The 140320-nt window shown below is 51.4% G+C and overlaps 6 protein-coding genes across 10 annotated transcripts in view; 5 read left to right on the forward strand and 1 right to left on the reverse strand.

Moving 5' to 3' along the window:
* The first annotated feature begins 10843 nt into the window (after positions 1 to 10843).
* IGSF8 (immunoglobulin superfamily member 8) lies at positions 10844 to 18881 on the forward strand. Its single transcript, XM_084866617.1, has 8 exons — positions 10844 to 10963; positions 11201 to 11380; positions 15183 to 15560; positions 16200 to 16661; positions 16976 to 17383; positions 17580 to 17993; positions 18310 to 18443; positions 18636 to 18881. The coding sequence occupies exons 2-7, from the start codon at positions 11329 to 11331 to the stop codon at positions 18423 to 18425; spliced, it is 1830 nt and encodes a 609-aa protein (XP_084722743.1). The 5' UTR covers positions 10844 to 10963; positions 11201 to 11328; the 3' UTR covers positions 18426 to 18443; positions 18636 to 18881.
* A 2478-nt stretch (positions 18882 to 21359) lies between these two features.
* On the reverse strand, positions 21360 to 32379 carry KCNJ9 (potassium inwardly rectifying channel subfamily J member 9). Of its 2 annotated transcripts, none has more exons than XM_084865905.1 (3): positions 32235 to 32379; positions 27035 to 27994; positions 21360 to 23804 (listed from the first exon to the last, which is right to left on the reverse strand). In XM_084865905.1, the coding sequence occupies exons 2-3, from the start codon at positions 27882 to 27884 to the stop codon at positions 23461 to 23463; spliced, it is 1194 nt and encodes a 397-aa protein (XP_084722031.1). In that variant the 5' UTR covers positions 27885 to 27994; positions 32235 to 32379; the 3' UTR covers positions 21360 to 23460. The 2 variants fall into 2 exon arrangements, with proteins under 2 accessions (XP_084722031.1, XP_084722032.1); XM_084865906.1 differs by having other exon boundaries at positions 23667 to 23804; positions 27066 to 27994.
* Positions 32380 to 40219: 7840 nt separating this feature from the next.
* On the forward strand, positions 40220 to 71446 carry KCNJ10 (potassium inwardly rectifying channel subfamily J member 10). The gene is made up of 2 exons (XM_084865908.1): positions 40220 to 40451; positions 67256 to 71446. Exon 2 carries the CDS (start codon positions 67256 to 67258, stop codon positions 68393 to 68395), a length of 1140 nt encoding a protein of 379 aa, XP_084722034.1. The 5' UTR covers positions 40220 to 40451; the 3' UTR covers positions 68396 to 71446.
* A 4774-nt stretch (positions 71447 to 76220) lies between these two features.
* PIGM (phosphatidylinositol glycan anchor biosynthesis class M) lies at positions 76221 to 78908 on the forward strand. Its single transcript, XM_084865901.1, has one exon. The coding sequence runs from the start codon at positions 76445 to 76447 to the stop codon at positions 77699 to 77701; it is 1257 nt and encodes a 418-aa protein (XP_084722027.1). The 5' UTR covers positions 76221 to 76444; the 3' UTR covers positions 77702 to 78908.
* A 43820-nt stretch (positions 78909 to 122728) lies between these two features.
* Positions 122729 to 125601, forward strand: SLAMF9 (SLAM family member 9; the record flags this gene model as incomplete). The annotated part of the gene is given in 5 exon segments (XM_084866626.1): positions 122729 to 122851; positions 123274 to 123618; positions 124632 to 124904; positions 125288 to 125385; positions 125389 to 125601. Coding segments are annotated over 5 exon segments (975 nt in total). The 5' UTR covers positions 122729 to 122805.
* Positions 125602 to 130544: 4943 nt separating this feature from the next.
* Positions 130545 to 140320, forward strand: part of IGSF9 (immunoglobulin superfamily member 9) — a 22449-nt gene continuing 12673 nt past the window's right edge. The window contains exons 1-3 of one of the 4 annotated variants that reach the window (XM_084865841.1): positions 130545 to 132224; positions 134966 to 135255; positions 135415 to 135603. In XM_084865841.1, coding sequence (XP_084721967.1) covers positions 135198 to 135255; positions 135415 to 135603 — 247 coding nt within the window. In that variant the 5' untranslated portion in view covers positions 130545 to 132224; positions 134966 to 135197. Of the gene's footprint in view, positions 132225 to 132329; positions 132753 to 133651; positions 133723 to 134965; positions 135256 to 135414; positions 135604 to 140320 lie in introns of those variants that run through there. The other 3 variants (XM_084865840.1, XM_084865838.1, XM_084865839.1) reach the window with 3 other exon arrangements.

A 140320-nucleotide genomic window follows, 5' to 3' on the forward strand; every position in this document is an offset into this window, starting at 1 on the left:
TTTATCCTCACCCGAGGACATTTTCCTGTTGATCTTTAGAGGGAGTGGAAGAGAGAGGGAAAGACAGAGAGAAATACTGACATGAGAGAAACACATCGATTGCTCGCCTCCTGCAGGAGCCCCGACCAGGGCCCGGGCTGGGGAGGAGCCTGCAACCAAGCTATGTGCCCTTGGACAGGAACCGAACCCGGGACCCTTTGGTCTGAAGGCTGACGCTCTATCCACTGAACCAAACCGGCTGGGGCAGAGCTTTGGTTTTCTTAATGGCTCTGACTCATAGGGTTGTTCTGAGAACGCCAGGCATGTTAGCTATTTTTCCTGCCCTTGGTTTTCAGTGGACTGGCCTTGGGGCAGCTGTCTTTCAGCTGACTCTGACCTCCAGCGCCCTGCCCCCCCTACCCTCACACCCCCCTCCCTCCAGCCTAGCACAGGTGGTTTCCGGGGGAGGGAAGGTACGAGCTCTGACACAGGAGAAGCTGTTAGCCGGGGATGGAAGTGAGCAGTGCGGGACACACTCAGAGGGGGAAACAGTGTCGCCATGGAGGCCATCGGCGGTGGGAGAGAGTCCCGCCTCCCTCCTCCCTCGCTCTCTTGCTCACTCGCCTGCTCAAGTGCTTGGCAAATGTCTGTGGAGCTTCTGCTGGGCCAGGCCCTGTGCTGGGCGTGGGGGCCAAGCCCTACAGAGATGTGCTGGGCGTGGGGGCCGAGCCCTACAGAGCTGCAAGTGGCCTTGAGCCGCTGGCCCAACGCGGGAGGCACAGATGGGATAAACAAGGCCAGGGGGAGGACTGCACAGGTGGGAGCACCATCAAAGGGCCGAGGACAGAGGCTGGGCCCTCGGCTCCCAGCTGCAGCGGACGCGGCCCACTCTCTCCCACGGCGAGTTCCTCACCCCCGGCCTCCCATCTGCGTCTTTGTTGTTGTAGTCTTTATTTCTGGCTTTGTTTTCCCTTCCCTTTCCCATCAGAGGGCCTCTGGAAAAATTCCACCCTTGTTTCAGTTGGACCAGGAAAAGGGGGGGATTGTCCACTCCTTCAGCCAGGACGGCCACGGGGGGCCCGGGGCCTGGAGCGCCCAGGTGTGGGGCTGCGGGGCTGGCCGGAGGGGGACCTGGGGTGACCCCGGGCCGGGAAGGGGAACCAGCAGGACCTGCGCGGGGCTGAGAGGGCTGTGTGCCCTTCTACTCTCTCCCCAGGTTCTCCCCAAGCTTCCTTGTCCTCTGTGCTGACTGAAGGACAGAGTGAAGACCCCCTTCCACCTCAGGAAACCCCGTAGCCAGTTTCTCTTTCCCTGCCCAGAGGCTCTGCCAGGCTGGGGCCCCGGAGTTGGAAGTGAGCGTGTGTGAAGTCCCCCCTGGTCCCTGTCTGCTCCGTTGCACCAGACACACAACTCTCACTGCTCCCCCTTTCCCTGGGCCTCCAGCACTGCCCTCATCCACCCCACAGATCTGTGTGGCCCCCCGCCGTGTGCTGAGAGCTGGAGATACACGGGCGGGAAAAGACAGTTATTTCAAGAGGTTGCATATGCACTGGGATTTGTGTGTGAGTGTGTGTGTGTGTGTGTGTGTGTGTGTGTGTGTGAGAGAGAGAGAGAGAGAGAGAGAGGGAGAGAGAGAGAGGGAGAGAGAGATCACTTATTTGCATATAGGAGTAAGCGTGTGCAGGCCAGGGAAGCTGGAGGAAGAAGAACGTTAGGAGCTTACGTCAGGGAGTTAAACAGCTGGTACTTGCACATGCGAGCTGCCACCTCCTCGTCAGGTGACCTGGTAAGTGAAGTCATTTCTCTGGGCCTCCCTCTCCCAGCTGCAAAGTGGGTGACGACCCAGCTCCCTGGGGGCTGTGGGGGGCCGGGCGTGGGGGCGCGGAGACCTCAGGGCAGAGCAGGGTTCGGTGTGAGTGCCTGTGCCGCTTCCTCCTCACCGCGCTGGGAGCTGGGTGTGGTTAGAATTGTAAATGGCCTGCTCTCTGCACCTGTCTCTTGCTCAATCTCTGACTGGGAGGCAGCCACCTGGTGCTAACCGCCTCCAGCCCGCAGACTTCTATCTACCAGGGGTCCTCAAACTTTTTAAAGTGGGGGCCAGATCACGGTCCCTCAGAGAGCTGGAGGGCCGGACTATATGAACTACTAATTCCTACTGTAACACCTCGGCTGCGCTCACTGCCCAAAAAACCTGGCGGGCTGGATCAGACTCCTCTGCGGGCCGCATGTGGCCCGCGGGCCATAGTTTGAAGACCCCTGGCAGACCACGGCCATCTTCCGTCCTCGGTGGGTGCCTGCCCCACCCCAGGCTCCCTAGCGGTGGAAGACATGGTTTCACACGTTGGGAGTTGCCTCGGCCCAGGCCACCCCCAGCACCTCTGCGCCATCAGCTCCCTGTCAGCCGCTGGAGCTGGAGGAGGGGGATAGGGTGGGGCCCAGAGGCCCAGGCCTGAGACTGAGGAACAGGGGCCTTGTCAGTGGAGGGGCTCCAGCTCACAGGGACCCTCCACGGCATTCCGGGGGGAGCGGCAGCTGCCACTGAACCTGGGCATAGAAACGGCAGGGCCTCCTGGGAGTCAGGGCCAGGTTGTGCCAAGGCCAGCAATGGCATGGCGACTCTGTTCTTCCATGTGCCACACCCTGGGCATGGGGTCTGAGACCTTGGGAAGGAGTGTGGGCTTGGCCAGAGGTAAGGGAGCGCGCGCGCGCACACACATGCACATACACGCGCGCGCACGCACACACACACAGTCCACCATGAGGGCATGGGTGCCTAGCGAGGTCCAGTGTACATGTATGTGGAGGAGATGGCTCTGTAGTCCTCGGAGTGTCTGTGTGTGTGTCTTGGTGTGCAGCTGTCTGGCTGCTTCGCTGCGTGAGTTGGTTGTCAAGGCGAAGGCGGGTTTTTGTTCTACCTCTGTCTCGGTTGAGCCTCACAACAAGTCAGCAGAGAGCATGCCTCCCTTTGGGAGGGTGGGAAAGCTAGCTCCTCGTGGCAGCATGAACCAGGCTTTCTACACACAAACAAATCACGGGACATTCTGTGTGGGATCCTTAGCTCCCACCGCGCTGGCTTTAAGAGAGAGAGAGCTGAGCACTGTGTGTGTGTTCGTGGCATTTCTATTCGTCTGATGTCGGTGTGTGTGTGTGTGTGCGCGCCTGTTTCTTTGATGTGCTTGCCATTCTGTAAGGTGTGTTGTCAACAGTGTGCCTGTGTGTGCGGGGCCAGGTCAGCCCTTAGGGAGCCATGTAACATGGCTGGGGCACAGGCTCCTCCACATTCTGGCCACGCCAGGCCCACATTGCTGAACTTCTGTGCACCGAAGCTCTCTCCCCCGAATAAGAATAGCACTGACCTCAGCAGGCTCTGCTGAGGATTAAATGAGATCATGTTATGTGCCTGGCCCGGGTCAGACTACCTTAACGGGCCTTCTCTGAATGTGCCTCTCGGAGGGCCATGTCTCAATTGTGACATCTCAGCCAGACAATAAACTCCCTTAGAGCAGGGCGTGGGGCTTTTTAAAAGGAATATTTTCTTTGTTTGTTTGTTTGTTTGTTGTCATTAATCTTCACCCGAGGACATTTTTCCATTCATTTTTAGAAAAAGTGGAAGGGACTGGGAGAGACACAGAGAGAGAAGCATTGATTTGAGAGAGACACATTGGTTGGTTGCCTCCCACACATGCCCAGACCAGGAGCCTGCAATCAAGGTACATACCTTTGACAGGAATTGAACCTGGGACCCTTTAGTCCAGGGGTCTTCAAACTTTTTAAAGTGGGGGTCAGATCACGGTCTCTCAGAGAGCTGGAGGGCCGGACTATATGAACTACTAATTCCTACTGTAACACCTCGGCTGCGCTCACTGCCCAAAAAACCTGGCGGGCCGGATCAGATTCCTCTGCGGGCCGCATGTGGCCCGCGGGCCGTAGTTTGAAGACCCCTGCTTTAGTCTGAGGGCCAATGCTCTATCCACTGAGCCAAACCAGCTAGGGCAGGGCAAGGGTCTTAATTATCCTATATAATTCTATATAATAAAGAGGTAATATGCAAATTGACCCTCACATCACAAGATGGCCACCCCCACATTGTCACAAGATGTCCGCCCCTGTGTTGTCATAAGATGGCTGGCAAGGGAGGACAGTTGGGGGTGACCAGGCCTGCAGGGGAGGACAATTGGGGGGTGATTAGAGCAGTTAGGGATCAATCATGCTGGCAGGGGAGTGGTTAGGTGTCAATCAGGCTGGCAGGCAGAGTGGTTAGGGGCAATCAGGCAGCCAGGCAGGCAAGTGGTTAGGAGCCAGCAGTCCCAGATTGTGAGAGGGATATCCGAGGGGTCCCAGATTGGAGAGAGTGCAGGTTGGGCTGAGGGACCCCCCCCCCCCCCCGCAACCCCTCACCCCCCAACCCCCACCCCTCGCCCAGTGCATGAATTTTGTGCACTGGGCCTCTAGTCTTTAATAATACCCAGGACACTTTATGCCACCTGGGTGCCCTCTACATATGCCATCTTATGGGGAAATGATTACATGTTCATGGGAACACAGGCTGGCCTGAGCCTCAGGGCGAGTCTGCCGTCCTCTTTTGTCTGCTCACCTCCCCGCCTCCTTCCCCCCCCCCCCCCCCCCCCCACACACACACACAGGCATCAGCAAGGTGCTGGGTGAGCCTGTGTGGGTTTTTTATGGGCCAGGCGGGCAGGGTATAGGAGGGCTTTGCAGTCTACACCACACACCCCTCCCTGGCTGCGTGTGGGTGTCCCGTGTGGGTGTGTTTGTGCCTTGCTCGGTGTAGGAGACATCTTTCTGTTACGAAACTCCTTCGTGTTATCCCGAGGGCTTGTGTCTGTCAGTGTGTGACAAGCCTCCTGCCTGAGGCTTGCTCTCCTCCCCCAGTTTTCCAAGTTACATAAACAGCCGAGGGGCCAGCCAGGCCTGGGCCACGGGCTCCCCCTGCTGGCGGCCTCTGGAACTCACCGTCTGGGAGGAGCAACTGGAAAAAGCTGCGTTCCCCCCTGGGTTTCACCCCGACTGAAGACAACAGGTTTGCCCTCCACACCTACTCTCCCTCAGCCCCTTGAGTGTCCCCTCCTTGAGGGTTGGTTATTGCTTAGTGTGGGATGTCTCCTGGTGGTACGACTGTGCAGGTACGACTGTGCCATGTTGGACGTGTTTACCACGCATCTCCCAGCTGTAGCTGGTAAATGAGGGAGCTTATAGGGTGGAGAAAATGGAGTGTGGGGATGTGGGTCTTTGGTGGCATATCCATCCGAGCTCCTCATACTGTAGCAGTGGGGAATTGTAACCTGCCCCGCCGTTTTTGTTTTTGTAAAAATATATTTTATTGATTTTTTTTTTTTTTTTTTACAGAGAGGAAGAGAGAGGGAGAGTTAGAAACATCGATGAGAGAATCATTGATCAGCTGCCTCTTGCACACTCCCTACTGGGGATGTGCCTGCAACCAAGGTACATGCCCTTGACCAGAATCGAATCTGGGACCTTTTAGTCCGAAGGGTGACGCTCTATCTACTGAGCCAAACTGGTTTCGGCTCCACCGTTCTTCTGACATTGTTTCTGTAAATGCTGACTTGGACTAATATGTCGCTTGTAGATAGATAAACAGCATCCTGGATAATAAAAGGCTAATAAAGCTAAATTGTCCCCTCAACTGGGAGTTCCACTGGGAGTTTGCCCGTGGCCCCTCCCCCTGGCCAACCCCGCCCCCAATCGCCCAACCAACCTGATCAGGCCCGACCATCTGGATCCCACCCTTGCAAGAATTTGTGCACCGGGCCTCTAGTGTTTGTATAAGAATCTAGGAACTAACTCCAGCAGATACAGACTCTGGCCTCCAGTCACCCCACTTCCGGGAGAGTTGCTGACCTTCACATGTAGAACCAGGTTGAGGAAGAACCAGGATGACACACACACCCATGACCAGTTTCAAGATCTTTATCAGGATGGACTGTGCTGAGAACTCTTCAAGATCTTTATCAGGATGGACTCTCCTTGAGTTCATTGTTCTATTACTTTGCCTCTTCCTCCTTACCAACACCCCTGCCTTCACTGAGGTGGGGAGATGGGCTTTGTGACAAGTGTCCCCGGTTTCCTCAGGTGACCAGCACTTGAATGAAACCACGTTCCTTTTCACCGGTATTTGTCTCATGAGTTCGTTTTTGCGTGGTGGCAGGCAGCAGAACTTGGGCGTCGATTACAATAACTTGGTCACTTTAAAAGCTGTGTGGCGCCAAAACCGGTTTGGCTCAGTGGATAGAGCGTCAGCCTGCGGACTGAAAGGTCCCAGATTCGATTCCGGTCAAGGGCATGTACCTTGGTTGTGGGCACATCCCCAGTAGGGGGTGTGCAAGAGGCAGCTGATCGATGTTTCTAACTCTCTATCCCTCTCTCTTCTTCTCTGTAAAAAATCAATAAAACATATTTTTTTTTAAATTAAAAAAAAAAAAAAGCTGTGCGGCCTTTGCTTCTGATCTGTTAAATGATATAATCTGGTGAATATGCTATAAAGACCAGAAAGAATATCTGTGATGAAAAAAAGAGCCATGTGCTAAAGCTGACAAGCTCAGGGGAGGCCAGCACGGCAGGCCCTACGAACTCAGGGACCAAGAGTGACCACATAAGGTCAAGGACAATAGGGGGTGGGGGCATGAGTGGGGAGGGGTGGAGGATTGGAATGGGGGGGTTGAGGACAAATATGTGATACCTTAATCAATAAAGAAATTTAAAAAAAAAGAGTGACCACATAGGATGTTCTGGGCTTAACAATTCCTAGCTAAACTCGGGTCAAGGTTGGTAGTGCCCTCCTAGGCCTGTAGCTTCCTTGACAAAGACCAACTTTGAACCTAACTGAGGCTATTGTCTTCTTGCATCTATGATAACATACCTTTGGAATGTCTGGGTAACGTGTATCAGGACACAACCAATGCACCAGGGCAAAGCCACAGACTCCTCATTGTTGTTGTTATCGTGCTAATTGCTGACTGTTAACTATCCTGTCCCCACCGATGTACAATAAGTATGTGTCTATCATTTTACTTCTTTATCCAACCCCTGAGTTTTCCCCACTTTACTTTCTCCCACCTCCCTAATCTATCACCGATGGATTTTGTGTAACTCCTTCTTTAATGGTAATTTATAAAACTAGGTAAAAACCCGCCACCCTCCGGGGCATTAGCTCAAAACATAGAGATTCTGCTTCCCAGCAATAGTCCACAGTTTGGCTCAAATAAACTCATAAAAATTCTCTACAATTTCTTCAAAAAACATTGGCGACATTTCTTACATTGACATATCCAAAAGGGCCTTATGGTGTAGGCCTCCGGTGAATGGAATCTATGATGAGTGTTATGGAACAGAGTCCGTCCACCTGGCGCTAGCAAAGCCAAACACAGAACACCGAGAACGGCAGTGGGCAAATATTGGCTAAGTGTTTTTACTGTGAATGGTGCTGAGAGGGCAGGGCAGGGCTAGCTCCTGATCCTCCATTTTGTATGTCATTGTATAACTGGACCCTAGCCCTCACCCAACCAATCGGGGTCAGCCAAAGCAGTGACATCACCACCCCTTCCCCAGATCCCTTTAAAACCCTTTGATCTGTTGAAGATCGCTCTCTTCCACCACGCCTCTGTCTGTGTAAGTGGGACAGAGCTCGGGCTAGCCCTGAATAAATGGCTCTTTTGCTTTTGCATCGGACTCGGCTCCTTGGTGGTTTTTGGGGATCATGAAATCTGGGCATAACAGTGCCACCCAGGAGAACTGGAGGCTAACACTCAAAGCCCAAACTGCCTGGTGGTGTGTAGGTTACAGATACTATAGGGCCGTGGTCTGCAAACTCATTAGTCACCAGAGCCAAATATCAACAGGACAATGACTGACATTTCTTTTGAGAGCCGAAAACCGGCTTCTGTGCATGGGCCACAATGTTTCAATTGCACTGTATGTGCACACCCACACGTGGTATCTTGTGGAAGAGCCAAACTCAAGGGACCAAAGAGCTGCATGTGGCTCTCGAGCCGCAGTTTGCCGACCACTGATATAGGGCAAAATCACAAGACACCATGGGTTAGGGGTTCGGTGTCATGCTGGGAGCTTGATCAGAGGCTAGATAAGGGTAATAAATAATTTTTTTTGGGGGGGGGGGCGGTTTCAGAACAGTCCTGAGGGTGGAAGTCCCTTTGTCTGGTTTCGTGGGAAAGTAGCCGAGGAGTCATCCCTTTAGGACTCAGAGGCAGAAACTCACCTTCCAGTCCAGATGGTATCTTCAGCCTGTGAAGGCCCAGACCTTGTGATCATGTCAGCTCTGGGATACTATCTCCTGCTGCCTGGGGGTGGGGTGGGTGGGGATGCTGATTATGGGGGCGGGGTGAGGGCCGCCTAGCTCTCTCCGAGGGATCTGAGAGAGTGAGGCGAATAGAGATTATAGATGAATAGATGTGTGATGAATAGATGAATTCTAGAGCTAGGAATTAAAGTAAGGTGACCAGACCTTAGATAGATACCGTGTTTCCCCGAAAATAAGACATCCTCCGAATATAAGACCTACTTACAGGTTTCCTTCTGAGTGAAATATAAGGCATTCCCCCCGAAAATAAGGCCCCCCCTAGGCTAAACATGAGAGATTTGGTCCACTGATTCTGAAAGAAATGGAGTCACAAGAAATTCACCAGGAAATTCAGGAATTGGATTGTTAGGATGATGTTCCAGAAGATGATGACATGATTGTCATTGAATAAATGAGTAAATTCTTGATACCGTAGGGTTCACAGTTTGTCTGGTTTGTGTTGACAACTACCGTACTACCGTACCGTATACAGGTAATAAATTTCCTTTATTTTCATTTAACAATAAATGTGTACTGTATTCTTCTTCATGGAAAAATAAGACATCCCCTGAAAATAAGACCTAGCGCATCTTTGGGAGCAAAAATTAATATAAGACACTGTCTTATTTTCGGGGAAACAGGGTAGATGAATTCTAGAGCTAGGTTTTAAAGTAAGGTGAAAAAGCGGGACGTCTGGTCACCTTACTTTAAAGCTAAATTTAATCAAAGTCATAAGGACCCTGGATTTCAGGAGGAGGAGAAGGGCTGGCAACATCTCTCAGGTGTGAGCAAGGCGTTCAAGCCACTTCACTCCGGAATAAAGGAAGCGGTTTGCCTCCCAGCACTTCCTGTGTCTTTTGGTTTTCACAGAGCTCAGCAGGGCCTGTGCCTGGATTTCGGTGAAATGGTTCTGGGGAGACCAGGCTGTGCATGTGTCAGAGTGGGAGAAAGTGGGGACCCTGAGCCCTGCTCCTGTCCAGGAAGCATTGGGAGAGGAGGGCTGGACTTCTGAGACACCCCCCCCCCGGGGGTTTCCAGCATTCTGCCTCAGTTTCTCTGATTTGTCTCTGAATGTGGCATCAGCTGGGCACCTCCTGAGCCAGGCACTGTACTAGGCTTGGGACTAGGAAGTCCAGGAAGGTCTGGTCTGGCCAATGCCACTTCCCCTCTTGGGGTTTGTTTCCTCCTTCACTAGAGGAGGGGGGGGGAGTATGGGGCAGCTAGGGGGTTAGAGTAAAGATGCTAGATGAGCTGGGGTCACCTCCCACAGCCTTGACTTTGCAGGTCTGGCTTTTCTTCTCCCATTCTGTCCCCACCCTCCCTGCCCCTCCCCACCTTTCCTAGGAAAGGGGCCTCTTCCATTCTCCCACCCACAGGGCAGGCCCGACCCTTCCCAGCGCAGAGCGAAACCCATCTCCTCATTGGAAACCAAGACTCCTTCACCCAAACCCCAGGCTCACCCTTCCCTTAAGTCTAGATTAAACCTCTTAGCAAGCAGTTTTTTTAAATTTTATTTTATTGATTTTTTACAGAGAGGAAGGGAGAGAGATAATTAGAAACATCGATGAGAGAGAAACATCGATCAGCTGCCTCCTGCACGCCCCCTACTGGGTAACATGCCCTTGACCCCGATGGAACCTGGGACCTTTCAGTCTGCAGGCGAATGCTCTATCCAGCGAGCCAAGGCTTCGAAAGCAATTTATTTTTTTAAAAAAATATATTTTATTGATTTTGTACAGAGAGGAAGGGAGATAGAGAGTCAGAAACATCGACGGGAGAGAGAAACATCGACGGGAGAGAGCCATCGATCAGCCGCCTCCTGCACACCCCCCCACCGGGGATATGCCCGCAACCAAGGCACATGCCCTTGACCGGAACCGAACCCGGGACCCTTCAGTCCCCAAGCCGACGCTCTATCCATTGAGCCAAACCGGTTTCGGCTGCAAGCAATTTAAATCATAATTCAAAAACACCTTGTTATGGGCCAAGCATCTTATGTAGGTTATTCCAATTAATAGTCACAAACACACTTTGGAGGGCGGGGGAATGCCAATTTGCCAACAAGAAAAACTGGGATAAAAGGAGGCTAGGCAACTAGACCAGGGTCACCAGGAAGTGAAGGCGCCTGCCCTTCCCCCCTCCCCATGCCACCCCGGGGCTGGCAAACTGGTCTCCAGCGCCCTTCGGCCCGGATCCCTTTGCTTCCGGATCCCCCCCACTCCCCCAGTCCCGCCCTGTCCACTCAGCCGGGTTTACGGCCAGGCCTAGCCTAGCGGCCCAGAGCAAACAACCGGATCCGAGCGCGTGGCCAGTCACCCCACCACCCCGGGGCGCCTGCACCCCGCTCGCCAGGCAAGGCTGGCAGGTGCGGGCCGGAGGGCTCTGGGTTTGTTGCGGGGACCATGGGGTTCGGGTCGCCAGCGCGCGCCCGCACCGCTGGGGCTGGGGGCGGGGGCGGGGCCGGGCCGGGTGGCCGCTGGGCTGGGGGCGGGACAAAGGCCGCGGTGGGCGTGGCCTGGGCTCAGACAGGAGTGGGCGGGGCCAGAGCCGGGGTCAAGGCGGCGCGCTGAGGTCGGGGTTCAGGACCCTGTCCCTCGCGGAGCCCCGAACGGAGCCAAGGCCCCGGATCCGAGGTCCGGGCGCAGCCAGGTCCGGAGGGGACGAAGCGGGGCCGGGGGCCGGGCCTGCGGGTGGGGGTGGAGGGGCGGGAGAGGAGAGCGAGGCCGGGAGGCGGGAGCCTGGGGCCGGGCCGGGGGCGGGCCGGGGCCGGGCTGGGCGGGAACGGCTTCCCGAGCCTCCGAGGAGGAGGAGGGGCCGGCGGGGAGAGGGGTGCGGGGGGAGGAGGAAGGAGGGAGGAGGGGACTTAGCGGCGCCCTCTCCGCGCAGTCTGCTCCCAGCACCTCGCTCCGCGGCCCCGCTCTGCGCCCCCGGCCCGGCGGGCATGCGCCCCCTGAGCTCCTGGCCGCCCAGAGCTCACGCCGCCCCCCGGAGCCCCCGAGAGCCGGCCGCGCAGGATGGGCGCCCCGGGCTCCGCGCCGCTGCCGCCGCTGCTGCTGCTGCTGCTGGGTAAGCCCGGCCCCTGTCCCCTGCCTCTGCCCCCGGCCCCGCGCGGCAGGTGCCTGCCCCTGGCGCCCAGCCCCGCAGCCTCCCCAGTATTTTGGAGCCCCTTGCATCCCGCTTCTTCGTCAGGGGCGCCCCCAGACCGCCCGGGATACTCAGATCCTAAATGCTGGGCCACCTCCTCCTCCTCTCCGCCCCCCATTCCGCTCTGCCCAGCCCGGGTGCCCGCTGTGCGTGGGCAGTGCCTGCCGGTCTGCCTTCGTAATTGCCCCTGCGTGGCTGCAGGCCCAAGGCCGCCCTGCCCTGATCTTTGAAGTGAGTCTTCCCTAATTGCCCTCGGAGGTTGGGCGGAGTTCCCTCCCCTCCAGCCTGGGCAGGGCCCGTCTTCGCCCCCTGCCCCTCCCGGAGGACAGGCTCTGGGGCCGCCCGCTGTGGTCACACGCAGGAGCCCCAGCTTCCTGCCCCAGGAGGAGCCGGGCTCCATGGAGACGGGGCTGGGCCCTCCAGGCACCCTGTGTCTGTCTGGGGGGTGTCTGTGGCTGGTGCTGGGGTGTTTTGGACATGAACTGAAGGCTTCCTGTAGGGCAGTGGTTCTCCACCTTCCTGATGCCGCGACCCTTGAATACAGCTCCTCATGGTGTGGTGACCCCCAGCTATAAAATTATTTTTGTTGCTACGTCATAACTGTGATTTTGCTGCTGTTAATGAATCGTAATGTAAATATCTGTGTTTTCCGATGGTCTCAGGCGACCCCTGGGAAAGGGTCGGTCGACCCCCACAGGTTGAGAACCGCTGCCGTAGATGATCCCGGGAGGAGTATGGCATCAGGACAGGGAGACTGTCTGTCTGTGTGGAGACTTCAGGGGACTGAAGCCCCTGAAATAAGAGCAGTGTGGGGGATGACGGTGAGGGTGGGGGTGAGGGTGGGGGTGGGGGTGGGGGTGGGGGTGAGGGTGGGGGTGGGGGTGAGGGTGAGGGTGGGGGTGGGGGTGAGGATGGGGGTGGGGGTGGCCGTGAGAGTGAGGGTGGGGGTGGGGGTGAGGGTGAGGGTGGGGGTGAGAGTGGGGGTGAGGGAGAGGGTGGGGGTGAGGGTGGGGGTGAGGGTGGGGGTGGGGGTGGGGGTGAGGGTGGGGGTGAGAGTGGGGGTGAGGGAGAGGGTGGGGGTGAGGGTGGGGGTGAGGGTGGGGGTGAGGGTGGAGGTGGGGGTGAGTGTGGGGGTGAGGGTAGGGGTGAGGGTGGAGGTGGGGGTGAGGGTGAGGGTGGGGATGGGGGTGGGGGTGGGGGTGAGGGTGGGGATGACGGTGAGGGTGGAGGTGGGGGTGAGGGTGAGGGTGAGGGAGGGGATGACAGTGAGGGTGGGGGTGAGGGTGAGGGTGGGGGTGAGGGTGAGGGTGGGGATGACGGTGAGGGTGGGGGTCAGGGTGAGGGTGGGGGTGAGGGTGAGGGTGGGGGTGGGGGTGGCGGGAGTCTTGCCGCCAGGATTCGGAGCTGCCACGGTCCAGGCGCAGGCTGACGGCACCGCTGGTCCACAGAGGCAGCGCGCAGCCTCCTCTCCTGCACGGCTCCCGGGCCCGCGGGAATAGGACGAGCCCTGGGTGGGAGGCAGGAGCTGTCAGCGGGCCCGTTGCCTAGCGCTTGGCCCATTTACCCCAGTGGGCAGAGTGGAGCGGGAGGCGCTGGGGAGGTGCGCTGGGATGCGCAGAGCGGAAGGAGCCTGCCAGGCTCTTGCAGGCTCTGGAAGACGAGGGAAATGGAGTGGCTTGCCCAGAGAACACATCTAGTGAGTGCTGGGTCTGAGATTGGAACCCCGGTCTGTCTGACTGCCAAACAAGTCTCTGCTCTCTCTCCTCTCTGCTAGCATAGAGAAGGGGCCTGGCTGGGGAGAGGCCTGCCTGGGGGCTGGCTCCCTAGGGCTGGGGGTGTTTCCCACGGGGATCTCCGGTGTGGAGCCAGGAAGATGGGAGGGGCCCTTCTGAGCAGTCTGCCTGGAGGCCATGGGAGGTGGAGGCTGGGACAGGCGGACGCCAGGGACGGTGTCAGCTCCCTCCTCTGCCTGTACCCCGATGTGAAGCACCCCAGGCCGGGCCCTCCTGAGTCGCACTGTCAGAGCCGAAACTGCTAGCTCTCCCTCGTGTGGAAACTGAGGCCTGGGAGATGAGGGGACAAGCCCAGGCCATAGAGCTGGGGCCAGGAATGGGCTGAGTCCCAGTCTGCTCCGGAGCCTTAGCGCGACCACAGCTCTCCTGGTGGCCGGGCCGCGGGAGGGGAAGTGCCTGTGCGGGTGGTGGTGGTGGGGGGAGTGCTTTGGGAGGAGCCTGAGGTCGGAGTTTGACGTGGACTCAGCCCCTGCCCTGCGCCCTGCAGACAGGCCAGCAGCCCTGGGGATGCCCCTGGGAGGGGCCGTCTGGCTGGTGAGGTCTGGTGAGGCCGCCCCTTTGGCCTCGCCTGCCTGGAGCTCCCCATCCTCCTCTCTGGCTTCGTCCCTCTGCGGGGACAGGTGGACACCATCCAGGGACCGTGGGCCTTGGCCAAGACTCCTGCCCGCCTTTCTCCTGGGTCTGCCCCAGCCCTCCTTACCTGCTGGCGTCCCGCGATCTTACCTTTGGGGCTGGGACGGAAGGAAAGGAGGAGGAAGCTGAGCCCTCCAACCCCCAGGAGCATCTGCGGGGGCCGTGCGGGGCCGTGCGGGGCCGGGGGTAGGGGTAGGGTGGCTCAGTTGGTTCTGGTGTGGTCGCGATAAGCCAAGGGTACGGCTTCTATCCCTGGTCAGAGCACATACAGGAATCCACCAACGAGCGCAGTAATAAGCGGGACGACAGATCGCTGTTTCTCTCTCTCTGTGTCTCCATCTCTCTGTCTCACTCTCTCTCCCCCTTCCTTTCTCTCTAAAATCAATGAATAAAAATAAAAAGAACGTTTTGGCCTCTCCTAGGAGAGAAAAGTGGGAAGGGACAGCTGGGATTTCCTGTCTCTCTGTGGAAAGGGAGCCATATATAAATGAATGCATATCGTATGCAAATGCAGGCTTTTGTTAGGGAGTTGGGGTGGCGGGGGCACTGTGCATCAGCTGGACCAGCCTCTGAGATTGGCAGGCGCTGGGCTGGGGGAGGGGAACTCCTGTCCCCAGAGGCCGGGCAGAAGCTGGCCCTTGCCCCATCAGTCTCAGCTGCAGCCCGGGGCGGGGGGGGGGGGGGGGGGAGAGAAGCAGTGAGCTCATGGCACAGCTGGGGGGGCGGGGAGCGGGCATTGTGTGGTGAGAGACGGCTGGGTCTGTGCCCTGACGGGCTTGGGCCACTGGCTCCATTGTCCGGCGCCCCCTGGCCCAGGTGACAGAGCTGAGCCAACCAGCTCCTCTCAGACTAAGCGGGGGCATGTGGTCTCAGCACCTCTTGGCCAGAGGCTCTGCTGACCGGGCCCAGCAGGAGCCCCAGCCGGGAGAGTGAGGGGCGGGTGGGGGGTCAAGGTGGGGCTGGAATCAGGAAGTGTTAAAACGGGGTGGGGGTGGGGGGCAGATGTTCTCCATTCTGCCCGTGGACGCTCTGCTTCTGCCTCCCAGAAACTGGTATTCCTGGGTTCTGAGACAAGCCTGGCCGTGTCATCAGTTCCTTGCGACCCAGGTGTCTTCTTTCCCCGTCCTCAGCATTCTTTCCCTGTCCTCGCACACGGTCCACCCGGCTTACCCCTTTCCCCACGTGTCCCTTCCTTCCGGGGGCCGGGCCGAGAATGGTGCTGGCAGTGGGGGCAGGAGGGAGGGGAGGAGATGCCTGGGGATCCAGGCATTCCCAACCTCCCTCCTTCTTCCCCGCAGGAGCCGGGTGCTGCGCCCGGCAGGTGCTGGTCCCCCAGGGGCCGCTGTACCGCGTGGCTGGCACGGCTGTCTCCATCTCCTGCAACGTCACCGACTACGAGGGCCCCTCCCAGCAGGACTTTGAGTGGTTCCTGTACAGGCCCGAGAACCCCGATGCTTCCGTGGGCATCGTCAGCACCCGGGACACCGGCTTCTCCTACGCGGTCTTCAGGCCGCGGGTGGCGGCCGGCGAGGTGCGGGTGCAGCGCGTGCGGGGCGACGCCGCGGTGCTCACCATCGCGCGCCTGCAGGCCCAGGACGCCGGCGTGTACGAGTGCTACACCCCGTCCACCGACGCCCAATTCCTGGGCAGCTACAGCGGCAAGGTGGAGCTGAGAGGTACAGGCCCTGCGGAGGTGGTGGTGGGGGGGGGGGCGGGCAGAAAGTCAGGGCCCGGGAGGAGCTTATCGAATCATCCCTTGGGCTTTGCAGCCGAGGAGCCTGAGGCCCAAAGAGGTCAGGTGACTCGCACAGAATCACCCAACCAGCCGGTGGGCCGGTGGCCGCCCTCCCAGCCCACTGCTCTGTCCCCATGGCGCTGCCTCCTGGGTCCGGGGAAGCATCTGGAGTGTCTGACCCCTTCCCCGTTCCCTGTCAGTCTGAACCTGCTCCGGTCCCGGGGCCTCTAGATCCCCGATCTGGAGGAGGTGGGGTAGGAGGAGGGAGGCCACGTGACAGTCCAGCACTCTTAAGACTCTTTGTCTTGGGAGAGGGAAGACAGAGCCACTTTTCTGAGTGTTTCCAACAGGGGTCAGCCCCACACAGAAGGGTGAGCCGGCTCTGACCCTCAGCGGGTGTTTATTGAGCGCCTGCCGTGTGCCCGGCACTGTGCTTGGCACCGCTGAGCTACAGAGGAAACGAGACACCGGGAAACGGATCCCCGCCCTCCGGGGGCACGCGGTCCAGACGGGCTGCAGGTGGGAACAGCGCCGCGGGCTGCCGGCCCCGGCCCTCCCTCACGCCAGCTGTGCTCTCCAGTTCTTCCAGATGTGCTGCAGGTGTCCGCCGCCTCCCTCGGGCCCCGGGGCCGGCAGATGCCCACCTCCCCCTCCCGCCTGACGGTGCACGAGGGGCAGGAGCTGGCCCTGGGCTGCCTGGCGCGGACCAGCACGCAGCAGCACACGCACCTGGCCGTGTCCTTTGGCCGCGCGCTGCCCGAGGCCCCCGTGGGCCGGGCGACGCTGCAGGAGGTGGTGGGGCTCCGGCCGGACCTGGCCGTGGAGGCCGGCGCCCCCTACGCCCAGCGGCTGGCGGCCGGGGAGCTGCGGCTGGCCAAGGAGGGCGCCGAGCGGTACCGCATGGTGCTGGGGGGCGCCCAGGCCGAGGACGCCGGCACCTACCACTGCACCGCCGCCGAGTGGATCCAGGACCCCGACGGCAGCTGGGCCCAGATCGCGGAGAAGAGGGCCGTGCTGGCCCACGTGGACGTGCAGACGCTGTGTGAGTGAGGGGCCGGCTCCACGGGCCCCGGGACCCTCGCTGGCCCTCGTCTGGCCGGGGAGCCCACCTTCCGCGGAGTGAGCAGTGCAGTGTGCATCTCTCCCTCCGTGCCCGGGACGGCTCTCCTGTGCTCAGCGCTGGGGCGGAGCCGGGAGGGCTGTGGCTGAGGGGCGGGCGGGCAGGGAGACGGTCACACTCCGGGGGGTCAGATGGGTGGCCTCGAAGTGGCTGCCGCCCAGGGAGCGGCAGTTGGGGCGTCCGGTGCCCCGCGCGCCCTCGGGCCTCCGTGACGCCTCTCCCCCGTGCTGTTTCAGCCAGCCAGCTGGCGGTGGCCGTGGGGCCCGGGGAGCGCCGCATCGGCCCCGGGGAGCCCCTGGAACTGCTGTGCAACGTGTCCGGGGCGCTGCCCCCGCCGGGCCACCACGCCACCTACTCCGTGGGCTGGGAGATGGCCCCCGCAGGGGCGCCCGGGCCTGGCCGCCTGGTAGCCCAGTTGGACACGGAGGGCGTGGGCAGCCTGGGCTCCGGCTATGAGGGCCGGCACATCGCCATGGAGAAGGTGGCGTCCAGAACCTACCGGCTACGGATGGAGGCCGCCCAGCCCGGCGACTCGGGCACCTACCGCTGCCTCGCCAAGGCCTACGTGCGAGGGTCCGGGGTCCGGCTGCGCGAAGCGGCCAGCGCCCGCTCCCGGCCCCTCCCCGTGCACGTGCGGGAGGAAGGTGAGGGGCGAGCCGGGCGTGCAGGTCCCTTTCCCTCCCGTTCCCATCCACGCCTCTCCCTTCCTCACTGCCTCCCTGCCTCCGTCTCACACTCCTCTTCTGAGGTCGGTGGGGGGGCCCCCCTTGAATTTCCCGGGGTGTTGCTCGGACCGCGGTCCCGCCCCTGCCCCTCTGATGCCGTGGTCCCCGTGTGCAGGCGTGGTGCTGGAGGCGGTGGCGTGGCTGGCGGGCGGCGCCGTGTACCGCGGGGAGACCGCCGCGCTGCTCTGCAACATCTCGGTGCGGGGCGGCCCCGCGGGGCTGCGGCTGGCCACCAGCTGGTGGGTGGAGCGGCCCGAGGACCCGGAGCTGAGCCCTGCGCCCGCCCAGCTGGTTGGCGGCATGGGGCAGGACGGCGTGGCGAAGCTGGGGGTCAGGCCCGGGGGAGGCCCCGTCAGCGTGGAGCTGGTGGGGCCCCGGAGCCACCGGCTGAGGCTGCACAGCCTGGGGCCCGAGGACGAAGGCATATACCACTGCACCCCCAGCGCCTGGGTGCAGCACGCCGACTACAGCTGGTACCAGGTGGGCAGCGCCCGGTCGGGGCCTGTCACAGTCTACCCCTACCTGCATGGTGAGTGCCCCCCAGCCCACCCTCCCGCCTCACCACTTTCCTCCAGCCCCAGGCGCTTCTTCCCCCCTTCCCACCTGACCCTCCTACTGCTCTCCCGCCTCCTCCCCGCACCAATTCCCCCAGCGCCCATCTGCCCAGGCCCGGTGGTGGAGGTGGATGAGTGCAGAGAGGGCAGGGAGTGGGCTGGGGGGGGCGGGGGGGCTCTGTCTGTCTGGGGAGGAGGTGCAGACAGCTTGGTGAAGAAGGTGCTGGGACTTCAGGGAGACAGAGCGTGGGGGCAGCGGCCCCCCAGGCTGAGCCGTTCTCTCCCCCCCAGCCCGGGACACCCTGCTCATGCCCCTGCTGGTGGGGGCAGCCGTGGCCCTGGTCACCGGCGCCGCCATCCTGAGCACCATCACCTGCTGCTTCATGAAGAGGCTGCGGAAACGATGAGCCCTGCCCCCGGCCCAGGTGAGGGAAAGCACCCGCCTTGCCTTCTCATGCCCTATGAGCTGCTTGCTCCTCGCCTCCCCTCCCCCCTCCCCGAGGAGGAGCCAGCTCACAGTTCTCCGCAGGACTCTGTGAACTCCGGGGTGAGGATGGAGGGAGCCCCCCTAACCCCCCCCAGGGCCCCCCTTAGCTCACTCCACCCTGTCTCTGCAGGTGTCACAGGTGTTGAGTGTCTTCCAGCCCAGCTCCAAGCCCACCTCTGGTCGCCCGGACACCCTCTCCCTCTGGCGGCTCTTCCTTTAATTTATTTGACCTGCCCCCGCTCTCAGGGGGGGCCTGGCCTCCACTTCCTCCTGATTCCTCCCGCTGGCTCCGTGTTCCATCTCTCACACCGCCCTCCAGGGAGGCCTTCCCATCCCGCTCGTTTTTCTAAGATGTGAATAAACTTGTTTTATAGAATCCAGGCGTGGCGTGTCTTCCCTGCATCGCGCCGTAAGAGGCTGGGGTGGCGGGGGGCTGCTGGGGGCCGACAACCTGTTCTGGGTGACCCAGGCCTCTTCCCACCACAGACACCATCTGGCCTCTGTGGCTGTGCTGCCCACCCAGGAAGGACACCTGGGTCCCATCTGCTGCCAATTCCTATTGGGGCTCCTGCTCAGGGAGGGGTCCCCTCTCCCAGCTTCTCCTGGGTTGTAGGGCACAGGCTTCCAGAGGCCAGTGCCCGGCTGGGTTCCTGGCAGCGCCTGCACTCTCATCCTGCCGTTCCCGCTGGACCCGCTGCTCCTGGACCTGACTCCTCCTCCCACGGGCCCTGGGGCCTCAGCAGATTTCCTGGGATCTCCATCATTCTGTCTGCCAGCAGCAGAACAGAAGCCCAGATGGCGCCGCTCAGGGGTTGAGCATCAACCTATGAACTAGGAGGTTGGTTGATTCCCGGTCAGGGCACATGCCCTGGTTTCAGGCTCCATCCCCAGGGTGGGTGTGCAGGAGGCAGCCGGTCAATGATTCTCTCATCATTGTTTCTATCTCTCCCTCTCCCTCTCAGAAGCCATAAAGAAGCCCCAGAACACAGCACTGCTCGGGCGGCGGGTACACAGCAGCAGGGAAGGCCTGTGTATCCATAGCCCCTGCATGTACACCCCCGACCCCAGAGCCTCAGGCACCCCCAGGCCCTGCCTCACCCTCTGCCTAAGGGCTCTTCAATCTTAGCATTCTTACTACACTGCACCGCAAGAGGCAGTCTACTCTTTTTTTTTTTTTTTTTAATTATTACATATGTATATAACTTTTTCTCAGTCTCTCACTTCAGTTATTTAAACATTTATTGAGCATGACTGGTTTGCTAAGTGCTGTTTTTACAGATGGGGAAACTGAGGCCCAGAGAGTGAGGTGACTTCCCCAGAGTCATAGAGCTAATCAGTGCCAGTGTCGGGTGGTGGTACCAGGTCTCCTGACTCCTTGCACTGTACCCAGCGGTGCCGAGGGGCGAGGGCAGGTATGGCGGGGTCTCAGTGCCTTCCACCCCGCCCCAGTGTCTGCCCATTCAATCGCAATGGATTAACTACTGTGTGTGTGTGTGTGTGTGTGTGTGTGTACACAGCCTACCCTGCCCTCCTGTACAGACTCCAGCTTTTTCATGGAATGAAACCCATCCTGCATCCCAACATTTGTCCTTCAGTTGGCGCTAGGGTTCCAGGATCTCACTTTGATGGACGCTGACTCCGGTGGCCCTGTGACCTGCAGCATCCTTTCTGAGTAAGACCTGAACTGGTGTGGCCGCCCGGGACCCATGTTTCTGCTTCCAGGAGGCACAGGACCTCGGCTTCCCAGCCTGGACTGGAGCAGACTGGTGTTTCCCAGACTTTCCTTCAAGGACAGGAGAGGGGTGTGGCCAGTGTCGGAGAGCATGCCTGCTGGGCACACACTGTTCTCTCAGGAGGCCAGCCTAGGTCCCTGGAGCTCCTTCTCCACTTGCCATTGCTCTCCCCTCGCCATCCTGGGGGGCTGCCCTTGGAGATGGGATGATGCAGGAAGGGGGTGGATGTGGCATGGGCATGGCCCTGCAGGGGCTCCCGCCCAGCTGGGCAGAGGCAGGCCACAGACACAGCCGGATATTGGATGCCTCACTTCTCTGACATTCTCTCCCACATTTAATTCTATAAGGATGTATCTGGTGTGTTTGTTGTAGCATCGTCGCTGCAAGCATTTTCAGTGCCTAACTAAGTGGCCAGTTTTGCTGTGAGAAAGATAAAATAACTTTGACAGTTTGGGGTATTTTTGTATTTATTGGCTTGTTTTAATTTTTCCATTGGCAATCCATTCACCTTCAGCAGACGTAATATATTTAAGGTAGTAGTTATTCTGGTTTCACTTCTCCATTCATGAAGTTCTTGCAGTACTCCCATTTTCAAATTACATATAAACCTTAGCTAGTTTTCATTGTGATCTACTCTGACGAGTAGACGGATGCCAGTCTTATAATACCATTTCAGCCCTAGCTGGTTTGGCTCAGTGGATAGAGCGTTGGCCTACAGACCGAAGGGTCTCCAGTTGAATTCCTGTCAAGGAAATGTGCCTGAGTTGTGGGCTGGATCCCCAGTAGGGGGTGTGCAGGAGGCAGCTGATCAATGATTCTCTCTCATCACTGATGTTTCTCTCTCTCTTTTCCCCTTCCTCTCTGAAATCCATAAAAAAATATTTTTTTAAAATAGCATTTCTTCCAGATGACAATGATTTGCCCCCAAAGTTGGTTTCTTACTTTGAAAGCCACCACCTTGGGAGGAGAAAGAGAAGCCAAGGTCCCTCTTTGAAGGTGCAGAGTGGGACCCACACTTCCCACAGAACTAAGACGAGTCGTTACACACAACCTCAACGTGAGATCCGAGACCTGTGCAGCACTGCCATGGGCCGCACACTTTTAAAATGCACTCAGATACCTTGTATGTTGCAATCAAGTCTTTTATTTTTCCATCACCACATTTCCTCTATGCCCTTTCATCTCCTTTTTAATGGCAGAAGTGCCTTACAGCCAATCAGTTAGGTGGCGAAAATGTTTGCAGCCAAAGTGCTTGCAGCAAAGATGCTATTGCCAAAGTAAGGACGCCCGGGGGTTCCCTCCTTGGCCACTTCCTGCTGCAGCTCCCACCGCCTCCCCAGGAATCCCCTCAGGGCCGAGACTGCCTCCTCCTTTCTGAACTGCCTACTCATCTTCCCAAACATCGCTCTAGGTGTCACTCCCTATTTCCACTGACGGGGCCTCCTGAGCCCAGTTAAACTCATCAGCCTGGGTTTCAGGGTCCCCCTTCCCCACACACTTAGAGCTCAGTCTCCACCCCAAGACCCCCACTCCCAGCTTCCTCTCAGCTTGTCTGCCCCATCTCCAGGTCTTCACTTCCCCTCAGCTTGTCTGCCCCATCTCCAGGTTTTCACTTCCCCTCAGCTTGTCTGCCCCATCTCCAGGTCTTCACTTCCTCTCAGCTTGTCTGCCCCATCTCCAGGTCTTCACTTCCCCTCAGCTTGTCTGCTCCATCTCCAGGTCTTCACTTCCCCTCAGCTTGTCTGCCCCATCTCCAGGTCTTCACCAGCCCTCACACTGGTGCCCATTCCAGCCGTGTCAGCGGGACCTGGGACCTTGCTAGGCAGGAACATGTTTGGTCTCCACCTCAGAGGGATTGAGTCAGAAGCTCCGGGAGTGGGGCCACAGTCAGTGTCCACAAGCCCTCAGGTGACTCCGATGCACACTAAGTGTTACAGCTGATGCTTAGACATCCTCTGGGGCTTGCTCAACCCTTAGCTTCCAGATTACCAAACCCTTCGGCCCCTGCCCAGAGAGACTGCCCAGGTTCTCAGTTTGACACAGCTGCCATGGGAACAGTTCTTTGTGTTTCCCAGGTGCGCCATATTCCGCGATAGGAAATGGATCTCTGACTGTCCGTCCCCATGTGCCCAGTTCAGGGTTCCATACCCAAAGGACACCCAACGAATGGTATGAATGACTCCTTCTCGCTAATTCTGCTTTCCCGAGGGCCCCCGTGTCCCAGCTCTAATGAACTCCCCTCAATCTCTCCCTGGCCCTCTTCCTCCTCAGAACCCCTCTCTGCCCTCCTACATCCCCTGAGGTGTATATGGAATTTCACTCCTTTCCCAGGGCCCCAGCTCTGGTAGCTCCCTGCTTGCTTCCCCATGCAACAGACAAAGTCATTCTCACCTCCCGAGTCCCTCCTACAGCCCCACATCCCCCCAGGCAGCCTGCCACAGGGGTAGGGGTGGGACAGCTTGTTTGCCCCATCTCCAGGTCTTCACCAGCCCTCACACCAGTCCCCATTCCAGCAATGTCAGCGGGACCTGGGACCTTGCTAGGCAGGAACATGTTTGGTCTCCACCTCAGACGGATTGAGCCAGAAGCTCTGGGAATGGGGCCACAGTCATGAGTGTGAGTGTCCTCACACTCAGAGGGAGGACAGCCTCCTCACCTCTGCCCACCTCCATCCAGCTTTCTCTCCGGAGGCAGCGGGCTGCTGGATCTGGTGAGACGGGTGTGCCAAGCACAGGGAAGCAGGCCGAGGAGGTGAGTGGGGGCTAAAATCCAGCCCACATTCTGTGCCCGGGGCCACTCACCCTGGTTTGGGGTGCTGTCTGTCTGGAGGAATTTTTTAGAATTTGTACAAAGATGCTCAGTGGGACAGCAGCAGCCCTGAGGGTACCACCTGTCTGCCGGTCCTTTCACCTATCCACTAGCTGTCTCTCTGTCCCCCTCCATCTTCCCATCCAATCCACACAAGCCCATCCTTCTGTCCATCCATGCACTCAGGAGCAGATGTGAAGGTCAAACACGACAGGCTGGTGAGTTCACTTACCCCTGCCCTCCATTCTCTTGCTATCAGGATGCCTCCTTCCACACTGGATCCTGGACTCGAGATTCTGAGGGGCCCCTCCAGCCTTTGCACATTCCCAGGCTCCTCACCGGACTCCTCCACCCCCCATAGCCAGCTCCCTCGGTGCCTGTGCCTGATCCTGCCCCAGGGGTCTGCAAAACTGGTCACACCTTAGACTCGCTCTCTGGGGGTGGCAGGCAGCCTTTCTTCCCCTTGTCTGCCCCAGCCTCCCCCTCTGCCTCCTCGCCTGCCCCCTCCCTCGCCCCCTCTTCCTCCACTCGCTCATCCAGCCGGCTGGGTATAGACCAGTAGAGATGGGCATCGAGGCGGGCCTCTGCCTCGGCCAGCTCCCGGGCGCTGCAGGAGGGTGTGGGCACCTCAAAAGTCTCGTGGAAGCTGGCATAGTCCACCTCGTAGAAGCCGTCCTCCAGGGTCAGCACGGATGTGAAGCGGTGGCCCCACAGCACCTCGTCCACCAGGTAGGAGCTCCGAGCTTGGCATGTCATTCCTGGGGGGAAGGGCCTGGGTCAGGGGATCCCAGCCCCGGGCTTCTCTCTCCTGCCTCTCACTCCTTGACCTTATTCCCAGCACCTTGCCCCATATCCCTCTCTCCCCCCTTTAGGTCCAGCCCACTTTTCACCCTCTCCCAACTCCCGAACTTGCTCAGTTCTCTCATCTCCTGTCCATTTGTACAACCCTCTTCATCGCCAACCCACTCTCTCCCTCCTTCTCCACTGGAGATGCCAACCAGAGACGCTTAACCTTAACATTGACCTTGGGGATCATCTTAGTCTCACGGTCGGCAAACTGTGGCTCACGAGCCACATGTGGCTCTTTGGCCCCTTGAGTATGGCTCTTCCACAAAATGCCAGGGCCTAGGTGAAGCTATTTTGAAGAAGTGGCATTAGAAGAAGTTTACGTTTTAAAAATCTGGCTCTCAAAAGAAATTTCAATTGTTGTACTGCTGCTATTTGGCTCTGTTGATTAATGAGTTTGCCGACCACTGCTCTAGTCCAACGTCCCTCTCCATATAGAGCTTCCCATTGGAGCATTCCCAATTGCGGGCCTCTGGCTTGTACTCAATTACCCACCAGAACTGAGAGCTCACCACCTCACAAGGTGCCCGCTCCTTTGCGTGGTGGATGTAACAGTTGAGCTAAAATCTGCCTCCCCGGATTGTCACCCTTTGGTTTCATTCCTCTGCCCAATGACAACCCTTCAAGTGTCTGAAAGAGATTCTGTCTCATCTTCTCTTCTTCAGGCTGAAATCCCTGTCACCATTGCTCATGTGGCCTGGATTTCTGAAATTTTACTTTCTTGTCTGTAAACCAGAAGGGCCAAGAAGGACTCTGTGACAAGGAGTCCAACTGAGGCCTGATCCTTGCATAAGAGAGGGTTTAGCACTGCTCTCTTCTGCCACGATGCTCTAGCCCAGTGGTCGGCACACCTCGGCTCCTGAGCCACATGCGGCTCGCGAGCCGCAGTTTGCCGCTCTGTTGACTAACGAGTTTGCCGACCGCGGCTCTAGCCAATAGGGCCCACGATTGCATCAGCGCGTTGGAAGCTGCAGCACGTTGCTCTGACATTAAGCCTGTGGCCAACGCAAACCCCCGGTTCTTTTTCACCAAAGCGCTCCCATGCTGTGCTTACATAAGTGATTTTTTTTTTAAAAGTCTAAATGTAGATTTTTATATTTACTCCTTTTAAATGTCATCTTGTTGGATGTTGGCTCATTATTCTTGTTTTTCAAAAGCGTTTTGATCCTGACTCTCACACTCAAACCAATACCATCCTTTCTCGTTTTGTCGCTCTAGAAGTCAGACAAGCTCCATCCCTGTCTTCTCCCCCCACTTTGTCCCCCTCCTGGCCCTGGGCCTGTGTCCTATCCTCCCTCCTGGGTGGGCACAGCCTAGGGCAAGTGGTTCTCCTCCCCAGGGTCTCTCCGATCCACCTCAGCCCGGTGCACTTCAGAACAAGGGGGACAGAGTGAACACCAGCTAACCAGAGCCTGGCTCTCACCAGGGCAGGCCCCGCATGGAGGCCCTTCAGCGTCACTGCACCTTCCTTCCCTTGATGAAGGCCGGGGGAGGAAGCATCCGGTGAGGGAGGAGAAGAGGCCAAAGGGCCCTGGGGACAGAGGGCTGAGAGGAAGAGAGGGAGGGGCTGGGCACCCAGGGAGAAGAGGGATGGGCGGGAACATCCTTGGAAGGGAAGGGGCTGCCTCAGGTACTGGCAAAACAGAGCTGAGGGATAGAGGGAAAGGGGGGAGGGGTGAGTGGGGAGTGAGAGAGCTAGGTGGTTAAGAAGAAAAGGGGGGTTGACACCGGTTTGGCTCAGTGAATAGAGCACGGGTCTGCGGACTGAAGGGTCCCAGGTTCGATTCTGGTCAAGGGCATGTGCATTGGTTGTGGGCACATCTCCGGTGGGGGGTGTGCAGGAGGCAGCTATCCCTCTCTCTTCCTCTCTGTTAAAAATCAATAAAATATATTTTGAAGAAGAAGAAGAAGAAGAAGAAGAAGAAGAAGAAGAAGGAGGAGGAGGAGGAGGAGGAGGAGGAGGAGGAGGAGGAGGAGAAGAAGAAGAAGAAGAAGAAAAGGGGAACAGGGAGGCAGAGGTGTGGGTAGAGGATCAGCTTGAAGGGCCAGGAAGAGGCTTGAGGGCGAGGCTTGTGGGAGAAGCTGGCAGAGCGCAAAAGCTCTGACAACGGTGGCAGGAACCACCTGGGCCTTTGGTCATCCGCCTGCAGTTCTCTAAGCCTACTACCCCGGAGACCTCAAGTTCCCAAGGACCTCACTGGCTGCCCTCGCTGACCTTGGCCTCCCTGCTTCCAGGGCCCCCGCTGTGCAGGCCTGAGCTGAGGCACTGACCTAACAGGGGCGCTGCCCATCCTCCTGGGAATCCACCAGAAATGCTAAGAGCATCTATTTCCTTTGTCGGTGGAAGCTGAGAATCTTTTGATGGATGGGGAAACGGAGGCAGACGTGAGACCAGGTATCAACCACCTGTTAAAGGCCAGCCTCAGCCCACCTCACTCAGGCCATGGAAAAACCCTCACCACCCAATGCCAGGGGCCTGGGCGAGACTCTCAGAACGGCAAAGCCCAGGAACCCCAGCTCCTCCAGCCTGCACCACTTCACACAGCCAGAGTGCCTACCTCCGGGCGGGGCCCCTTCATCGCCAACGGCTGCAGACAACCTGCCTAACCTCTGGTTGGGCAATCTCCTCTGAAACACTAGCACCACCGCACGTTGCCTTGGAGAGGTGCGCGTTAAGATTAAATAAACTCGAGATGTCAGGCGTGGGCACCGCAGGACAGAGAAGCCCTGGGTGTGGCGGCGATCTTAGTCCTTTCCCCATTCCCAGCGACACACCTCTCCGCCTGGGCCCGGCCAGGGCCGCTTGGGGGATCTCTCCCAGCCTCCCCTGTCTTCTCTTTGGGGTCCCTCTGCTAACACACCCTTTCCCACCGGGGTCCCCTATTCTCACTCTATTCTCACCCTCCACCAGTTTCTCGGCCTAACCCCTTCCCGCCCTCCTAGGCCAGCCCCGCCCAAGGCCCCGCCCCTCTTAAGTCCCGCCCCTCTTAGGACCCGCCCCTTCCGCGCTCCGCCCCGCCCTCCCCGGCCCCCCTCATAGGCCCCGCCCCGCCCTCTTAGGCCCCTCCCCAAAGGCTCCGCCCTCCAAGGCCCCGCCCCTCCACGCCCTGCACCCCCCGCGCCCCGCCCCCTGCCCGCGCACCCGTGGCCTCCACCATGCCCTCCAGGATCACCACGATCTCGAAGTCGTCCCTCTCCAGGGCGCGGCGCGACGCGTCCCAGAAGGGGCTGGCGGCGTCGATCTCGTGGCTGATGACGAGCGGCGAGACGAGGAAGAGGCGGTCGTCGCCCGTGTCGAAGCCCACGCTCAGGTCGGTCTGGTGCAGCGGGATGAACTCGCCCTCCTGCGTCTGGCGCGAGCGGATGAGCTTGGCGCGGATGGAGGCCTCCACGATGTGCGAGGAGCGCAGGTCGCCCACGCGGAACATGAGGCAGAGGCGGCCGTCGCGCAGGGCCACCACGGCGTGCGAGGAGAAGACGAGCGTGGCGGCGCGCTTGTTGGGCTGTGAGATCTTGACGAACATGCAGCCCACCATGAAGGCGTTCACCATGGAGCCCAGGATGGCCTGCAGCAGCAGCAGCACGATGCCCTCGGGGCACTGGTCGGTGATGACGCGGTGGCCGTAGCCGATGGTGGTCTCCGTCTCGATGGAGAAGAGGAAGGCGGCCACGAAGCCGTTGAGGTTGTGCACGCAGGGCGTCCAGGCGGCGTCGCCCAGGTGCTCCAGGTCGCCGCGGCCGTAGGCGATGAGCCACCAGATGGCGCCGAAGAAGAGCCAGGTGAGCGCGTAGGCCAGCACGAAGAAGAGCAGGCTGAGGCGCCAGCGCAGGTCCACCAGCGTGGTGAACAGGTCCGTCAGGTAGCGGTACGTCTCGCCCACGTGGCCCTGCTGCACGTTGCAGCGGCCGTCCTTCTCCACGTAGCGCTGGCGGCCGCGCCGGCGGGCCGGCTCCGCGGGGCCCGGCGAGAAGGCGGCGTTGTCCTGCGCCATGGCCCCGGGGGGTGCGGGTCCGGCCCGGGGTCAGCGCCCCAGCGCGCGCGGGGGGCCGCACCGCCCCGGGCCGCCGCCGCCTCTGGAGAGCGTCGCTGCTCCTGCGGGCACTAAAGATGGACCGAATTAGCCGAATTAACCGGGCCACGGAGGGGCAGGGACAACCGGGCTGGGTGTCCTGAGCAAGGCGCTTCTGCCTGTCCTCCCCTCCTTCCTTCCTCTCTCTCTCCTTCCCTCCCTCATCTTCGTTCCTTCCTTCGTTCCTTCCTTCGTTCCTTCCTCCCTCCCTCCCTCCCTTCCTCCCTTTCCTTCTTTCCTTCCAAAATATATTTTTATTGACTTCAGAGATGAAGGGAGAGGGAGAGAGAGAGAGAGAGAGAGAGAGAGAGAGAGAGAGAGAGACCCCGGGGAAGCCGCAGCGAAAGGAGGTCCCGGCGGTGCGCACACTGCACGCAGAGAAGGGACGGTCCGCTGTGCCGCGGGATTGCCCTGGCCGGAAGGAGACTGGGGCTCCAGACTGCTCTGAACGCCACCTCCAACTCCACTTCAAACTGAACTGAACCCCAATACCGGGCTCATTGGGGGAGAGCACATAGACTGTTTGGCAGCAGGCGAAAATCGAGGGCACCTTTCTCTCAGAGGCGCCGGCAGCGAGCACTGAAGGACCCGCATAGGGCGGGGCTGACGGAAGCCAAAGCTGCAGGCTCCACCCTGAAACCTCGCCCCATCTGTAACTGCGAAATGCGACAACAAAATAAATCACAAACGAAAGAAATGGAGGACAAAAAGCGTCTGGATATAGAGTTCAAATCTACGCTTATAAGGTTTTTCAAGAATTTCCTAGAAAAGATGGATAAGACCTATGAAGATATGAAAAGAGATCATCAAGAAATGATAAGGGAACAACAAGAAATAAAGAATACATTGTCTGAAATAAAACATATTTTACAGAGTCCTAAAAACAAAAGGGAAGATTGCAAGAATCAAGTCAAAGATTTGGAACATAAAGAGCCAGAAGACACTCCTCCACAGAAGCTAGAAGGCAAGAGAATCCAGAAAATTGAAAATAATGTAAGAAACCTCTGGGACAACTTCAAGCGAACCAACATCAGAATTATGGGGGTCCCAGAAGATGAGAGAGAGCAAGATATTGAAAACATACTGAAAGAAATAGTGACAGAAAACTTCCCCCACCTGGTGAAAGAATTGGACTTACAAGTCCAGGAAGCGCACAGAACTCCAAACAAAAGGAATCCAAAGAGGACCACACCAAGACACCTCATAATTAAAATTCCAAGAGCAAAAGACAAAGAGAGAATATTAAAAGAAGCAAGAGCAAAGAAGGTAGTTACATATAAAGGAGCACCTATACGATTGTCAGCTGACTTCTCAACAGAAACCATGCAGGCCAGAAGGGAATGGCAAGAAATATTCAAGGTGATGAATAGTAAGAACCTACAGCCAAAGATAATCTATCCAGCAAAGCTATCACTCAGAATCAAAAGTCAGATAAAGAGCTTCACTAATAAAAAAAAGCTAAAGGAGTTCATCACCACCAAACCAGAATTATATGAATTGCTGAAAGGGGTTCTTTCAGAAGAGAAAGTAAACAAAGATAAAAACTATGAACAACAAATACGTAACTATCAACAAGTGAATCTAAAAACCAAGGAAATTAAAAAAAAAAAAAATCTGATGAACAATATTAACTGTTGAATATAATAGAATCAGAAGTATGGAAGGGGAGTGAACTGATGATTCTTGGGGAAAAGGGGAGAGGGGGGCGTGGGAAGAGACTGAACATAAACTGTGCACCTATGGATGAGGACAATGGGGAGTGGGGAAAGGGCAGAGGGTGGGGTGGAAACCTGGTGGAGGAGAGCAATGGTGAGGGGGGGAAAAAAGGAACATTTGTAATAATATGAACAATAAAAATTTATTTAAAAAAAAAAAAAAATTCAGCGGAAACCGGTTTGGCTCAGTGGACAGAGCGTCAGCCTGCAGACTGAAAGGTCCCAGGTTCGATTCTGGTCAAGGGCATGTACCTTGGTTGCGGGCACATCTCTGGTGGGGGATGTGCAGGAGGCAGATCGATGTTACTCTCTCATCGATGTTTCTACCTCTCTATCTCCCTTCCTCTCTGTGAAAAAAATCAATAAAATATATTTTAAAAAGAAAGAAAGAAGTCGACGTGTCCTGGCATCTGGGTTGAAAATAGCTGCTCTGGCCAGATTGGCTTAGTGGATAGAGCGTTAGCCTGCAGACTGAAAGGTCCCAGGTTCTATTCCGGTCAAGGGCATGTACCTTGGTTGCGGGCACATCCCTGGTGGGGGATGTGCAGGAGGCAGCTGATTGATAGATGTTTCTCTCTCATTGATGTTTCTACCTCTCTATCCCTCTCCCTTCCTCTCTGTAAAAAATAAAATATATTTTAAAATATTTTTTTTGAAAAGAAAGAAAGAAAGAAAGAAAATCGCTGCTCTGCTGCACCCCCTCCCTAGCTTCTGTCAGGCCAGTGCCCAAATCTCTGTCTCCACAATTAACCTGGCGGTCTGACCATACCCAGGCTCCTCTGAGGTTCCCCTCACGACGACACAGAAAGACCTGCCAGTTCCTTCCTCCCTGGGCCTCCCTCACGCTCTCCATCCCACCCACATCGGACCCTCTCAGCAGGCTGACGGGAGAATGGGGGTGGCGGAGAGCAGGGGACATCCCCGTGGGCAGGGGCTGGAAATCCCCACACAGGAAACCCCCCTGGAAACCTCCCTGACACTGACCACGCCCATTGCTGCTGTGGAATAAGCCCGTTTTCCGAGGGGTTCTTTCAACAGTGGGGACAGCCCGGAAATGGGCCGAGGACCCAAGGACACGCTGTCCTCACACATGCTGGGGCACAGGGAGCCCCAAGCTCACCGGGAGTCAGGCTTTCTTCCCTCTGCTCTCCTGTTCTGCACGAGATGTAACCAATCAGGGCCGGGGAACACTGAGCACCCACATTCCCCCCTCCTCCTCCCCTCCAGTTCTTTCCCACAACAGCCTGCCTCCCACTGACTGTCCTAACAACACCCCCCCACACACACACACACACCCCGCTCCAAAGCTCACATTCCACCTGACTTGGCCTCAAGTTCTTGCTCTGGAAGGAGCTCCCTGAGCTCAGTCTGCCCTGAGAGAGAGGTCAGGGCCCTCCCCCAGGTACCCAGGGCCCCGGGGAGATGAGAACCATAGGAGGACAGGCTCAGAATGAGGATGGAGACTTTTCAATCGGCCTTGCTTCCTGGGATCATCCTGTGCCCACACTTCAGGGAAACCCGAGCTGCCCCGGGTGGGGTTCGGAGGGGAGGCACAGGTGGCCTGTATGCTTGACCAGGTCCCGAGGAGAAACCGCCTGGATATGTAACCCAGCTCCAGAATTTAAGGACTGGAGTGCGGTACTCTGCAGCTAGACCTCTGGAGGCCGTGTGTTTGTGTGTGTGTGTGGGGGGGCGTGCATGTGTATGTGTGTGCATGTGTGTGTGGTGTGTGCATGTGTATGCATGTGTGTATGTGTGTGGTATGTGTGCATATGTGTGTGTGTGTGTGTGTGTGTGTGTTGGGACAGGAGGAGAAACCAACACAAGGTGTCCTGAGCGTAGGGCACCCCCAGTTTTATTTTCCAGGAGGAGTCAGGGGACTGGGGTCTCGGGGCCCCAGTGCAATGGCAGATCAGGGTCTCCCCCTCCCCCAACAATGGGCTCCCCTTTCCCTCCCCCAGCCTAGGAAGCCCGGCGGCTCACAGCCCTCAGCTCAGACAGACAAGTACGGAGTCCCGCTCATTCCGGCTTCAGGGGGGCTTCAGGTGTCCTCTCCGGTAATCGGACCCCCGCTGGCCACTGGGACCAACCTCTCCGCCCAGGGGAGGGAAGGAACCCCAGGGCGATCACCCCAGAACTCTGCTCTCCTTTGCCCGGCGACCTAGGGGAGCCTTACTCTGACGGTGTCCCTCTCCCTTCCTGCCTTCCTGAGTGGGCTGCGTGCCTCTTGGTGGGGAAGGAACGGTGGAGACTTAGACCCACGGCAATAATTTATCCCAGGATGGAAGACTTGGCTTCTCCTCCTTCCCTCCAAAGCGTCTTGTTCCTCCAGCCTGCTCCCTTTCAGTGTTCGTGCATACCCTGACCCCTTTCCACATCTTCCTGGATCTCGCTTTCTACCCCCCCCACCCCAACCCTCGGGAAGTGCTCGCCAGCAAGGAGGCTTATTTTTTGGAAGGCGATCTGGTGAAAAAACTCCCTCAGGAACTGCTCTTCCCAAACCCCCACTTACCATGGAAATAGGGGCCCAACCCCCTCCCCCAGCAACTCAACTCACAGTCGGTGGAGAGGAGAGCAGCGGGCAGCAAAGAGCCCCGGAGGGAAGCGTCCATGCCCCCGACGCGGCCCCACACCCGTCCCCTCGGAGGGTGAGGGCCGGCGAGGACACCGCTGTTTCTCCTCAATGTAGCGGCCGCTCTGCCTAGGACTTGCTATCTGTGTCATACCCACTTCCCAGGCTCCCCTGCTCCTCTCCCGTTTCCACAGCAACCAGTCTGGCGACAGCTCCAGAGCATCCCCCTCCCCTCCCCAGTCCTGGGTACCACTAGCGGCTGAGGCACACGCCATCGTTATTTTTAGCCCACGTCCCTCCTCTTGGACAGCTCAGAGCTTGCCTTCTCGCCCCCTCAGGAAAGAGAAAGAAAGAGAAGGGGAAAAGCTGGCGCGCCTGCTCTTTCCCGGGAAGATCCTCGCTCTGGGCAAACACAGGCCCTGGCGCGGTGGGGAGTGAGGTGTTTGGTCTCCTGGGGACGCACAAGGCTGGGTGGGAGCCGGCAGCTCAGCGCTTCTCTCAGGGCAGGCCCGGCATCACAGTCTATTTCTGGAGAGGCCACCGTGATCCAGACAGAGAGCGCGAGAGGAAGAGATCCAGCCAAGGAAGGGGCGCTGGGCCAGGGGCTCTAACCGTGGTTACTAATTTGTGATGTGGCCATAGGCGTCCTTTCCCTTCCCTTCCCCTCCCCGGCCACAGGTGTTCCATCTCTCACAGGTGTGGGCCTTTCTGCCTGCTTCCCAGGTGTGCAGACCCAATGAGGCTACAGAGACACAGGCCCTGTTAGAAAGTCTAGAAACAATTCAGATGTCCAACCGAGAGAAAAGGCGAGGTTAGGGCTTACTAACTAGTCATTCAGCAAACGTTTAGAAGCCCAAGTGCCGAGAAATGTACAAGGTGGGGTTGGTTACAGAAATTCATGTCTCTCCTGGTCCAAGAGGGAGACAGACACCACCACGCATAATACTAACACTACTGCTACCATTTGTTGAGCGTCAGCTATGAAGTAGATCCATACCTCACTTAAGAACCCTCTGAGATACCCAATGAGGTAAGTATTATTTGCTTCATTTATAAATGAGAAAAGTAAAACTGAGAAAGGGTGAGTGATTTACCACATGTCACAGAGTTTGGATAAGGGCAGAGATGATCGTCAAACTCACACACCTGTGCCACCCCCTCCCATGCTATTCTCACAAAGCTACACTGCCTCCATAATGTAATATCCGTGGCATATCAATATAATTGGTTACTATGTTTATATATGTAAATGTGCAAGTAAGCACACTCTTACATTAAAAAATTCTTATAAGTTGATCATAACTGTATAGAAATAACTGTAGGAATTCTGATTAAAACAAGAAAAATTTTTGGAGAAGTAGAAATATCTCAGTGTTCATTTTTCCCAGGGAAATAATTAAAAGCAGAGAGTGATATACGAACACTGGGTGTTGTTATTATTGGTATTATTATTTATCTGTTCTCCAGATTTCTTTTTTTAAACATATTTTAAAAAATTGATTTCAGAGAGGAAGGGACAGGGAGAGAGGGATAGAAATATCAATGATGAGGGAGAATCATTGATTGGCTGCCTCCTGGATGCCCCATACAGGGGATCAAGTCCATAACCTGGGCGTGTGCTCTGACCAGGAATCGAACCATGACCTCCTGGTTCATAGGTCAACGCTCAACCACTGAGCCACGCCAGCCAGTCTATTCTCCAGGTTTCAACAAGAAGAGCAGGAAGAGATAGAAATGGACATCAGAGGACTAAAAGTCCCTGGAATGAACCGGCAAGATGGGAAAGATGGTACTAAATAATATCCTCTCTGGAGGCAGTGACTGGGTTCAAATCCCAAAGCTCTCCACTACCAACTGGGTGACTTTGAGCAAGTTACTTCACCTCTCTAAACAGTTTCTTCACCTAAGATATGAAAATAACAATGCTATCCATCCCTTGGGGTTGACATGAGGATTATGTGAGGCAATGCCCGGCACATTGTAAATACTCAGTAAATTCCTGTTACCTCTCCCTCCTCCTGGTCCTGATCCTCCCCATGCCAGGCCTCTCCCGAGAGTCCCACCCATCTTGTGCTGCCTTCCTCTGTTGTGGTGCTACCCAGTGAGACCTGCAGGGGGCACTCCTGGTACATGGCCCTCCTCTCCCCAGTCCTCTGCTGGTGTTTCTGGTTCCAAGTGGAAATATCGAGTTTTCGGCTGAGATTGGCATCAGGAGGGCTGTTAAAGCCCCAGTCAACATCCCCGTCTCCTGGGCCTGGCCCTGTCACCTGAGCCTCGGGACTGCTAGCCTGCTCCTGTCTGTTCTGCCAAGCGGCCGCTCATGTTGGTGCCACTGTGCCAGCAGCTGGGAGAGAAGAAACCAAACTCCTGGGCAAGAACGCATTTGCATAGAACTGGCCCCATTTCCTGGAGGGGGACATCACAGGGCTGGCAGGGCCTTCCAGAGGAGGACCAGCCAGTCCCTGCCTCAGCCCGGGCTGCCTGTGGACACGGAAGGGGCTATTGCCCACTCCCTGACGTACTGACCCTGTAGGTCCTGGACTTTACCGGGCATCTAACCTCAGTTCCTGTTCACCACCGAGCTTGACCCCAGGGAGAGGAAAATAGCTTTCTCAGGTACCCCAGGACTCAGAAAAATGGGTGAGACCTCAGTTTTCAGATAGTATGAGGTACAGAAAGCAACTTCACAAGGAGTCAATAAAATAAAATAGGTCAGTAGAGCTGGGGTTGGAACTGGAGAATACTGAGGGCAGGAGGGCCACAGCTGGGCCCACATTGCTGGCGTGTGAAGAACCTTGGTACAAACACCTCTCAGCAGATGCTTTCCTCAGGCATGGCATGGAGCTTGGATAGCAGGTGGTACTTTTGGATAATAATAAAAATAATAATAATAAATAATGGGAATCCCTCCAGGAGACACAGCTCTGAACCCCGGTGCAAGAACTGGCAAGCAGAGGAGACATCAACCAAAGGACTTGTAATGCATGCATATAAGCCTAACCAATGGACACAGACACCAGGGGGGGTGAGGGCATGAGTGGGGGGTGAGGTGGTGGAGCTATGGGGGGATAAGGACACATATGTAATACCTTAATCAAAAAAAAGAGAAAGAACTGGTAAGCAAAATGCAGCTCAGTTCTCAACTTGCCCCCTCAGGGGGTACCTTTGTGCAGCCCACACACTGTACAGCTGTGTGTGGCAGCCTTGGATCAACCAATCTGGGAAGCTTCCTTGAGTGAGAGCGTGAGACTTCTTGGGTAAAAGCTCAAAGGTGGGGGAGGAAGCCTGATGGGGGAACAGGAGACGGTTGAGGATGTGAGATTCACGGAGCAGGGAGGCTGACATGGTAGGTTATAACAATTCCTTTTTAAAATATACTTCTATTGGTTTCAGAGAGGAAGGGAGAGAGAGATAAAAACGTCAATGATGAGAGAGAATCATTGGTTGGCTGCCTCCTGCATGCCCCACACTGGGGATTGAGACCACAACCCGGGCATGTGCCCTGACTTGGAATTAAATCGTGGTCTCCTGGTTCATAGGTGAACGCTTAATCACTGAGCCATGCCAGCCGGGCTACAACAATTTCTATAAATTCAAAGGAGATGGGACCTTAGAAAACTCTGAACAGAAGGAGGACGTGGCTGAAGCCCTGAATGTGGCTGGAGATTAGAGTGAAATGGAAGAAGCACCGGATACACCAGGACAGAGGGTGCCTGTGGGGCTCCTGAGGCCGAGGGGCTTGCTGGCCTCCGGGCTGTTTTCAGCAGAGCTAGAGGGTGAGAAGACTTCTCGTGCACAAGCCTATCTTGCTTTATAGAATTGGGTGGAGGTGGACCAAAATGTAAAAGTCACGGCGTTGGTGCCTGGCCAGAGTGGCTCAGTTGGTTGAGTGTCATCCTGTGCACCAAAAGGTTGCTGGTTCAATTCCTGGTCAGGGCACATATCTGAGTTGGGGGACAGGGGGTGTTGGGGCATCTTTCACATCAATATTTCACTCTCTTTTTTTTCCCCTTCCTCTCTCTAAGCATGTCCTACATATATATATATATATATATATATATATATATATATATATATATATATATATGTAGCCCAGAAGGCTTGGCTCAGTGGTTTTTAGCATCAACCTATGAACCAGAAGGTGACGGTTTGATTCCAGGTCAGGGCACTTGCCCAGGGCTGGATCCCCAGTGTGGGGCATACAGGAGGCAGCCGATCAATGATTCTCTCTCATCATTAATATTTCTATCTCTCTCTCCCCCTTCCTTCCTCTCTGAAACCAATAAAATATATATTTTTAAAAAGTCATGGCATTGGAGGTGGTCCAGAATTAGGCCTCACTTTACAGGTAAGGGATGGATCCCAAGCACTTTCTAGGCAAGGGATGGGCTCTAAGAGAACAGACAGGACTCGGACTCAGGCCTTCTAGGTCCTGGCCCTTCATTTATTTCCTGTTGCCTTCCTCCTACCTAGTGCTTTGTGCGTTAATGACATTTTATCTATTGAACTCAATTGAAAAGGCACTAGAGGAACCACTTAGCTGAAGAAATTCTGGAAGGAATCCTTTAGTAATGTAATTAAGTATGCCCTAATTTATATCTTACCAATGTAAGTGTGTTTAGATGGCATTTACTGAAAAGAGGTGGTATGCGGAAATAATGATCTTTAGTGACTGTGGGCATGTAGCTCAGCCACGCTGGGATTTCTCCTCTGTGGGCTGAATCGCCCGACTCTGAGGTGTCCACTGTTCACGGGAATTGTTCAGCCTTGTGGGTCTCTTGGGATTCTGGAGTGAGCATTGTCAGTGTCTCTAGCATGTCAAACTCAAAGGCTAACACAGGCCAAACAAATGAGGCATGAGGCCCAAGGGCCACGAATTTGACATGCTTGCACTCCTCTGACTGTGAAGTGTTGCCTATTCTGATCCTCTTCATGCCTCCTGACCCAAGCTCCCACCCTGCCTTCTGCCCACACCTGCTCTTCCCAGCAGATGCCCCTCATCCTGCTGCCCACTCATAGCTTCTCCTTCCAGAACAGATTGCTCACTCCTGGGCTCGGAGGGAATCCTGTCTCATCACGGAGAAGGCGCAAGAAGAGGTGAGGCTAACATTGGGAGGGGTGAGTCTGATAGGGGCAATCAAGAATAAGAAAGACACAGCTTGCTAAACTGGGAGAAGAGGAGGGAGGTTCTTAAAGAAAGACGGTTCTCCTAATGGCCATTTTGTATGGAGGACACTGGACATCACAAACCCTGGCAAATTTTTCATACCAACACGTACTCACACTTACAATGAAGAGTATGTTTAGGGCATGCAGATTCACTCAGTATTTACTGAGACACACACACGTGGATTCAAGTTCCAAATCTAACACTTTCCGGCTATGTTGCCATAGACAAGCCGCTTACCCTCTCTGAACTTCAGTTTTCCCATCTCAAGTGATATATTCAAGTTGCACAGTAAACATTTACAAATACTAATTTCCCAAAGCCTCTATCATTGATTCCCTATTGAGATCCTGGTGACTACACTAGGACTTCTCTTTTGTAGAAAGACCTAAACATTAAGAACTGACATTTGATATGCACAAAGGAATATACATGACAGATCTATGTATATTTGTTATAAAACATAATTTAAGAACAAAAACTCAAATCAGTCTTTTTAAACAGATATCTTCTTATTGATTTCAGAGAGGAAGGGAAAAGGAGAGAGAATCACTGATCAGCTGCCTCCTGCACACCCCGCACTGGGGATTGAGTCTGCAACCAGGGCATATGCCCTGACAGGGAACCGAATCGTGAGCTCCTGGTTCACAGGCCGACACTCCACCACTGAGCCACTCTTTTAGCATGAGAGCATTTCAGCATTTCAATCTATCTGCGAACTTTTCACAACCGTACACCCCTGCTGTTCTAGAACATCTAAACTCTTTCTAATTGCCCAGTCCCATCCCCACCTCGAGTTTTAATAAGTGACAGTTCTGCTCTACAGAAAAACTAAAGAACCATTTGAAATGAAATTCCCCAGAGAATTCTACTTCACTGCAAGCCACCTCTTTCAGCTCCATATCCTCTCCCCTCTCCGAGGAGAACCCTAAGTCTTCAGCTGCTGAGGAGTTTGAACCGTGACCAGTAAGCAAGGGGCATTTAGGGTTTTGATACAAAGGTATAGGGGCTGACATGATGAATACAGGTTGCCTCTTCCTTTGAGACCGGTATGAAGGGTGAAGGGTGCGGTTAGGTTCCTGGGTTGCTAGTGACCTTCCAGACCCTGGTAGCAATCTTGGTGAGAAGTGATGGTGTCCTGGACCACAGCCACGATGATGAGATAGAGAGAAGGGAGCAGGATTTAGGTGATTTAGAAAGTAGATGCATTGATTAGATAAGGGAGATGAGGTGAGGAAGGTTGAAGGAGCTAGGATTATTGCCACATTTCCCCTCGATTCAAACCACCTTGCTCATCTCCTGATTAATCTTTCTGTAATTCTGCCATGGCTTTGTCTCTCTCTCCTACCCCCAAGAACCTGCCATTGCTCTCCACCGCCTTCAGGAGCTTAGAGCTGACCATGAACTGTCACCACTCTGTATTCACTCTAGGTCTTCCCCTGACACACTCGCCTGGACCCATACCTGTAGCCCATGGCTTCCTCCCTCCCTTAGGCGCTATTTGAAATGTACATTTACTCATCACATGGCTTTTAGAGGCTGAACTGAGCTAAAATGTGAAGTTTCTTTGTTGTTGTTTTCCCCCAATATGTGAATCAACTCAATATGGTAATATTGGTTACTGATTAGTAGTTAAATATCTATGATGAATGAAAATGGGGAGATAATTATCTTGGGGCATTGTAAATAAAAACCTCTCAAAACATGAATTCAGGGGTGGCAAGGTGGAAAAAAAAATAACAAAACTCGCAGACACAGACACCAAACAATAGAGGGATGACCAGAAGGAGAGGAGGGAGGGGCAGGTAGAAGTGGGTAAAGGAGGGGTACGTGGTGATGGAAGGAGACTTGACTTTGGGTGGTGAACATAGAATACAATTATTATACAGACGATGTGGTACAGAATGGTACACTTGAAACCTACATAATTTTATTAAGCAATGTCACCTAAATAAACTCCATAAAAACAAAAAACAAACAAACAAAAAAAACGCACACAGGAAAAAGCCATGAATCCAGATGATGGAAGAAGTTGGCGGGGCAAAGGTTGAGCACCACCACCCTGTCTGGTCCAACGGCTGGCCGGCTGCTGCATTGTCCCAGCAGACTTGCACTCCGCTGTCCCCCCAGGGTTTGTGAATGCAGTTCCCTCCGCCCTAAATGCCATCACCTCCTAGTCTTCGGCGTTCTTTAGCTGTCACCCGGTCCTCTTAGGTCTGTTGGGACCCCTAAGTGGAGTGATCTCTCTCCCTCTCTGCCGCCTCCAGCGCCCCATCTCTCCGCCCTGCCCCAGCTGCTGCAGGTGGGAGGTGTTCTGTGCATCAGGCATCCAGGACCACACCCGGTGCTTAGAGGCGGCGAGCGGCCAGGACACTGAGCAGAAATCCCGGTAACCCGGGATCCCCGGCGCACAGCCCCCGTCCGCCCCTCGGGGCAGCCCTGAATTCATTTCCAGCTCAACAACCCGGCCCGGCTCGCCCTGCCGGCTCGCACTCCGGTCCCCGCTCGGACACCACCGCCTCCTTCCTTCCCTCTCGCTGTCACCTTGCCAGCGCCGCCTCTATCACCGGGCGGATCGTCTCCCGTCTCCCCTTCCCCCGGGCCTGTCTGGCTCTCCGGCTTTGGGTGCTGCGCTCCGCTCCGGCGTCTGGGCTCTGGCTCCCTCCGCCCCGCCCCTCCCCGCGCTCCTCCAATCCCGGCGGCGCGGGCCTGGCGCTCCACGCTCCCATTGGCCGGGCTGCAGCCCCCTCCCGCCCGGCCCACCCGGTCCCGCTCCGGGCCCTCCATTCACACCAAGTTTGGCTCCCGAGCTGCGGAGGGAGGGGGCGGCCCGGACCGGCCCAGCTCTGCCCCCAGCGGCCCGACCCCGGCCCCGGCCCCCAGACCAGCCCTTATCTGATCCCGGCTCCGGTTTAAGAGTCCGGCCCTGCCGTCGCGCGGCTCCGTCCTCACTCCCGCCCGCCCCGTCTGTCCGTCTGTCCGTCTGTCCGTCCGTCCTGCTGCGCATCTGAAGGATCACTCAGCACGGACCCAAGGTAAGCCGCTGGCCCTGAGGAGGGAGGGATGCTGCCCACCTCCCTCTCCAAAGACGTGGGGGGCGGAGGAGGCAAGACCCTCGGCCCCTACCCTGGCTGGTCTCCGTGGTGTGGCCCTGCTCCTCAGCTCCCCCCCCCCCTTTTAGGCGGCCATATAGGGGACCCCCCTGGAAGATAAGCTAACGTGGTCACCTCAGCCCTTCAGGCTAAGGAAGGGGCTTTCCTGGTGCCCCTTCCCACTGGGCAGACCTGCAGTTACATCACAGCTCCTCCAACAAGTATAGCCATGCACCTCCACCCGGGCCCTCCAGACAGCGCCCCCTCTTCCCAGGATCCTCAGGTTACTCCCACTCCCGTGCCCGGCCCTGCCCCTGCCCCCTACCTCCTTCCCACACAGTGACACCCACTTAGCAGGATGGGAGGAAAGACACATAAGGCTTAGGTGGGGGGACCTCAGGAACCGGGTCTGCCTGGGACCCCTGCCCACCCGTCCATTCTGACTTGCCGTCCACTTCAGACACAACCTCCTCTTTGCTGCTCCTCTCCCCCAGCGCTTCCCACCGAGACCCCAGGAGGGAAGCCAAAAGGAGGGGGAAGGGCAGGCAGGGCTCTGGTTCACCTTCAGATGGAGACGCCCATCCATCCCTTCTCCGCCGGCACTCACCAAGGGCACCGGTGTTGGGAAAGAAGTGAGGGGACTTCCTGGTCCGGGGGAGGAGAGCTAAGGCCTGGGATGGACAGAAGGACAAAACGGGAAGCAGGGCCGCTCGGATGGTGAGGATTCATTCTTGGCAATGAAGCGCCCAGGCGGAGTGAGGGAGATGGGGAGCTGGGGGCGCTGAAGAAGGTCAAAGCTAAGGGCAGACCAATGCAAATTGTGGCTAAAGCTTTGTGGCTGGCCTGCCTTAGCTGTGGGGTTTGAATCTCCCCTCCTACCCTCCCCCCCACACCCGGGACGCTTTTAGGCAGTTCTGGATGAGGGAGATGGTGCTGGGAGATGCGGGCCGCTTGCTTCTGGGAGGACGGCTGCTTGCTTAGGGTGCTTGCTGAGGGTGCCGAGGGCCTGGAGCGGGTGTCCAGACCAGCCTGCCGAGGGGCCTGCAGCCAGGGCTGGGTTTCATTTAGTTTCATCCCCAAACCCTTTTCCAATCTCCAAGGATTTCTGAACACGTTCCTGCAGGATGGAGGGCACCATCCTATGCTGAGGGGCAGGCTTCTCCATTCCTAAGAGAATAGGCCGGGTACGGGGGACCAAGTGCAGAGGGAAGCAGGTGTCCTGGCTCAGAGCTGGTTTTCCTGGAGGAGGAAATGAGGAAGGAGAGGGAGGGAAGGCACCGCCCCAGGCAGAAGGGCCGGGGCTGGTCTTCCGAGGCAGTAGGCATGGCCTAGGCAGTGCCAACCCCCCACCCCCTCAGCCCTTTGGTGGTGGTGGCGAGGGAGGGAGAGAGGGGGTGTTGGGGGGGGTGTGATCTGGGCCAGTCCAGCCTCCCAAAGCCCTTGCCAACCTGGGTCCTGAAAGGAGCTGCTGTTTTCTGAGCCATCCCCAGCCCCCACCCGGAGCCCGAGCAGCCAACTTGTCTCAGTGGATATCAAATGGCAATGACTCCACTGCGTGGAGGGGGGAGGCTGGACGGTGGTTCCACTCCTCCTGTGGTTCTAACGCCGAATCCCACTGCTGACCCCTGCCCTGAGGAAAAGCTTTGTCTCCAGCATCACCCCCACGTCCAGTCCATGGACACATATGTTTGTGTGGGAGGATCGTTGTCTGCCCTCTGGCATCCCCTTCTCCACCCTGTGCCCTGTTGAATGCCATCCATGCCCCTCTGAGCGCGTTTGTAGCGCTAGCTCGTTGGGTTGGGCTACGAGGGAAGCGTCTGGCAGAAGACCCAGGGGCCTTTCCCCCAGGGACCAGAGAGGCTGGACCAGCAGGGTATGAGTGGGCTCAGATGTCCCCTGGGGTCACCCGGGGGGTGGTGGCGGGGTAAGGGGTTCGGGGCTCTGGGGGGTGGGTTGTGCAGGGACACGCACTTCCTCCGAAGAAAAGGGCCTTCTGGGTCTCCTAGCGAAATGTGCACAAGATGGAAGATAGGCTGGGCCCCGGGCATCGGTGGGAGGAACAGAGACATCGGGCAACGGAGCACCTCAACTTTCCTGCCAAGAGCTATTTAGGACGGAAGAAAAAACCTCCCGCTCCCTCCCCTCCCTGGCCTAGATTCTCCTCTCGCCTGACTGGTCCGTGTTACTGTCCGGCGAGGCCAAGCCGTCCAGGACAGTGGTGAGGCCCCGGGAGGGGCAGGGAGAAGGGATTGTACGAGGCACACCGTTGAGTTGAGGCAGCAGGAAGGCTGGAGAGAAGGAGGGGACTGGCATCCCAGTGTTTTAGCGCCCGGCGAAGGGAGGTTGCTGGGGCGGGCCCCGGGAAGCAGAGCTTTTGGTGTTTACACGTCACCTCGCTCTGCCACAGGCCGAGTTCAATGCTGATCTTCCTTCATGCAAGGTGAATATGTGTGTTGCCACCGTTCTTCATGGAGACGGTGCTTCTAGGTGGCCCCTCGCAACCCCCTCCCCCATCAGAACCTTGAAAGGGCAAAGAGAAAGGGATTGTGGGAAAAACTCTCCCGTGGGTGTCTGCTAGCGTGGAGCTGAATTTGAGGTGGTGGGCAGGCGGGAGGGGCTGGCTCTGGAATGTGGGAGAGAAGTAGGAACTGAATGGACTGTGTGGTTTGCAGAAAGAGGTCGGAGAAGCAGGGCCCTGAGAGACCTGAATTAACACGTCGGGCCTCCAAAACGGAGTAACGTAGGAAGGGGGTGTGTGTAAGGCCATCCGCTCCCCTTCCAATGGCAGAAGTCCTGGGAATGGCGTGAGGCTAGACGTAGGTTAGAGTTCAGGAAGCACGTCTCACACAAGGAAAGAAATCTAATTAAAGATTGGGAAAGAAAGGAAGACCACCTTCTGGACCAAAACTAACCAACCAACCAACCAAACACACCAAAAAAAAACCCAAACGAGAAAGCCCGCGGTGAGGACTTCTGAGCCGCTCCGTGAAGCCCAGATAGGCACAGGGTTTACCGTGCAGCTAAGGGGATGGCATCCCATGCCCAGGGCAGCTCCCTCTCTGTCCTGGCTGTGCCCGGCAGGCAGTCCGCACTGCTTAAGAGCACAGCCTTGGGGTCAGACTTCCTGGGTTTGGATCCTGGCTTCAGCACTTAGCTACACAAGTGTCCTCATCCTTGCGATGGGCTAATATAATAGGTGAGGAGTGAAGGAGTCAGAATTTGTAAAGGGCCTGGGATGGCACTTAGCCTGGAGAAAGGGCTCTGGCTCTTTCTACTCTGTCCTTTTTGCTGGCTCGTGGGCCTTGCCCCAGCCCTTGACTGTGGTTTTTCTGCGGTTCTAAATCCCCATCCCTCCACCCTTCTAGAGTTTGGAAAGGAGCATTTTCATGTAGTCTTAACGTGGGAGAATTTTCATGTAGTCCCTGAACACGCCTGATCTAAGATGAGGTTACTGTCCTTATTCCAAGAGATTGACTGGCACCAGGGCCTGGGTCCCCACACCCATAGCCTCTTCCCCCCAATGTTTTCACCAAGCAGATGTCCTGTCCTCAACTCAGATCTAATAACAGCTGTTGAACTTCTTCCCCCATTCTGAGCAACTTCTCTCCCTCAGCTTCTCTCTATCCCACCTCTCACCCCTGACCCCGCGTGACCTGGCTTGCTCCTCTCCCCGCCTTCGTTTGCCCTGCCCCTTCTCTCCAGTGTGTGCTCACTCCTCTTCTGTCAGCCCGTCCCCCTCACCAGCCCGATGCCCACAAAATGACCTCCCTGCCTTCAGCCAGGCCCTCTCCTGACTCCCTCTCCCACAGAACTGCCACTGAGGTCATCACTGGGAAGCATCTGTCTGATCTCGCTCCTTTCCTCCTGGATATCCCTGTTGGTTCTCAGATGAAAACTCCCAATCAGAGCCTTTAAGATACTTTAGTAAGCCTTTCCCCACAGTCCCCTCCAGCACCCCCATTTCTGGGGACTGCTCCATTCAGACCTTGTTCTAGGGCAGTGGTCTGCAAACTCATTAGTCAACAGACCCAAATATCAACAGTACAACAATTGACATTTCTTTTGAGAGCCACATTTTTAAAACCTAAACTTCTTCTAATGCCACTTCTTCAACATACACTCACTCAGGCTGTGGTATTTTGTGGAAGAGCCACACTCAAGAGGCCAAAGAGTCGCAAGTGGCTCACGAGCCGCAGTTTGCAGACCACAGTTCTAGGGGAATATACTGGTACTCAATGGCAATTCTGAGCCATGCTCCTTCTTCCACTCTGGGCCTTCACATGGACCACTCCGAGTCTCAGCCCTCCTGCCAATCTCCATTCCTCTGTGTCCCTATTGGCTCTGTCATCAGGTACCCCTTCCTCCTCAGCATCCTGCTTGTCCCTTGTCCCTTGTTTCTGTAACTTTGCCCAGGATACCCAATGCAGGGGTGATGTCGGAGGGGACATCCTGTCCCCCTCATTACACGGGGGCTCCTCTAGGGTTAGGCCTCTGTCTGTGTCAGATAGCAGGCTCCCCGAAACAAAGGCCTCTCTTTCTGCCTCAGACCCTCGGCCCCAGCGTGCCTGCTGACCAGCGTGGCTCTCACGAGGAAACCTTTCTGATTGCTGATTCCGAGGGGAGGACCCTGGCCTTAGAGGCCATGGAGTTTTGGAGTAGGGTATATGTAAGACCCTCTTACCAACTCTCAAGGGAACCTCAAGATAAGTCCCTCTCTCATCAACCACTGGTCCCGTGGAGACAGCATTATCTGGAGATGATAAGCATCAGACCCGAGAACCCCCAATTTCCAGGCCTTTCAGCACTGTGGGCCCCAGTGCAAACATCCATGTGGGTGTTCAGGCCCCTCAGAGCCTTTGTCTCCTCACCAGGGAGGTGAGCTCTGCCTGATGCTGGGCTTGTCAGCAGGTTTACAAAGTCAGAGCCCCATTGTCTTGAGCATCCTTCTGAGCAGGGGCTTGCAAGCCCCTGGTAGACACCCAGGGAAGTGGGATATAGCCCTGACATCTTAGTCTTATATTACCCCTGGGACTGTCTCCTCATCTCTACCTTTACCACGGGACCCCAGCACATACCTCCTCCCCACATCCAAATCTCCCTGTTTGACCCTCTGATTAAAAAAAAAAAAAGACACAGCCTGGCCAGCCTGGCTCAGTGGTTGAGCGTCGACCTATGAACCAGAAGGTCATGGTTCAATTCCCAGTCAGGGAACATGCCTGGGTTGTGGACTCCATCCCCAGTGCAGCCAATCAATGATTCTCTCTCATCATTGGTGTTTCTATCTCTCTCTCCCTCCCCCTTCCTCTCTGAAATCAATTATGTGAAAGTCACAGGCAACTGTCAGGCAGAGAGGGTCAGTATGTCTGAGTCCAAGCTGTGTTTCTCAAACTTTTTGACCTCAGGACCCTTTCACACTCTTAAAACCTATCGAAGATATCCAAGGGCTTTTGCTTACGTGGGTTATAGCCATTGACATATTAGAAATAAGAACTGAGGCTGTAGCTGGTTTGGCTCAGTGGATAGAGCATCGGTATGCAGAGGGTCACGGGTTTGATTCCCCCACATGACCGGGGTGCGGGCTTTGTCCCCAGGAGGGGAAATGTAGGAAGCAGCCACTCAACGATTGATGTTTCTATCGCTCTCTCCCTCTCCCTTCCTCTCTGAAATCAATAAAAGTATATATTAAAAAAAAGTAAAAATTAAAAAGCATGTTGTAAAAAACTAAGAACGGAGGAGACTTAAATAGCTATTAATTTAAAAATAACAACAAAACCATTGCATGCCAATAAAAATGCCGTTTTTAATGAAAATAGCCATATTTAAAAAAAAAAAAGTTTAGCCAGACTGGCATTGTTTCACATTTTCACAACTCCTTTTAAGGTCTGGCTTAATAGAAGACAGTTGACTTCTCATGTCTGCATCTTAATTCAACATGTTGCAGATCACATGCCATGTAGCTTCTGGAAAACTCTGAACACGCATGAGAGGATAAGTGAAGGAAGCAAACATCACATCCACGTTGTTGTGAAGACAGGTTTGACCTCCGAGAGCCTTTGAAAGGAACCCCCAGGGGCTGCAGACCACTCTTGAGAATGACTAGTCGAGAGGCCCCTTGGCCAGCCTGGCTGTCCGGGCTGGTCTCCCCCAACTGCCCATGGCCTTTTGAACGTTTCACTGGGGATGGGTCACGGGGCCATGGTTAGTCACGTGAGTTTGGGAGTCAGGCTACCTTCCTGAGCTTGCATCTCAATTTTGCCACCCACTCACTGTGTGACCTTGGGCAAATTATTAACATCTCTGTGCTTCCGTTTCCTCATCTTTAAAGAAGCGCCTGCTTTGTAGGCTGCCAAGAACTAAATGACCGAACACTAGAAAAGGGCTTAGCAGAGGGTGGAATGAGGTGAGCTCTTCGTCAACCCTTACCCCCGGGGGCACTGCCCGTCGGCCCAGAGAGCAGGAGCTACAGAGGAGATTCTCTCTACATTCCACATGGGGCTTCCTGGCCCAGAAGGGAACGTACCTGAGCCAGGCCCCAGGGAGAGACACCAGGGTTCTAACTCTGATCCCTGTGCTCTTCCACCAGACTTTTTTGGGGGGGGGAACCCCGGTTCCTGAGACGGGAAAGAAGCAGGCTTTACCTTTCCCCAGCAGTTCAGGAGAGCCAGCCAGGGCCCATGGGTACGTCGGGGAGCCCTGAGGGCAGAGAGCAGAGGGCTTCCTGACCTCCCAGCAACTCGAAGGGGAGAAAGCCGGAGACAAGCTCACACCCAGGCATCTTGCTGTCTTGCCTTCGGGAACAGTTCTGCGGAGTGGCCCCGCCCTCTCTCCTGGGGTCCCTGGCCCTGGGGACAGAGGAGTCTGGGACTGGGCGACACTACCTCTCCTGTGGTGCCCCAGCCCCTCCAGGGCATCATCTGCTCTCAGCGGCCCCCCCCCCCCTCCAGGCCCCACCCTTTCCCAGCTCCCCTGCCCCGGGGAGAGGCAGCTGGCGGGGCTGAGGTGATCCTGGGGTGCGGAGGGGTTGGCGTCCCAGGCAGAGAAGAGGAGCCTCCCCCATGGCGTGGAGAAGGGGTTGAGGCAGATGGGGAGACAGACAGACAGATGGACACGGAGGAAGAGCTAGTCCTGCCTCTCTCGCCCTACGCTGGGCTGCAGGCACCCCCCCATCACGCACACACTTTCTGGAGGCTCAGCTCCCACCCGAAGCCCCCACGCTGACAACTCTGAGACGAGGTGGGCTTAGGCTTAAGGTCTTGCTGTCTGTGGCTCCATTTTCCCCCCTGCCCACAGAATTCCCTTGGATAAAGGGTAAAACTGAGGCAGAAAGTGGGTGGCCTAGATGCCCACCGCTTCTCTCCGGAGCCTGCCTGGAACCCGGGGGCCTCCCTCGGCCCGCCCCCACCCCGCCAGTCCCCGCAGCTTTTTCCACTTGGAAGGACCTTCCTGGCCGGTGGCAGGTTTGGGGACTCGGGTCCAGTCTCCCTGCCCTGTCTCCTGGGTAGCGCCCCCGCCTCCCCCCTCCCAACCCCTGCTGGCTAAGACCAATTCAGTCCCAGCCCTGCCCCACCCCCTGCCCCCCCTGGCGTGGCCAGCAGCCCCTACCTCCCGCCCTGGGCTGTGGGACAGGGAGAGGGCCGAGGGGCTGGCTCTGCATACTAATGTCCTGCCCATTGTCAAAGCCCCTTTGTGCCAGCCAGCTCCATTGAGGCGGCTCAGGGGCGGGCACAATGGGGGCTCTGTCCCCAAGTTCCCCCCGAACAGTCACCTGCTTTCAGAGCCTCCCCGCCCCGCCACCCCCCACACGCCCCAGTGTCCGGAGGGCCCGGAGAGCCTGGGGGAGTGGGCCCGGGGCTGGTGGGGGGAAGGGTAGGAAGTCCCCGCCCCACCCCCAGGCTGGGGAAATGGGCACTTGGAGGGGAGAGGCCCGGCTGGCAGGGCCAGGGCAGCTTGTGGATGGAGCTGGAACGCAGGTTCAGTGCAGCCAGCGGCGGGGAGGAGAAGGGACACGGCCTGCCCGCGCCTTGCTCCTCGGTTCGCAGTGCCCAGCTGGGCCTGGCCGCTGCCTCTCCCCCTCCACCCACCGCGGGGCTCATATATGCAGAGGCACACAGGCACACACTCATCTATGCAGCCCCACACATGGCACGGGGCAGGGGAGGTGGGGGGCGACGTGCCCAGACACAGCAGCTGCCCCAGGCCCACAGACCTGCCGCCTGCCACCATCCACTCGCAGATGCCCCTGCACACCCCCACCCACCCCTCCTTTCCTCCTGTACCCCCTCCACCAGCCTCAGCCAGCTCAGCACCACTCCACCCCTACCCCCCCATGCCCTCTCTGGCCCCTGCTGCTCCAACACAGGTTATAACAAGTTTGCACTTGTTGTGACCTCAAGAATGTGGCCCTGGGGCGGGGAATGTCCCTCTGCCCCAAACCCACTTGCTTATTCGTTAACCACAGACGCCGCCTCTGCTGAGCTCTGAGCACAGTGCCCCCGTCTGACCACCGAGGAGCTGGGTGGGCCAGGGCCCCGTCCCCCACCCCCAGCTGAGCTAAGCATGCAGGAGGCGCTCTGCAGGCCTGACCGGACCCTGGCTGCCCCAGCACAGGCCCGGGGGGACCACCCTCACACGGGCCCCGGGCGTGTGCCTATGTCACAGCCCCTCATGGCCTGGGAGGTGGCTGGACAGTTGTCACGTCCCCTGTGAGAGATGACATGATGTGTCCAGGTGGGAAGCCTGGAATGAGAGAGGAAATTCCTTGCCTCCAGGTGGTTTTTGGTGATTTGTGAGGGTCATTATCGGCTTCTTGGCTTCACTCAGGTGACCCCCCGTGGAGTTTTCACACAGCTATCGTTACCCACCTTTCTTGGGAAGGAGTGGGGGCATGGCGGGGTGGTGGGATGGGAGAACAGGTACAGGAGCCTTAACTGGGATTCTGGGTCTAGAAAGAACCTCGAAAGGTCACCTTGACCCTCCCACTGTCGGTAGGTAGGGTGAGCCTAGATCTCTTCGCTCCTGATCTCCCCTCCAGCCCACTCCTCTCCAGGCTCGGGGTGGCTGGGGAGAACGCCCCACTGCCTTCTTGCCGGGGCTGAAGAGCCTGCGATCTCTACTGAGTACACGGCCTTCGTGATGCCGGCTCTGACCCTCCCTGCCAACATCCTATGTCTGTGCAAGGTTCGGTGGGGCTGTCTGTGCCTCTCCCACCATTCTGGTCTGGGGCATCTTCTGGAAGCCCAGAGCAGGTGCCCTAGAAAGGGAGCTAGATGGAGGGCTGACCAGGACCCCAAGATTTGAAGGCTGCTTGCACCACACTGTGCGGGGACCTGGGGCGGTGGATGGGGTCACAGCTGCAGAAACTCCGCCAGGGATGGGGGTGGGGGTGGAGGGAGAGCTAAGCAGATATTGGTTTGCTTATCTGCTAACACTATCGAACATTGAGCTGCAGCTCCGGGGTGTTTTCCTCACATCAGAATGGCACACACCCTGGCAGGGCCTTCCACTCCTTAGCCCTGCTCCTCACCTGGCATGCTCCCTCTGTGGCTGCAGGACTTTGCCAAAGCCACCTCACCCAGAATGCACCGCCCGCACCATCATGCCCTGGTGCGGTTCTTCTGCCTCCAGTTGCCCCTTCCAATGCCCCCTGTTGGAGAAAGAGCCCGCCTGATACATAACTCCAACCTCTCCAGCTGCACTCAGGCATTGGCTGCCGAGAGAGGGAGGACAGGGATAGAGTCACCTCTGAGTCTCTTCTGCATCTAGTCAGTGTTTTCATGCCACCCCTACCCCATCCTTCTCTTAAAACAAGGAAACCGGATAAGGAACAAGTAGAAAGTTGGGGAGGGGGTAGATTCCTACCAGGGTGACCCCCTTAGAATACTCTGTGTGAGGGTCAGAGGTTGTTCCCCATACATGAACCAGGAGCCCTGAGAAGGAAAGGAAGTTGAGAGAACCCCTATCGGGGAGGGTGGCTCGGTTTCCCGAACGTGCACGCTGAGTATGAGGTCCCTATGGATCTCTAGCTCCACCAAGGTCAAAATCAGAATAAACCGCTTAGGCAGCAGCAGGTAGCTTTTGACATAAGAGGAAGCGTGTCCAGGGTGTCAGATATTACTAGGCAAAGGGGAAGGATGGAAAGAGAACTCACACATCCTGATGAGAAAGAGAGGTGTCCTACTGAACAAAGGCTGGTGGCGAGGCAGGGGGAGAGTTCCAAGGCTCAGAGCCCCTGGAGGCCGTGGGATCGCCAGCTGTTTCCAAGAAGTCTCCCGCCCATTCCCACACTCTCAGGCGAGAGCATCATTCAATCTGCCCCCTCTCTATGGGCCAGCTCCTTGCCACTTTTTCATGATCTAGATGGCGTGTTTCTGGGCCAGTTGCTACCAGGGTGAGGAGGATTCCTGATACCTGCCGGTGGGTGGGGCACACTGGACACCGCCTGGGCTGTAGCTGTGGCTGGACAGGGGAAGAGTTCCATGGATAATGTTCCAAGGTTGGCTCCCCACCGCCTGGCCCTTCAGCTCCACAGGGCCAACAAAGGATCTTGTGGGAAGAGGGAGGTTGGGACGAGGAAGAAGGCCAAGGTTATTGCCCTGATCCTGATTGAAGTCACATGTGCTACCAGCTGGCTGCGTGGTCATGGGCTAGTTACTCAGCTTTTCAGACCTGGGCTTCTTCTTCAGTGAAGGGAGGGACTGAATGGGATGACCACAGGTGCCTCCCAGCATGGATGTTCTGTGACAGTGCGTTGGCTAGGTGAAAAGCATGGGCTTCTGTTGAAGCAGACCCGGGTTCAACTTACTAGTGGTCTTTCTGTAGTTTCTGAGTCTGGTCTCCACACCAACAATATGAGGGGAATGGCACTACCCACCTCTCAGGGAGGATAGGATGGTGTGGTGCACACACTCCCAGCACAAGGCCTTTGTAGGTGCAAGTCCCTGGCACTGTGGCAGCACAGAGGAGGGGCTTCACATCTTACTGGGGCGGGGGGGGGGGGTGCCCCGAAAGGGCTTCCAAAAGGAAGTGACATCGAAGCTGAGGCCTAAAGTGGGGGTAGAAATTAACCAAGCAAGGTGAGAAGAGGAAGAGAGCTCCATGGAAGAGGCCCTGTCATTTGCCAAGAACTGTTGTTGGTAAGAGAAAGCAGAGCCTAGTGGAGAGCTGAGAGAAGCTTAGTGAGGCCGGAGGACAGTGTTGTGAGGGGTGGGCAGAGGATGGAGAACACGGGCACTGGGGAGGCAGCAGAGGTCAGGTGATTATGGCCTCTGTCCCACCCACAATCCTAGGGGCTTCAGAGCTGGTGCCCCTTTGCTTCCCCTCCATCTGCCTTTGCCTCCTCCTCTTTGTCCTTTTCTCCCAAGTCTCAGTCCTCCTGTCCTTGGCCACTGGGTACGAAGAACCACGGGGCTCCTCAGAAGGACCTCATTGGTCCAGGGAGAAGCTCAAGTCCAAAGCTATCCTACTCTGGAACAGTTTTGGGCCCCTGCCTGAAGTTTCTGCCCCTCTGACACTATGAAAGAGGGATTTATCTCCCACAGAAGACTGGATTTCTGGCATTGAGGCCCTACTGTTAAGTATTGTGCCTTGGTTTTCCCATCTGGACCCCTCATTACAGAGAACTGGGAGAGGGCAGTGTGGAGTGAGGACTGAAGGAAACTAGAGAAAAGATGGCTCTTCAGCTTGGAGTAAAAGCTGATGGGGAGACCAAATTGGTGCCCCCAACTGTTGGGAGGTTGACACTTCAATCGGACACTAAAAAGGGATGCAGACCAACCCTACAGGTTCTTTTAGGCAAATATATATATATACACATATATACATACACACACACACACACACACACGCACACACACATATATAAAATTAGCTAAAGCTCTGTATTAGGCACCAAAGGGGATACAAAGATGAACAAAACATAGGTTAAGAACCAGTTCAGCCAAAACTGGTTTGGCTTAGTCACTTAGTGGATAGAGCATCGACCTGCGGACTCAAGGGTCCCCGGTTCGATTCCAGTCAAGGGCATGTACCTTGGTTGCGGGCGCATCCCCAATGAGGGGTGTGCAGGAGGCAGCTGATTGGTGTTTCTCTTTCATCGATGTTTCTAGCTCTCTCTTTCCCTTCTTCTCTGTAAAAAATCAATTATATATATATATATATTAAGAACCAGTTCAGAAAATATTCTATTTGGGAAGATGGGTAAGATTCTTCCTGGAAGGAGTGGGAAGATTACTCCTATGGGAGCTGCTCCTGAGGGTCCTTCCACACTGGGGAATGACTCTCCTGCCTCCCCCCTACACTATGTCTTGGACCCCCACCAATGGCCCAAGCCCTCCCTCCCCACTAACCAGTGCAACCTATAGGATCACAGAGAAGAAAGTGTAGAGAGGAGAGGTCTTGAGCTGGGATATAGTCTTCCTGCCTCTCCTCTCACAGGTAAGGAACCCCACTAGTCCCAGGACCCTAAGGAGCAGGTCCCATCAGCTTGGCCCCTCTCTGGTTTCTCAGATTCTGGTAGCATATCTGGTGACAGCTCAGTGGCTCACTGGCCTCCACCCCAAAAACCTTATCTCCTGAGGCCTGGCCATACAGGGCTTTGAGAAGCCTGCCAGCTGCCTGGAGCCACAGAGGCTGGGGACAAGAAGGAGGGCAAGGGGCCAAAGGGCGGGGGCCGAGGAACTTAGCTCCAGGCAGCTCCCCTCACTGTGTACCACTCAGCAGGGGGCGGGGAGAGTTTTGAAGGGGGCCTCCTCTTGGGAATTACAGGGAGGTGGGATGAAGCATAGGGGGTTGGAAGCTTCTTCCAATTCCGGGGCTATGGTAAATCCTACCCCACAAATCACTGGTCCCCTAGAGAAAGGAGGCATCATCAATCCCACCGGGGTGTGGAAAAGCACGTGACAGAGTCCCCGGGACTTGAGACAGAGGTTCCGGCTCAGCTGTTAAATGGCTGTCGGAGCCCTTGTTTCTCTAATTTAGTAGATACTTTCCTTCATGTGCAAAGTAGGATAAGAGTAATATCATATATTTGTCTAAGGGCCTTGCAGATTTCACCTACTTTATCTCCTGTAACCCGGACCACAATGGAAGGTTTTATGGCCTCCTTAGGTGAGGAAACTGAGCCCCAGAGAGATTAAGAGATTGACTGAAGTTCCCAGAGCTGGTAAATGACACAGACCAGGATTGCAAATAGTGGGAAAGAAAAATAGATAGGGACTTTGGCTGTGACCCAGACATGCCAGGATAACAAATAGGTTTCATCTGTTAGGCCAACTCCATTTGATTGAAAAAGGCTCTCGGTATCACCACGTTGAGAAAGATTCTGGGGCTCAGTGAGAAAGAGTGCTGTGATGAACTAGCGATATCTATAAAGGACAAGGGGAAGGGTTAGTGGTGGCCCATATGCTGTCTGTTAGACATTCCTAGCCCATAACCAGAGCAAGGATTTCAAATTCAAGTCTTTTTTCTTTTCTTTTCTTTTTTAAATATGTTTTATTGATTTTAGAGAGAGCAGAAGGGGGAGGGGTAGAGAAATAGAAACGGCGATGAGAGAGAGACATTGACTGGCTGCCTCCTGCCTGGCTCCTACTAGGGATGGAGCCCGCATCCCTACATGTGTCCTGACCGGGAACCGAATCAGGGACCTCTTAGTTCATGGGTTGGCATGGGTTGACACAGCACTCAACCACTGAGCCACAGCGGCTGGGCCTAAGTCCTTTTTTTAGTACTAATCAATTAGGCAAAATTAAAAGGTATCAGCTTAAAAAGAAAACTAAGATGTAGTCTCTGCCCTCTAAGAGCTCACAATCTTTTGAGAAGGACAAAGGTGCTACTTGGTGATGTGGCAAAATGTCCTAGCAACATAGAGGAAGAGGAAGTCCCTGTGGAGGGCATTCTGGGCAAAGGGAACTGCATAAGCAAAGGCCTGGGACACCAAGTGGAGTGCAGCCATGTTGAAAGAACAAATGGAAGAACAAAGGAGAGGCTGTGAAAATCAGGGTGGAATCAGATGGTGGAGGGTTCTATGTGAAGAGTTTGGGCTTCATTACAAAAGCTGTGGAACTCATTAAAGGATTTAAAACGAGAGCAGTGGGAAAGGCCTTGTGGCAGCTGAGGTGGGTGGAGGTGAGGAAAGGGAGGCGGGAGCAGGAAGAGCAGATGATTGCAACATTTCAGGGGACAGAGAATATGATGCTGCCACAAGGAGGTGGAGAGGAGCCCTTAGAGGCAGAATTGATAAGACCTAGTGACCAATTTGACGAGGGGCAAGATGGAAAGCCAGGGCACTGAATGGATGGTGATGCTGTGGACAAGAGGGAAGCAGAAGAGATCTGAGGAGACAGGACATGAGTCTGAACATTCAGCTGGAATGACTCACATAGAGGGAGCCTGTCAGTGCTTGGACAGACCGGCAGAGGTGAGGTGGAATCCACAGAAGGGGCTGAAACAGCTGAGGAAGGGAGATAGAATGGTTAGAGAAGAGAGCGGGAGAGTTTTGAAGGGTCGCTCCCTGAGAAATACCAACAGGTAAGCATCAGAGCAAGAGATATTGATAAAAAAAAAATAATAGAGAGGGGCTGTAGCCAGTGTGGCTCAGTCGGTTGAATGTTGTCCTATGCAGCTGAAGGTCACTGGTTTGATTCCCATTCAGGGCGCATACCCAGGTTGTAGGCTCTGCATGCAAGAGGCAGCTGATGGAGAAACATCAATGTCTGTGTCTGTCTGTCTGTCTCTCTCCTCCCTCCATTTCTCTTTTTCTAAAACGTCAATAAAAACATATTTGAATTAAAAAGTAATAGCAAGGGAACCTGGAAGACAAGGTCAGAGAGTACCACTGAGACTCTCCTCCTATTTAGTGCTTCACACAGCTCTTACATGTATGCTCTCTATGCATTCTCCCACTGCCATTGTGGAGAAAGTATTATTAGGTCCTTCTTGCAAACAAAGGAAGTGGGAACTCAGTGATTTGCTCCAAATCACGCAGCCTACAAGTGGCAGGGCTACGCAATATCTATTCAAGTTCTACAAAATCAGTGGAGGCCCCGCGTCGCAGGATGACCCAAACAAAAGTGTCATGAACAGACGGGTTGGTCATGAGTTTCAAATGCTATAAAGAGCCTGCTGGGACTAAAGACTGAAAAAACAACCTTGGATTTAATGACTGGAAGGTCAGCTGTGACCTTGGAGGGAGCTCTGTGCTGTTCACCTGCCACCCAACCTGGCTGTGTGCATCAAGTGGAATGATTTCCCAAGTGCTTTGTAGACTGCAGAGCCTCATGGTCCACAAGTGGCTGGCGCTCCTATTTTTACTGTCATTAAATATTGGCAGATTGAACCATGTGATACTGTTGAATGGGATGCAAGTATTTAAACTGGTGATTTCATATGGTTCAACCTAATAGTTGCAGTAAAAGGAGTAGGCTGGGGTGGGGGAGTCAATGAGAGAAGGCAAGCCACAGAACCAAGGCCTGCCCTGTGGGGCTGGGGAGCCCTGCCCTCTGGTGGCAGGGAGGCAAATCTTCAGAGCTCGGCAGACAGGGGCAGATACCTTATGAAGCTTCAAGTCTGTAGAAGTTCCCCTCATCTCCTGGCTACCCTTTCCCCATCTGTAATCTCACCAGCCTCCTCTGCTGTAATAGCTGGCCGGGGGTGCACTCTCTCTAGGGAGCTCTGTCGGAAGAATACTTCTAATCTATAAACTGGCATGAGCCCCTCCATCAGTATCTTCGGGGATCCGTTGGATATAGATTCCCTCTGCGGGGAGTCTCAGGAGCTGAGGCCAGAGGACGAGTGATTAGAGGGCCAGGGAAGGCTGGCACATGAACAAGAGAGCCTGAACAGACATCTTGGTCATCGCCTTGTTTCCCCCCTCACTCAGCCCAGACCCTCTGAGGTCTCCCCATGTCCTTGGGAACCTCCTCAGTGTCTCCTGTCTTACTGAGAACAATAGAATAGCAATGACAATAGGCGTTGTTACTATTCATGCCATTGCGTCCAGCTATATCATAGCACTGATACAGATTTTTCTAGCTCTTCAGTGCAGGTAAGGAGGGATGGGTTCACATCGGGTGGATGTTCTTTTGAGATGAGAACCTAGATGGGGCCAGGCCAGAGGCTCAGAATTGCCAGAGCTGGGGCTGGGGCTGGGGAGGCAGCGGTGCATCCTTTGTCCTAAGCTGAACTCTGCCTGGTGCCAAGCACCTCACACAGGACCGGATGTGCAGCCCGCTGCCCCAGACAGCCGGTAGGAGCAGACACCGTGGCCCAGGGATGACTCGGGGTGGGGTTTGCCGTGAGTGGGGTGGAGGGAGTGGGCAGATGCATCAAAGAGGCAGTGCTCATGTGCTCATGTGCCAGGAAGTCATCCTTTCTCTCTGCTGGGGACCGGGTGGGGGAGGGGCTCCTGAGATGCCCTTCTGGTCAATCTGAAGGCACTGCCTGGGATTGGGGCAGAGGAAGGGGCAGCCCAGACTAAGCAGGCGTGGTTTCTGGACAGAAGAGAACATCTGACATGGCTCCATCGCTGGGTCCCTCCCTAGCACGGCTGGAAAACACGCAGGGGGATCCAAAGGGCCAGATAGAGGTCACGGCTCCCAGGAAATGCTCTGAAGGCTTTTATCCTTTCTTTTGATCAGACTATGAGAACGTTCCAAACGTTGACACAAGGGAAGAAAAGCCTATTCTTCCCTGGGCCAGGGCTGTGGTGTCAGGCCGAGGCCAGAGGATGGGAGGGAAGGGGACGGAGACCTGAGGGTCGGGGGCAGAGGCTCAGTGACTCAGCTGGCCAGGCAGCCCCGGACACACACACTGCCCTGTTCCCCCGCCTCAAGATGTGTGTGCCTCTGGCTTTATTTCTGTTTGTTTACTTCTTTTCAGGGCAGGACAGGAGGGAGATTAATGAAGAAAGTCATCAAGTTTGGAAAGAACCCCAAACCCAACTCCATTCATCTTCCAACCTGGAGGCCTTACATAATCCCGTGGGGCTTTTCTTCCTGCCCTCCTCTCAGACCCTCCTTCTCATTCCTTCCTTCCTCTCTCGCTGAGAACACTGGAAACCCCAGAAATGCTTCTTTTCAGTCTGCAATGCAAGCTGACCTCCTTCTGGAGGCTTCTAAGGTTGCTATTCAAGTTGGGCTCCATATCCATAAAAGAGATACATGGGTGGTGAGAGGAGGCTGAGTTTCCTCTCTCCACTGAGGCCAGTGGGAAGGATGGGACCAAACTACAGAGGGCGGGACCCAGGCTGGGCAGAGAGTTTTATTTTTCACTTTAAAAAAAAATAAGTTTTTATTGATTTTAGAGAGAGGAAGGGAGAGAGAAAGAGATAGAAACATCAATGACGAGAGAGAATCATTGAGCGGCTGCCTCCTTCATAACTCCCTCTGGGGATCGAGCCCACAACCTATGCATGTGGCCTGACTGGGAATCAAACTGTAATCTTCTGGTTCATGGGTCAAAACTCAACCACTGAGCCACACCAGCCAGCTGGGCATAGAGTTTTAAAGCAGGAAGTGACCTTGATAATCCTTGAACAATGTCTCCCAAACTGACCCAGCAACTCATTCTGAAAGGCAGAGGAGAGGGAATTACACTCCAAAGGATACAGGGCTACACCATAAACTGGACATCTTTAAGATCTGGTTTGCTTTACAAATTATGCAATTTAAAAAAATATATATTTTATTGATTTTGTACAGAGAGGAAGGAAGAGAGACAGAGAGTTAGAAACGTCGACGAGAGACAGTCATCCATCAGCTGCCTCTTGCACTCCCCCTACTGGGGATATGCCCGCAAGCAAGGTACATGGCCTTGACTGGAATAGAACCGGGACCTTTCAGTCCCCAAGCTGACGCTCTATCCACTGAGCCAAACCGGTTTCGGCAAATTATGCAATTTTTATTCTACTCCATCATATGTCATTTAATATTAAAATAACACCTCGGTAACAGCATCTTTGAGTAAAAGTGACATTTCTGAAAAACACATGAAATTGACTCCTGTGGCTCTGAGTACGTCCTGGCACACTAGTCGGAGGCATGTGAAACTAACACAATGCCTTTACCCACCAGGAAGGAAACAAAGGCCTGTGAGGCTCAGAGACTTGCCCAAGGTCACTGCTAGCCCCCGGCAGAGTTGAGATTTGCTCCTGACTCTCTTGCTTCTTAGTCCAGCCCACGCTCGCCAGGCGATGCTGCCTTTTAGCTCCTGGCAGGGTCCTCACACATCCTTGTGCCTGATTCTCTCACCCCATCTCGAATGTCATGCTGGGCATGTACCTTGCTCAGAGGTCTGAGGTGAGGGTGGGCTCAGAGACCATCTGGCCTCAGCTTCTGAGGCTGACAGCGCTTCAGACGCCTCTGTTTGCACACACGGCTCTCCCAACATACAGCATTTGAGCAGGGTGGGCAGACACTGGCACAGAGAGTGAGCTGGGGCATCCCTGTTTTTATCACCTATCCATTATCTGTACTTCATAGTGATTGGTTCAGAAATACCTTCAGCCTAAAACAGTTGGACTAGTTAATAGTTATAGTGAAGACTGCCTATCTGGCCCTATTTCCAAGTTACTAGGCTGAGAGGCTGTTTGCTAGAGGGAAGAATTAGGGAGAAGAGGAGGCTGCGAGGCTTAGAATGCCTCTAGTGATGCAGACAACTGGATGGAGATACAGCTTGGTACAGAATCTGAAGGTCAGAGTTGTGATTAGATGGATAGCATACTATTCCTCCATATCACCATCTTCTAAACATCAGCTCTCCAGGATGCGATACAGGAGACTGAAGAAACTATGAGAAGGCAAGTCCAGACAAATGTGTAGTAGGGAATGAAAAGACGAAGAGGAAGCTGGAAAGGAGGACAGGAGGGGGAAACACTGCAGTATCAGCATGAACTATCAGAGGGGTCGAGCTGGGCAGCACAGATGACAGGAGATATGAGGAGGGAGCTAGGAGCTGAGCCCAAGGGAGGGAAACAGGGAGGATAAAGAAATGCTATGCAAACCCAGGAGAAGGAACTCGGGATAAAGCAATGGCAAAACCTCACCAAACTGTCAGACAGCCTGGCGTCATTGCTGCGGAGCTTTCGCGCCGGGCTGGCTCCTGCTCACCTCCCCATGCGCTGGGTGTCATCTCTGGCTGTCGAGTGCTGGATTTGCTCAGGGAAGGCAGATTTCACCGTAGGATTCACGTAGTAAGGGACTTTGTTACGCAGCCAGAACCAGGTATGAATCTCAGCTCTGCTACTTAGGAATTGTGCCACAAGGGCTCTCTGAACCTCGGTTTCATCAGTAATCATGAGGAGAAAAACTGTTCTGCAGTTGGTGCAGCAATGAAATAGGAAGTGCTGGTCTAAAGCAGACATCATAAACAGCACTTCCAACCTTCTCTCCCATCCCCCTGGCTGGCTCCGGATTTTCTCCATTACCCCTTTGCTCATACTGCTCCCTTCCCTGGAAGGGCCTTCTCTGTGACTCCTAAGCCCCAATCTCCAAGGGTCCAAACCTTGCTTATCCTTCAGGCCCAGTCCCGTGGCCACTTTTCTCTATAAAGTCTTTCCTGCTTGAGACAGTCAAATATGCAGGAAAAGCTCAACTCCTGGTAGTTACCTTGTTTCCTGGTATAGATGGTGTGTTGTTTGGGGAATTATATGAATTAGCATTTAAAAAATCACCAACAATCTTGCCCAGTGCCTAGCACAGAATAGGTGTTCAATGAAGGCATGCTAATTTCCTTCCCAGCCCTGCCCCCTTAAAGCTAGATGTCGCCTTTCCCTTTGCAGACTTCCCTAGCACTTCTTCTACAGCGCTTATCACTTCATGCCTCTTTTATGGTTGCCTCCCTTATTAGAGTAGAAGGTCCTCTAGGTCAGAATCTATATCTAACTCATCTCCATACTCTAGTGTCTTGTTTCAAACCTGGCACCCAGTAGGTGCTAAAAAATTTATGAAAACACAGTTGAAACTGCATGGGTCTTTCTGGGTGGTAGGAAACAACATTACAGATGAGAACATTTGGCTCATTTGTATATACATTAGTATTGATAATAATTATTGGGTTTCCCTGTGTATAAGGAAAAAGAGAAAACATAAGAAAAATTAAGAGAAGACACACACAAAAGGGGAATGAGAAGGCCCCAGAGTGAGAGAAGCCCTGGACTAGAGGAAGTTCAATTCGTCCTACCCAAGACAGGCGCTCTCACACCTCCTTGCCATATGTGAGGTGAAGTCCATCCTCAATTCTCTTAGATTGGCCCCTATAGCTGGAGCCCCCTTCTGCTCATTCATTCACTCACAAAATACTTCTTGAGCACCTACTATGTGTCATACATTGTGTGACTCATACATCAGGCTAATCAAAATGGACACATGGATCCTTATTTCAATTTGCTTATCTGTAGTAGAAGATGCATGATGTGCCAAATAGATGTGCCATAAACAGTGCGGCTGGATATACAGTTGACCCTTGAACTATAACTGGAAGCCTTACTGATAACATAAACAGCCAACGTACACATATTTTGTATATGTATTATACACTGTATTTTTACAACAAAATAAGCTAGGGAAAAGAAAATGTTGATATATCATAAAAGAAATTACATTTATAGTATTTACTGAAAAACATTCACGTATAAGTAAACCTATGCCATTCAACTCCATGTTCAAGGGTCAAATGTATTTCTTCTTTTTTTCTTCACCTGAAGATATTTTTCCATTGTTTTTCAGAGAGAGTGGAAGGGAGGGAGGGAAGTGGGGGGGCGGGGAGAAAGAGAGACATTTGATGTAAAGGACACATCAACTGGTTGCCTCCTGCAAGTGGCCTGACTCAGGGGTTGGGAGTGAACCTGTAAACCCAGTCACGTGCCCTTGACCGGGAATTGAACCTGCAACCATTCAGTGCATGGACCAATGCTCTAACCACCTAGAAACACGACCAGGGCCACATTACATTTTTTACACAATCTTTATTTTGTTGAAAGTATTACATATGTTCTTTTCCCCACATCAATCCCCTTTAGCCTGACCCCACTTCCCACCCAGAACTTCACCATCCTATTTGTCTGTGTTCATGGGTTATGCATATATGCATACAAGTTCTTTGGTTGATCACCTCACACTCACCCACCCTCCCCTGCCTTTCCTCTGAGATTCCACAGACTGTTAGATTCCCTTTTTTACAGCTGAGTAGTATTCCGTTGTGTAAATGTACCACAGCTTTTTTTAACCTACTCATCCACCTATGGACACGGGCTACTTCCAAACATTGGCTATTGTAAGTAATGCTGCAAGGAACACAGAGGTGCAAACACTCCTTTGAATTAGTGTTTCGTGTGTCTTTGGATGTATTCCTAGAAGTGGAACTCTGGGTCCATGATGATGTTTTAAAATAGGAATGTGTACAAGACCTTGCTTGGTAAATCATGCTGGGCTGGAGGTGAGGAGAGAGAGAAGACAAACTCTTTCTTTGATGGTCAGGGGCAACCAACACTTGAGTTTTGCAAGGTAAATAGGTCATCAGATAGGCATGAAACGGGGCGGTGTGAAGGCAGGTCCAGAGGCAGAAAGGATGAAAGTGATGCTCTTTCAGGGCTGGAGTCCAGGGTCCGTGGAGAACAGTGGTAAAGCCAAAAAGTAAAGACTGAATCAAGAAGGCCTAGGATGCTGTGCTGAGACTTGCAGCTTATCCTAAAAGCAGTGGAGAGCATTGGGTCACTTTTAGTCTCAAGGCATCAGGGCAGACCTGTACTCAGGAAAGGTTGATAACCCATTCATTCTGGAGAACAAATGACTCACCAGCTCTCAGGTAAAGAAAGTGAGCTCTGGGTTATCCACAGGCAAAACGCAATGGGTGCAGATGGTGTTTGCTGAGGGAGAAGGCTAGGTATCACTGCAGGCTCGACTGGCCTTTGTTTCAGGGAGAGTCATTCATTTTTTAGAGGAGGAAGAACTAATGTCTCTATTTCTGTCGTCTTCAGAATTCTTCAGATCTCTCTGGCATCTGACAGGGGCCGTTTTGGGGAAACAGCACCCTCTAGAGGACAGAGTACGGGTGTTTCAGGTGGGACAGTAACCACCAGCTCCCTTCCCAGGGGTCCGGCCAGCTGGGAGTGGAGTGTAGCTGATTGTTTATCTGCTTCTCACTCTTCTCACTGCTGAGAACAAGGTTGATTGTCTGTGGGTGGTGGCACAACAGCTGGCAGCTGCAGATAAAAGCCGGAGGAGGCAGATCTAAAGGCTGGCAACAGCGGGCACAAAGCTGGAGGTGGCAATCACAACAGTGTTAGCCATAGCCCAAATCTCCAGTGCCCACGTCAGTAGTCTTAACACCAGCCTCTCTAGAAGCTCCAGGCTCTGTCTCCTCTGTCTCAGCTGTGATCACCCATACAGGGTACCACGGAGGCACCTCCTAAAAACACAGACCCGTAAGAATGAACCAGGGGAACACAGAAGCAGTTGCTATGACAAAGTTCTGGACCAGGAGCCAGATCAACACTACCATTAACCTTCTTGGGGAAAATCTCTCTGAGCCTTAATTTCTTTCTTTTTTAAAAAATATATTTTATTTTTTTTACAGAGAGGAAGGGAGAGGGACAGAGAGCTAGAAACATCGATGAGAGAGAAACATCGACCAGCTGCCTCCTGCACACCCCCACTGGGGATGTGCCCGCAACCAAGGTACATGCTAGGCTGGAGGTGAGGAGAGAGAGGACCTTTCAGTCCGCAGACCGACGCTCTACCACTGAGCCAAACCAGTGTCGGCAACCCTCTTGATTTTTACTTGGCCGTTTAACAGCCTTTTGCACTATCACTCCTCACACGTCTGAAAGGTCCCAGGTTCGATTCTGGTCAAGGGCATATACCTTGGTTTTGGCTGAGCCTTAATTTCTAATGAGGCCTTTCCTGCTTACCTCATGGTGGGGGGGTGGATCAAATGACATAGTTTATAAACCATAAAGTGATCTGTAATCAGAGGCTATTATTTTGGGAATGATAAGCAAGGTTTTCCTTGAGTTCCAGGAGCTTCCATTCCCCCAGATATGTAGAATCTCTGCTCAGCACAAACAAAGCTGAACTTGGATAAAGAATCCCCTTATGTCACCATAGGAAGTGTCTGGGTAGAGATGGGCAGGCATCCTGATCCTCCATGAGTGGAAGCTTAAAGACAATCTTTCAATCTCCCGACCAAAGCTTTCATCTCCTCTAAAGAATCTCTTTAAAGCACTCAGCTAATGTATCTTCGAACACCTCCAGGAATAGTGCAATCACCACCTTTTGAGAAGCTCTTTCTATATTTGGCTGCACGGATTGCTGGTGTTCTGTGACATATCCATATAGAATCTTTCCCCTGTGGATTGAACTCGCTGCTTCTGTTGTTTCTCTCGGAGCTCAAAGAGAAGTCCAAACCCGTTCATGTAGCTGTTCAAACAAAATATTTGCACAGTCATCATGGTCCTCCGATAATTTATTTTCCCGATTAAACTTCCATTTCCTTCAACCATTTCATATATGATGGGTTCTAAATCCTCTCCTATCCTGATTGTCCCTTGATACTTGATAGTGCAGGTGTGGGATAAACAGAGCAGAGCAGAATCACTTCCTTATTCTAGATACTTTAATTAAATGAAAGTGGCCTAAGATTGCATTGCTTTTCTGGCAACCGAAGCACATAAGTAGTTCATACATGATTATTTTCTGCCAAAATTTATTTCTATGGTTCTGCTTTCCAGTCCAGAACTTGCTCAGATAATTTTGGACACAAATATGTAACCCAACATTTATCCTTTTTTGTTAGATTTGGCCCACGCATCTGTCTTCTTTTGGATCCTAATTCTGCCGCCGACTTTGCATTTGAGATCTGCCCCAGCCTTGTGTCATCTACATAATTGATGGCCATGTGTAAAGGGGCAAGTGCGAAGATAAAGTGTTCTGGTATATCACCAGAAAACTGATTCTAGGCTATCATAATGCACTCACCAGTACCATTTGATTTTTTATTTTTAACTCACCTACTAGCATACTGTTCATTTTTCTCTGTCATAGCCCGAAGGACATAATGAGAGATTATAGGAACTCTAAGAGTATCAAAAATCTTGCTTAGATATGCTTTACCTATCGCATTTATCTGATTTCCAATCTGGTAACCTTGCTATAGAAGGAAATTAGGTTAGTTTGATGTGACTTTTTCTTAGTAACCCATGGTAACTAAGCCTACTGATAACCACCTTTCCTCTACCCTAGCCAAGTAGTCACAATCTTAGTGCTCCATCTAGAATCTTGTCTAGGATCAGTATCTTACCTGTTTGTCTGTAGTCTGTGAAATGTACCTCATTTTTCTTTTTTTTAAATACAATTTTTTGTTGTTGATTTCAGAGAGGGAGGGAAAGGGAGTGACAAAAACATCAATCAGTGGCTGCCTTCTGCACACCTCCTACTGGGGGATCAAGCCTGCAATCTGGGCATGTGCCCTGACTGGGAATTGAACCGTGATCTAGTTTACGGGTCAATGCTCAACCAATGAGCCACACTGGCCAACAACCCCCTCCCCCCGTTTTCTTATTGAAAGTTAAAATTATGTTCACTCATCCACAGCTTTCCACCACTTCCTGCTAAGAGTTCCTAAAAATCTCTTATAGAGGTTTCACACCTTTTCGAGATCCTGAGGATCAAATGAGAAGGCATACTAATGTATAAACTTTAAAATATATAAATTTAAGCATTGTGGAGATTGTTTCTTTTTTAAAAAAATATTTTTTATTGATTTTTACAGAGAAGGTGAGGGAGAGTTAGAAACATTGATAAGAGAGAAACATCGGTCAGCTGCCTTCTGCATGCCCCCACTGGGGATCGAGCCTGCAACCAAGGTACAAGTCCTTGACTGGAATCAAACTTGGGACCCTTCAATCCGAGGGCCGACGCTCTATCCACTGAGCCAACCCAGTTAGAGTGTGATTGTTTACTACTACTACTACTAAGTATTGAATGGGACTTTATTGGGGACTCTACATAATTCTTCGAACTTCAGAATTATAAAGCTTTCCTTTTGCTCCATAGTAGCCAGGTAAGCATATTGAGGAAGTGGATGACATGCAGGTCTGGCTGAGAAGTGTCACTTGGGTAAAAGTTCTAAGTGAGTGGGGGCTGGTGAAATGGGCTCCTGGTTGCCGCTGAACACTCTGGGATTCCCTCCATTGTAATCTCTAATTTAGTACCTCCTTGGGTGGATACATGAATGGACCCAAGTAATTGGTCCTCAAGGCATAAGACCATGGAGAAGATAGAGTAGTGTGAAGAATGATGAAATGCAATGGCTCAGACTCCTCAGAGAGGAGAATGTGATGAGCCCTTCTGTTCTCTAAGGACCAAACTCTGCAGAGACCACTCTCTCATTCCAGAAGATCTTCTCATCAGCTTCAGAGTCAAAGGACTCATGTGATTAAAAAATTCTCTCTCCCTCTCTGAAATCAATACAATGTATTAAAATATATATATATATATATATATATATATATATATATATATATATATATATATATATATATATTTTATTGATTTTACACAGAGAGGGATTGAGAGGGATAGAGAGTTAGAAACGTCGATGAGAGAGAATCATCAATCAGCTGCCTCTTGCACATCCCCCACTGGGGATGTGCCCACAACTAAGGTACGTGCCCTTGACAGGAATCCGGGACCTTTCAGTCCGCAGGCCGACTCTCTATCCACTGAGCAAAACCGGTTTCGGCAATACAATGTATTTTTAAAAATTCTTTCTCTGCTGGAGAAGCATGTTAGTTTTGGGGCAGGGGTGCCAGAAGCTTTAAATTAAGTGATCTGTCTTCTATTTCAGAGCCTGTTCCACTTTCTACTATTGGGACATATAGTAATCCCGAATTTAAGCTTGTGCAGACATAGCCACTCACACACACTCTTAATCCTCCTACTTCGCTCAGTCAAGGCAATTTGCAACCTCCAATCTGGCATTTCTCCCAGTCCTTGGGAAACTGGATTGTTGCTTCTCCTCCACCATTGCTTATTTCTTCTACTCTTTCTGTCCTGCCCGTACTCTTCCTAATACTACCCCAAACCCCAGCCCAGAACAAAGTTCACCAGATGATGCAAATAGATGGTGATACTAATAACTAATACACAGTCAAATGGGCTTGGTGCTTAGAGATCATCTTAAAGGGCAGAAGAATGGGCAATTTCTGCTATTTTCTGAGCCAGAAGAATAACTTAGCATCAATATTGACTATTGACTTGTGGCTAGGAGGAAAAAATGGAGAGATTAAGGGTATGCGTGTGTTAAGGGGGATTGGCTTGCAAGGATCTCAACAGAGTAGTTGTTCTTGCTGATGTTATTCATGAGGGTGAAGAGGAATTTCAAAATGAGATCTTCACAGAATTGGTTTTGTGATGGAGACCAGTAGAGGCCCCATCTTCGAGGAACTGTGAACTTACTACTCTTTCCTCTCTGCCTTTCCTAATTACAAATATTAGATTGTATTGTAATTATTTGTTTACTGAACAAATCTTTCTCACTAGACTGTGAGTTTTTGGAGAGCAAGGATGATGTTGTTTTCATCTTTGATTTACCAGCATCTGTATCTGGCATATAGCAAGTGCTCAATAAATATTTGCTAATAAGACAACAAATCAGTGGTATCAAATGAATGTTACTTCTTCCTTTCCATGGGGTGGTGGCCAGCAGTTGGCTGGATTTCTGCAATAACCTCCATTATACTGTCTCGCTCCCTCCAGATGACATCAGTTGCCAAGGTATATTACAGTCAGACCACGCAGACAGAGAGCCGGCCCCTCATGGGCCCAGGGATACGACGGCGAAGAGTGCTGACAAAAGATGGCCGCAGCAACGTGAGGATGGAGCACATTGCTGACAAGCGCTTCCTCTACCTCAAGGACCTGTGGACCACCTTCATCGACATGCAGTGGCGTTACAAGCTTCTGCTCTTCTCTGCGACTTTTGCGGGCACCTGGTTCCTCTTCGGCGTGGTGTGGTATCTGGTCGCTGTGGCCCACGGGGACCTGCTGGAGCTGGGCCCCCCGGCTAACCACACCCCCTGTGTGGTACAGGTGCACACACTCACAGGGGCCTTCCTCTTCTCCCTGGAGTCCCAGACCACCATTGGCTACGGCTTCCGCTACATCAGTGAGGAGTGCCCGCTGGCCATCGTCCTTCTGATTGCCCAGCTAGTGCTCACCACCATCCTGGAAATCTTCATCACAGGCACCTTCCTGGCGAAGATTGCTCGGCCCAAGAAGCGGGCCGAGACCATCCGTTTCAGCCAGCACGCGGTCGTAGCTGCCCACAACGGGAAGCCTTGCCTGATGATTCGAGTTGCCAACATGCGGAAGAGCCTTCTCATTGGCTGCCAGGTGACAGGCAAACTGCTCCAGACCCACCAGACCAAGGAGGGTGAGAACATCCGGCTGAACCAGGTCAACGTGACTTTTCAAGTCGACACGGCCTCGGACAGCCCCTTCCTCATCCTGCCCCTTACCTTCTACCACGTGGTAGACGAGACCAGTCCCTTAAAAGACCTCCCCCTGCGCAGCGGGGAGGGCGATTTCGAGCTGGTGCTGATCCTGAGTGGGACGGTGGAATCCACCAGTGCCACCTGCCAAGTGCGTACTTCCTACCTGCCCGAGGAGATCCTGTGGGGCTATGAGTTCACACCCGCCATCTCGCTGTCAGCCAGTGGCAAATACATCGCTGACTTCAGCCTCTTTGACCAAGTTGTGAAAGTGGCCCCTCCTAGTGGCCTGCGTGACAGCACTGTGTGCTATGGAGACCCCGAGAAGCTCAAGCTGGAGGAGTCCTTCAGGGAACAAGCCGAAAAGGAGGGCAGTGCCCTTAGTGTGCGCATCAGCAACGTCTGACATCTTCCTTTCCCAAGTCCCTGTCCCTCTAGTGTTGCTTCCTTTTTTTGCACTCTGGGTGAGGATATTACCCAGGCTTACCGAAGAGTTCCAGAAGCACCCATTCTCCACTCGCTCTCCTTCAACCCAGTGGCCTGTGGGTAGTCGAGGCCAACTGGAGTCCACTTTTTCCTCCCACTGTCCCCTTTCACCTCACTCTACTTCCACTGCATTATTACCGCCCTCCCTGCCCCTCCCCGCCTTAAGCCAGGATGGGGGGGGAAAGAGAGGGAAGATTAAGCTGAAAGGCTTAGAGGCTTCTGGCATGCTCGGAGACTCACATTAGAAGGACCATGCAGTTGGATGGACAGATTCCCTCTAACCTACCACCAGCAGCAGAAATTTTGGTCATTTGAGGCTGGAGTCCCCTCCTTCTCTAACTTTCATCTTACAAGTTCCCTAAGGCAATACTCTGATGGTCCTTTGAAGGTCTGTGTCCTCAGAAATGTAGGAAACCAGAATCAACTTATAATGGGGTCTCCACCAACCTGTCGAAAGAAGTCATGGTTTTTCCTGGTGAATTTCTGTTGGCAACTCCTGACTTAACCTAGGATCTTGGTCACAACCGTTTTTGCTTTTTCTAGTTTCTAAAGTGAACCGTGAGGGTACCCAGCTATTTCATAGATACCTCTGCTTCCAGGGAATTGGGATGACCCAGGAAATAGAAAAAGTATAGTCACAACCACCACCTGCACCCATCCTGGATTCTGAACTCTTCAGTGTGGAGTGACCACTGCAAGCTGTTGTCCAAATCCTTGAACCTGTCCTTCAGGCAGCCCTAAGAGGACTGGTTTCTCTGTGTCCTATGAATGGGATGCCCCTCACCAATCTGTTCCCCTGAAAAAGGCCTGTACATGGACTCCATGGAAGATCTGGAAATGGTGTTCCAAAGTACACTGTCCTTGGCTTCTCTTCTTTCCTGCCCAACCCACTCTTCCCTTAACCCCAACACTTCAGAGGGAGGGAAAATGCAAGAGCCTCCCTCTCTCAACACTGGTGTTTGACGAAAACTACACTCACAGAGCAGAGTTCCCAGGAAAGTTAAACCAACCAGACCAAGCAGGATGAATAAATGATCAGATTTCCAGACTGTTGTATAGACCCCCTAGGGATTGGGGATGCTTTGTTAAGGTTTGGACAGAAGCACAACTAGGCTGGCAGAGTTACCCCTCCCAGTTCCCTTCTGAGAAGTGCCAACTATTTCATTAGGTAATGCTGGGAAAGAAAGGAAATTAGACCTCCTGATTAAATAACCAAGGTCTTCCTCAGTCAGTCCTGAGACTTGTTATAAAATGAGTACCAATCTCATTTTTACTTTCCTGTGCCATGAGGCCAGTTTCAGGCAAGTTAAAAAGAGATCAGACTTAGGCCATTCCTTGTTTCCTGCTGGGAACTGTGGCAGGGGTCAGGAAGGGCATATGGACACCAGAACTTTTTCTGATACTCCAAATCCCAAGAGTGCTTCCTTGTCTCATTTAGGACAAAGGAACACCACCCCCAACCTCAATGGTTTGGTACAGAGTCCCTGTAGGAATCAAGTGACAGTTTTTTTAAGATGGACTCAGCCAGTTGTTACAAGCTCTACACCTCTATGGAATATGTACATACATCTATGTGCAGAGCCTTGCAGAGAAAATCACAAAATTTTGAGGTGGACTTATGGCTGGCCACCAGTTACTACAACTGCACAAGATTCTCTTACATTGATCTCTTCTTGAACTCTAATTATATCTTAAAAATGAAGATCCTTTGTTCTCCATTTACTGTATGTAACCCCCCACTCCACCCCCCACTATTCCCTTGTTCTTAAGAAAGAACCAGAAAAACTTGAAAGTCTAAGCAGAATAGAAGGCAGAGAGCCAGTTTCTGGGCTCTCAACTTCATTCAATGCTAGACTTACTGGCTTTCTTCCAATGGGTAAGGGCAAAAAGTACCACAGCTTGTATATATATCTCTTCTTATCCATTACAAGTTAGCCTCCATCCAGTTTCCCCTGCACACAGCTGCTCCCCTTCCGAGGGAATCACTCTCTTCCCACCCCCCGATGTCTATGCTAAGCCCCCAGATTCTCCTCTCATTGGATAACAAAATGAGAATGTTTTCTGACTTTTTGATTCTCCTCTATGATCCCAGACTTTGCTCTAAATTGCACTTTAAATCATACTGTCCTTTTAATACAACCTGCTTTATTCTCCCATAAGCCCACTCCTTTGCCCTCCAGAACAACACCCCCATGGTCAACCCTAAATGGTCCTTTAGACTATAGCCCCCATCTCCTCTGAGCTGCAATTGTCTTTTAGGCTCTAGAAGCAGCCAGGTCTGGTGAGAAATGAGGCTCTTAACTACACCAACCATGGACCTGGCATGTCAGGAGAGCACTAGGCACAGATGTTAAGGGGGGAGATTTTAGAAGATGGGCAAAACAACGAAAGAGAGAAGAACAAAAGATGAGAAAGTGCACTATTGAGGAACTTAGTGAAATTGATGAAACCCTTGAGTTTTATGTGAGCTAGCAAACAAGAGGCAGGTGGAGGCTCAGGAAATTAGAATATTATATATATGAAAGGTTTATCTAGAGAAACAGATCATATATATATATGTATATAGAGAGACGTATGTATATAGAACCAAATATATTGAATGTACAGAAAGGAAATGTTCAGAGATTTTAGCACGGGGCAAATATCTTGCTCTGGTTTTGGGGTAGGGCTCCCCAGATTTCCAAAGTTAACAGGGATGCTAGTTTTAATATGAAAGTGATCTGAAGAAGGCTTTCAGGTGTGATTATGGCAGAATGGTGCAAGATTCTTTTCAGAAACAAGAGGCATCCACTGAGGCTTCTGATAAAGTCCGTGTTGCTTATAGGACCAGGGAAACAGGAGGAAAAGGGAGACACTCCGTCCATAGAAATCTAGGAGAATCCCTACTTATACCGTGTGCTCCTACCCCCTGTCCTGTCTTTGTGCACTTTTAAAATTTTTAAATAAAAGCATCCTTCTGTTTCCCACTGAATTTCCTCTTTTTCCACAAGGGTGGGGGCAAATGCGACTCCAGGCCCTGGAGGCCAGGGCTCTTCCACTTCGAAGCTGAACCCTTTGGTGCGTGGAGGCGCTACAGAGGAGCCTTGACCCTAGAATCCAAAGGCCAGCATGAAAGAGGTGTTGGGTCCAAAATATTCCAAAGGCAGAGGCTCGCCCTCTTTGTGGCTATAAGAAGCCCAGAGAATGCTGCCTGTGCTAGGGGTATCCTGAGTCCCAGCCCTGGCATTTGGGCATGGGGGAGGAGTGCTTTGGCTCTGATGCTTGGGGTACCAGCTGCCCTAGGGGATTGTGCAGTTACATGAGAGGCTTCTGAGATCCCTACTCTGTGCTTCACCTCCTCATTCCCTCCATCTCTGTCAGCCAATAAGACCTTCCTGGGATTTCCGTAAGACCTTAGCAGAGAGAGGAAGACAGTTTTACTAGTGCTACAAGCCAGGGACACCGCCCCCTCCCCAAGGCTGTTACCCTGGTGCTTTACCCGTGCTATTTAACCTAACTTATTTGTAAAATAACACACGATGTTTGCGGTAAAGTTGGCATGGGCCAACTCTACTGAAGCAAAAGTATCTAGGGATAGTTTTCCCATCCATTGCATTCAAGACTGAAGTAGGTCAAATTTACCTAGAAGAGAGATGTGTGAGATTTTTTTGGTTTATTTTTGTCTGTTCAGAACAAGCTACTAAATAAAATGGATGAATCTCTGTTCTTCACTCCAGCTTCTTTTGGAAATCCAAACCAATCTATGATTAAGGCCTGAACTCACAGGCCTGCCTGGAAAGAAAACTAAATGTAGCTGTGCTGGAAGAACTTATAAAAACCATGTGGCCACACTCATTCCCTTTGTTGCTAACATCCATTCCCTCATTAACTTTAGGGTCCTTTAGTAAATACATTTCAAATTCAGTTTTTAAAGGACAAGATTTTTTTAAGACCCAGAAATCTGAAAGTTGGCTCAGGTTAATCCAGGAAGTCAAGTTGCTTTGGGTCCTGGGCACTATCCCTTTGCCAGTGAACACATGCCCGATTTCCATACCATGTTACCATAGAGACATTCTTCAAGGCTCTATAAGCCCATTCAATTAATTGTTGGGTATTTCTTTACCCAACTCTCAAAGAAATGGATTTCCCTCCTATTCATATCTGTCACTAACCTGGTTCAATATCTAGTCCTAAATTCTCTGACAAAAGCAACAGATACCAGTCACTGACTCTTGTTCCCCAGAAATGGAAAGGCCGAGGAAAAAATTGGGACTCCTATCATCATCAATAAAATACTTACCTACAGTTGGAAAACACTAGTTAACAGATGAATCATACAACATAAATGATATATAAGATATATGAAATACAGTCCCTTAAAGTTTAAGAAACTTGCTGAAGCCGGTTTGGCTCTGTGGATAGAGCGTCATCCTGTAGACTGAAAGGTCCCGGGTTCGATTCCGGTCAAAGGCATGTTCATTGGTTTCGGGCACATCCCCAGTGGGGGGTGTGCAGGAGGCAGCTGGTCGATGATTCTTTCTTATCGACATTTCTAGCTCTCTATCCTTCTCCCTTCCTCTCTGTAAAAATTCAATAAAATATATTTTTTTAAAAGTTTAAGAAACTTACAAACTTGTGAGGAGGGCAAGCTAAAATAACAAGTAGCATACACTAAGGGCCAGATATACCAATAACAACATTTTCCAAATAGTGAGATCTCTATGTAAAACATTTCACAGGGACAGGTACTAGGCAAGAGATGGTAACAATCTAATCTGGTTAGAACACATTTGACACAAGATTCAAGAAAAATCAGCAAATACTGAGTTCCTGTTAGGTGGAAGTAACATTCAAGTAATAAAGAAATAAAAGACATGATACACACCTTACAAGGATGTACAATCATTAGAATTTGCACCTGCTTCTATGGAGCGATCCCTACTGTTTGCCAACCCTCAACCTTGGTAACGATTACTATCCCATTAAAAGCTATGATTACACCCTGTATTCCTCTTTCTTTCTTTCTTTTTCTTTTCTTTTTTTTTTTTTTTTTTTTTAAATATTCAGCTCTCTAGAGACAAATTGGCTGAGGCCTTTCTACCACACCACCTACACCAACCTAGCCAGTGGAACCCCTACTTATGTAACCCTCAGATATCTACTTCCTATATCCTCTACTTCTGGGACTAAGTCTCATATTTTTGGCAAAGGAACTGAATAAATCAGAGTCACAGAGAAACTATCAAAAAGATTCAGATAAGAGATCAATAAGAGGAGGCAGAGAAGAAAATCAGAATTCATCAACAACATTTTATTTGCAGGTTAGTTACATAGTGATTAAGAATAGTCTGGGGGGTGATGGTGGGGAGAATAGTCTGAGCCTGACAGACCTGTTTTTGAATCCCAGCTCTGTCAGTAGTTCATTATGTGACTTAGGATCATTACTTAATATCTATAAGCCTTAATTTTTTCATTTGTAAAGGTCAAAATATCTATCATACATTTTAAGTAATTAGCACAATGCCTGGCACATTGCAAATAATTCCTCAACAAAGCTGGCTATTAGAAATCATCATCACCATTATTATTCTTTAAATGGTGATATGGTGTCCTCATATATATGGCTATTATAATGCAAAAAATGATTAAAAGTAATTATCATATAGGGCATATAACTACATGAAGGCACATAAAAGGACAGACATATAAGAATATGAATAATATGGAATATATGGTTCTTTTAAAGTATAAATTGTATGATGGATAAGTGGAGGGTATTTCTGCGAACTGCATGCACAGACTAGATAGAATATTCTATTCTCCATATCCTAGTTTAGAAGACTTGCCCTAGGAAATAGGATGCCTGTAAAATCAAGTAAATCGGTATTTACTGAACATGTACCATCTGCCTGAGACGGCAATGAATAATTGAAAAATTAAGGATAAGATATAATTCCTAACCTCAAAACCCCTACAATCTCATTCACAGGGTTATGAATACAATCTAAAGTAAATTATGAAATTCTACAATCTATAATAAAAGTGTAATATGCAAATTGACCAAATGAATGGCTGAACAGCAGACTGACCATCTGGACATCAAGCTGACACCCACTGGCTCCAGGCCAGCCAGGGCAGGTGCGATGCAATTGGTTGTCCGCTCAGCCATTCACCCGATGCCCTGCAGAGGGAGGCCCAGGCTACCCCATGGTGGTGATGCGGCGGGTGGGCAGGGCCTCCCTCTGACAGCATTGGTGGGCAGGGCCTACATCTTTGGGGGAATTGATCTTGGGGCTCCAAGACTGTGAGAGGGCACAGGATGGGCTGAAGGACAACCAGCCCCTACCCCAGCCCACCCTAGTAGCCTGTAAGTGGAATAAATGCCCACAGAAGGGAAACAGCTAAAGGATTAAAGTCCTTAGTGAGCAGGGTTGAAGTGGGTGGGTGAAGGGGGCAGAACTTGAACTAGGTAAAGGATATTTCAGAGAAAAGGACTGGGAGTTGGGAGCATTTCTAGGATGTCACTCTAGAAGTATTTTGGTAATAGGAACATGTGTTAGATGCAGAGGTACAGAAAAGAACAAAATAATCTCTTGACCTCAAAGAATTCAAAGTGTCCTGATGGAAAACCAGGTAGGCAAAGTACAAAAAATCAGTTATCATAAAGCAATGTGACAAATACTACAGTGAAGGCTGGTCATTCCAAAATGGAGTTCTGGAGCCCTGGGACAGCAGGCACTGGACAAGACTTTTATGTGGAGGGCAGGATCGTCTGTGTAAATGATTCTCTAGAGCTTAGAGCCCCTCTGCCCTTGTCCATCTACTCTCAGTTAACAGAGAGGACTGCCCTTAAAATAATATTACCTGGCTGAGAGCCAGGATATGCCTTTAGGAGGCAACACTTGAGTCGAGGTCTGAAAGATTAAGTAGTGACAGGGAGCCAGGGTTTGGCTCAGTGGATAGAGCATCAGCCTGCGGACTGAAGGGTCCCAGGTTCGATTCTGGTCAAGGGCATGTACTTGGTTGTGGGCACATCCCCGGTAGGGGGTGTGCAAGAGGCAGCTGGTCGATGTTTCTCTCTCATGTTTCTCTCTCATCGACGTTTCTAGCTCTCTATCTCTCTCCCTTCCTCTCTGTAAAAAATCAATAAAATACATTTTTAAAAAATCAATAAAATATATATTTTTAAATGTAGTGACGGGGAGGGGAAGGCAATCTTGGTGGAAAGAATAGCCAATACGGTGGCGCATAAGAGCCTGACAGTTTAGGAAGGACGAGGACTCCCTGTTCTTCCCACCCTTCCATCTAGGGTTGCCTAAGTTCGAATTTAGATTTTAAAAAAAACAAAAAACGATAATTTCAAAATACTTATAAGTATGTCCAAATACTGCGTGGGACGTACGCTCCGGGCTCCCTTCAACTCCTCCCGGTCCTGGGGCTCACAAATCCCGCGGAACTGTGAGAGGGAGGAGGAAAGCACCAGGAACTAGCACAGGTTTAACGCTCCCTCACTCCATCTTCCACGCTCCGGCTTCCTGCCCAGGCCCAGAATTCAGCTCACAGCTTGCTCCGCTCCGGTGGTCTGGCTCCGCCGACTGAAGTGAGGGCGGGAAGAGAGAAGGACTCACTCACACATGAAACACCAACTCCGCACAGCCCGGCGCGAGCGCAAGGCGTGGCGAGCGGAAGTCGCCTTTCCCCCAGGACCAGAAGTCCCGCCCCCTTCCGGAGGAGGGCATAAAGCAAAGACAGCCAATCCAGAGGAAGGAAATACTCCGGCTGGAGCGACTGAGAACTGAGCCGGGGGCTCGCGACCGGAAGCAGCCCGGGGGCGGGTCTCACGCTGGCCGTGCTCGCCCGGCAGGCTGGTTCTACCGCTTGGGTGTTAGGAGATGCTCGGGCGGCCGCGGGCGAGGAGCCGGGTCGGAGGCCAGCAGCAGTCCGGAGGCTGTTCGGCTCCGGGGCGGAGCGGCTGCCCCGCCGTCAGACCATGGTCCCGACCAAGCCTTCCGGAGAGTGGTCGCTGAGCCCGCCGGTGACCCCCGCCGGGCTGTTCGGCGTGGCCTTCCTCGCCCGCGTCGCCCTGGTCTTCTACGGGGTCTTCCAGGACCGCACGCTGCTCGTGAGGTACACGGACATCGACTACCACGTCTTCACGGACGCCGCGCGCTTCGTCACCCAGGGCCGCTTTCCGTACCTGAGGGCGACCTACCGGTACACGCCCCTGCTCGCCTGGCTCCTCACGCCCAACATCTACCTCAGCGAGCTCTTCGGGAAGTTCCTCTTCATCAGCTGCGACCTCCTCACGGCCTTCCTCGCGTTCCGCCTGCTGCTGCTCCGGGGGCTGGGGCGCCGCCAGGCGTGCGGCTACTGCGCCTTCTGGCTGTTCAACCCGCTCCCCATGGCGGTGTCCAGCCGCGGCAACGCCGACTCGCTCGTGGCCTCGCTGGTGCTGGCGACCCTGTACCTCCTGGAGAAGAGGCTGGTGGCGGCCGCCGCGGTGTGCTATGGGGTCGCGGTGCACATGAAGATCTACCCCGTGACCTACGCGCTCCCCATCGCCCTGCACCTGCTCCCCGAGCGCGGCCGGGACCCAGGCCCGAACCCCCTCCGGGCTGGGCTGTGCGCTCTCCTCAAGAGGCTGTGCAGCCGGGCCGTGCTGCTCTTCGGGGCCGTTGCCGGGCTCACCTTCGTGGCCCTGAGTGTGGGCTTTTACTATCAATACGGCTGGGAGTTTTTGGAGCACACCTACCTCTATCACCTGACCCGGCGGGACATCCGGCACAACTTTTCTCCGTATTTCTATATGTTGTACTTGACCGCGGAGAGCCCGTGGAGCTTCTCCCTGGGCATCGCCGCCTTCCTGCCCCAGGTCCTCTTGCTTTTAGCGGTGTCTCTGGCCTATTCCAGAGACCTCGTCTTTTGCTGTTTTCTGCACACGTCCATTTTCGTGACGTTTAACAAGGTCTGCACCTCCCAGTACTTCCTCTGGTACCTCTGCCTGCTGCCCCTGGTGATGCCGCGCCTGAGGATGCCCTGGAAGAGGGCGGTCGTCCTCCTGATGCTGTGGTTTGCGGGGCAGGCCCTGTGGCTGGCACCCGCCTACGTTCTTGAGTTTCAAGGGAAGAACACCTTTTTGTTTATCTGGTTAGCTGGCTTGTACTTCCTTCTTATCAACTGTTCCATCCTCATTCAGATCATTTCCTACTACTCTGAGCCCGCCGCAGAGAGACTCAAACATGACTAGTGTTTGCTCCAGTTCTCCCGCCACCTCCATCTCTTACATTCGGATTGTTCCAAATGGACCAGAAGAGAGCTTTGGAAGAATTTTGAACATCCTAAGCACTCCAGTGAAAGTTTAGTTTCAACATAATACCAGTTCCAACAAATTAAGATAAATGTTTACCTTATGTACAAAGGGGACTGAGTAATTGGGGTCCACCTTTAGAATGGAAGGGCTGATTAAACTTTCAGATGTTGAAAGGTTTGTTTGTTTTTTTAGAAAAATACAGGAATGTACTCAAACACATAGGTCTAAGCCACTATTTGTTCCAGTTATACTATGCTACTGTCAGAAGCAGTCTTATCTTTTAACCCCCACTTTTTCCACCTAAAGCTCTCACGATAGCTGTGAAAACTCACAAAATGTTCCTAGAGTACAGATTTTAGTACAGATACCAATTGTTAAGTACTGTGTTTAGGTTGGCAACGTTAATTCTGTATTAATGGGGGGCTTAGAAGATGAAGAATCCAAAGAATTTAAATTGTAATAATTTCATGTACAGGTATTTTTTTTATAGTTTAGTTTTTCAACATTTAGACCCCGTGGTATTAGATTACATTTTGGCTTTATACTAAAGGGATTAAATTTAAATTCATTTTTAAATTGGAATTATTACATATCTTAAAATAGTCTTTTGTTTTTGAGGTCGATAAACTATTAGGACATTTTAGTGTCCTCTTGTACCCTTTGTTTTTAATTTTCTGATTATTAAAAAATATTTTTCATTTAGAATTTAAGCCTTGCCTATATTGTAAAAATGAACATTGGTAGATTTTAGGTGTTAAAAATCATATTGTGAGCAAGACACTTTCCAGCTTAAAAGTACCCCAATTATGAGAATTCCCTAATAGAGACCTGCAGGAGAGGCTCCTGGAAAGTATAAGAAGCATCCTAAGTGTCCATTAGTCTCAGACCAGGAAATTGAGGGACAGATAGTGGAAATGAGGCTTTGCAGATCCATTTCCCTTATTACTACAATATTTCTGGGATAAGAATGCTTTCTGATTTCAACCAATCACCCTTAAAATTTTTTTTTAATTAAGGTATTACATGTGTTCTCATCTCCCCCATTCCCCTTCTTATGCCCTTGGTGTCTGTGTCCATTGGCTATGCTTATATGCATGCATACAAATCCTTTGGTTGATCTCTCCCCCAAACTTTTTTTTTTTTTTTTTTTTTTTAACATAGCCCATTATGTTGGGGATTCCCTAACACTAACCTGCAATGGTAATTTTGAGTTTGATTTTATGATTGTGATTTTAAAAGATGAGTATTTTAACAACATTGTTCTTTCACAGTAGACGAGGACAACAAACAAAATCCCTCCAGAGTAGTATATTGTATGTCAGGGCAGGCCTAAAAAAGCCTTTGAGAACAAGATGTCTGTAGGCTGTCATAACTAAGAATTCTATTACTAGCAGCGTTTTTGATGGATATCTTTTGAGACCTGCTATTAGAAAAAGGGAAGAATGTTGGCTTTGTATGGGTTGTTTTTGTGAAAACAACAGACAACCGAGGACTGTGACCTTTCTTATATCTAGTCTTATATCCCACATTAAGTATTATCTTATAGTCTCTTAGTATATGACTGCTCACTAGTGACCTTCCAGCCAGGTCATTTTTAACTTCTTCTTTTTTCATTCTTTTATAATAGTAATTAAAATATTTTTGGTAGAACTAGCAGGGAAAGGGGTGGGTAACAGAATTTTAACATACTAAAATAATCATCTTTTTGGTATTCCTGACTTTAAAAATAGTCATATTTACTTATTAATTTTCTTTTTACTTTAACATTTTAAAAAATATATTTTATTGATTTTTTACAGAGAGGAAGGGAGAGGGATAGAGAGAAACATCGATGAGAGAAACATCGATCAGCTGCCTCCTGCACACTCCTTACTGGGTATATGCGGGCAACCAAGGTACATGCCCTTGACCAGAATCGAACCTGGGGCCCTTGAGTCTACAGACCGATGCTCTATCCACTGAGCTAAACTGCTTAGGCTACTTGTAACATTTTTATTATGGTTTTTTCTTCATAAATACATTGAAATGACAAGGAAGTTAACCTTGTAAATGCATCATCCTTATACTACGAGACCTCTAAGATTACTTTTAATATTCTAAGTAAGACTTTAAACATTTTTCACATTCTTAGAAGTCAGTAGAGTTCTGTCGCAGTCTTTGAAGGGAACTTCAATTCCAGATCCTGCCCTGCAAGAAATTCCCTACCAAAGAACTATAGGCACTTCTTAAAAGGTGCTGCGAGTGCCCAGCCGGCATGGTTCAGTGGTTGAGTGTTGACCTACGAACCGGAGGTCATTGTTCAATTCCCAGTCATAGCACATGCCCAGGTTGCAGGCTTGATCCCCAATGTGGGGCATGCAGGAGGCAGTCAATAAATGACTGTCATCATTGGTGTTTTTTTTTTATTTTTAATATATTTTATTGATTTCTTACAGAGAGGAAGGGAGAGAAATAGAGAGCTAGAAACGTCGAAGAGAGGGAAACATCGACCAGCTACCTCTTCCACACCCCCTACCGGGGATGTGCCCGCAACCGATATACATGCCCTTAACCGGAATCAAACCTGGGACCTTTCAGTCCGCAGACCGACGCTCTACCACTGAGCCAAACCGGTTTCGGCCATCATTGGTGTTTTTATTTCTCCCGTCCTTTCTGAAATCAATACAAATATTTTTTTTAAAAAAAGGGGGGGACTCCCTTTTAAGTCTAGAGTTAAACCTTTTCCCTTAACCTAATGGATATAGGAAAAGAACCTGGATTTGTACTAAATAATTGTTTTAACTACCTGTTACTATTAACTTTATTCCTTCTGATCTCGATCTGGTTCTTTGAAATGGTAGTAGTTATACGTGAAGATGTATGTAAAGATTTCTCAGATGTCTGGTTCCAGCTTGACAATTTTGTATTTGTGTATTCCTGCCATAAATTAGCTGACTCTAGTGAGTGGAGGTTTGGCTCACGCCCACAAATTACACAGCATTTCTTTTCTCCATTGTGTTGAGGGGTCACCCAGGGATTGATGGAAGCACATGTCTTCTGCCTGGATCAGAATCATCAGAGTAGCACAAGCATTTATTCAGCACTGACCCAGGAGAACCATTCATTAAGTCAAAACAAGCATTCATATTCATTATTCTGAATAAAAACCATACTAAATGGGAATGTTTCTAGCTGCTCAGAGACTTTGCTAATTATATCTGCTATATAAAATGAAATGACACTTATAGCAACTAACTATTCTCATAAAAGGGTAATATGCAAATTGGTCAAGATGCCCTCACAGTAATGACCAAACAGCAGGCTGTGTAGGGTGACAAGGCCGGCAGAGAGGTTAGTGAGGGATGACCAAACGACCGAACACAAATTGTGTGGGGCAACCTGACCAGCAGGGGGGGCAGTGAGGGCATCAAGTGACCGAACAGGCTGTGTGGGGCAACCAGGGCAATGAGGGGCAGCCAGGCCGGGGTTGTGGGGGGAGGGCAGTTGGGGGTGACTAGGCTGGCAGGGGGGCATTAGGGGTGATAAGGCTGGAAGGCAGAGGTAGTTAAGGGTGATCAGGCTGGCAAGGGGGGCAGTTAGGGGCGATCAGGCAGGTGGGCAGGTGAGCAATTAGGAGCCAATGGTCCCGATTGTGAGAGGTATGTCCGACTGCCAGTTTAGGCCCCAATCCGCAAGGGGTCCCAGATTGGAAAGTGTGCAGGCTGAGCTGAGGAAACAACCTCCTCATGCACAAATTTTGTGCACCAGACATCTAGTTTAAAAATAAGAGTATGAATATTTGAAGCTCAGTTCATTTCACAAAGGAAATTTTTATACTTCTCGGTTGTCCATCCTTGTGGCAATTATTTATAGATTTAGGCCCTGTGCTGAGTCTTGTAATAGATGAGTAAGAAAATGTCCATGCTCTTGACGAATTAACACTAAAGACCAACATACCTTATTAGTAAAATGCTATACCTGTTAGCCAGTTTTGCTCAATGGATGGCCTGCAAACTGAAGGGTCCTGGTTCCATTCCAGTCAAGGGCACATGCTGGGTTGTGGGCTCGACCCCCAGTGGAGGGTGTGCAGGGGACAGCGAATCTATGATTCTCTTTCATCACCATTTCTCTCTCTCCCTCTCCCTATCTGAAATCAATAAAAATTAAAAAATGCTATACGAGAGAGACCCTGTTCCACAACAGTAATATAAAATGGTGAAGTAGAGAATAATCTTACTAGTTTACAGTTTAGAAAATTGAGGCTCATAAACAAGTGGCTTTCCAAGGGCAAACGCCTTATAAATGGCAAGACTAACAATTCTACTGCATTATGCAAGTCCTTAATTCCATATGGTTACAATGAAAAACATTTACCAAATGTCACTTAGGAAACTACCTAGCAAAAGGCTGCATCTTCTATGAGCCAGGCATTGTTTTAGGTATTTTGGATCAGCTGTGAGGCACTCCCTTCATGGAGCTTACGTTTTTATGGGACACAGAAGATGAGCAAATACATGATTGTGGTGATTGTCATAAAGAAAAACTAAGGCAAGCTAAGGAAGTAGAAAGTGATGGCAGGAGAGGAGCGGATGCTGTTTTAGATAAAGTACTTAGGGGAGGCATCTTGAGGTGGCATTTGAGCAGAGACCGGAAAGAAGTGAAGATAACGATATTCATGTAGCTATCTGGGGAAAAGAGTATACCTTGCTGAGTGAAAAATAGTGTAAAGGCACTGAGAGAGGAATGAGGTTGGTATGTTTAAAATACAGCAAGGCCAAGCCGGCGTGGCTCAGTGGTTGAGTGCTGATCTATGAACCCACAGGTCAGGGTTCAATTCCCAGTCAGGGCAAATTGCTCGTGTTGCATGCTTGGTCCCCAGTGTGGGGTGTGCGGGAGGCAGCTGATCGATGATTCTCTCTCATCACTGATGTTTTATCTCTCCCTCTCTCTTCCTCTCTAAAGTCAATTAAAATATATTAAAAAAAATAAAATACAGCAAGAAGGTGAGTATAAGGAGTTGGAGTGAGCAAGGAACAAACAATGTAATTCACAGCATACAGTAGAACAACATGAATGCGAGTTGAAAAATACATTTCACTAGTACCTTAGCATTTTTACCACCCTGTAACAATAACTTTGGGCTCAACCTATTTTCCCCATGACTGAGCACAGATTAATTTGTACGGAAGATGAAACATAGAAACAATTTATATTTGAGCAGTACTACAAAATGCTTTCACACATTATTTTGAGGTGTGAGGATTTTTTTTTTAAATTCTGGTTTTATAGATGAGAATCCTAAGTCTCAGAATATATGCATTTTGCCCTTGGTTGGAGTTAGTACATGAGATGGGGCCAGAATCCAAAGCGAAATTTACCACTGTTTTCGTTCTGCCCTTGTCATTTAGATATGGTGAGAAAATGACACCAGGGGCCCTAGGAGGCAAGAAATTCAGGAGAAAGTAGTTCACCAGATCATTTATTTAGTAAATACTTATTAAGAGCCAGGCTGTGTAATTTGTGGGCATGAGCCAAACCTCCACTCATTAGAGTCAGCTAATTTATGGCAGGAATACACAAATACAAAATTGTCAAGCCAGAACCAGACATCTGAGAAACCTTTATATACATCATCACGTTAACTACTACCATTTCAAAGAACCAGGTCGAGATCAGAAAGAATAAAGTTAAAAGTAACAGGTAGTTAAAACAATTATTTAGTACAAGTCCGGGTTCTTTTCCTAAATCCATTAGGTTGGGGGAAAAGGTTTAACTCTAGACTCAAAAAGGAGTTCCCTTTTTTATTTTTTAATATTTGTATTGATTTCAGAGAGGATGGGAGAGATAAAAACATACTACTTAGTGTTTGGAGTATGATGATTGTGATTACAGTCCTGGCTCTATGTACTGGAGGACACGGATGGAAAGTGATAACTGTGACAATGGCTAGAATAAAATATATGAAGTAGTTGGGAGCACCTCACTAATGCATCCACTGGACAAGGCTAGCACAGAGGCTGGTACACACTAGTGTTAATTACACGATGGTGGATCTAAGGCAGCCTACGCATGCAAACCCATGCTTGTAAACGCCTCAAGGTTAAGAGATTGAAACCTACAGACCAATGAATCACCAACAGCCAAGCTGGCTTTCCCAAATGACACAACAGCACGTTGGTGGTATAGGGGTGAGCATAGCTGCCTTCCAAATAATGCAGCAGCTTAACCCACAGCCAGCCAGCAATCCCCTGGCTTTGCTTCTGCCTCTTCTCTAGAGAAGTCTTGGTTCTAGCTCCTGTGGGTGGCACACCCCGAGGCCCCTCGAGTTTGACTTGCTCAATTCAAATCAAGTTCTCTTCAGATACATTCTTTAAAAAGTTCATATGGCCAAAACCGGTTTGGCTCAGTGGATAGGGTGTCAATCTGCAGACTGAAGGGTCCCCGGTTCAATTCCGGTCAAGGTCATGTACATTGGTTGCAGGCACATCCCCAGTAGGGGGTGTGACAGAGGCAGCTGAACAATGTTTCTCTCTCATCAATGTTTCTCTCTCATCGATGTTTCTAGCTCTCTATCCCTCTCCCTTCCTCTCTGTAAAAAAAAAAAAAAAATCAATAAAATGTATTAAAAATAAAAAGTTCATATGCCTCACTAGATACTGAGATGTTATTTTTTTTTAAATATATATTTTATTGATTTTTTACAGAGAGGATGGGAAAGGGATAGAGAGCTAGAAACATCGATGAGAGAGAAACATCGATCAGCTGCCTCCTGCACACCCCCCACCGGGGATGTGCCTGCAACCAATGCACATGCTCTTAACTGGGATTGGACCTGGGACCTTTCTATCCACTGAGCCAAACCGGTTTCAGCTTGAGATGTTATCTGTTTTTCTTCCCTACTGAGTGAGTTTTGGGGGCTTTCTTTGAAACTTCCTTGCTGAAAATCACTTTTACGACCTTTTATGACCTGGCTCTACATGCCTAGTTTCACTTCCCCCTCACCCCACCCTACAGTCATATCAGATTGTGCCACCTCTTCATGCCTTCGCATCTGCTGTTCCTTCGGCTGAAATATCCTTCTCATCTTCTTGTCTTTCTGAATAGCTCCTATTCAGTTTAAAGACGACCTTCACAGAACATCCTCTGATTCAGTACCTCATTACTAGTATGTAGCGCACATCACATGTACTGCATTTCCCACTTGTGTGTCTCCCCATCTAGACTGGGAGTGCCCCAGGGACAGTAATTATTTCTTTTTCATTGATCTTTTCCTGGGCCTTTCCCAGAACCGAGCACAGACAGACAGGTGTAACCAATGTCACCGAGCCTGTGCATGTGCCCCATACTTTCCCAGGTTTGCTGAGTTGTACACGAATATGTCAAGTGAAAGCTGGAGCTAGCGGGCTCCTGTGCATAGTTAATGTAGAGCTGTGAAAAAGAAGAGCAGTTTCGGGCTGCCTGCCATTTCTAAATGCTATGGATACCCACCAAGTTTTCTAAGAATCTTCTAATCACCTTTTATTTCTTCTTCATTTGCTATCCTCTTCCCCATGGAATCAATCACTGAACCCTGTCCGTTCTCCCTGTGAGTGTCCCCGAGTGTACTGGCATCTTGCCATCGTCCTTGACAAGCCTACACTTCGGGCCCTTGTTATCTCTCATCTGGAAGGGATCGCTTCTGACTGGTCGCCTTGCTTCCCATCTCCGCTGCCCTTCAGTTCACCTCTCATTTATCCTCCCCGCTGCTGTCAGAGTGTTTCCAAAGCAGATCTGATAAAAGTGTCCTGGAAGACTCTGTGACTTGTAAGAAAAATCCAAATTCCTTACTCTTCTCCTCCTTGCACTGATTTCTCCTTCTCAGCCCCACTGTAGCCCTCTGGCTAACAGTTTCCTGATGTTACCACACTGTGAAGACTTTGCTCCTCTGTTTCTCTAATGAACTGCCACTCATTTTAAAAAAATATATATTTTATTGGTTTCTTACAGAGAGGAAGGGAGAGGGATAGAGAGCTAGAAACATCAATGAGAGAGAAATGTCGACCAGCTGCCTCCTGCACACTCCCCACTGGGGATGTGCCCGCAACCAATGTACACGCCCTTAACCGGAATCAAACCTGGGACCTTTCAGTTCGCAGACCAATGGATGCTCTATTCACTGAGCCAAACCGGTTCCAGCTGCCACTCATTCTTTTTCGAGACTCCACTCACTGTCTTTTTCCTCTACCAAGAGGCATGCAGGGTGAGATTTCGGAGAGAGATTATCTATTAGGAACATAAAGGGAAATGGAGCCATGATTGTGTATGACTTGGTAAATGATGTTTATCGGTGCACATTGTCTATTATAGCTGTTTATTCGTCTCTTGCAAGGTGTGTTAGCTCTTGGAGGATAAGGATTCTTTTGTGCTTATGGCCTTAGGATACAGCGTAAGTACACAATAAAGGTTTGTTAAGTAAAGGAAGCTGGAACGGGAGGGAACAAATGTTTACTGAGCACATGCTTGGAACCTTTCACACATTTCATTTCACTTCATTATCAAAACAACGCAGTGAGGTAAGTCTTATTTGCTGACAAGAGAACAGGCTCAGATACATGGTGTTTTTTTCAGGTCACATGTAGGCTTAGGAGGGATGGAGCTGGGGTTGGACCAACATTTGTCTGACTGTGAACCTTTCCTCTATGCCGCAGTGTTTCCCAAACTTTTGACATATGTACCCCTTCTATAATTTTCGTAACGCTGAGTACCCCTCGTACTCATGAGAATGTAGAATTAGGCGCAGCTAAGCACGGTGCAGTGCATATCCCCACCCAACTCCGGTGCAACGCGTACCCCCACCAACTCTTCCCGTACCCTTGGGGGTACGAGTACCACACTTTGGGCAACACTGCTCTATGGAGTGAGTCTCAGCCAGGTGCAATTTTGCTCCCCACTTTGGGGGACAATTTTGATTGTCACAACTGGGAGCTGTTATGGCATCTAGTGAGTAAAGGCCAAGAATGCTGCTAAACATCCCACAATTGCCAAAACAGGTTTGGCTCAGTGGATAGAGTGTCAGCCTGCAGACTGAAATGACTCAGATTCAATTCCGGTCGGGGACATGTACCTTAGTTGTAGGCACATCCCCAGTAGGGAGTGTGCAAGAGGCAGCTGATCGATGACTCTTTCTCATCGATGTTTCTAACTCTCTATTCCTCTCTCTTCCTCTCTGTAAAAAATGAATAAAATATATTTAAAAAAATAAACATCCCACAAAAACAGGATGTTTGGCTCGGTGGATAGAGCATCTGCCTGCCAACTGAAAGGTCCCAGGTTCGATTCTGGTCAAGGGCACTTGCTCAGGTTGCCGGCTTGATCCCTGGATGTGCAGGAAGCAGCCAGTCAATGATTCTCTCTCATCATTGATGTTTCTCTCTCTCCCTCTCCCTTCCTTTTTGAAAGCAATAAAAACATATTTTAAAAAAGAATAATCTGACCCCAAATGCCAATAGTATCAAGGTTGAGAAACCCTGCTCCAGACCATGCTGACTCTGTTGAAAAGTATATAATAAACAAAATAAATGCATCCACCAGGAAGCTGACTGGGCTTAAGAGAAGTGTTAGGGGCTTGAGGCCAGTGGTGAGCCACTGGCACTGGAAGGCGGAAAAACACACAAACCTTTTCCTCTCCAATCTCTGACCTGCCTTCAATCTATGGTTCTTTCTCTACTGCATCCACCCTGCCTTTCTTTCACCCTCCCCCCCATTTTCCTCTCCACATTTTCTTTTCCTCAGTTGACTCTCATTTTGTTACAGAGAACCGGAATAATCAAATAATGCCAGAGAGTTTAGAGTCACACTTTATTACACACGGGTCCAGAGGAAAATGTCTTTCAAATTCTGGGCCCCAACATGGAGGAATTTTCCCTATTTATATGTTTTTACCTTCTTTGACTTCAAATATGGGATGTTTCCGGCCCCTTTTGCAAGTCCTTACAGAGCCCCTGTGTTCTGGGACCTTGAGACCTCAACCAAAGGCCTGGCCTGGCGCCAGCACTGATAATTTTGTCCGGGGAATGTCTATGGCCTCTCTGAAGTGGGAGTAGTCTTATTTTCCTTATTATTTAAGCAAGCTAGCACTTACAGAAGCCAAATAGCAGGGTTAAAATGTCAAGCAGCAGTTTTTATATAAGATGGATGCTTCAATTTAGCTTGGAGAAGATAACCCCGAGGGTGCCAACGTGTTTAGACTTCTTTCTATAAGGCACAGTTAGTGCATAAGAAGCTGCAGGTTTCCAATGGATGACAGCTCTAGGACCCAAGTATTGGGCCAACCACATCACCTTCTTAAATGGACCACAAGTAATGAATGAGATGAATCACTGTGATAATCCTCCCAGGGAATAACCCACTTAAGTAATTCTTTGAAAAACAACAAAATTTTTATTGATTTTTTAAAGAGAGAGGAAGAGAGAGGAAGGGAGAGGGAGAAAGAGAAACATTGATAGAGGAACATTGCACACCCCTCAGTGGGGACCAAGCCTGTAAACGGGGCATGTGCCCTGACCCGGAATCAAACCAGCAATCTTTTGGTGCAAGGGATGATGCCCAACCAACTGAGCCACACTGGCCCCGGGCAGAAATTCTTGGTAAATGTGCTCCTGCCAACATGTGGTTGTTTCCTAATCTCAGTCAGGGCCCAAGAATGCCTTCCCATCAAGGAACCCATTTAAAATCTATCTTGTGTGACATAAACTATGATCTAGGACAATGTAAAATGTTTGTCCTTGGGGAAGTATTCCAAAGGGGGAAGCTTTTTAATGACTCATGTATAACTGTAATTGTTAGAGAAACTTTTCTTTCTTTCTTTCTTTCTTTCTTTCTTTCTTTCTTTCTTTCTTTCTTTTTTTTTTTTTCTCTTCTAAGCACAATAAACTGAGAAGGAGGAACCAAGTTTAACTTACCAGTGTCTTTGGCAGTGGAGGTGTCAGAGAAGGGTGGGAATTAATGGTGGTGTGTGTATAGTAATAGAGGGATGTCACAGAAGTACTGTTCCTAGCGAAGTGATACTTAGAAATCCAAGAACTTTTGCTGCATGCAAAATTGTGTATGTGTATGTGTGGGCATGTATGATTGTGTGTGTGTGGACATGTATGATTGTGTGTGTGTGTATGTGTGTGTCTAAATGTGAAGCCCACTACCCTGCAGATTGAAACATAGCTCATGAGAGCGATGAAGTAGAAACACAATAACCCAGGGAAGGCGAGGGAAGTGGGTTTCTCCTAGGAGACAGAGGTTTCCCTTTCAGAGTTAGGTTAATTGATGTGAGAGACCTCTCCATGTACATGTATGAGCCCGCAGTGGAGAGGTGAACTGTGAGCAGACACCAAGGCAGAATAGAATCTAGCCTCGTGGATGCTGGAGAAAACTTACAGAGAGTAAAACTTTAGCCCGGTGTGTGTGTGTGTGTGTGTGTGTGTGTGTGGAGGATGAATATGAAACTGTTCTGTGTACAGTTCACTGGTTTTGGATTCCACAGATGCCCATAGTTCCCAGTAAAAGAAAGATTCTGTGAGGCTGAGTGGTGGGAAGCAGACTAGAAAATGAAGATGGAGTCTTTCATTGTTTCAGTTGTAAGCTACAGAAGCCACCTTCAGGTAAAGGGCTGACTGAAGCACATTGGGTAGTTCATAAACTTCAGAGCAGAGCTGCATGAGGAAGTCTGGGAAAGCAGAAGTTGGGCCGTTTGGGGACTTTGCCCGACAGGTGACCAGCTCCAGTGACCCCGTCTGTGGACTCAATGTCTAGGCTCTGAAATTCCCAGAGAGAAGTTAACTGCTGGGACTAGTCCCTGAGAAGAGGAAACCACCAGCCAAAGAACCTCCTCAGTTGCTGTTGTCCGGAGTCATGGTCGTCATTGGTTGGGGGTGAGTGTAATATCTCGAAAAGGGGGACTCGAGTATCCATGTCTTCTGATGGCCAGTTCCACACTGTGTGCCCTCAATGCATATTCTTCATTTAAAAAAAAAAAAAAATATATATATATATATATATATATATATATATATATATATATATATATATATAATTGATTTTTTTACAGAGAGTAAGGGAGAAGGGTAGAGAGTTAAAAACATTGATGGGATAGAAACATTGATCAGCTGCCTCTTGCACACCCCCTACTGGGGATGTGCATGCAACCAATGTACGTGCCCTTGACAGGAATCGAACCTGGGACCTTTCAGTCCGCAGACTGATCGATGCTCTATCCACTGAGCCAAACCAGTAGGGCCATATTCTTCATTCTTTACTGATTTAAAATGAATGAATGTGGGTAGAGAGGGAGTGAGGTGGGGGACCTATCAGGCAGAGGAAACAAAATGCAGTTGCCTCTGTCAGATGAACTTGGGATCCCGGAATCAGAAAGAAGGCCCTTGTGGCTTTAGAACACTTTGCAAGGAGTAGGAGCATTCGTACAGTATGCAGGCCTAGTTCAAGGTTTTTCCCTAGGTTCACTAGAGAGCCACTAGAGGGCTTTACACACACACATTAAATTTAAAAAATCACTGGCAACTACCTGGGAATGGGTTCTAGAAAGAGCAAGTAGGAGGTTATTGCAACAATCTAGATGAGAGACGAGGGTGGCTTGGATCAATGTGGTGAGAGGGGGTGAGAAGGGGGTGGGTTTGGCATGTGTTTTTGTGTTGTGGAGAGAGAACTGGCAGGACTTGCTGAGGATTTGATGTTGGGGGGATGAAACGGGAAATCTAAAATGAATCCTAGGCTTTGGGCATGGGCAGCTAGGAAGATACTAATGCCCTCTATTGGGTCGTGAAGACAGAGGAGGAGAAGATATAGGGAGGAGGACAGTTTAGAATAGACCTGTCAAGTATGAGATGTCAGATGTCTTAGAGGGAAGTCCCAGGGGCAGACACATATACATCTGGGAGTCAGCCACCATATTTACAGATGCTACTTAAAACGAGGGGCAGGGTGAGGTCGCTTGGGAGGGCAGGTTGAATCCGGAGTGATCCCACCATAGGAAGCCTTGCTGGGCAGCAATGGTCAAAGGAAAAAAGGAGTGGTCAGGTAGGTCAGAGAAATGCCTTTTTGTTCTAAAGCATGGACTCTGAATTTGTAGCTTCTAGTATAAGTACCACTCAGTTTACATTACTGTTTATGAACACGGTCTCAGATTCAACTAGTAAATGTCACACCCTTCACAGCTCCACGTTTTCCTCGCCTAAACCATTGGCAGAATATTTCTAGCTTCTCTTTCTGTGTGTTATAGGGATTGGCAGAAATTCACTGTTAACTGAGCCCATAAGGAGGGCCATTCTGCCAATAAATCTCTCTCTGGGCCTGTAAATATTTGTATAAAGCTCATTAACTGCATGAAATTGCTATGGATAAACCAGGTACTTGTAGGTAACCAATAACCACCTGCGGAAAATCCACTTTGTGGCTTATTTGCAATAAAATGTTAATTTGGCAGAGGGTTAAGTTAAAGCCTGCTAAAGCTCTCTTCTGGCATTTTGTGTAATTCTGGGGTGGCTCTCTTTATCATGGTTTAGCATATGACTCTATTTTAAAAGCAGTCCAAGCAAAATATAAGTAGGAAGGTGAGCCTACTTATTTATATTCAGTGTATATATTTATACATATACACACATTCAGAGCAAACTAAACCATAGAAACTACATTTAGATCTTTCTAACACAGCTAAATAATTGCAATAATGAGTCTTCCTGAGGACCCTAGCTTTCTTTATCTTTAATTAAAAATGAAATTTTCCTTTGTGTTATCCAAATAATGTGCTCATTATAGAAAAACAAAGACAAAGTGGTAAAAAAGGAAATTTGGGACACAATAATCATAACTCCACATCCAGAAATAAGTACTTGGGTGGGTATTTTTTTCTGTTCTTTATATATACTGTGTTGTTTGGAGTCACACTAATTTAAAATTAAACTTAGTGTTAATTTTTAATTTAAAATAAATGTTAAAACCCTCAGCAATGTATTATTATCTTTCAATAATAATAAATGTTTTTCAAGACTTTCTCAGATTTCGCCGAAACCAGTTTGGCTCAATGGATAGAGCGTCGGCTTGGGGACTGAAAGGTCCCGGGTTCGATTCCGGTCAAGGGCATGTACCTTGGTTGCGGGCATATCCCCAGTAGGGGGTGTGCAAAAGGCAGCTGATCGATGACTCTCTCTCATCGACATTTCTAACTCTCTATCTCTCTCCCTTCCTCTCTGTACAAAATCAATAAAATATATTTTTTAAAAAAAGACTTTCTCAGATTTTAATGACTGCCAAAAATGTCACAGTACGAATGTTTTGATTTGGGTATTATTTTTTTGAGAGAGAGATACATTGTAATATGAATGTATTAATTTAGGTATTTTTTTCATCAGAGAGAAAGAGAGAAACATAGATATAAGGGAGAAATATCCATCGGTTGCCTCCCATAGGTATTGATCAGGGATCAATGATGCCTGCAACCTAGGTATGTACCTTGACTGGGAGTCAAACTTGCAACTGCTTTGTGTATGGGATGATGCTTCAACCAACTGAGCCACCCAGCCAGGGCTAATGTAGGTTTTTTTCTTTTTCTTTTTCTTTTTAAAAAAAAACTGATTTTCAGAGAGAGAGAGAGAGAGAGAGAGAGAGAGAGAGAGAGAAGAATGAGATGTAATTGGCTCAGATTGTCATTTGGACTGGAAGCACTGCCTACGCCTCTCCAATGGAAAAGTGGTCTCTGGTGCATTAGGAGGTCTCTCAGCTCTGGCGTGAAGGCAGAGATGGCTAGACGTCTTCCATTTTCCAATCCAAACTCTGAGAACATCACAGCCTATGCAGCAAGTTCCAAGGAAAACCACCTGAAGGCCACCTGGAATTTACAGCCACCTGGGCGATACACGTTTACTTCTGATGTTGAATTAGATCTTCTTCGCTTCTGGACAGGAGAAGGGGAAGCTGCCCAGGATATTGTGTTGTGTGGTTGTTTTTGTTTGTTTGTTTGTTTTTCTTTTTTTTTTTTCTTTAAGGGCAGTCCTTCTCTCTGATCCTTGAATCCTGAGACCCGTGCCTTCCTGTTCAATGCCACTTAAGCCTTTTTAGTCCATGTTTGAAGGATGGGGCTGTCTTGTGATCACATAGGTATTTTTTATTGTCTTAAGGGCCTAACAAATCAGAGATGTCTTCCCCTTGAGGAGATCTCCAGCTAAATTCCCCTCCGGGCCTGAAGTCCCCCTAGTACTAATCACTGAGATTTCCCCTTCTCCTGGAAAATGAATGGGAGACCTGAACTGTGACTTTGTGTATTATAGGCACTTTCCAGAGAAGATAAGGAAAACAGTACTATGACATTCCTTCCAGAAGGGTCTCTTTGTTCTTTGCTTGCTGCATACCCTACATCAGAGCAGACCCGTCCATTCAGCTGGTCTAAGACGTCAGTGAATTATGATTGGGAGTCTCCAGCTTATCATTCTGTTATTGGGGAGATCATGAGATGGTGAAAACATTTCCTTTTGGGGGTTATCTCATGGGGTGAGGCTGTGGTCTTGTGAGGATGGTGCTGGGGGAGGAGAGGGAAGGTGGTCTTGGAGTTCCCAGATATTCGAAAAGAAAACATCTCCAGCCAAGATCTGGAGACGACACATATCACAATCAAGTATTTCTTGGAGAGAGAAACAATAGTAAAACAATTCTTTGATTCTTTAATGCCTGTTGGAGTTTTGAGACTTTCATCTTTGCCTTTGACAACATCCAAGTGGGCTCAGTGTGAGAAGGATTAGGTAATTCTCCTTTATCTCATCTAAAGGAGGATTAGATGAGATGAGTCTAATCTTACCAAATGTAGATTTGCACAGCATGCTGAGAGACAGAAACAGGCCCAAAAGACTTAACACTCTCTTTTCAAATTTCCTTTTGCTTACCGAACATACGCTAAGCAATATTCACCCCCTGCCACTCAACAAAGTAACCACAGGCCGGGGATGGGGGTGGAGCTAGTCTGACTTCCTTCGTAACTTTTTCAATGGCAGGAAGTCTGAATCAATGGTGTTCATCAATCATAACTTTCTTTGTTATTTATTAACTCTGTGCCTCAGTTTCCTCCCCTGCAAAATGGTGATAAGAGTAGAATGTACTTTCTAGGGATGTTGTGAAGATTAGAACAGTTTCTGGGCCAGAGTCAGTACTTAATCAGTATGAATTATTCATGATATTATTACCTTATTTGAATCACTGAGGAGTAAATTTCTCCCTGTTCTTTAATAGAAATGTTTAAAGATTAAAAAAAGAACAACAATCCAAAACTTGATCTAAGTGAAGATGAATTTTTAATGGGAAATTCACTATATCTTACATATCTTCCCTTATTGCAATTATATAGCCTGTTTTTTGGGGGTTGGGACACACAGAGCCTTCTATACTTTGCTGGAGAACAATAGATAATACTCACGAAGTCTCTTCATCTGACCCACTTCCCTTGGGAAGGAGCACTGTTAGCTAGCGATGACAGTGGATCTCAGCTCCATCACAGGTTCTTCCCCATAGACTCCTGAAACGCTGGGTGCATAGCAAAGATACCTTCCAGCAAGACTGACTGCAAAAAGAATTCTCTCTCCCACTGCCTTGGATTATAAAATCATGGGCATAATCACACGGAAAAATGTCACAATTGATTTGACAGAAATGCTTAGTTAAGGCAGTTTGTTTTACCCCACAACCACTTGTAAGTTCTGTAGAAGGATTGGGAGTCCAATTTTGTAGCTCATAAAGGGTTAGTACAGTGCATGAGGCTCCCTCTTCCCCCCCACCCCCACTTTCTCTCCAGCACTTGTTATTTGTTGATTTATTGATGATAGCTTGTGTGCTGCTGGTAGGATTGTAAATTGGTGCAGCCACTATGGGTGACAGTATGGAAGTTCCTAAAAATAAATAAATAAATAAATAAAGCTACCATATATATGGTCCAGTAATCCCTCTTCTGGAGATTTATCTGAAGAAAACAAAAACACTAATTTGAAAATAGATATTCAACCCTATGTTCACTGCAGCATTACTTACAGTGGCCAAGATATGAAAGCAACCCAGGTGCCCAGCAATAGGCGAGTGGAAAAAGAAGCTGCAGTACATATCATATAATACAAGGAATGGAGTATTACTCAGCTGTAATGAAGAGTGAGACCTTGCCATTTGTGATGACACAGATGGACCTAGAGGGCATTATGCTAAGTTAAAGAGAAAGACAAATACTATATGATTTCACTTATATGTGGAACCAAAACAAAACAAAAACAAACAAAACAGAACAGAAGCAGATTCATAATTACAGAGGACAAGTTGACAGTTGCCAAAGGGGAGGAGTTGGGATGGGAATAAAAAAAAGAGAAGAGTAAGCCAAAACGGGTTTGGCTCAGTGGATAAAGCGTCGGCCTGTGGACTGAAAGGTCCCAGGTTCGATTCCGGGCAAGGATATGTACCTTGGTTGTGGGCACATCCCCAGTGGGGGGTGTGCAAGAGGCAGCTGATCGATGTTTCTAACTCTCTATCCCTCTCTCTTCCTCTCTGTAAAAAAATCAATAAAATATATTAATAAAAAAAAAAGAGAGAGAGAGAGAAGTGTAGTGCAGGAGCTTCACACACAGTAGGCACCTTAAATGCTGACATTGATTGGCTAGGCCTTTATGGTAGGAATAAAAATTTTAGAAGCTTTAAAAACAAGCTGTGGAATTATTTTTGAAAACAATATTTAAAAATTCTATAAAATGCAAGGCTAATATGCAAATCGACCAAACAGTGGAATGACCAGTTGTTATGACATACACTGACCACCAGGGGGCAGGTGCTCAAAGCAGGAGCTGCCCCATAGTGGTCAGTGCGCTCCCACAGGGGGAGTGCCTCTCAGCCAGAAGCCCTGAGCCGGGCTCACAGCTGGTGAGTGCAGCGACAGTGGCAGGAGCCTTTCCTGCCTCGGAGGCAGGGCTATGGGTGTCTGACTGCTGGCTTAAGCCCACTCCCCATCAGTTGAACATCTCCTGAGGGCTCCCAGATTGTGAGAGGGCGCAGGCTGGGCTGAGGCACGCCCCCTACCCCCAAAGTGCATGAATTTGGTGCACCAGGCCTATAGTCAGTATATGAAGAGGTAAAGAGAGAAGTGAATAGAGTAGAGGGGCGGGGAGGAGCCTCACTCTCCTGCCTCCAGAACAAGGCCCCAAGGGTGCCCTTAGCGCTTTGGGGCACAATAATAAGGCCCCTGAAATGGCATGATCCTGTGTGATTCAAGATGAAGCTTCTGGGGCTAGGATACCAAGTGAAGTAACCAAGCCTGTACAGCTAATGGTGGCAAAGGCGGGATCAGAACTTGGGCCTTTCACTAGCTGTCCTGGGAAATTCTAAGGCCTCCTTCCTGTGCTCTTTGTGTAACAGGAATTTCTCCTATTTTGATTGACACCGAAAGATGAGTAAATTAGCCTTGACCAGCTCCTTTTGTTTTCTATAAAAGGAAGTTGAATAGAATATCACAATTTGCCATTAGATGTCACTATATGCCATGCTATTGTGCACAGTCTTCCGCCTGCACTGCACTTGGATTTTTACATTCTGGGTCTGCAGACTCCTGGGAATCCTTGGGTCTATGGATGGGAGGCTGCTAGGGTGGGCAAAAGAACTATGAAAATTTTAAAAACTGTGTTTTAATCATGATGAAATTTTTTAAAAAAGTTATTTGACCGGATGTAATGGCAGAATGCTCAGTTGAAATTCATTTTTATAGAAAAAGAAGGTAGTTCTTAAATTGGATTTCCAGGATGAGAAGTAGTGTGAGTGAGGCTTTGACCTTCATTTCGGTCAGCAAAGCCCCCTTCTTGGCTTCCTAGAGAGGGCTTTCAGAGGTTCGTGTGCACGAGATTTGAAGTGAGACAGAGTGGGTTTGAATTCTGGCTCTGGTGGGCTGCGTGATGCTGAGTACATAACTTCACCTCTTCTAGACTCGGTTTCTTCCATTGCAACCCAAGGGCAGGCACTGATCATGTGATGTGGTGAGGATAAAACGAGAAGATATGTGAAAATACAAAGAGTAGCTGTCATTATTGGCCATATTTCAGTTGGTAAAAATGTGGCATGTAGCCGAAACCAGTTTGGCTCAGTGGAAAGAGCATTGGTCTGTGGACTGAAGGGTCCCAGGTTCGATTCCGGTCAAGGGTATATACCTTGGTTGCGGGCACATCCCCGGTGGGGGGTGTGCAGGGGGCGGCTGATCAATGTTTCTCTCTCATCGATGTTTCTAGCTCTCTATCCCTCTCCCTTCCTCTTTGTGAAAAATCAATAAAATATATATTTTTTTTAAATGTGGCTTTTTTTTTTTTGGTAGTTAAAATTGTTTAAAAAACTACTGAATAATCCAAGCTGCCATCTCAAAGATGTGGGAACTGGGACTTGAGAGGCTGAGTGATTTGGTTCTCTGATTAAATTTCACAATTTCATAGCACAATGCAATTATTTATGTAAAACAAGACATGTTCGCGCTAATCTTTTCCAGGTGTGTCCCTCCCGCTTGGGAAAACTTGATATGCCACCACTTGAATTTATAAAACTTTTGATGAAATGCAAAACAATCCTTCACCTAATGATTTACCATGCCAACTAATTCGGTTTATTTTTAAATTTAAATTTTATCTTTAATTTGTTTTGTTTACAAAAGTAATCCAGAACAAGTTTGCAAACTTTCGACAAATGACATGCTTAAGCAATGATTTTCTTAATGGAGTGTAAACATCGTTTAATAAATAAATATAGATGATTTCATAACTTGCAGCCACAGATTTAATGCTTTAATTGATTCATTGGGTAGGCAAATATTTTGGTTGGGAACTTTTACAACCGCTGTGTCAGCTGCATTAGTGAAATGGGATTTATGGATCTGTGACCTTGTGAGATTGGCTGCCTTGATAACTACCAACAGCAGGAATAATTCAGTGTTGTAAAGTAAATTTAGTTTTACCTTCTAGTGAAAATCTACTTGAACACTAGCATTTAACTTCTGTTTCCCTGAATTCCCAAGGTTTCCTAATAGTTATTTTTTAAAAATTATGTATTTTATTGATTTTTTTTTACAGAGGGGAAGAGAGAGGGATAGAAAGTTAGAAACATCAATGACAGAGAATCATTAATCAGCTGCCTCTCACACACCTCCTACTGGGGATGTGCCTGCAACCAAGGTACATACCCTTGACTGGAATTGAACCTGGGACCTTTCAGTCCACAGGCTGACGCTCTATCCACGAGCCAAACCAGTTAGGGCGAAATAGTTTTTTTTATTTTTATTTTTTTTAAGGAAATGCTGTTTTATGACAGGATCCCATTGTTTATTATCCAGAGTTAGAGAACCCTCTGGATCCTGGAATCAACAGCTCAAGGACTGTGGTTTTTATCAGACTCATGAAGTTCCAGCTATTTTTTTTTTTATTGTAGGAGTTTTTCTTAACTTTTTTTATTTTAAGTTTGTATTTCTTTTCCATGTACATTTATTCATTTTTTAAAATTAAATTATTATCTTTGTACATATCTTACCATTGCTCCCCCCTCCCATACATGCCCTCCCTTCCCAGAGTTTTGTGTCCATTGGTTGTACTTATATACAAGTCCTTCGGTTGATCTCTTATCTCCCCCAGATCTCCCTACCCTCCCCGCTGTAATTTGACAGTCTGCTTGTTGCTTTACTGTATCTATATCTATCATTTGGTTCATCAGTTTATAATGTTCTTTATTATCCATAAATGAGTGAGGTCATGTGGTGTTTCTCTTTCATTGACTGGCTTATTTCACTCAGCATGATGTTCTCCAATTCCATCCAGGTTGCTGCAAATGATGAGAATTTCTTCTTTTTTATGGCAGCATAATATTCCATTGTGCAGATGTACCATAGTTTTTGGATCCAATCATCTGCTGATGAGCACCTAGGCTGTTTCCAAATCCTAGCTATTGTCGATTGTGCTGCTATGAACATAGGGGTGCATATATCCTTTCTGATTGGTGTTCCTAGTTTCTTGGGATATAGTCCTAGGAGTGGGATTACTGGGTCAAATGGGAGTTCCATTTTCAGTTTTTTGAGGAAGCTCCATACTGTTCTCCACAGTGCTTGCACCAGTCTACATTCCCACCAGCAGTGAGTTCCAGCTATTTTAATGGTTGCCCCATTGTAGTCAGGGTCAGGCAAAGAGGCCGTTAGAATCATGGTCACCGGTCCCTTACATAAAAAACACCCTGGGCTTCTCCAGCACCCTGGGTACTCTGTAGCGGCTGCTGCCCAAGAGGGTGCAGGCGGCCGTGCCTTGGTTCCCATCCCTGTGGGACGCGGGGCTCCATCACAGTAGCCACCATCATGGGGTCAGTGTGGCCAGTGTCTAGGGGCCATGACACTTGGGGTGCATCAAAACGTTTCCATTTCTTTTGAATGAATGATTCAAGTGCGTCCCATAGTGAATCTAGCCTAGATTACATTGATCCCTATACTAACAATACAATCAAGCATCCTTTTTTCATGGGGAAATGGGCCCACAGAGGCCAGGGTGCCCAGGACCCACAAAAGTCAGCACCTAACCCTGAGTTACACTGTCGTATCGTAAATCATCGACTGAGATACAAGACGCCTCCAGGAGCCCGTTAATTAGGAGTCATTTATTAACTAGGAGTCATTTATTGTGCGCGGCCCAGAGGGAAGTGTCTCTTCCCAAATCTCTGAGCCCGGACACAGAGGAAGTGCCTCCTATTTATACTTCTCCGGCCTCTTTGTTTGCAGGTGTTACAAAGGGCTCTGTGTGAGTTATTGTCACAGGCCGTTGTAATCTTGAATGCATAATGAGTTTGTACTTGGCATAATTATTATCAGTATTCGTCTATTACATTGGATGGCTAGCTTGCAAAGTCCAACAGCTAAGTTTATCTTTTTCTATTATTTGAACTAGAAAAAAAAATTCATTTGACAGAATAACAGACTGTCTTAAAGTGACAGAGTTTACAATGACCAAGTTTACCGGACTAGGGACTAACAATATCAGAGAATTCAAACAGCAGTTTTTTGTTTTTAGTTTTTATACAAAATGGAGGTTACTATGCTTCAATACGTCCAGATCCGGGGTCCTACATTTACCGCAGGAGCGGGACCGGAGGGAGAGAGCTGGAGGAAGAGGGACCCTGCACTGGGGACTGGGGCTGCTGATACCGAGACCGCTCTGACCTCACAGCCTCGAGCTCCTAGCCTCTGGCCTGCCTCCCACATCTTCATGAAGGGACCATTTTACCGCCCTTGCCGCGGCCTCGAAGACATGCCGAGGTCTGTACAACATCCCAGGGCTGGACGGGACACACAGGAGGTGTGGCTGGGCCTTCTCCCCAGCCTCGGGGACAATGCTCAGGCAAACTCAGCCTCAGCCCACTGTTCCCGCCTGGGGAGGTCACCTCTGAGATGTCCACGCAGGATTCTCCCCCGGGACATCTGGGGCTACAGGAGACCACAGCCTGGTGAAAAGCAGGCCTCTGGTTAGCTCACAGGAGAAACCTGGCAGGCCTGAGGCTGATTCTCTTCCAGCCTGCGGCTTCTCGCTCCCTCCAGATATCTCTCTTCCTCCCCCTCACCCCCCTCCACCCCCAGGATTCTATTGTGCCTGGCCTCATAGGTGTGTCTGGCTGTACCCTCTGGGCTGCAGATCTGAGTCTTTTTTATTTTATTTTTAATTTTATTGATTTTCTTCAGAGAGAGATAGGGAGTTAGAAACATCGATGAGAGAGAATCATCGATCAGCTGCCTCCTGCACACCCCTTACTGGGGATGTGCCTGCAACCAAGGTACATGCTCTTGACTGGAATCGAACCTGGGACCCTTGAGTCCGCAGGCCGATGCTCTATTCACTGAGCCAAACCGGTTTCTGCCAGATCCGTGTCTTGAGGCCTTCGAGGGCTTTGTTCCACGTGGGTGAGGATGAGGGTGGGGGACTGGGGAGGGGGAAAGGGGACCAGCTTGCCAGGCAGGGAATGCAGTGCAGATTCTGATTCTGACCACCAGGGGGCACAGGGCGGCCCCCAGTGGTGGCTCCCATCCTAGAAAACACCTAGATTCCTGGGGCGGGGCTGAGGGCTCCCTCCCTCTGGTCAGGGCTGGGTCAGGTGAGAGTTTTGGCTATTTGACTGAGGGTGTCCTTCACTAGGCTGACTCTGCTTGGGCAGCGGGGGGGGGGGGGGGCACTCCTACATTAATTTCTACGTTCCCTGATGGCTTCATTCAGCTTTTATGGAGCCAGGCCTGGGGCCACAGATGAATAATATATGGGCCCTGCCTTCCAGGAGCTCAAATATGCAGGGGAGACAAAATGCAAATAAATGCCTCTGGTGCACAGTGACAAGTGCTGGGCTAGAGGTCTGCGGGGTGGCCAGGCCGGGCCAGGGCAGGTGTGTGCAGGGCAGCAGGGCGGGCCCCCCTCCGGGAGGAGGCAGGGAAGGACACATGAGGCCCTGGCGCCATACACGCAGAGCTGGGGCTGCCAGTGTTTGATCGGTGGGAGCTCCTTTGACCGGATGGGGAATGGAGAGAGGTAAGGAAGAGGCAGGGCTGCAGGTTGTGCCCGCCAGCCAGCCTCCCCCTGACTCACGGATGAGGAAGTCATTGCACTGTTTCCTCAGTGTGGCTCAGGTGGCTGGAGAATCGTCCCGTAAACCAAAAGGTGGTGGGTTCGATTCCTGGTCAGGGCACATACCCAGGTTGCAGGTTTGATCTCCAGTAAGAGTAAGGGTACGTGTGGGAGGCAACCGACTCACGTTTCTCTCTCCCTTTCTGACTTTCTCTCTTTCAAAAATCAATTTTAAAGAACAATAAAATTCAAGATTTCCTCAAGGGAGTAACGCAATCAGATTTGAATTATACAAAGCTCAAGTTCCAGAGAAAGGAAGCGATGGGAGCTGGAGGCAAGGAAGCCGGTTAAAAGACAGGTAGGAATGCTAAGGAGGTAAGAGAGCAGACAAGCCCCGACGGGTTTGGCTCAGTGAATGGAGCGTCGGCCTGCGGACTGAAGAAGGGTTCCGGGTTCGATTCCGGTCAAGGGCATGTGTTCCTTGGTTGCGGGCTTGATCCCCAATAGGGGAGATGCAGGAGGCAGCTGATCGATGTTTCTCTCTCATTTATGTTTCTAACTCTCTATCCCTCTCCCTTCCTTTCTGTAACCATCAATAGTATCTATCCATATAAAAGCCCAGTGCCTCTTAAGGTGGAACGACTGGTTGCTATAATGTGCACTGACCACCAGGGGGCAGACATTCAACACAGGAGCTGCCCCCTGGTGGTCAGCTGGGCTCATGGCTGGCGAGTGCAGAGGCCGCCTCCATGGCAACGCTAAGGAGTGGAGAGCCAAGCGGTAAGGAGCAAGCAGTCAGGCAGTTAGGAGCGAAGGGTCCCGGATTGTGAGAGGGCGCAGGCAGGGCTGAGGGACTGCCCCCCTCTCCTTGCACGAATTTCATGCATTGGGCCTCTACTATGTATATATATATTTTTTAAAAAGATAGCAGACAAGAAGCTCCCCCGTCTGCTTCTCAGCCATCTGGGGCTGGCAGTCTGTGCAGTATCTGTGGTTCCCAGGAGTTGAGCTCTAGGCCTCAGGGTGAGGAGTGAAGACTAGGAGGAGCTTCTTACAGCCCCCTACCCCCTCCGGCTCCTCGAGCCCCTAGAACAGGGGTCCTCAAACTTTTTAAAGTGGGGGCCAGATCACGGTCCCTCAGAGAGCTGGAGGGCCGGACTATATGAACTACTAATTCCTACTGTAACACCTCAGCTGCGCTCACTGCCCAAAAAACCTGGCGGGCCGGATCAGCCTCCTCTGCGGGCCGCATGTGGCCCGCGGGCCGTAGTTTGAAGACCCCTGCGACGGTAGGCTGGACCAGATCTTGCTCCAGAGTGATACCACTATTCGTTATGGTTGTGGCCAGCAGGGGGGGTGGGACAGAGGCCCCGGAAGTCTGAGATAGGCTGAAAAGCTGGGGGAATAGAAAGGTAGCAATGGAATTAAGGAAACGTAGGGCTGAAGAAGAAAAGAGGGTTGACCCCAGTGTTTCCCCGACTCAGACACCTTTGAGAGAGAGGAGAACAAAATAGCGGATGGAGCGGATATAGCCTTGGAGGGGGCATGAACCTCTCCCAGCGGCTCAGCACCAGCCAGCTCAGTTGTCCATAAGAGGACCTCGCTGTAGGGAAACAGAGTGTGTCTGGGTGAGAGCAAATGAGTCACTCCCCGCTGGGGATGCTGGTTGACAGGGATCTCCCAATGTTATATGGTCCATCAGCAAGCTCTGAGTGTTATGCGGCCTAGCCCCACCCACCCCAGATGCTGCTGCTGTGGAACCAAGAAAAGCAGGCCCTTTGGTGCAAAAGGCAACTGGGGACCCCAACCAGAGCGACTCAGAGCATCCCAGAACCATGAAAGCTGAGGTGCGGCGCACCGCCAGCCCTGACCCACTGTGGGCCTCCAGTACCGCGCTGGGCCACACGCTCCAAACCCATGGTGAGTAGGAGGCCAGAGGCCTGGATGTTCCAGGTCCTCCTCATGCTCTGTGGCTCTGGGGCATCCTGCAGAGGTGGTCCACACTGCATGGTCTCCCCGGAGGGTCTCTCTCCCTCAGTTTGCAAGGCCTTTCCCTTGGCTTCTCCTCCTCCCACCCCCACCCCCACAGAGTGGTGTTATGAAAATCACTCTGTCAGGGGCAAGAGAAGATGAGGAGGTCAGAGTTATAGATGGCAGTGATGTCAGTCCATACCCAGCAACTGCTCAGACACTGACCAAGGGCCTCTCATATTGCAGCGCTCATTAAACTATCAGGCATGTTGTTCTTTTTTTTTAATTTTTTAATTTATTTTATTTTATTTTTAAATATATTTTATTGATTTTTTTTTTACAGAGAGAAAGAGACAGGGATAGAGAACTAGAAACATCGATGAGAGAGAAACATCGATCAGCTGCCTTCTGCACACCCCCTGCTAGGGATGTGCCCGCAACCAAGGTACATGCCCTTGACCGGAATCGAACCTGGGACCCTTCAGTCCACAGGCTGATGCTCCATCCACTGAGACACCGGTTTTGGCTCAGGCGTGTCTTTTATTCTTTTTTTTTTTTAAAAATTGATTTTAGAGAAAAGAAGGGAGAGCTAGAGCTAGAGCTAGAGAGATAGAGAGAGAGAAATAGAGATAGAGATAGAGAGAGATAGAGATAGAGATAGAGATAGAGACAGAGATAGAGACAGAGATAGAGATAGAGATAAACACCAATGTAAATGAGAAGCATTGATTAGTTGCTTCTCACACGCTCCCCAACCAGGGGTCAAACCCACCACCTTTGGTGTATGGGACAACACACCGACCAGCTGAGCTACACTGGCTAGGCCTGGGGTGCTTTTAAAATAATGACTTCCAAATGCCAGCCCCAGGTTTTTTGAAGGAGTCTTCAGTCATCCCCAGAAGACTCTGATTCCTTTGGCCCTTAGGCCACCTGGACCGAGAGCTTCCCCCGGAGGCCGAGAAGGCCCTGCTCTCTGGGAGGGCGGATGGTCTGGCTCCCAGGCCCGCGCATATGGTGTCCGGGAGGACCCAGCCTCCCCCTGCAGCCTCTCGGGCCTTGTCTAGCATCTCAGCCAGGACCAATTCTGATGGTTCCTCAGCCAGGACCAGTGGGGAAGATTCTTGGTTTAATATAGAGAAGTTCAGGCTTGCCAACAAGGATGCAAAAAGTCATTTAAATTGTATTACAGTAAATTAAATCACTTCCTGGCTGCCTTGACCTGAGGCCTTTTCCTTCATTTTCCTTCTTGTCTCCTCTCCAAAGCAGTTAAACCTGTGTTAGTCAAGATTCTCCGGAGAAGCAGGCCGGCAGGAGTTGATATATATGTAAATAAAATAGGAATTGGCTCACACAATTATGGTAGCAGAGACATCTGCTATCTGCAAGCCGGAGAATCAGGAAAGTGTAATTCACTCTCCGAGTCTGAAGGTCTGAGAATCAGGGGAGCCAACGGTATGAAGCCCCAGTTCAAGTCCAAAGGCCTGGAAATGGTGAGGGGGTGGGGGGTGGGCGGGCTGATGGTATAGGTTTCAATCTGAGGCCTAAGCACTGATGTCCAAGGACAGGAGAAGATGATGTCCCATCTCAAGCAAAGAGAACTGGGGGTCGACCCACAACCCAGGCATGTGCCCTGGTTGGAATCGAACCTGGGACCCTTCAGTCTGCAGGCCGATGCTCTATCCACTGAGCCAAACCACCCAGGGCCACAGGCATTATTTTGCAAATGTCCTGCATAGATGATAGGGAAAAAATCTGCCTAGAATAAACACACACACACACACACACACACACACACACACACATCACCTATTAATGATCCACAAAGAGAATAATCTACATCATCAAGTGGAATGAGATGAAAATTGATGGGAATCGTCTTAATCACTGAATTGATTCACCTGGTCTACACTCTTCCAGGCCGAGCGAGGTATCAGCAGTGTTGGGTGTCCAGCCTGCCTGGGCCTGTGGCCACGGGCTTCCGCCCTCAGAGAAGAAGAGGAGGTTTTACATGATCAGCCTTTGTGAACTGACTGTTTCCCAAGCAGAATGTATTGACTATAAAAACAGCATCTGACCCTGAGTTACTCACCATCTTTTTTTCCAGGACAGACAGGGCAGGTGGTGAGATAAATGGGTCTGAGTCAGGCGCCCCGGGTTAGTATTTCAAGCTTGTGTACACCACGCTAATAACTTCTAGCTGGACTCGGACGCTCAGCAGGGTGCTGTTTAGACTGTGACAATATCCACATGCCTCTCCCGTCATGACGTACCTTCCAGACTCTTCTCTGTTCTCATCTTTCTTCTTCTCTGTAACGGGAGTCTGTGAATTTCTTCTTTTAAAGCAAAAGTGTGGGAGAATGTATTATAAGCAGATTTAGGATTCCCGAAAGGGGAGGAGGGCCCCCAAAATGGGCTGCCGGTTAAAGCCTTGTTGCCCAGGGATATATATTTGCTACAAGCCTGCTCCATGTCTACTGGAGTTGTCACCTGACTGGGGAGTCTGTGAATTTCTATCACCCATCAACCCTGCCTCCCGAGGCCTCAGCCCTGCTCACCCAGCCAGCCAGGGCTGCCAAGGGTGGTGGCATTCCTCTAGGTCGGTGGTCGGCAAACTCATTAGTCAACAGAGCCAAATATCAACAGGACAACGATTGAAATTTCTTCTGAGAGCCAAATTTTAAAACTTAAAACTATATAGGTAAGTACATTGTCATTAACTTCCATTAGGGTACTCCTAAGCTGGCCTTTGCTGAAAACTCAAGGGGCCAAAGAGCCGCATGTGGCTCGCGAGCCACAGTTTGCCGGCCACTGTTCTAGTCCTTCTTCAAGGGAATATCATATTGTATGGGGCTAAATGGCTCCAAAACCTGAGCCTAAGTGCTAATACTTAAAATATATATATATATATATTGATATTTTTACAGAGAGGAAGGGAGAGGGAGAGAAAGTCAGAAACATCGATGATAAAGAAACATTGGTCAGCTGCCTCCTGCACACTCCCTACTGGGGATGTGCCCGCAACCAAGGTACATGACCTTGACTGGAATCGAACCTGGGACCTTTCAGTCTGCAGGCCAATGCTCTATCCACTGAGCCAAACCGATCAGGGCAGTGCTAATACTTTTGACCCGACATTCACACTGATTAAACTGTCTCCTTCCACTTCCATCCTCATCCCAGTCCCCTCCTCCTGTTTAATGGTGGAGACCACGCCAATGAGAACCCCCTGCAGGATTCTCAGTGTAGTTTCTCCGCTGTATAACCACACTTTCATCTCACCCTTGTTCTCTGCTAAATTCACAATAAATCGAGAACTCGACTAATGACATCTGTAAAGACCCTGTTTCCAAAAAAGAGCACATGCTGCGATTTTGGGGTTGGCACGAATTTGGTGGGAGGACCCGCTTCAACCCACCAGAGTAATTACATCGTCCGCATATTTCATCTCAGCCTCACAGTAGACTCTGCTTCCTGTACGGTAGGTAGACAAATGCCTGACATAAATATTTTTGAAAAACTAAACATCAAGATTGATAGATTTTATAAAATTTTATACCCGATTAAAATTCATGGGCCATGAATCTGGCCAAATGTCTACACATGTGATTAAATACTGCCGAGAGGCAACCGGAGGAATAAATCCAGGAACACGGTGTGGATCCAGCGCAGACTTCATCCACATTTGGAACCTAAGGGTCCTGGTGATCCAGGCTGCTTAAGTGACTGCAAGACGCTCTATTAGCAGACTTCGCATTACAACTATACCTCATGGCCTTCTTAGGTTACTGTTCTTCACTTTTTTGGGGGGGAGGTGATATTAAGAACTAAATATGCAAACAGACCATAGCCAGACCATTTATGATCATAGCATTCTGACCTCAAACATTGGTACAGCCAACCTGGGAAGTCAAACCCGCACTTCTGCAGCCATCCGCCCAGAAAAGTCAGGACTTGGGCCGTGATGGCTGGCTCCCCAAACATCTGCCCCTGATTCCAACTCAGGACCAAGCAGAGAAAGCCCAGTATGCTCCCCAAACCACTCATACACCAGCTGCATAGGTTTTACTTTTAAATTCACCCTCTATCTGTGTAGTTTTTTTTTTTAATATATTTTATTGATTTTTTACAGAGAGGAAGAGAGAGGGATAGAGAATTAGAAACATCGATGAGAGAGAATCATCGATCAGCTGCTTCTTGCACACCCCCTACCGGGGATGTGCCCGCAACCAAGGTACATGCCTCTGACTGGAATCGAACCCGGGACCTTTCAGTCCGCAGGCCGACGCTCTATCCACTGAGCCAAACCAGTTTCGGCTATCTGTATAGTTTTAATCTGCGGGTATAACCTATCGTTCCTAATTTGTTGCATTTTTGTTTTCTTCTCTCTCTCTCTATAGTACAGACTTGTGTTTGTGCAGTTTGGCTTTTCCCCTGAGACGAAGACTGGAGTTCAGGAGTTTGTTTGGGTGGTGCGGGAAGACACTGCAGGGAGCAGGGAGGTGACCGGGACACCAGGCAGCCAAGGGAGGATGAGCTGTTCAGCCAGACACCACGGAGGGACTGGAAGGGATCCTGAGGGTTCTGGGGAGGAAGGCACGTCTCTGAGGGGTCCCCCTGGAGGGCGTGTGGGGTGGTTACACACAGCCCCTGGCGGTTACTGTGTGAGGAGGTGGGTTGGGTTGGGGATGTCAGGGTGTTCATTGCCTAGTTCTTTGTAGCCTGTCTTGGGCACACGCAGAAAGGCATACCCCAGTCTCAGAAAAAGCAATGTATCATGTAAAGAAATGTAGACCTGACACTGGAATATTTTTGGAAGATACCAAAGTGGAGAAGGTACAGGGCAATAGCTTCTGCCACATACAACCTCTGTGGCTCTTTTTTCAGTTCTGCTCTTTTCTAGGTTTCTAATTAATGTCATATTTATTTATTTATTTATTTATTTATTTACTAGAGGCCCAGTGCACAAAATTCATGCATGGGGCTGGGGGGGGGGGGGTGTCCCCTCAGCCCAGCCTGCACCCCTCTCGTAGTCCTGGAGCCCTTGGGGGATGTCCGACGGCTTAGGCCCACTCCCCCTGGGAGCTGGCAGTTGGACATCCTTAGCACTGCTGTGGAGGTGGGAGAATGGGCCTAAGCTGGCACTCGCCAGCCATGAGCCCAGCTCAGGGCCCCTGGCTGAGTAGTGCACTCCCTGTGGGAGCACACTGACCACCAGAGAGCAGCTGCTATGTTGAGCATCTGCCCATAGTGGTCAGTGCACATCATAGCAACCAGTTGTTCTGCCTATTGGTTGATTTGCATAGTAGCCTTTTATTATATAAGATTTATTTATTAATCACAAATATTTTAATTGATTCAAATAGAAAGAGAGAGGGAGAAAGAGATAGAAACATCAATTATGAGAGAGAATCATTGATCGGCTGCCTCCTGCACATCCCAGGCTGGGGGATTGAGCCCGCAACCCGGGCATGTGCCCTTGACTGAATGGAAGCCAGGACCCTTCAGTCCGAAGGCCAACACTCTATCCCCTGAGTCAAACTGGCTAGGGCTCATCTTTGAGCTTTATTAATATGTGCTCTGATGTTAAGTTTTCATTTAATGTTCCTCTTTTTGACTTCTTGAATTGTGTTCTTTATATATTTTTACTTCCATATTTGCTAATAAAAGTATTTCAGATTGGTTATAAGGAACTGCTTGTGAAAGTGCTTAGCACAGTGTCTGTCACAGAGTAAGCACTCAGCTAATGTTAATTATTATTTTCAGTGAAATCTTTGAAGCTTCTCTGATCACTGCATGGCTGTCTCCTCTGCATGGTGCTCATTGGTGCTGCCCCATCATTATTTCCCCCGGGTTCTGTAAATTGCCGTTTTGGGTTCCTCTTTGATCCATGGATTATTTTGAAGAGTGTTTTCATACCAAGTAGTTGAGAGATTTCTTTTTGTTTACATATTTTTTCCAATTTCTATTTTTATTATATTGGGGTATAGGATGCAGTCCTGTGTAATTTCTGGGTTTGGAATCCAGTTACAGTTTTTGGAGGTCTACTATGTAATCAACTTTAAAAAGGATTCCATAGGCACTAACAAAGATAGTGTTCTTTCCTATTGTTCTCATTTTTTAAGTTTTGACTTAGAATGTGCTAAATGTATCCAGCAATGACTTTGTCAGAGGTTCTACACGATTTGTTCGTTTACTTGATCAGTTAGGAACTGACAATGTCTCCACAGCAATTGCGATTCGGCCACTTCCCCTTGTCATAAACTGAAGGCTTATGACAAGCACATCTTCATTGCAGATCTTGGTTCTTATGAATTATTCTCTACTTTGTTTCATAGGTTAGGACTTCAATTCTCCTTTGCCTGATATAGTTTTATTTTTAAACACCTGAGCTTAACACTTTGTTTTAGGTTTGCCTCTTGTGGACACTCTATGGTCAGATGAAATATAAAAATCTCTGTCACTTAAAAGGAGACTACAACTTGTTTAGATACAGCAGATCACAGTCAAGTACTTGATTTTCTTATGCATTTGCCTGGATCTCTCGGTGTGGTATAATAAGAAAAACGATTTGATCTTCACCCCTGATTGCTGGCACAGAGCTCCTAGAGTGATAGGGTGATAGGAGGATCTTTTGTTAATCATAACCAGCCCTTTCAGCCATATCTGAGATTTTGCTAATGAGGTGACTCTTGGCTGGCCCTGAGATAGCTTCAGGAGGGGGGCTGGAGCCAGAAAGATTAAGGCAGGATTAGAAACTTGCAACTTTTCCCTCCACCCTGCACCTCTGCCCCTCCTCTCCCGAGCCTCTCCCCTACCCCACCTCTTGGAAACTGAGAGGGGCTGGAGATTGAGTTAATGACCTCCTTGTTGAATTAATTAAAGATAATACGTGGTAACACTACATATAGAATTTTTCCGGAGTTCTGTGAATTGTTCTAGCAAATTATGGAGCCTGGTTGAAGGGCAGGGTGTGGGAACCCCTGACTTTGTAGCCAAGATGGGTAGAAGTGGGAGTCGCCTGGGGACCCCATACTTAACACTGGCATCTGAAGAGAGGTCAGTCACATGGGACTCATCCTGAAATGGTGAGCCTGATGCTAATTTCATGTACTTAGTGTCAGAATTGAATTGAATTGAATGATAGGACATCCAGTTGGTGTCAGAACATCAAAGAAGTGGCTGGTGTGAGAGAGAAACCCTCACTCTTGGCAAAGAGAAAAATCTACTTTCAGTGTATGTGTTTGTTAACATTTTCTAAATATTGGCTATTTGGACTGTAGGTTACCAGACCCTTCTCTGCCAGCCTGGTGATGGTGGTGCCAATGAAAGGGCAGGGTGGGGCTAACTCCTGATCCTCCATTTTGTAACTGGACCCTAGCCCTCACCCAACCAATCAGGTCAGCCAAAGCAGTGACATCACCACCCGTATAAAACCCCTTGATCTGTTGAAGCTCACTCTCTTCCGCCATGCCGCTATTGGTGTGAGTGGGACAGAGCCCACGCTAGCATGGAATACTGGCTTTCTGCTATTGCATCGGACTCGGCTCCCTGGTGGTCCTTGGGGACCACGAAATCTGGGCATAACACCACACGGAAACGAGACATGATTCCTGTTGCTTTGCAATAAGGCTCTGCATTGCTGCCGCCGCTGCTGCTTTTGTGCATAGTGGTTCCCGCCTGGCTTCCCACAAAGCTCCGTGCTGCAGCGTCTGGAAGGACCCGTGGCCAGGGACTGCCCTGGGGCCTGGCCTTGTCTCCAACCTTTGCCTTGAAAATCTCAAGATGTTCTCTTCTCTTGTGGCGGAGCTGTGGGAAGGTCCATGCTTCTTCAAGGAGGAAGGTGAAATCCTTCCCAGTTCTCTCTTCAGTCTGGTCCTCTCTGAACTTCATCCAGTGTGAATGCGTTAACGTCTGGCATGTGGTTGGCACTCTTTTTTTTGGACACTGATCAAAGTATAACTTAAAAAGAAAGGTAAAAGCCTAACTCTCACACAAATATAAAATGCATCCTGTTGCCCTAGCCCGTTTGGCTCAGTGGATAGGCGATGGCCCGTGGACTAAAGAGTTCTGGGTTCGATTCTGGTCAAGGGAACGTACCTCAGGGTGTGTGCAGGAGGCAATCAATTGATGTGTCTCTCTACATCAACATTTCTCTCTGTCTTTTCCTCTCCCTCCTACTCTCTCTAAAAATCAATGAAAAAATATCCTCAGGTGAGGATTAACAACAACAACACATACATACATACATACATACATACATACATACATAAAAACTTTATTCAACTAACTCAAGAATTAGTGTGGGAACCAGTGAGATGTTAAAGCTGGTTCAAGAACATTTGAGAAAGTGAATATATAGGGTTTCCCAGGAAATGTGTACACACACGTTGAATAATTATAAAGGCAGTGTTTATTAAAATGCTTTTCATTTTCAAAATTGAGCTATCAGTTGTTAATGTGAATATACATTTTTTGGGACACCATGTAATATTTAATAAGGATATGTTTAGATTCAGATTGCTGGGTTAGATGCAAAACAGATTAAAATGTTACAGCCCCCCAAAAAATGGTATCATTTGAGGTTACAGTCGGCGTGACAATAAATTATTCACGTTTTTATTGAACAAAAAGCTAGAAGTTAATTTCTTAATTCAATAGAAATCGAGCCTGGCCTTCTCTGAAAGAACACTTAGAAACTCCTTTTGCCTAGTTCCAAGTTACAGATCATTTCTGTGGCAGACCTACTGTTCCTCACTTTTTAGGAGTCATCACTTCTGGATGCGTGAAGGTGACGGATCTGGACCCAGACCTGTGTTGTCATCTCACTCAGAGACCAAAGGAAATAGTCCTATTGTGTTCTGCTGCAAGTCCCTTCTGAGTCTTTTGATTCTCTCATTAATGGGATATTGGCAGGATCAATATAGTCCTGGCTAAACGAGGTGTCTTAAATTATTAAAAAATACCACTTTCTAAATTGATCACATATCTTATTAATTTAAAAATGCAAACACAAACACTCAGATAAAGTAGGATTACATTATATACTTGTTTAACATGGGTACATTCAAGAGAGCAGTTTAGATAGCAAGGGAATTTCCACCTGCTTTTCTATTTAATGAACACACACTCCAGAACGAGGGCTGGAGGGAGGCACAGATCTGATGCCTTCTTTATAAATCTCAGTTTTCTTTATGAGTATCTTGGTATGCGGAGTGTGATCCTAATGTTTAAAAACACATGCATTTTGAACCACACATTCCCTAAATGCAAGTCATCTACTTCAACTAGTATCATAAATTCCAACGCTGAAGGAAAAAACGTAGCTGTGAGCATCAGCTCTCCTAAAGGAATATCATGGCTAACTTTAACACTGTGTTTAATTTGCCTCCTGCAAAGTCTGCAGACGTTGGATGAGTTTTCTATTGCCGCATAGCTAATTGCCAAACACTTAGCAGCATAGCCCAGTTCCCATGGGTCACGAGTTTTGTGTGACTCAGCAGAGGGCTCTGTTCAGGGTCTCCTGAGACTGCTGCCCAGGTGTCAACTGGGCTGTATTTTCATCTGGAGACTCAACTGGGGGGGAAATCTGCTTTGAGCTCATTCAGGTTGTTAGTAGAATCCATTTTTTTGTGTGTGTTTGGGTGTAGGACTGAAGGCCCCCGTTTTCTCTTAATGTCAGCTGCACCTGTTCTCCAATCCTCAGGCCTTGTGGGCTTCCTTAATGCGCCTTGTACCCCATAAAGTGAAAGCACTTCAGAGAGGGACTAGGACTCTCCGACATCAGAGATGCTCTCTGCTGACTCAATGACTACTTTCATGACTACTTTTGTGTACCAATTCCTAGTTATGACAGAATGTCCCACTCCATTGTTAGGAAGAGATATTTTAAGCAGAGTTAAAACCTAAGTGGTTGTTTTCAACAGAGAGTCCCATTCTAATTATGGCCTTACTTGTAAAAAGATTGAAAGGTTGAAATAAATGACAACGTAAATCAGGCACTTAACCACCAGGTCTGAGCCATGGGACCTTTAGGCCAAGCCCATAGGACAAAGCCGGCCATGATCAGGCCTAAGGAACCTGACAAATTTCCAAATAAATGGCAATGTCCTGTAAGTCCCCATGCGAGATAAGGCCTACAAAATGTCATTAGCCAAAACCGGTTTGGTTCAGTGGATAGAGCATCAGCCTGCGGACTGAAAGATCCTGGGTTTGATTCCGGTCAAGGGCATGCACCTTGTTGCGGGCACATCTCCAGTGGGGGATGTGCAGGAGGCAGCTGATCGATGTTTCTCTCTCATCGATATTTCTGGCTTTCTATCCCTCTCTCTTCCTCTCTGTGAAAAATCAATAAAATAAATTTTTTTTAAAAAAAGGAAAAAAAGTTATTACAATATTCTCTGTTCATTGACTGCTGGTTCCTTGGAATTCCCCCTGCAACACCCTTATCCTACCCGTTAGGAAAAAAGATAGAACATATAGGTTGGTCCAAGATTTGTGAATTATCAATGAGGCTGTAATTCCTATACATGCCATAGTACCAAATCCATATACAATTTTGGGGAAAATTCCCTCTCAAACTCAATGGTTCTCAGTATTAGGCTTGAAAGATGCTTTCTTTTGTATCCCATTGGGCCCAAAATGCCAATTCTTGTTCGCCTTTGAATGTATAGACACCCAGGGACATAAACAACGTCTTACACAGACAGCTCTCCCCCAAGGGTTCAGAGATGGGTCGCCCTCTTTTGGACAGGCCCTGGCAGAGGATTTAAGAGGCCTATCACTTGAGGGGGGTGGACAGGCCATCCAGTACGTGGATGACCCATTAATCTGTTCTCCTGCTGAAGAATTAGGGAGCAAACACGTAATACAAACCCTAAATTTCCCTGCTGAGAGAGGATAGAAGGTCATTGAAAACAAGGCTAAGGGAATTGAAGGAAAGTTTGTAAAAATGAGTCTTTTTAAATCCTCCTAAATCCTCCTTCTGAAGGCCCAGGAGCAGCTTTAGTTCTGGGAAGGATTAGGAAATGAATGCCACCCCAAAACCTTCCCTACTCAGGCTTGGGGACCAGCAGGGTGACTGCCCTACCTCTGGGTGAAGGGGGGACATGGTGCTTTTATAACATAACCACAGCCCTCACTGGTTTGGCTCAGCCTTCGGATTGAAAGGTCCCAGGTTCGAGTCCGGACAAGGGCATGTACCTTGCTTGCTAGGAGGTGTGCAAGAGGCAGCTGATTGATGTTTCTAGCTCTCCATCCCTCTCCCTTCCTCTCGGTAAAAAAAATCCAATAAAATATATTTAAAAAAATAAAACGGAAACCGCTGGATTGCACAAGCCAGATATTTCCTAAATCTCCCCCGCCTGCTTCCATCCCCACATTCTTCTCCAGCCTCCTGAAAATGGTCAAGGAATCTAGAGAATGAAACAGCTCACTTTTAAACATACTAAAGGAATGATTCATGTTATCCCTGTTATGCCTCTGAAAAAAAAATGCGAGTGTATTTGCCAAAAAATGTGAGTGTGTTTCTGAATGTAATGTATTGCCTTTAGTTGTCACTACAAATTAAGGTTTCTAAGAATCCTAATTAAATTAGGGGGGAAAGTGTATGGTAATATAGAATTGAAAGTAGGTTGGCCCTAGCTGGTTTTTCTCAGTGGATAGAGCCTTGGCCTTCGGACTGAAGGGTCCTGGGTTCGGCCAGTCAAGGCACATGCCTGGGTTGCCAGGCTCAATCCCATTGAGGCAGCCGATCAAAGATTCTCTCATCACTGATGTTTCTTTTTTTTTTTTCTTTTTCTTTTTAAAAAAAAAATATATTTTATTGATTTTTTACAGAGAGGAAGGGAGAGATATAGAGAGCTAGAAACGTCGATGAGAGAGAAACATCGACCGGCTGCCTCTTGCACACCCCCTACTGGGGATGTGCCCGCAACTCAGGTACATGCCCTTGACAGGAATCGAACCTGGGACCTTTCAGTCCACAGACGGATGCTCTACCACTGAGCCAAACCAGTTTCGGCTCATCACTGATGTTTCTATCTCTCCTTCTCCCTTCTTTTCTGAAATCATAAATATATTTAAAAATATATAAAAAGAGAAAGGAAGAAGAAAGAAAGAAAGATAGAAAGGAAGGAAGGAAGGAAGGAAGGAAGGAAGGAAGGAAGGAAGGAAGGAAGGAAGGAAGAAAGGAAGAAAGAAAGGAAGAAAGAAAGGAAGAAAGAAAGGAAGAAAAAGAAACTTGTTCTGAGGGTAGTTTACTGGCCTAGCAACTGGTAATGGAGCTCTTGGCTGCTACCCTTTCTAGGCCCCCTGCCTTCCCTGCTGCTCCTACTTCTTTCTGGACCCTATATTATTAATACCCTTGTCCATTTTATATCTTCCAGGCTAGAGACAGTTTGCTTACAAATGGTCATCCCAACAAGGATATTTGAGTATACTGCTCAACCCCCTAGACCCGGCTGCTGGAAAATTCTATACAGAACCCTAACCCCACCTGCCCAGAAAGGGGACAGTGATGCCATCCAGAACCAGCTCCATGTCCTCCATCGGTGGGAAGTAGAAACAGAAGACTGGCCATTCACCCTCCAGCTCCAAGAGCATCTACAATAGATAGTATCGCTTGAGGGAAAATGTTAATAGGATAGATAGCTGTTTCTTATGGGAGGCCTTGGAGATATCCCTCCTGACTAACAACACTCCAGCTCTGTAGAGGGCTGCCTGAGAAGGCACATGGACATCTTTTACATTGTCAGCTGAGCCCGAGGCACTGTCAGAGTGCGTGTCCTGGTTACACCCCCTCAAGAGGGCTGGGGGTGTTATTCAGTTTCTGACTTACCTTTGTCCAGGTGTCAGCAGGGGCAGGTCTAGATATGTAAATCCAGTAATGCTAGGGCCTAGTTAAGAATGCAAATAAGCTCCTTTGACCCTATAAATAAACTTCCTGCCTGGCTCTGCTGCTCGATGCCTCTCCATCAGAGAGGATGGCGCCCACCTAGTGTCCAGTTTGGTGAATCTATTTCTGCCTCTTGGTCTCTTTCTTTCTTTAATTTCTTAATCCCCAGCTCCTCCACTCAGGAACCTGGCTGTTTCCTTTTCTGTGATGAAGATGGACACGGAAAACAGAGAAACAGCCCCCCCACCCCCCAAACTCTAGCCAGTTTGGCTCAGTGGATAGAGCATTGGCCTGTGGGCTGAAGGGTTCCAGGTTTGATTCTGTCTGGTCAGGGGCACTTGCCCAGGTTGTGGGCTTGATCCCCAGTGGAGGGTGTGGAGGAGGCATCTAATCAATGATTCTCTCTTACTGATGTTTCTATGTCTCTCTCCACCTCTCCCTTCCTCTCTGAAATCAATAAAAATATATTAAAAAAAATAATAACACTCCACAGGTTCGTGTCGGACCAGCTAGTTCCACAACTCCACCCCTCCTACCATGACTCCATGTGCTTTATTCTTTCCTTCTCTATGTGCAGGACTTCCATTCAGCCAGGTTTCAGGTGGTTCTGAATAATGGTTGTTCCATATTTTAATTGTAATTTTGATGTGGCTGTGGGAGGCAGAGAGTACTGGCATTTACCTACACCTCCATCTTGGGTCTCCTGCCTTTTCCCAAGTGTATTCTTAGTAAACTAGAAGCCCTTTGCATGAAGAGATTCATGCAATAGGCCTTCCTTCCCTTGTCTTCCAGCACCAGTTTTCCTCTGACACCCGGGACCCAGGCCTTCACTCTGGCCAGAGTCTGCCATCTTGTCTTCGCTGCAGCACTCCACTCTTGTAGATCCCTCCACCCACTGCCCTCCCTCTTATAGCAGGTGTTCTGCCCCCCCCCCCCCCCACCCTGGCAACTCTGCACCTGGAGCAGCTGGGCGGCCTCCATCTTTGGTCTTCTAATTTGCATACTCACTCTGATTGGCTGAGGGCATAGCAGAGGTATGGTCAATTTACATGTTTGTCTATTATTATGTAAGATTTGCTTGCTTTGCTTTCTTAATAATTTGCTTACTTTGCCTCAACACTTTCCTGTCACTCATCTGAATTCTTTCTCATGGGCATGACACGAGCTAAGGAGGAGAGAGCCCCTCTGACTTGGGTGGCTCTTTGATAACTCTCAGAGGACTGCTCAGGGACACAACCCTCGAGAGACCATTGTTCTCCAGAGGACACCGTGTGATGCTAGAAAACTGTATCCTTAGGAACATCTTTTCTGGAGTCCTGTTGAATATTCCTACTTTGTGTGGGAGAAAAGGGGCCACAAACTAAAGCTGACAAGCTCAGGGGAGGCCTGTGTGACGGTCTTACCAACTCAGAGACCTAAAGTAACCACATAGGATGGTCTGAAATGAAAACTTTTAAACTAAAGCACTTTATGGTGGGCAGTCACATTCTAGGCTAGAACCTTGACCTTAATTCAGCCAGTCTATTGTCTCTTTGCATCTAGGATAACAGGCCTTTGGAATGTCAAGGGAACTTCCTTTTTCCCGGGCCCCCTCAGGGCACAAAAACAACACCAGAGCAGAGACCAAAAATACCCTCATTGTATTGTTATCATTTTATCATGTGTTGTTGCCAACTATTAACTATCCTGTACTTGCATATGTAGAAGATGTATATGTCCATCATTTTACTTGTTATCCCAATCCCGGAGTTTCCCCCACACACTTTGCTTTCTCCCGCCTCCCTAATCTTTCACCAATAGATTTCACTTATGCCCCCCACCCCCTTTTTATTGTAATATACAACATGAAGTGTAAAACTGCCATTTCCTAGAGCATTTTCTCAATCTGTTGAGATTTTGCTTCCTGGCAATTGTGGTCAATTTGGTTCAAATAAACTCATAAAAATTCTTATAGGTTTTAGACACTTCTTACATCAACAGGCTAATGATTTTCAATGAGGGCAAACTCCCCCCACCCCACTTTGAGGATCTCTGCCAGAGCAAGCCCCGGTTACCTATCAGACCATGTAGCATTCTTTTGTGTTTTAAGGCTGCAAAGTGAGCAATAAACACAATTTTAAAAGATTTTGAGTAGAGAGAACGATGTTTTGTGGTGGTTTTTTTTTTTTTTTTTAATAAGAGGTTTTCCCCACAGGAAATCTTTTTCTAAGCCCAATATGTAAATAGAAGAAACTCCCACCATTCTGTTGGAAATGGGGGTGGAAGTCCTGGAACGCCACCTGCCTCTGCTGCCTTGTTTCTTTGCCTCTGCAACCCATCAGCAGAGGAGCTCCACAGACCCCTAGGGCTCTAAGAAGTTGCCTTGGGGCTTAAACTCAGGGGCACACAGTGTGGACCATGCTCATGGAAACTAAGATATGCTGCCAGTCAGCTCTGCAAAGAGGGTGGTCCCCGCACAGAACCAATGACTCCTGGGAGAAAGCCGCCCCCAGATTCTCTTCCCGATGTCAGACAGTCCAGTTCCTCCCCACATGTCCCCAGATTCCTCCAGCTTCCACCAGAAAAGTCCATTGTTATCTATGTCACATATTGGGTTGGTTGTAAGATTTCCTTTGAGGAAAGGGCCGTGTGGATATTCTCTCAAGTTCAGAAGTCACTGTTGTAAAGGAAGGGCTGGACTGCAGAGCCTTTAGGTAACGCCTCGTCAGGTGAGCTTGTGAGAGAGCTATACCCCTGGCCCCTCATCTAGCCCCTCCCAGTGCAGCAATTCACGCCAGTCAAACTGCCCACCCCTGGTGCCAGGAGCGGTCAGTTCTAGGAAAACTCTCCTCTCCGCCACTGCTTCCGCCAGCTCACAGAGTGGTGGTGGTGGCTGCTCCTAGATCCTCAATCTCTCCTCCGTTCCTCTAGTTCCTCTTCTCGTGGGCCAGGAGGAGCCCCAAGGCCTTCCCCACCTGTTAGCCATTTTCATAGATCGGGAGAACACATGGCTGTTCTTGGTGTTCTGTCGCCAGGCCGCTCTCCTCTCAGAGACGGGGAATGGCTCAGTCCCAGGAGAGCCTGCCCCACATCCGATGGTCTAACCTCCAGGCCACCTTCCGTGCTCTGAGGTCAGGACTCCAGACCGCCTCTCTGTCCTCTAGCGAGAAGGACATGACCCAGAGAGCAGAGTGCCACCAGGGGTGTCACAAAAATCTCTTTGGGGAACTTGACAGGGAAAGGGGGTATTCCCAGGTGAGAACAATTTGCTTTATTTATTTTTAAAAATATATATTTAAAAAATTGATTTGAGGGAGGAAGGCAGAGGGAGGGAGAGAGAGAGAGAGAGGGAGAGAGAAACATCAATGATGAGAGAGAATCATTGATTGACTGCCTCCTGCAAGCCCCCCATTAGGGATCAAGCCCGCAACCCAAGGACCTGCCCTTGACTGGAATCAGACCCAGGACCCTTCAGTTCGCAGGCCGACACTCTATCCACTGAGCCAAGCTGGCTAGGGCTCTCATGTTTTTAATTTGGAAAATAAGGAGTTGGACAAGATCAGTAGGTCTGAACTATTTTTTCTTTGAGCAAAAGCACCCTGTTTTCAGCACCTGCATCTATCAAGGGATAAAATCTGAGATCCTGGCCTCACACCTGCTTCTTGCCCCCATCCCCCCCTTCCAGTCCTGGTGGATTCCCAGGAGGAAAGACTCAAAGCCCCTCTGGGCTCTAGGAAGCCCAGCTCAGGAGGCAGCTGTCTCCCAGCGCTCCTCTGGGGGAAAGAAACCCTTTGTGCTGGGAGACAAAGGCGTGGCGGCTGGGGAACTTCCTCTCTGCTTCAGCCGAAGGGAGCAGCAGGCACAGTGGCATTCTCAGACGTTAGTGCACACTGAACCCCCCCAGGATTTGCCTAAGCAGGTGGGTTTGCAGGCCTCTGCTCTGCTGCCCCTGTCCTGCTTCCCTGGGTCTGGAGTGGAGCCAAGGAATTAGCATCATCACCGGTGCTCCCGGCGATTCTGAGGCAGACAGCACAACACCTGCTTTTTGAGAACCATCAGCATGAAGGAAGCAAAGGACATGCAACCTGGGAGGCTGATTTCAGGAAAGGAGAGCAGACAAGTCATGGCCAAGAGAGAAGCTGAGGAGAGAGAGAGAGAGAGAGAGAGAGAGAGAGAGAGAGAGAGAGAGAGGCAGGGAGACAGGAAGAGACAGGGAGACAGGAAGAGACAGAGAGAAACCACCGCTCAGGGATCTGTTATATGCTGGAGAGACAAGGAACCAGTCATGAGTGTCAAAGGGCCCAGCTTAGTGTGCTGAGCCTCTGTGTCCCTACTGGGTGGAGCTGGTGAGGAGGCAGGCCACCATGCTTGAAATCAGGGGGCAACTTTATTTTATTTTATTTTTTAATAGATCATTTTATTTTTAAAAATATATATCTTATTGATTTTTTACAGAGAAAAAGGAGAGGGATAGAGAGTTAGAAACATCGATGAGAGAGAAATATCCATCAACTGCCTCCTGCACTCCCCCCCCCCCCCACACACACACACACTGGGGATATGCCTGCAACCAAAGTACATGCCCTTGACTGGAATCAAACCTGGACTCTTCATCCGCAGGCCGACGCTCTGTCCACTGAGACAAACCGTCCAGGGCTGGGGGGCCACTTTATAAAGTATATGATAGTCTAACCACTATGCTGTACACCTGAAATGAATACAGAATAATATCAAATGTAAAATGCAATTGAAAAAGAAAATTCAATTTAAAAATACAAAGACAGAAGCACACACATCGCCAAGCGGGGCTGACTGTCCTGGCAGCAGTGCCTGCGGTCTCCTCAGTCTCGGGGCTGATGGGTGCTGCCAGCGGGCACTGCTGTGTAAACCCCTGCCTGTGTCTTATGCCAGAGACGCCCTGCCCATTCTCCTCATTAGCCAGACATTCGCCAGTTGCAAAGGCCCCGTCTTTATAATGCCAAAGCACATTATATGATCCTGACGCTTCCCCGGCCTCCAGGCATGGCAATGACTTCCTCAAGCCCTCACCTGCGCCAGGCCCTGCGAGGTGCTTCCAGGCACCGTTTATGTTTACAACAAGCACCCGGTAAGGTTGTGAGTACCCGTCCTGCTGATGAAGGGGCCCAAGCAGTTTGGTTCGGGATGCATCCTCTAATCTCCTGTCCATCCACCGACTCCCTCCAGATCTCCAGGGCGATGTGTGGGCCTGAAAAGCTAAGGATGGCCTTGGACTCTTAAGGCTCAGCCGTCTTACTGTGAGCTCTTAAATCAGGGCTGTATGGATATTCTTCTGTTCCTGGGTAACCAAATAATGTATCCCATAACTCAGAACACTTCTTAAGAGTGAAAAGGAACACTACTAGTATTAAGAATAAGGCCAGGAAAACAGTCTTAAACTGGAGTTATCCCAAGAAACCTGGACACAGAGTCACCTCCCCTGTTGCAGACTTTGTCCATCTTCCTGAAACACGCGCTTTTCACACACACACACACTCACACACACACTTAAACTTTCAGGTTCAGCAGATAACTTGGCCTCTTGTTTAGGAGAAAAAATATTTATGGCCACATTTTAAGGAATATAGAATATAGATTCTCCTCAACTAGAAATCTTTGATATGCTTGCTAAGGACAGTAAGGTTGGTCAAATGTCACAGCATGAAAACTCTGGGGTACTAAGATGAATTGGGTGTTGTTCACATCGACATCTGTACACCATCTAATGGCCAGAGATGTTGCCGGATATCCCAGAAGTGAACATCTGGTCTTAGCTTGAATACCAGGGGCCAAAACTACCTCCCAAGGTCACCCAGTGTGTCCTGGACAGCTCTGACCGTCAGAGATATTTTTTTATTTCTTACACTCACCCTCAGTCTGATTTGATCCACGTTATATCCTCACAGAGTGATTTAAAGATTTTCTGTAACATTAATAACTGGATCAGCAATCTGGTACAAATTGCTTTAGTAAAGAGGGTCAAGTTTTCTTCTGCTGAATAATTGCTCAATTGGGAATATAACTAGCTTGAAATAGAAAGACTTCATTCATTCATTCATTCATTCATTCAAAAAATATCAGCGGAGCTACATGTGTCTTGCACGGGAGCCAGAAACAGTGGGACATACAGAGATGTCCCAAAAGATGGGGTCTGTCTAGGAGATAAAGACGTTTATAAGATCAAATGATCACAGCTCCATAGGAGCTGCTGAGGCTGGACAGAGTTTTCTAAGAGTTTGGGAGAGGTGGTATGTCTGGGGGGGGGGGGGGGGGGTGGGGAGATCTGGACACACAGTAGGTGGGGAGACTCGGAAGGCTTCATTTAGGAAGTGGGAGCTGAGCTGATGGACAGGAAACATGAGTCAATGGGTAAACCATCTTTCCAACGAGGTGCAGAGAGAGACATCTTCCCAAGGAGGGGGAGGGGCTTAGTGAGAAAGGAGGAAGTTAGGGGCTGGCGTTGGGGTGAAAGGTGTTTCCCTCTCCTCAGGACTGTCAAAGAGTCACCGTCTGTAGTAGCTTGCAGACGGCTTGTTCTCCTCAGCCTTCGGCACTGGCCAGGTCCACCTCCCGGGCACCAGGCTGCTGACATGGGGGCCCTGCCGTGGCTGCTGCTGCTCTCACTGCTCCGGGAAAGTGAGAGCCACTGCAGCGGGCACAGGAGAGTGCCCTCCAGCCTCTGTTTCCAGCGGCTGAGCCTGTGGCTAACAAGTCACTTTCTTTGGGGTCAAAGGGGTGAAGAGGAAGAGGGGATGGCTTCAGGGCGGGACCAAGAGAAGAGGAGACTTGGGATATGGAAGGAGAGTAACCCCAGGAAGGCAAACAGAGCAGGTCAAATTGGGAGGGTGAGGGCACAGATGGAAGCTGAGCGCTGGTAGGTGCCCCAGTCAAGCTGGGCAGAAAGCTGACGCCGGAAGAGGCAGAGGAGGGCAGGGCTGAGGGCTGGGCCAGAGCAGTTAGTTGCTCGATGAGAGTGAGGGCACAGTCCTGCTGCCAGTCTCAGCAGCCCAGATGCGCCAGCTGGTCTGTTTGCACCCCTTTCCTGCCCGTATCTGCAGCCAAAGGAGGTTCTGGAAGCGGTGCGGATCCCGAGGAGGTGGTCGCAGCCCTGCAGGAGTCCATCAGCCTCCCCCTGAAGATACCGTCTGACGAAGAGGTTGAGGACATCATCATCTGGTCCTCCCATCTCAGGCTTGCTACCGTGGTGCCAGCGAAAGAGGGGCATCTAGCTGCCATCACGGTGACTGACCCTCGCTACGAGGGCCGAGTGAGCTTCCTGGGCCCCAGCTACTCTCTGCGCATCAGCAACCTGAGCTGGGAGGACTCGGGGACTTACGAAGCTCAAGTCAACCTGAGGACGTCCCAGATCCCCATCCTGCAGCAGTACAACCTGCGCATCTACCGTGAGTTTCCTCTGGGAACTGCACACCCGCTCTGGCTGGCTCTCCTGAGCTTCCCATGCATAGGAGGAGGGGCCTCGGACTTGGAGTTATGACTAGAGGGGTTGGGACTGGAAGGCAGACTGTCCCTAGTGTACCCAACCCCAGCATCTGGGCTGCCTGGCTACCGCAGGTAGAGTGACCAGGAGCATTCACGTAGCACTGGGCATGGAGCTGTTCCTGTGGAGGTGCCTGACAGAGCCCAGGGCTTTGTGGGTAGATTTCTGGGAGACCTGCCGAAACCGGTTTGGCTCAGTGGTAGAGCGTCGGTCTGAGGACCGAAAGGTCCCAGGTTTGATTCCGTTCAAGGGCATGTACCTGGGTTGCGGGCACATCCCCAGTAGGGGGTGTGCAAGAGGCAGCTGGTCGATGTTTCTCTCTCATCGACGTTTCTAGCTCTCTATCTCTCTCCCTTCCTCTCTGTAAAAAAATCAATAAAATATATATTTTTAAAAAAGATTTCTGGGAGACCTTCTGTCCCCATGAGATTCACACTGGTTGGGTGTGTGTGACTGCACCTGCAGTCTTGAGCCTTTTTTTTTTTTTTTTCCTTCCGCATGATTTGAGGGCTACTAATCAGTGAATGCAAGTTCCTTCTTAGTGCCTGTGACATGGATTGATATTCTACCTTGAACCTTGTTAAGACACTGCTTAAACTATAAATGTTCCTGAGAGGATGACAATGTGTTCTGGGATCGAGGCGGTAGAATGGGATTTGGAGGAAGGTGGGGTGCCAGAGAGAGAGAGAGAAGCAAGGTATAAGGGGAGGTGGGAGACGCCACAGGCAGCTCTGCCTGCCACGGCAGCTGCCCGGGGGTCCCGGGCTGGAGGGTGGCTGAGTTCTGTTAGTTTCTGCCTACTTGTTCGGGTGGAGGGGCCCTCAGAGGACAGCACCCACACCCCGGGGATGAGGAACTTGGGAAAACAGACCCACGCCCTGGGGACCTAGCAGGCTTTTGTGTTCCTCCTTCCTGCAGGTCGGCTGTCGGAGCCTTCCATCGCTGTGAGCTTTGAGACCTCTGGGGACGGTCCCTGTAACGTGTCCCTGACCTGCTCTGTAGCGCAGGCAGGCCTGGACGTGACCTACAGCTGGCTGTCCCGGGAGGACGGGGTTGACGCGGCACATGAAGGCTCTGTCCTCAGCACATCCTGGAGGCCCGGGGACAAGGCCCTCTCCTACACCTGCAGGGCGAGCAACCCCGTCAGCAACAGGAGCTCCTCTCTCATCCCTGCTAGGCCCTTCTGCACAGGTACCAGGACCCGACAGCCCTGAGCTGCTCAGGGCCGCATGTGTCAATTCTTCCCAAGAGAACACATGGAATCTAGAACCTAACTCTCTCCCTGCCCCCCATAGGGACTTGGCCCCTGGATTGGGTGGGGGACTCCCTTCTTTCCCTAGAACGCCCAGCTTCCAAAGGTCTCTTCTAGTCTCTTGCTCAGCTTGAGATTGCTCCCCAGATCTCAGTTCCTGAGCTTCTGTGAATAGAAAAAGTATTTCAAGGGACACTTGCAAGGGAACATCAGCGGACTGAACTTGAGACCCCTCCGTGGGATTTGGGGTGGGTATCTGCAACTCACCTCTCCCTTTGGTAAGCCCCCCTCCTCTCCCCCTGCCTCCTTCCTTCTGTTCCAGATCTCAGATACCCTTTAGAGAAGGCCTCAGCTTCCTTCTGCCTCCTGACCAAGGCATTGCTGCTCCTCCTGCTCTTGGTAACTCTGGCCGTGGGGCTGTAGCTTGCTCGAGGCCAGAAAGAAAGCAAGACACCAAGGGTGAAAAAAATCAGGAGAAACAGATTGAAACTGAAAAAGACGGACAAGCCTGGCCCAGCTGGCTTAGTGGTTGAACGTCGGCCTAGGAACCAGGAAGTCACAATTGGATTCCCGGACAGGACACAGGCCCGGGTTGTGGGTTCAATCCCCAGTTGGGGGCGTGCAGGAGGTCTGTGATTCTCTCTCATCATTGATGTTTCTTTCTCTCTTCCTTTCTCTTTCTCTGAAATCAATAAAAGCATATTAAAAAAAAATTCGAAGCCGGTTTGGCTCAGTGGTAGAGAGTCGGTCTGCGGACTGAAAAGTCCCAGGTTTGATTCCGGTCAAGGGCATGTACCTTGGTTGTGGGCACATCCCCGGTGGGGGGTATGCAGGAGGCAGCTGGTCGATGTTTCTCTCTCATCAATGTTTCTAGCTCTCTATCTCTCTCCCTTTCTCTCTGTTAAAAATCAATAAAATATATTTTAAAAAAATAAAATAAATAAATAAAGGTGAAGCAATTTAGAGAGAGAGAGAGAGAGAGAGAGAGAGAGAGAGAGAGAGAGAGAAGAGAGAGAAGGAGGAGGAGGAGGAGGAGGAGGAGGAGAAGGAAGAAGAAGAAGAAGAAGAAGAAGAAGAAGAAGAAGAAGAAGAAGAAGAAGAAGAAGAAGAAGAAGGGGAGGAGGAGGAGAAAGAAGAAAGAAGGAAGGAAGGAGCCTGGCCCTCACCTGGTCTGATAGGTCTTTAGGGACCCCCATCCTGACCACCGTTTCTTCCCAGCTGCAGGAAACCCTCCCGCTTCTCCCAAAGCTCTTCTTGTCCCAGGGGCGGAGGATGGATGTACAAAGGTCCATACCCTCCCAGGGACAATGGAATAAAGTTGAATTAGGTGACTGACATCTGGAGAAGCTTGTTTGGTCCCTCACTGGATGACTTTGGTAAGCCTACATCTCTTCCCTTCCTCTCCAGGTGCTCCCTCCAGCCCCTCCCTTCCTCTCCAGGTGCTCCCTCCAGCCCCTCCCTTCCTCTCCAAATGCTCCCTCCAGCCCCTTCCTTCCTCCCCAGGTGCTCCCTCCAATGCCCCTTCCCTTCCTCTCCAGGTGCTCCCTCCAGCCCCTCTCTTCCTCTCCAGGTGCTCCCTTCATCCCCTTCGCTTCCTCTCCAGGTGCTCCCTCCAGCCCCTCCCTTCCTCTCCAGGTGCTCCCTCCAGCCCCTCCCTTCCTCTCCAAATGCTCCCTCCAGCCCCTTCCTTCCTCCCCAGGTGCTCCCTCCAATGCCCCTTCCCTTCCTCTCCAGGTGCTCCCTCCAGCCCCTCCCTTCCTCTCCAGGTGCTCCCTTCATCCCCTTCGCTTCCTCTCCAGGTGCTCCCTCCAGCCCCTCCCTTCCTCTCCAGGTGCTCCCTTCATCCCCTTCGCTTCCTCTCCAGGTGCTCCCTCCAGCCCCTCCCTTCCTCCCCAGGTGCTCCCTCCATCCCCTTCCCTTCCTCTCCAGGTGCTCCCTCCAGCCCCTCCCTTCCTCTCCAGGTGCTCCCTTCATCCCCTTCGCTTCCTCTCCAGGTGCTCCCTCCAGCCCCTCCCTTCCTCCCCAGGTGCTCCCTCCATCCCCTTCCCTTCCTCTCCAGGTGCTCCCTCCATCCCCTTCCCTTCCTCTCCAGGTGCTCCCTCCAGCCCCTCCCTTCCTCTCCAGGTGCTCCCTTCATCCCCTTCACTTCCTCTCTAAGTGCTTCCTCCAGCATCTCCCTTCCTTTCCAGGTGGTCCCTCCAGCCCCTCCCTTCCTCTCCAGGTGCTCCCTCCAGCCCCTCCCTTCCTCTGCAGGTGCTCCCTCCAGCCCCTCTTTCCTCCCCAGGTGCTCCCTCCAATGCCCCTTCCCTTCCTCCCCAGGTGCTCCCTCCAGCCCCTCCCTTCCTCTCCAAATGCTCCCTCCAGCCCCTTCCTTCCTCCCCAGGTGCTCCCTCCAATGCCCCTTCCCTTCCTCTCCAGGTGCTCCCTCCAGCCCCTCCCTTCCTCTCCAGGTGCTCCCTTCATCCCCTTCGCTTCCTCTCCAGGTGCTCCCTCCAGCCCCTCCTTTCCTCTCCAGGTGCTCCCTTCATCCCCTTCGCTTCCTCTCCAGGTGCTCCCTCCAGCATCTCCCTTCCTCTCCAGGTGCTCCCTCCATCCCCTTTCCTTCCTCTCCAGGTTCTCCCTCCAGGCCCTCTCTTCCTCTCCAGGTGCTCCCTTCATCCCCTTCACTTCCTCTCCAAGTGCTCCCTCCAGCATCTCCCTTCCTCTCCAGGTGCTCCCTCCAGCCCCTCCCTTCCTCTCCAGGTGCTCCCTCCAGCCCCTCTTTCCTCCCCAGGTGCTCCCTCCAATGCCCCTTCCCTTCCTCTCCAGGTGCTCCCTCCAGCCCCTCCCTTCCTCTCCAGGTGCTCCCTTCATCCCCTTCACTTCCTCTCCAGGTGCTCCCTCCAGCATCTCCCTTCCTCTCCAGGTGCTCCCTCCAGCATCTCCCTTCCTCTCCAGGTGCTCCCTTCATCCCCTTCACTTCCTCTCCAGGTGCTCCCTCCAGCATCTCCCTTCCTCTCCAGGTGCTCCCTCCAGCATCTCCCTTCCTCTCCAGGTGCTCCCTCCAGCATCTCCCTTCCTCTCCAGGTGCTCCCTCCAGCCCCTTCCCTTTTACTCAGGTATCCTCTCAAATTCCCGCTTCCTTCCACTCCAGGTGCCCCCTTCCCAGCCCATGTTTTCTCATGCCCGCCTTTGGGGATAGGAGGCTTCACAATGTAGCGTTGGCAAATTATTCTTCACCACCTTTCACCTTCCCCATTAATTTACAGTGTTTACACTTTAAAAGGGAGAAGTGAGAGATTTCCTCTAATTTACCTAATTTGTGACCCTTCAATGGGCGGCGCATTGCTGGCACTGAGAACCCTGTGAGTAGGGTTATTTCTGCTCAGATCTGCTCTCACAGCCCCACTTTCACCCTGGCTGCAAGTTCACCTCACTATTCCCATGCACCCCACCCCAGTCTAGAGGCTGGGGTGTCAGTGAGACAGAAACTCCAACCCCCCTCAACCCCTCTCAGTGCTGATCCTCTCTGGGACTGAGTGAGCCTGGAGCCTTCCAGCCATTTCCCTGATGCCAGCTGCTCTGCCCTCTGGTGCCTACCCCATGGGGATAACTGTTGGATCAATAGCTGCGGTCTGGACCCTTAACCCTTAACCATTGTGGTCTTACTGTCCTCTCTCTATAGATTTCCATGGCTCACACCTCTCTGGATTCTTGTCCTGGGTGAATGCCTACCTCTTACACACCACTCCTCTTGGGCAAAGGCCCTTAAAGCTGTGTTCCTGTTCTTTCCTTAGTCCAAAGATTAGCCCGAATTCCTCATCCAGGCCCCATCAGCCAAGCCTTGGTCATCCTCCAAAATCATACCTTGTGAAGCTGCCATGGGTAGGGGAATTGGGGAGAGACTTGGAAGTCCCCAGGTGACAGGACACGTGTCAGGAGTGAGTGAATGGCAGGGGGTAAGGAGTCCAGTGGGGAGAGCACTGGTGAGCTCTCAGGAGATCTGGGCTCTGCCCTGCCCCTCTCCTCTAGCTTAGGACAGGAAGTGCCCACTGGGGTACAGCTCCTCCCACAGAGAACGCACACTGGAGGAGAGGCAGGCGCTGGCACAGCTAATTGGCGCGTTTACAGAGATATGGCTAGGAGAGTACTGGGCTCCCACAGAGGCTGGAGAAGCTGGGCCCCGGGGCGTTTAGGAGTCTGAGGAGCTGGGAGGGGGCCACGTGGCAGAAGCCATTCCAGACATTTGTCTGGACCTCACCTTCCCCCCTCTCCCAGCGAGGACAAAGACACTGACCCCCAAAGTGTCCTCCAGGAGAAGGGATCCTGGGCTGCGAAGGGGCTTTGGCATGTACAGGGGATGGTGGAGGCGAGGACACTGCTTTGGGGAAACCTGGACCTGTGGGCTGGGCGCCAGGGACCTAGGAGGGTGACTGAGCGGCTTGGGCAGAAGCTAAGAGCCAGGCCTCCCGGGCAGGACAGGAAGCGGGGCCAGGAGGTGGGGGGGGGCTTCCTGTGTAGGTTTATGTGCGGGACAGAGAGCCCCGGGGGCTGGGGCAGGTGTGGGAGGGTGGGAAACCAGTCCCCAAAGAGCTCCCGTGTCTGGCCACATCCACTCTGCTCTCTGAGGGCCCCAGCCCGGGGTCTGCAGGAAGGCAGTCCCTGGCCTGACGCTGATTTTCCACCCTCCCCCTCTCCCCCCAGGCCCAAGCAGCCCCACTTCCTGCAAGGCCTGAGCTCGACACACCCACAGCCCCCATGCTCTTCGGTTCCTCTTCACCTTCCTGAGAACTGGGGGAGGTCAGCAGGTTTCTATCTATAGCACCCACAGGGCAGCTCCTTCCTCTGGCAGCCCAGACACAGCGAGTAAATACGGGGGTGAAGGGAGCCCGTACGGCTGGCCCAGGGCTCTCCCTGCAATTTGGGTCTTGTCCCTTCTTCTCCCACGCAGTCTCTGAACGCGGAGAGGAAAGGGTACCTGGAAGAAGGGGGCTGAGACCCTCCGAGGAGCGGAATATAAGCTCAGAGAGGCCACACCTCCTCCTCCGCGGGGAGCACTTTGCAGCTTGGAAAGTCTGCTCAGTCTTTGGAGCAGGTGAGAGCACTCTTTCAGCACCTCCTGTCTGCCAGGCACCGGGCTAGCACCGAGAGGAAGTGACACTGTCTGCGCCCAGGAGCTGTGCGGGGTGTGTAAAGACACAATCTCAGTGAAGATGACACGGGTGTGGGCGAAGGCAAGGGCGTGGTGGGAGGAGTCAGGCATGCCTGGCCCTGAGGGAGGAGGGAAACAGTTTGACCAGTGATTAGCAGGGAGAGTCCTGGGAAGGGAGAAAGAGGACACTGTGGCCAGACAGCAGATAAGGGAGCAGACGCTGAGTGAAAAAGCACAGGGGATTCCAGGGACGGACGGCCAGGCCCTGCCCGGCGCCTGGTCCAGGGGTAGGTGACAAATGAGTCTGGAGAGATGGGCAGGGCCCCTCTGAGAGGCGAAGGGTTCGGGGGGGATTCACGGGGGAACAAGATGGGCTCCACACGCTCACGGGCCAGAGTCTCATCCAGACAGGAGACAGCACACCAGCAGTTCCATGGCAATCTGGGAGAAATCACACTTTTTATTTTATTTTTTTTAATCATGACAAGTATTCATCAACCAAATCCCTGGAATTCACAACCTTTTCTGATCTTTTGTCAACAAGCTGAAAGTAAGTTCCTTTGGTTAGGCAGAATCCTAGTCGGCTAGATACACTTTCCCAGAGAGTAATGATTATTGGTTGAGATCAACCGGAGGAAAATCTTTAATTGTGAGCCTCAGGGACTAGTCCCCCACCGACAACCCCCATTTATTTTGGCGTAGGGGTGAGGGAACGCGTTATGGGGCGAGGCTCCCTTTCTTACCAAAAAGCCATCACGATACAGCAGAATCACAGCAAAATAACCACAACAAGACACAAAATAAGCTTCCAGGAAAAAAATGACCATGTCATACACAATCTTTTAAAAATGGGAAATCATTTAAATCCCACGTTTACAAAAGAGTGATTTTAGTGTGCAAGTGAGATCAGCTTCTCCTCAAGAAAACACTGGGGCAGCAGGAATGCAACCTTTGGACCAGAGGAGGAGCCCATCGCCCTGCTGAGAGGCAGCGATCTCTCGCTCTTGGGGAGGGGCCAAGAGGAGAAGATGCTTCAGCCATTGTTCCTTGGGCACGCTGCCTGGCCTGGCTTTCCTGCGTGCCCACCAACACGATTTCATTACATCCTGTCACTGTTCGCACCGTCCGTTATGCTGTGACTCATGGCCGACACCTGTCACTTTGGGAACATTTGCCGGAGGGATGGTGGGAGAGAACTCCTGCCTCCCCTCATCCTCCCGGGGCCCCCCTCCGCATTGCCGTCTCAGGCACCCAGACGTTTTACACGCGCGCGCGCGCGCACACACACACACACACACACACACGCACGCACACGCATTGCCTCCCAGACGACTTTCCTGGGAGGACTTTCCCGCAGTGAGAGTCCCTACGGGTGGATTGGTCCCGGGTGGTGAGCTTCCTGGCCCAGGACGTGGTCACATGGGGCTGGCTGCTCACCTGGAGGCGGAGGCAGGGACACAGGTGAGCAACTGTGCTGAGACCCAATGTAGGGTCGTCTCTCCTGACGTTGAGGCCACGATTCCGTGAATCAACGCTCGTTGCACTAAGTTTGAGTTCCAGAACTTCATACTGGGGGACGATCAGTGTTCTGCTTTCAGGAAAGACTTCCGGAGAAGAGACAGGACCGCGTACACCTGGCGGGGAGTGCATGACCACCACGCGGCCTCCACATGGAAGGCGGCACAGAGCTGAGGAGTGGAAGGCCCAGTGGCACAGACATGCAAGATGTCTCTGTGCCCGAGGCTGGCATGCCCCAGAGCGGGCTGATGAAGCCAGGGTAGGGCTCTGCCAGGTCCTAGATGGGGAGTCCTGGGCAAATCCCTTCCCCTGGCTCCCTGAGTCTTGGCTTTCCCATCAGTAACCAAGCCCACTTCCCAGGGCTTCCATGCGGCCCCGAGTCTGACACCGGCGGGGGCTCGGCCAAAGCTCACATTCCATCAGGATGCCTCTCTCTCCTCTCTTCGGGGCCTGCTCCTCTGGTGGCTGGCGCGGGGCACGGGGCGGAGTGGACTTGGCAGCCTCCGCACGGGCGGCGGGCAGTGCCCAGTGCCCAGCGCCGGGCGGGACCTGGGCGCTGGCCAGGCGCGGACAGGTATTTCCAGTCGGGCCGGAGGAGACGTGGGCGGAGGTGCGATGGGATGAGGGAGGAGATCAGAGGGGCCCGGGAGCCAGGTGGATCCCCTGGGAGGAGGGAGGGAGGGAGGGAGTCCCGCTCCCCGCCGGGCGCTCCAGCCCCGGGCTCAGATTTCCACTCCGGCTGCGGGGTGGCGGAGGGAGGGGTCGGACGGAGCGCACCGGGGAGGAGGGCGCGCGGAGCCAGCCCAGGGCAGCGCCCGCCACTCCCGGAGCCCGGAGCCCGGAGCCCCGAGCCCCGAGCCCCGAGCCCCGAGCGCGGCCCCGGCCCGCCGCCCTCCGGCCTCCCCGCCCGGCCACGCCGCTCCCGCCAGGGGGCGACCTGCCCACGTGCGCGCCCCGCGCCCGCCGAACTACAAGTCCCAGGCCGCCCGGGTCGCGCCCACCCCTCGCCCTCCGCGGCCGCCGCGGGCGGGGATTGGCGGTCTCCAGGGCGACGGGAGGCTCCCGGGGCCTCGGAGGCGGGAGGCGGGCCCGCCCCCTATTGTGTCGCGGGTGGAGTGGAGCGGAGCGCGAGGAGCAGGTGAGGGCGTGGGCGGCCGGAGGGGATGGGGGAGTGTCCGGGGGACCGAGGGAGGCGCGGGAGTCGGGCGCGGGGGGCAGAGGGAGGCGCGGGAGCCCTTTGGCGAGAAGTGGGGTTTCCTGGGGCGCAGGACTAGGGGAGTGCTGGGGAGCGAAGTGGCATTCTCGGTGGGTGGGTTCCCTGGGTACTGGAGGAGTTCTGGAGGCAGTGCGTGCGTGTGTGTGTGTGTGTGTGTGTGTGCATGAGTGTGTGTGTGCATAAGTATGGGTGCATGAGTGTGTGTGTGTGTGTGTGCAAGAGTGTGTGTGCATGAGTGTTGTGTGTGTGTGTGTGCATGAGTGTTGTGTGTGAGTGAGTGTGTGTGTGCATGAGTGTGTGTGCATAAGTGTGTGTGTGTGTGGGGGGGCTGGTTCTAGTGAGTCCCCAAAACAAGGAGTTCCAGGGGTCCAGGGAAGGCGAGGACGGAGGAGATTGAGGGGGGTGGGGGGGCATGAGAAGTGTATGGTGGCTGGAGCATTGTGGGGATACACAACAGTTGGTCTGATCCCCGATCTGGGCACATAAGAATCGACCGATGAATGCATAAATAAGTGGAACAAGTCCATGTTTCCCTCTCCCTTCTCTTTCTTTCTCTCCTCCTCCTCCTCACCTCCCTCTTTCTCTCTCTTAAAAAAATCAATAAAAAAATGTGAAGAAGTGTATTGGAAGCAGAGTCAAGGAAATTCTGGGGGGAAAACTCCAGGGGGAGTAGGTGGGAGAAGCCCCGTGGGTGTGGACGTGGGTGGGGATTCTGGAAGAGCCTGGGAGAGTTCCTGGAAGTGCAGGGGACCTGATGCAATTGGAGCTCAGGTTCCAAAAATGGGCATTTGTGTGTGTGTGTGGGGGGGGGGGGTGAGGGGGGCGCGGAGGGTGTTGTGAGAACTGGAGATGACTGGAATGGGGATACTGGGAGAGTGGAGAGACCAGACAGGTGAGGACATGCTGTGGGCAGAGGCGTTGATACAATTTTAGGAAAAGCAGAGGGGTTCTGGAGAAACCTGGGTTACAAAGGTAACTGAATTCTGAAGAAAACTGAGCCAGGAGGGAATTGAGGGCTCTTACACACTTGGGAAAAAAGTATTGGGGAAGTGTGGGAGAGCTGGTGAGAAGCAGTGGGGAGCAAGGGGAATGCCCCCCATGAGGTGCAGGACACGGGCCATGAAGCAGAGGCAGGTCAGGCTGAGAGACGGCGGTGTTTTATAGCCAGGGGGGAAACCGGGAAGCTGAGAGTGGGATGGGGGCCTGGAGCAGAGTCCACTTGGATTTGCCAGGCCCAAGGCAGGCAGCACCCTACCCACCCCCAGGCCTCACTCTATGGACTCATGGCGCTTTTGGCTTTTCATGGATCCCTGGGGGGTGAGGGGGGCGGGGGAAGGGCGTGGGTATTGGAGGGGAGTGGGTGGCAGGATTGGGGTGAGGCACTTGGGTCAGGGTGCCTGGTGGAGGGAGGCTTCCTGGCGGCATCGCGAGGAGGAAGTGGGGCCAGATGCCAGCCCGGGGACCTGCCTAGACCTGGAGGGTGCTGCCGGGCCCCCCATTCCAGCCTGACTCACTCCCTGCTGAGGCAGTGTTGGGAAGCCGGGTGGAGAAGGAGGGACTGGTCCCCAGCTTCCAGGGTTTTCCGAGGCTGGGGAAACAGGACAAGGAGCTGTGTGGGTCCCCTGGGGGCCACGTTCCGGGGGTTTGTATCCGTGCTTTGCCCCTGACGGGCTCTGTGCCCCTAAGCGAGGCTCTGAGTCTCAGGGTCCTTGTTTGTCACGAGGGGAGTGGAGACAGTCCCAGTCCTACCTCCTCTCTGCCCCCTTTTCGTTCCCATCAGAACGGAGGAAAGAGAAGGAAGAGGAGGCTGGCCTGGGTGGGCTCACGTTCCGTACTCCCCTGAAAGCAGTTTTCTGGGTGTATAGGAACCCCCAGTTTCCTCCCACGCTTCAGCTATCCGAGAACCTTAGTAACCGGGTTTCCCAAGAACCCCTCGGCGTTCTCTAAGATGCTCCCCATAACGTATCCCGACCTGCCTGGTCTCCCTCCGCCTGCACCCCCTCACCCTCCCTTTCCCCAGGGCCAGGCATCAAGATCCCTGGTCTCCTGCGTCCCTTCCTCCTACCTCTCTCCTTCCCTGCCCTTGGCTCTCCTCCTGGCTGGTCTCTGACCGTGGGAATTCTCCTGGTCTCCAGGACCAGCCGCCTCTGGACGTGCCTGCATTTGGCATTCGGAGCTGGCGGTGCTCCGGAGAACAGCTTCTTCGGGTGTTTCCTGAGCCACGTCCTCACCGTCCAGCGGACTGGGAGCCGAAACCCGTTACCTGACCAGAAGGATTGGCCGGGCTTGCTGGGCGGTGGACATCCCAGGCCCGTCCCCCCGGGCCCCTGTGGACAGGGCGGGGCCGGGTGAGCAGGCAGCCAGGCTATGGTTTGGTGCCTCGGTCTGGCCATCCTCAGCCTGATCCTCAGCCGGGGGGCTGACGGTGAGCTGGACTCCGGAACTCCCTGTTAGCTCCCGGCGGGGTGGGGTGGGGGGTGGGGTTCTCGGTGGGCACGCGAGGGTTCTGGAGAAGCTGCGGATGGGACCTGCCCTCTCAGCCCTGACCTGGGCCCTGCTGTCCCCCGTGCCGCCCGCCACGCAGGTCACGGGAAGCCTGAGGTGGTGTCGGTGGTGGGCCGGGCCGGCGAGAGCGCCGTGCTGGGCTGTGACCTGCTGCCCTCCGCTGGCCAGCCCCCGCTGCACGTCATCGAGTGGCTGCGCTTTGGGCTCCTGCTTCCCATCTTCATCCAGTTCGGCCTCTACTCGCCCCGCGTGGACCCTGCTTACGTGGGTAAGCCTGAGCCCCTGAGCCCCGGGTCAGAGGGTCAGCCCGAGCCCCGGGTCAGAGGGTCAGCCCGAGCCCCGGGTCAGAGGGTCGGCCTGAGCCCATTAGCCCCGGGTCAGAGGGTTGGCCTGAGCCCCGGGTCAGAGGGTCAGCCTGAGCCCCTGAGCCCCGGGTCAGAGGGTTGGCCTGAGCCCCGGGTCAGAGGGTCAGAGGGTCAGCCTGAGCCCCCGGTCAGAGGGTCAGAGGGTCAGCCTGAGCCCCCGGTCAGAGGGTCAGAGGGTCAGCCTGAGCCCCCGGTCAGAGGGTCGGCCTGAGCCCCTTAGCCCCGGGTCAGAGGGTCGGCCTGAGCCCCGGGTCAGAGGGTCAGAGGGTCAGCCTGAGCCCCGGGTCAGAGGGTCAGAGGGTCGGCCCGAGCCTCGGGTCAGAGGGTCAGCCCGAGCCCCGGGTCAGAGGGTCGGCCCGAGCCCCGGGTCAGAAGGCAGGCCCGAGCCCCGGGTCAGAGGGATCGCCAGCAGAGAAGGGCTGCGTCCGGCGGGGAGGGGGTGTCTCTTCACCTGCTGTCCCCCCTCAGCTCCGCTGCTTCGAGTTTGCTTCATAGCATGTGCTCCAAGCTGCATTTGCAAATGCGTGCATGCGTGTGAACACACACACACACACACACACACACACGCACACATGCGCACACACTGTTTAGAACTCCATGTGGCCTGTTCCCAGGGAGATCCTGCAGCCCTGTTTCAAGTATCCAACCTAATTTTCTAATTGATTTTCTAGATCTCATCTCAAACCTTCCCAGACTCCATCCTGATCTTCCCCAGTCTCCCCATGTGGCCCCGTCCTGGTCCCCTGCCCTCTCCCTCCCGCACTGTCTCGAACACTAGTTTGGGGCTCCTGGGCCCATGGGGCCTGGACTGATGGGGCAGCAGGCGGGTGGGTCTATGCCTGTCTGCTGGTCCGGCGGGAGGGAGCTCCGCCTGTGCGCAGAGGTGAGCTGGGAGGGCCGGGCTCCCAAAGGGCCAGCGAACGGAAGGGGCCGGGCTGGTTTCCGCTCCAAGGGGCTCCCGCCCGCCCGGACTGTAGGAGCCTGTGAAGGCCTCCCTGGGCCTCCGGACGGCTCAGCGTGCTCCTAACCCTGTGGAGCCGTAGCCTGAGGGGTCAGTGCAGGTCTCCGAGGGCAGGGTGTGGGGGCCCAGGGTGCGGTCCTCTGTGAACTAAGGGCCACCTGGGCGGCCCTGGCTGGCTGGAGGGCTCTCCCTTTCCCGTCTGAATTTGAATCCCGGAGAGGCCCCAGGATTGGCTGAGCCCTCTCCGAGGGGCCGGCTGACAAAGGGGAGGCGGCTCCGGCAGGTGCTGCCCAAGGGGGGAGTTTCTTTTCAAACTGGGGGCAGTTGTTGGCAAACAGCCGAGTGGGAGCATATGTGTCTGCACAAGCCCCCTGGGAAGTGAGGGAAGCGGGCTCTGGTAGGGACAGGCGGGGAGAGAGGCAGGGCCCACCCCCCTCCTCCCTGCCTCTGCCCCCGCTGGGAGGAGGGGGCTGCCTGCCTGAGGCCCGCAGACGCAGAGGATGCCTGACTGAGGCAGAGGGGGGACACGAGGGAGAAGAAAGGCTTTTCCTGAGACTCCACCAGGCAGATGGGCAACTCTTCTTCCCTCTGTCTCCCCCTTTCCCCCTCCCCTGCTACCTCCTTCCTCCCGCTCCCCCACCCCCCCAGCACCATCCTGTTTTGAGGTCTGACCTGTGGGATTTCTGTCTGTCAGGGCCGTCACCCATGGGGCTTTCTTCCCACCCCTCCCTTTGTGTGCACCCTGCCCAGTCTGGAGCCCCCGGCTGGGCCAGACGAGTCCTCTGAGTCTGGTCCCAGGCTGGAGGGTGGGGGTTGGTCCCTGTGCCCATTAACTCTCTTTTCTGCCTCCCAGCGTGGAAGGGGCCTCTCATCCTTTGTGCAGGGGACTCTGGACTGCCGTTGCTAGGCAATGGGAGGTAGAGGTTGCTAATGACTCTTCTGCCCTGTCATAAACCCTCTGGGCAAGTGAAGGGGCCTCGGCCTGGGACTGTGTGAGGCTGGTGCCTAGCCTGCGGGAGGGACCGTGAAAGAGGCGGAGCTTTAGGGCGTGGACCGAAGGGGGGAAAGCTCCCTCCCACCCCTGGAGGATTCCAGAACCAGTCTAGCGGAGGAGACTGGATTTATAGACTAGGCTGGAAGGAGTAAAAGGCCGTGTAAAGTCAGCTGGTGCTAACGACCAGGATTAAGTCTGACACGGTGTGAAGGGCCGGCCTGGAGCGCGCCTGCACGGTGTGAACGTGGCCGGGCATTGGGACAGAGGTGTGCCTCGTTCCGCTTCACCTTTCCCGGGCTGGGTCTCAGGCCAGTCCCTCCATCCCGTGCGACCTGATTTTGGTTTTTGACTTTTGTGCTGTCTTTCTTGGTAGTTTCAAGGTGCACCAAACAGCAGGAGGGACATGAGTTTTTTTTTCTCTGCCCTGACTTGTTTGATACAATCAGTTATCTTTTCTTTTTCTTTTTCTTTTTTTCTTTTTCTTTTTTTTTTTTTAATATTTTACTGATTTTTTACAGAGAGGAAGGGAAGGGATAGAGAACCAGAAACATCGATGAGAGAGAAACATCGATCAGCTGCCTCCTGCATGCCCCCCCACTGGGGATGTGCCTGCAACCAAGGTACATGCCCTTGACTAGAATCAAACCCGGGACCTTTTAGTCCGCAGGCCGACGCTCTATCCACCGAGCCAAACCGGTCAGGGCTACAATCAGCTATATATCTTATTCTGCTTTAGAATGCCCCCGAGCCCTCCAGGCATCTCCCCTCACTGCCTTTTGTTCCCCAAAACCTTCTGCATGGGCACAGTTTTGAGACCTTCCCTACTCCTCTTTGCGTCATAGTCTCTTGGAATGTCTGGGCTCAGTTAGCACCGTTGTTTGGAGCTGTGTGCACGTGAACTTGCACGTGACCGTGAGTGTGGGTCCCCTGCCTGCTGAGAGCTTGCGAGAGGGGGGTGCGTCTCCTGTTCCTTTATCCCCGCAGGCAGGGAGGCCTCGAGTCCTTCAGGCTCTGGCCCCCTGGGTGGAGGGGGCCTCCGGGAGGTGGACTGAGGACTTAGGTGGACTCAGCACTGCCCGCCCTGGCCATCTTCCTGTTCTGCGATGGGTCTGGCGGTCCATATCGCACGGAAAAGTTAGGACATGCGGTGGTGCCTTGGCTGATGTTCTGGTCAGCACAGTAGGAAAGGCTACCTCTGGCTTCTCACACCCGGAGCGAGCACCCTGAGCGTGCTCCGTGCTGGTGCCTAGCGCGTTGCACGCTCCTGACACTGGTGTGCGGCGAAGGCATGGCCGTCTGAGAAAGAAGGCCTGGCTTGGCACGAACTAGTCATGTGATTCTGGAAAGAAGCTTCCTGTGTCATGGAGTTTTGGGGAGGATGCAATACGGTGACAGCACTTAGCATCACACAGCCCGTGTTCAACATTCAATTTCCCTTCCTCTTCCGCCTTCTTTGTAAGGATCACCACAATGCAAAGTTACTGTCTCGTGGCAGTCAGAGGAGGTGCAGGCTGGGCTGGGCGGGTGGATTAGGGTTCCTGAGGAATGTTATGGTGGGTGGAAAGGTGTGATTATGTTAAATATTTACCTGCAGGTCCTAGGCTTATCTCCTAGGTGGGGATTTCAACACCCAGCCCTTCAAACAGGCCCACCCTTCCTAGAGAGTCCACACCCCTGGACTTCATTCCTGAGGGGGGCGGGGGGGAGGGGGGGAGTCCCCAAGCTTGATCCCCGTGCATGATCGCAAAGCCGGCCTCCATTTAGTCATTCTCTTCCCAGGTGGCAGTGGGCGCCCTGGGTCAGACTGTAGTTCAGGAAGGTCACCTCTCTAGGGGAGGGAGGTTAGAATGGAGGTTACCTCTCTAGGGCGGGGTGACTGCACACACAGCTTTAGGATTTCTAGTATCAGGCAGGGCTAATGTGGGGCACAGTCTGGTCAGAGTGGGCACAGTGTCTTTTTAAAAATATATTTTTATTGATTTTTTACAGAGAGGAAGGGAGAGGGATAGAGAGTTAGAAACATCGGATGAGAGAGAAACAGTGATCAGCTGCCTCCTGCACACCCCCTACTTGGGATGTGCCAGCAACCTTGACCGGAATCGAACCTGGGACCCTTCAGTCCGCAGGCCGACACACTATCCACTGAGCCAGACGGTTAGGGCCACAGTGTCTTTTCACCACATGGAAAGTCCAGGCGGGGTGGGCAGCTGATGAGTGCAGAGGGCTCAGCAGGAGGAGGGAGACCTCGCTGTCAGGATCATGCAGGTGACAGAGACCCAGGACTAAACGAAGGTGAAGGAGGGAGGGAAGGAACAGCTGTGCTGGTAGAATGTGAGAGATTTCCTGGAGAGGGAGCGGGAGAGGGAGGCGTAACGGCGAGAGGGACAGGCGATGCTGGGTCTCTGGGAGGGGGCCTGGTGTCCGCGGTGCTGTCGCTGCTACAGGGTAAGGAAAGGGGGGGGGTGCGTTAGGAGGCGCGGGCCGGGCCAGGATTGGATGCAGGTTGCCGATTTCAAATCTTGAGCTCATTTATTTGCTCACCGATCTTTATGTGAGCGCCTGCTGGTGCTGGGCGCCGAGCTGCCATTCTTCCCTACACGATCTCTCCCCTCCCCTCCCCCTCAGGAGGACCCTGAAGTGACAGAGAGTCAGAGAGTCGGGTGTG

The sequence above is a fragment of the Pipistrellus hanaki genome, assembly GCF_964339955.1.
Source record: "Pipistrellus hanaki genome assembly, chromosome: 18".
Taxonomy (NCBI): Eukaryota; Metazoa; Chordata; class Mammalia; order Chiroptera; family Vespertilionidae; genus Pipistrellus; species Pipistrellus hanaki.

Bases quoted from the DNA above. Each gene is read 5' to 3' on its own strand.
- KCNJ9 (XM_084865905.1), bottom strand. From the start codon at position 27,884: ATGGCGCAGGACAACGCCGCCTTCTCGCCGGGCCCCGCGGAGCCGGCC. The intron at 23,805-27,034 runs GTGCGCGGGCAG...CCTTCCCCCCAG, and splicing joins GGGCATGGTGGAGGCCACGG to GAATGACATGCCAAGCTCGG.
- IGSF8 (XM_084866617.1), top strand. From the start codon at position 11,329: ATGGGCGCCCCGGGCTCCGCGCCGCTGCCGCCGCTGCTGCTGCTGCTG. The intron at 16,662-16,975 runs GTGAGTGAGGGG...GTGCTGTTTCAG, and splicing joins CGTGGACGTGCAGACGCTGT to CCAGCCAGCTGGCGGTGGCC. The intron at 17,384-17,579 runs GTGAGGGGCGAG...CCCCGTGTGCAG, and splicing joins CGTGCACGTGCGGGAGGAAG to GCGTGGTGCTGGAGGCGGTG.
- PIGM (XM_084865901.1), top strand. From the start codon at position 76,445: ATGGTCCCGACCAAGCCTTCCGGAGAGTGGTCGCTGAGCCCGCCGGTG.
- KCNJ10 (XM_084865908.1), top strand. From the start codon at position 67,256: ATGACATCAGTTGCCAAGGTATATTACAGTCAGACCACGCAGACAGAG.